Source organism: Haliotis cracherodii, unplaced genomic scaffold (genome assembly GCF_022045235.1).
Source record: "Haliotis cracherodii isolate W230 unplaced genomic scaffold, xgHalCrac1.p SCAF_5, whole genome shotgun sequence".
NCBI classification, from domain to species: Eukaryota; Metazoa; Mollusca; class Gastropoda; order Lepetellida; family Haliotidae; genus Haliotis; species Haliotis cracherodii.
The window spans coordinates 7,858,915-7,967,359 of NW_027266308.1; the positions used below are offsets into that span (position 1 = coordinate 7,858,915).

General features: G+C 41.6%; 1 protein-coding gene across 3 annotated transcripts; it reads right to left on the reverse strand.

Annotated features, from left to right (window-relative positions):
* Positions 1–11,803: 11,803 nt before the first annotated feature.
* On the reverse strand, positions 11,804–91,242 carry LOC139443493 (transient receptor potential cation channel subfamily M member 8-like). 3 transcript variants are annotated; one of them, XM_071224480.1, is made up of 29 exons: positions 91,161–91,242; positions 81,582–81,763; positions 79,665–79,744; positions 77,142–77,301; positions 74,991–75,189; positions 71,013–71,179; positions 68,080–68,260; positions 66,794–66,897; positions 64,660–64,757; positions 61,918–62,072; positions 57,708–57,812; positions 54,080–54,222; positions 53,649–53,708; positions 51,746–51,896; positions 50,800–50,906; positions 46,276–46,376; positions 44,175–44,403; positions 38,561–38,634; positions 37,824–37,923; positions 36,694–36,822; positions 35,823–36,077; positions 31,883–32,063; positions 30,683–30,806; positions 28,218–28,468; positions 23,734–23,853; positions 22,089–22,271; positions 18,164–18,248; positions 15,952–16,056; positions 11,804–12,860 (listed from the first exon to the last, which is right to left on the reverse strand). In XM_071224480.1, the coding sequence occupies exons 2-29, from the start codon at positions 81,759–81,761 to the stop codon at positions 12,662–12,664; spliced, it is 4,026 nt and encodes a 1,341-aa protein (XP_071080581.1). In that variant the 5' UTR covers positions 81,762–81,763; positions 91,161–91,242; the 3' UTR covers positions 11,804–12,661. The 3 variants fall into 3 exon arrangements, with proteins under 3 accessions (XP_071080581.1, XP_071080580.1, XP_071080579.1); XM_071224479.1 differs by lacking the exon at positions 91,161–91,242 and adding an exon at positions 86,424–86,507; XM_071224478.1 differs by lacking the exon at positions 91,161–91,242 and adding an exon at positions 86,230–86,282.
* Between the last annotated feature and the right edge of the window lie 17,203 nt (positions 91,243–108,445).

Consider the following 108,445-nt stretch of genomic DNA (forward strand, 5'->3'; position numbering starts at 1 on the left):
TCCGTTTATCAATCAGTAAGGAAAGGATTAATCAACTTTCGTATTCTGTAATGGCTATTCTTGGTAATGCATGTAAAGGTGTGTTGATAGGTGATTTCTTCTCACCTGACATGGTATATATGGACGCGGTTGTTTTCCACAACAGACATCATTCACTCTCAGTATTCATCAATCCATACCAGTGAATATAGCGACAACGGATTAATAAAGATGGCTGGCATCGATCTGTCGTATTCTCCTTGCTTGTTGGAAGATGATATATTCACCTTCGAGACATGTGATCGTAGTGAAATTCAAATCCTAGGTATGGTATTTCTGTTAATTATTCTTTTAAGTGTGTGATATTATAATTTCAAAGAGGAATCCCCTTTCTCAATTTCCATTACCTTAATCTCCAAATGTTGTTTAAATAATGAACTGTCATTTCTTTATGTTTCAGATTCAACACAGGACTGTGACATCACAGCTGGCGTATCCGAGTCTGAATTCCAGGATTCCCTCAACGCCCTCTTCAAGACAATTGAAGAACACTGTGATGATGAGCCAGATAATACATCTATGTCCGCAGATTTGGATGTAACACAAGCATCTCCTCCTCCCTTGACTTCTCTTCGTGCGGCTTGCAATGGAGAAACAGAACCACACAACACATGCATTCCTTCACCATCACCCTTACCCAGCCTTGACCCAACCGACACCCTTTGCTTCAGTCCAGCATCCACAGAGTCCACTGTTGCAGTCAACCCATTGTTGGACGAGGACCTCCGGGGTGCCTTGGTTTCCGAGTGCAAGCAGACCAACTTTCCCACTATGCTCTTTCAGTCCATGTTGCCAGGAAACCAATTACCACTGACAACCAGAGAGTGCGAACTATTGAAAAGGTAGAGTGCAATTCAAATATCTATTCTTAACGTGTGTTTATTCTTCATTGTGTCAGTGTTATACGGTATTTGAAAAAAAGACGACAAACGTGTGTGTTGTATAGATGATGACTAAATGAAATGAGCGTACGACTCTGTAAAGAAAATGTGTGTAATCTTTGTTTTCATCTTCTTTTAGATTCCACCATCTAGAGAGGTTCTATGCAGACCAGGTGCGAGAGCTTTCTACCTTGTTTCGTTTCCATGCGTCCAGTATCGAGATGAGGAGGATGGAGGTGATGGCTGATACCAGCCTGACATGCCATTACCGAGATTGGCTTAGTCGTCATTTTGATACCCAAATACATCAGGTAAGTTTCCTGTCGATGTTAGAGGACAAAACGAAGGTGTAAAGAAACATCATATGATATCATTCATACGTGACATATCGTGACATATCTAACATTAGCTTTTTTGTTCTTTCTGCCTTTAGGTGATTGATCGAGTCGAGAAAAGTCTCAGTCTTCTGGAAGAGAAAGAGAAGAAAAGTATGGAGATTCAGATGAACATCCACGTCCCTGGAGTCAAGCGAAGACCACCATTGTCCAAGCGAGCCGTTCAGCTGATGGAGGGCTGGTATCAGTCCAATCTGCACCATCCCTATCCTTCTGCTATCGTATATGAATCTCTCGCTGTTGCTGGTAACGTCACCGTGGAGCAAGTCAAGAAGTGGTTCGGCAACAAACGCAACAGGAACAGCAACACCAGGACAAGATCCGAAATCGCCAAGAGGAAATTCCGTAATCGTCATGGGATTCAGGAGTATCATATCCTCAGGGCTCTTGAGTGTGGTTACTAAATATGTTATTTAGCTTATATCTTCGTATATCTACCCATGTGCTGTGTATGATGCTATAATAGTGCTATATCTGTTTGAATGAATGTTGTATTATGTGTTGTTAATTGTAACATGTGCTTCTTGTGTGAAAGGGAAGTGTTAATTGAATGTAATACCTGACAGAGTGCGCTTATTTGTTATGTTTGCTCTAATAATAAACCAGTATCACATCACACATGACTTGTTCTTGATATAACCACGCAACAACGTGAATGCGTTGAAGATATCATATCCACCTGACGATCGAAGACCTATCGTGAAAGGAACATTATTTAAACTTATTTGTTTGGCCTCCATGCTTCCCGCGAACCAAGGGTTCATGTATTACTCAGATACTGTCAGAAAATCATAATACACATTTGAAATGGTTATGTAACATGCATGGTACGATTCATGTATGGCACTTCAGTCCATCATGGGAACACAATGACATCATGTTCGTTTTTCACCCTGCACGCTTCTTCTTGGTGTGCATAATATGAAATACAGGCGTGCAATTATAAAGCTTCATGTCCTTATCAAAACAACATGGATTGACAATATTGTCTGGCAATGTAATCAGACGGAAATAATTATTTCCTATTGAATACATGTATACTATTTACAAAATGCCATTTCGCCCGAATGTCTTTTAATGAATGTTATACATCTTGATTGCCAGTCGAGCCGATTGCTGATCAGTAAGTACGGTTTACGGACTGCATTCATTTTCCAATAGCTACATCCTCGCCGATATTGAATGCTTTCATATTATACAATGATACATACAATGATATTTTAAAGCATTAAGTTTTGAAATGTAATTTTCTTTATACACATTGGGGGCCCAGTCGTCTGAGGCGCCGCGATTCGCTGCGTCCCTTGGGTACGCCAGAAACTTGGGTTGTGGGTTCGAATCCCGGTTCGCCCCGATGATTATGTTTCTAGCTTTATCAGCACCATACCCGTGCTTGTGGGTTTCACCGAAAAGGTAAACGTCTGAGACCTGCATCACTTCGGGCTTTCCTCCCACATTAAGCTGGCACGCCGTGATATAACTGCAATATATTAAAAGCAGCGTTAAACCCAGCTCAATCGCTCTTTAAACATATTAGTTGTCTAATTACTACTCACTCAATTTAGTCGACATTAGGACGCACACATTAACGACCACATTGAAAACCAAGTGCAATTTAAGAACAACTATGAATTTACAGACTGCTTTCACTTTGTCATATCAACATGCGCACACTATATTGAATAAGTTCAGATTCTTCGAAGACGCTATAACACTAGTTTAATATTGTATTTCTTTTGGGGTTTCTATCTAAATATTAGTTGTGTCCTCACTGTCCCCTGTACAGACTAAACTAGTATCCATTATACATCGATATTCCTTCATATTCGACTTCCAATCAATGTATCAAATAAAAGATGTGGTTGGATAAGAGCTAAGTGTGAACCAAACTCTAATACACAGAGCTTGAGTTGTGTGATTAGAGTTCAAAGGTAAGCACTCGAAGTGAGTATGTTTTGATAAGCAGCGGACTCTTTCATAAATACGGAGCGTCAGGTCCGTTTATCAATCAGTAAGGAAAGGATTAATCAACTTTCGTATTCTGTAATGGCTATTCTTGGTAATGCATGTAAAGGTGTGTTGATAGGTGATTTCTTCTCACCTGACATGGTATATATGGACGCGGTTGTTTTCCACAACAGACATCATTCACTCTCAGTATTCATCAATCCATACCAGTGAATATAGCGACAACGGATTAATAAAGATGGCTGGCATCGATCTGTCGTATTCTCCTTGCTTGTTGGAAGATGATATATTCACCTTCGAGACATGTGATCGTAGTGAAATTCAAATCCTAGGTATGGTATTTCTGTTAATTATTCTTTTAAGTGTGTGATATTATAATTTCAAAGAGGAATCCCCTTTCTCAATTTCTATTACCTTAATCTCCAAATGTTGTTTAAATAATGAACTGTCATTTCTTTATGTTTCAGATTCAACACAGGACTGTGACATCACAGCTGGCGTATCCGAGTCTGAATTCCAGGATTCCCTCAACGCCCTCTTCAAGACAATTGAAGAACACTGTGATGATGAGCCAGATAATACATCTATGTCCGCAGATTTGGATGTAACACAAGCATCTCCTCCTCCCTTGACTTCTCTTCGTGCGGCTTGCAATGGAGAAACAGAACCACACAACACATGCATTCCTTCACCATCACCCTTACCCAGCCTTGACCCAACCGACACCCTTTGCTTCAGTCCAGCATCCACAGAGTCCACTGTTGCAGTCAACCCATTGTTGGACGAGGACCTCCGGGGTGCCTTGGTTTCCGAGTGCAAGCAGACCAACTTTCCCAGTATGCTCTTTCAGTCCATGTCGCCAGGAAACCAATTACCACTGACAACCAGAGAGTGCGAACTATTGAAAAGGTAGAGTGCAATTCAAATATCTATTCTTAACGTGTGTTTATTCTTCATTGTGTCAGTGTTATACGGTATTTGAAAAAAAGACGACGAACGTGTGTGTTGTATAGATGATGACTAAATGAAATGAGCGTACGACTCTGTAAAGAAAATGTGTGTAATCTTTGTTTTCATCTTCTTTTAGATTCCACCATCTAGAGAGGTTCTATGCAGACCAGGTGCGAGAGCTTTCTACCTTGTTTCGTTTCCATGCGTCCAGTATCGAGATGAGGAGGATGGAGGTGATGGCTGATACCAGCCTGACATGCCATTACCGAGATTGGCTTAGTCGTCATTTTGATACCCAAATACATCAGGTAAGTTTCCTGTCGATGTTAGAGGACAAAACGAAGGTGTAAAGAAACATCATATGATATCATTCATACGTGACATATCGTGACATATCTAACATTAGCTTTTTTGTTCTTTCTGCCTTTAGGTGATTGATCGAGTCGAGAAAAGTCTCAGTCTTCTGGAAGAGAAAGAGAAGAAAAGTATGGAGATTCAGATGAACATCCACGTCCCTGGAGTCAAGCGAAGACCACCATTGTCCAAGCGAGCCGTTCAGCTGATGGAGGGCTGGTATCAGTCCAATCTGCACCATCCCTATCCTTCTGCTATCGTATATGAATCTCTCGCTGTTGCTGGTAACGTCACCGTGGAGCAAGTCAAGAAGTGGTTCGGCAACAAACGCAACAGGAACAGCAACACCAGGACAAGATCCGAAATCGCCAAGAGGAAATTCCGTAATCGTCATGGGATTCAGGAGTATCATATCCTCAGGGCTCTTGAGTGTGGTTACTAAATATGTTATTTAGCTTATATCTTCGTATATCTACCCATGTGCTGTGTATGATGCTATAATAGTGCTATATCTGTTTGAATGAATGTTGTATTATGTGTTGTTAATTGTAACATGTGCTTCTTGTGTGAAAGGGAAGTGTTAATTGAATGTAATACCTGACAGAGTGCGCTTATTTGTTATGTTTGCTCTAATAATAAACCAGTATCACATCACACATGACTTGTTCTTGATATAACCACGCAACAACGTGAATGCGTTGAAGATATCATATCCACCTGACGATCGAAGACCTATCGTGAAAGGAACATTATTTAAACTTATTTGTTTGGCCTCCATGCTTCCCGCGAACCAAGGGTTCATGTATTACTCAGATACTGTCAGAAAATCATAATACACATTTGAAATGGTTATGTAACATGCATGGTACGATTCATGTATGGCACTTCAGTCCATCATGGGAACACAATGACATCATGTTCGTTTTTCACCCTGCACGCTTCTTCTTGGTGTGCATAATATGAAATACAGGCGTGCAATTATAAAGCTTCATGTCCTTATCAAAACAACATGGATTTACAATATTGTCTGGCAATGTAATCAGATGGAAATAATTATTTCCTATTGAATACATGTATACTATTTACAGAATGCCACTTCGCCCGAATGTCTTTTAATGAATGTTATACATCTTGATTGCCAGTCGAGCCGATTGCTGATCAGTAAGTACGGATTTACGGACTGCATTCATTTTCCAATAGCTACATCCTCGCCGATATTGAATGCTTTCATATTATACAATGATACATACAATGATATTTTAAAGCATTAAGTTTTGAAATGTAATTTTCTTTATACACATTGGGGGCCCAGTCGTCTGAGGCGCCGCGATTCGCTGCGTCCCTTGGGTACGCCAGAAACTTGGGTTGTGGGTTCGAATCCCGGTTCGCCCCGATGATTATGTTTCTAGCTTTATCAGCACCATACCCGTGCTTGTGGGTTTCACCGAAAAGGTAAACGTCTGAGACCTGCATCACTTCGGGCTTTCCTCCCACATTAAGCTGGCACGCCGTGATATAACTGCAATATATTAAAAGCAGCGTTAAACCCAGCTCAATCGCTCTTTAAACATATTAGTTGTCTAATTACTACTCACTCAATTTAGTCGACATTAGGACGCACACATTAACGACCACATTGAAAACCAAGTGCAATTTAAGAACAACTATGAATTTACAGACTGCTTTCACTTTGTCATATCAACATGCGCACACTATATTGAATAAGTTCAGATTCTTCGAAGACGCTATAACACTAGTTTAATATTGTATTTCTTTTGGGGTTTCTATCTAAATATTAGTTGTGTCCTCACTGTCCCCTGTACAGACTAAACTAGTATCCATTATACATCGATATTCCTTCATATTCGACTTCCAATCAATGTATCAAATAAAAGATGTGGTTGGATAAGAGCTAAGTGTGAACCAAACTCTAATACACAGACCTTGAGTTGTGTGATTAGAGTTCAAAGGTAAGCACTCGAAGTGAGTATGTTTTGATAAGCAGCGGACTCTTTCATAAATACGGAGCGTCAGGTCCGTTTATCAATCAGTAAGGAAAGGATTAATCAACTTTCGTATTCTGTAATGGCTATTCTTGGTAATGCATGTAAAGGTGTGTTGATAGGTGATTTCTTCTCACCTGACATGGTATATATGGACGCGGTTGTTTTCCACAACAGACATCATTCACTCTCAGTATTCATCAATCCATACCAGTGAATATAGCGACAACGGATTAATAAAGATGGCTGGCATCGATCTGTCGTATTCTCCTTGCTTGTTGGAAGATGATATATTCACCTTCGAGACATGTGATCGTAGTGAAATTCAAATCCTAGGTATGGTATTTCTGTTAATTATTCTTTTAAGTGTGTGATATTATAATTTCAAAGAGGAATCCCCTTTCTCAATTTCCATTACCTTAATCTCCAAATGTTGTTTAAATAATGAACTGTCATTTCTTTATGTTTCAGATTCAACACAGGACTGTGACATCACAGCTGGCGTATCCGAGTCTGAATTCCAGGATTCCCTCAACGCCCTCTTCAAGACAATTGAAGAACACTGTGATGATGAGCCAGATAATACATCTATGTCCGCAGATTTGGATGTAACACAAGCATCTCCTCCTCCCTTGACTTCTCTTCGTGCGGCTTGCAATGGAGAAACAGAACCACACAACACATGCATTCCTTCACCATCACCCTTACCCAGCCTTGACCCAACCGACACCCTTTGCTTCAGTCCAGCATCCACAGAGTCCACTGTTGCAGTCAACCCATTGTTGGACGAGGACCTCCGGGGTGCCTTGGTTTCCGAGTGCAAGCAGACCAACTTTCCCACTATGCTCTTTCAGTCCATGTTGCCAGGAAACCAATTACCACTGACAACCAGAGAGTGCGAACTATTGAAAAGGTAGAGTGCAATTCAAATATCTATTCTTAACGTGTGTTTATTCTTCATTGTGTCAGTGTTATACGGTATTTGAAAAAAAGACGACGAACGAGTGTGTTGTATAGATGATGACTAAATGAAATGAGCGTACGACTCTGTAAAGAAAATGTGTGTAATCTTTGTTTTCATCTTCTTTTAGATTCCACCATCTAGAGAGGTTCTATGCAGACCAGGTGCGAGAGCTTTCTACCTTGTTTCGTTTCCATGCGTCCAGTATCGAGATGAGGAGGATGGAGGTGATGGCTGATACCAGCCTGACATGCCATTACCGAGATTGGCTTAGTCGTCATTTTGATACCCAAATACATCAGGTAAGTTTCCTGTCAATGTTAGAGGACAAAACGAAGGTGTAAAGAAACATCATATGATATCATTCATACGTGACATATCGTGACATATCTAACATTAGCTTTTTTGTTCTTTCTGTCTTTAGGTGATTGATCGAGTCGAGAAAAGTCTCAGTCTTCTGGAAGAGAAAGAGAAGAAAAGTATGGAGATTCAGATGAACATCCTCGTCCCTGGAGTCAAGCGAAAACCACCATTGACCAAGCGAGCCGTTCAGCTGATGGAAGGCTGGTATCATTCCAATCTGCACCATCCCTATCCTTCTGCTATCGTATATGAATCTCTCGCTGTTGCTGGTAACGTCACCGTGGAGCAAGTCAAGAAGTGGTTCGGCAACAAACGCAACAGGAACAGCAACACCAGGACAAGATCCGAAATCGCCAAGAGGAAATTCCGTAATCGTCATGGGATTCAGGAGTATCATATCCTCAGGGCTCTTGAGTGTGGTTACTAAATATGTTATTTAGCTTATATCTTCGTATATCTACCCATGTGCTGTGTATGATGCTATAATAGTGCTATATCTGTTTGAATGAATGTTGTATTATGTGTTGTTAATTGTAACATGTGCTTCTTGTGTGAAAGGGAAGTGTTAATTGAATGTAATACCTGACAGAGTGCGCTTATTTGTTATGTTTGCTCTAATAATAAACCAGTATCACATCACACATGACTTGTTCTTGATATAACCACGCAACAACGTGAATGCGTTGAAGATATCATATCCACCTGACGATCGAAGACCTATCGTGAAAGGAACATTATTTAAACTTATTTGTTTGGCCTCCATGCTTCCCGCGAACCAAGGGTTCATGTATTACTCAGATACTGTCAGAAAATCATAATACACATTTGAAATGGTTATGTAACATGCATGGTACGATTCATGTATGGCACTTCAGTCCATCATGGGAACACAATGACATCATGTTCGTTTTTCACCCTGCACGCTTCTTCTTGGTGTGCATAATATGAAATACAGGCGTGCAATTATAAAGCTTCATGTCCTTATCAAAACAACATGGATTTACAATATTGTCTGGCAATGTAATCAGATGGAAATAATTATTTCCTATTGAATACATGTATACTATTTACAGAATGCCACTTCGCCCGAATGTCTTTTAATGAATGTTATACATCTTGATTGCCAGTCGAGCCGATTGCTGATCAGTAAGTACGGATTTACGGACTGCATTCATTTTCCAATAGCTACATCCTCGCCGATATTGAATGCTTTCATATTATACAATGATACATACAATGATATTTTAAAGCATTAAGTTTTGAAATGTAATTTTCTTTATACACATTGGGGGCCCAGTCGTCTGAGGCGCCGCGATTCGCTGCGTCCCTTGGGTACGCCAGAAACTTGGGTTGTGGGTTCGAATCCCGGTTCGCCCCGATGATTATGTTTCTAGCTTTATCAGCACCATACCCGTGCTTGTGGGTTTCACCGAAAAGGTAAACGTCTGAGACCTGCATCACTTCGGGCTTTCCTCCCACATTAAGCTGGCACGCCGTGATATAACTGCAATATATTAAAAGCAGCGTTAAACCCAGCTCAATCGCTCTTTAAACATATTAGTTGTCTAATTACTACTCACTCAATTTAGTCGACATTAGGACGCACACATTAACGACCACATTGAAAACCAAGTGCAATTTAAGAACAACTATGAATTTACAGACTGCTTTCACTTTGTCATATCAACATGCGCACACTATATTGAATAAGTTCAGATTCTTCGAAGACGCTATAACACTAGTTTAATATTGTATTTCTTTTGGGGTTTCTATCTAAATATTAGTTGTGTCCTCACTGTCCCCTGTACAGACTAAACTAGTATCCATTATACATCGATATTCCTTCATATTCGACTTCCAATCAATGTATCAAATAAAAGATGTGGTTGGATAAGAGCTAAGTGTGAACCAAACTCTAATACACAGACCTTGAGTTGTGTGATTAGAGTTCAAAGGTAAGCACTCGAAGTGAGTATGTTTTGATAAGCAGCGGACTCTTTCATAAATACGGAGCGTCAGGTCCGTTTATCAATCAGTAAGGAAAGGATTAATCAACTTTCGTATTCTGTAATGGCTATTCTTGGTAATGCATGTAAAGGTGTGTTGATAGGTGATTTCTTCTCACCTGACATGGTATATATGGACGCGGTTGTTTTCCACAACAGACATCATTCACTCTCAGTATTCATCAATCCATACCAGTGAATATAGCGACAACGGATTAATAAAGATGGCTGGCATCGATCTGTCGTATTCTCCTTGCTTGTTGGAAGATGATATATTCACCTTCGAGACATGTGATCGTAGTGAAATTCAAATCCTAGGTATGGTATTTCTGTTAATTATTCTTTTAAGTGTGTGATATTATAATTTCAAAGAGGAATCCCCTTTCTCAATTTCCATTACCTTAATCTCCAAATGTTGTTTAAATAATGAACTGTCATTTCTTTATGTTTCAGATTCAACACAGGACTGTGACATCACAGCTGGCGTATCCGAGTCTGAATTCCAGGATTCCCTCAACGCCCTCTTCAAGACAATTGAAGAACACTGTGATGATGAGCCAGATAATACATCTATGTCCGCAGATTTGGATGTAACACAAGCATCTCCTCCTCCCTTGACTTCTCTTCGTGCGGCTTGCAATGGAGAAACAGAACCACACAACACATGCATTCCTTCACCATCACCCTTACCCAGCCTTGACCCAACCGACACCCTTTGCTTCAGTCCAGCATCCACAGAGTCCACTGTTGCAGTCAACCCATTGTTGGACGAGGACCTCCGGGGTGCCTTGGTTTCCGAGTGCAAGCAGACCAACTTTCCCACTATGCTCTTTCAGTCCATGTTGCCAGGAAACCAATTACCACTGACAACCAGAGAGTGCGAACTATTGAAAAGGTAGAGTGCAATTCAAATATCTATTCTTAACGTGTGTTTATTCTTCATTGTGTCAGTGTTATACGGTATTTGAAAAAAAGACGACGAACGAGTGTGTTGTATAGATGATGACTAAATGAAATGAGCGTACGACTCTGTAAAGAAAATGTGTGTAATCTTTGTTTTCATCTTCTTTTAGATTCCACCATCTAGAGAGGTTCTATGCAGACCAGGTGCGAGAGCTTTCTACCTTGTTTCGTTTCCATGCGTCCAGTATCGAGATGAGGAGGATGGAGGTGATGGCTGATACCAGCCTGACATGCCATTACCGAGATTGGCTTAGTCGTCATTTTGATACCCAAATACATCAGGTAAGTTTCCTGTCAATGTTAGAGGACAAAACGAAGGTGTAAAGAAACATCATATGATATCATTCATACGTGACATATCGTGACATATCTAACATTAGCTTTTTTGTTCTTTCTGTCTTTAGGTGATTGATCGAGTCGAGAAAAGTCTCAGTCTTCTGGAAGAGAAAGAGAAGAAAAGTATGGAGATTCAGATGAACATCCTCGTCCCTGGAGTCAAGCGAAAACCACCATTGACCAAGCGAGCCGTTCAGCTGATGGAAGGCTGGTATCATTCCAATCTGCACCATCCCTATCCTTCTGCTATCGTATATGAATCTCTCGCTGTTGCTGGTAACGTCACCGTGGAGCAAGTCAAGAAGTGGTTCGGCAACAAACGCAACAGGAACAGCAACACCAGGACAAGATCCGAAATCGCCAAGAGGAAATTCCGTAATCGTCATGGGATTCAGGAGTATCATATCCTCAGGGCTCTTGAGTGTGGTTACTAAATATGTTGGTTTTTTTTGTTATATCTGTTTGAGTGAATAGTGTGTTGTTAATTGTAACATGTGCTTCTTGTGTGAAAGGGAAGTGTTAATTGAATGTAATACGTTATGTTTGCTCAAATAATAAACCAGTGACTTTATTTATACATGACTTTGTTGATACATTGAATTACTAAGTGATAATAAAATATCGTCTGGCAATGTAAATCAGACGGAAATAATTATTATGCAAGACAGCTTATGCACACATGAGAGTAAAAATTGCATGAGGTGTGTGTAAATATGTATCTAGCACATATCAAATGACTGGCAATTGATAATGAGAATACACTCCAACAAACAGAGACAAACAGAACATGAACATGGCCAAATGGTTTGGAGTGAAAAATGCAGACTACATGTGCACTGAGCCTTAATGGTGCCAACAGGAAATGGGATTAGGGGAAATGAGTAACCGGAATGGCACACAAACAATTGAAAGGCATGGCTTTCTGTATTTAGAAAGCAAAATATAACCATGCCCTGAGGTATGCAATTGTGATTTCATATTTCTGATTGACCAATAACAACTAAGTCTTTGTAGAGTGATATGGTGCAACTGAGACAGTTTGAGAGGTGATCAGTCTGAGAGTGTATGGGAATCAACATGCATTGTGGCCATTTCTAACAGACAAGAGTGAGTGTATGTTGTTCAACACCCCGGTTGGCACTATTCCAGCTATAACCACTGGCCACAAGAGAAACTTCCTGTTCCTTACGACATAGAAACAATCAAGTCATTGAGTCTGACCTCTAAATCCAATTTATGACAAGCAATAGAGTCCTGGGGTCCTATTCTAGTCATCCCCATAGCTTACTAACAAACAAGAGATACTTGGGTCATCTGATCTGTAGTCTCCTTTCGGACCTCTACGTTGTAGCATGCATGAGCCATACTGGTCGATAAGATAGGATACAGGTTTGACACCCCACCAAGATTCAGAACTGTGCATTCACTTCAGGTCATTCTGCTAAGGAATGTTAAAGGCTGGCAATTTTGTCTGAATATCCTGGAGTAGTTTCAGTATTGTCTGTTGATTATGTTTCAATTCCTCAATACCCATTTCCAATGTTTTCACTCTCTCTTGTAGAATAGGTTCTGATTTCTGAATGTCTACTTCAATGGCCGCATCTCGCTCAGTCAGGGAGGTTTCTTGCAAAGCTTTTAACCTAAAACACACCAAACAAACAAAAATAGCACATATTATTTATCATCACAAACTGGCTTCCACGGCATATATTGGTTGGATGAGAATTACTTTACAAAGACTTGCAGACCGTAGTGACATCATCGGTTAACATGAATTAATGACATTATTAATCCAGGGTTTTACGAGACACAGAAATGTACAACCAATAGACACAAATGTGCAGAATGGATGCAGAAAAAGCAATAATTGCATCCCAAGGGATGCACAATAATATTCACTGTAATAAATATTTTGACAAAAACTATAAAGTTCCTGTAATTACAATTTTTTGCGGATTCTTACAAAAGATTACACATCAGTTTTTCAATTTATACCTCAATGAACCGAAAAAAATACAGTCAATCCTTATAACATGTTTTACAAAAAAAGTTGTATATATCAAAGAAGACATAAATACATACGATAGCGTGACATGCATCAGGTGATATCAGGTTTAATACATGTATACGCACATAACTTGACACGCCCACAAAGTTAGTAGCCAATAATTGGAGAATAGGATCAAAACAAAGTTTATTGGACCTGTCAGTCGAGACAAGAGGTGAGAGGTGAGAAGAACTGCCACAGTCAACAAACCAGAACATATATGTCCAGGAGAAGGCGGGTGTTTCAAATGACATCGTCAGTTACCGCCAGATTAAAACATTAGTTCCCTAAGAATGGGAAGACAGTTGGAAAAATGCAGGTTAGAAATGAAACCCAAAGAAATTTGTGAAACCGAGACGGGCGGGGAAAAACAGGCAGGTGAAATTGAATTTGAAATTTTACACAAACACTTTGGTGTTTGCGAATATATTGATTGAAGCTTCATAGGTTGAGTCAAAAGTGGGTGTTGATCTGAATTAATGAAACATCGATAACAGCCTTAAAACAAAGTATGATTCAATATATGCTCAAATATTGTTTTCGATAAAAGTAAAAGGTTAACTTAGAAGCTGCATGTCACTATCATGACGTTGCGCTGCTTGTTGTGATGCAAAAGTTGGATGAAGAAAAGTGCCAAATTCCATGGACTTTCTTCCTAAATTTCTATTTTCATACATATTTTCTGTGCAAAAAGAAACACTAAAGTAGCAAAATCGTAAATATCTCACAGACTGTTCCCGACCAAAATACCAAAAATTATTTGGTCATTTCTGCATGGATTGGGATATATTTACGTGTTAAGAAATTTGGTGAAAAGATCTAAAAAACACAACCACGTGAGAGCCTAGTGCCGAAACACACAAACTTGACATGCACAAGCAACAGCACCTGTCAGGTTATAAAAACGTTGGGTTTTCATTTGCACACCATCACACAATCTGACAGCAAGTGAACGGCAAAAACATGCCACAACTGACGGAGGCCCACACCATCAGCGAATCATCTTCAGCTGTAGCCAGTTTTTTCCACGTAGCACCAAACACCATTACAAGACCATTATCAGAGACACAGGACAACATGAGATTGCTACTAGAGCAGAGGACAGGTTCATACTTGTCAGGTGTCATTTTGACAGACCTGCATTGTTGGCTGTGACGTCAATGGCATCAAGGTGACAGAGTATGGCAACCACTAAATGTTTTATGCCTCATCATGCGGATGGTAGACATCGTTTTACAGGTGAGGTGAGGTGAAATTTGGGTTAAATGTCGCGTCCAAAATTATTGCACTTACATGAATATAGCAATGTGCATGCACGTCTGTAAATATGGATGGCTACTTGTACTAGTCCAGACAGATGCTGATTTATAGTGCTAGCGCACTGAGATACCATGCCGCATTTAACATGAATACCCTACTCAGACACAGTTTCACGATTCCGAGCCGACCAGTCCTTGTTTTAGCCCCTAAATGCCGAGCGCCAGACAGGGTAACAACAAGTACCTTCTTTTAACGTCTTTTTGTATGACGCAGCCAGGGATCTATACTCGGACCTTCCACTCTACCACAAGACCACGGAGGCGATCTCATTTTCAGGCATCACAGGGAACGTTATGCACAAAACAGATGACCTTCACCTTGAAAAACTAGTTCCATGTGTGCCATATGGAACCTGAGTCTTTGACAATAATGTGTGCCAATTTTGAACAATCGATTCTGTTAATTATTTATATGAAATATGAAATATAAAATATACATCAATAATTTCCTTTGTGTTTCTTTTTTTGCAGGGTATATATTGTAATAACCATAACTCTGCATTTTGTATGATAAATGACCAAATCATTATTTCAAAATACCAGGCAATGAATGCTTTTCTATAACATTAGCTCCCACAGTGATGAAGTCATCATATCAGCTGTTCCTATCAGGAAGTGGTAAGTGTGATTTGAAACCTTAGACTGACCAATCAGAATTGAGCATTGGAGAAGAAGGGCTACAAGTTATAGTTACAACACACCAAGGCGAGTTGTTTGGGCAGTAAGAGCACGTTTTGGCTTGGCATTTGATTGACAGACAAAAGGACTGAGGTGATCCTTTTGTCTGTCAATCAAATGCCAAGCCAAACCGTGCTCTTACTGCCCAAACAACGAGTAGGTGGGTGTGTTGTAAGTGACTTGTAGCACCGGTTGCGACGGTCATTCCAAAATTGCGCGAGTTTGTGTAAAATTCAGTGACGTTTAATATGACGTTAACTTTTAACGTTAACGTTTAACTGTTAACCTAATTGTTAAATCAAGTGTAAACTTTGGAATTTTCAAAGGCACATTAGAAATGTCAACTATTAATTTTCCGAATTTAGCAAAATGCGTTCTATGTCCAGTTGTTTTTATGTTTGACAGTTACATTGTAATCTTTTAATAAAGTTATAAACATTTCTATTGTTTTTTGTTGTTTATTTACGTTATTACTCTTGAACACTGTGTACAACACTAAAGAAACATTGTTGTAAGTTTGAAATTTCTGAAGCCAGTAGGCAGGGCTTGCTGATCTTGGCACCAGCCAATGGTAATAATCTTTAACAAACCGTGCTCTTACTACCATGATACAGCACGGGTAAGATCAAAGGCACCGCTCACAACCCGTGCTACAAGTGTTAGTACAGCCTCCATGATATCACCTACTGGGCAACCTCCTCACTGAGGTGTTGCAGGGCCATGGCTGATGTCTGCTGACTGGTCCTGTTGGACCTGCCCATCTTGGACATCTCCTTACAGAGCTCCTCAGTCCTGAAAAAACCAAAAGTGGAGCCACAACATTTTAGAGATTACCTTCCTGTACATTCAATTAATACAGAAATTTCACTTTAATTTCAGAAAATTAAGTACAATGTATCTAAAATATATTAATCACACACCAAACAAATTTTTCTATGGAAGAAAATATCACATTTATTTTATTGTAGTGTGCTAAGTTTCACAAATCGATAAATAATGTGCAAATATACTCATTTCCCTCTATTCCTTATGGGGGCGGTCCGGTAGCCTAGTGGTTAAAGTGTTCGCTCGTCACGCTGAAGACCCGGGTTCGATTTCCGACATGGGTACAGTGTGTGAAGCCCATTTCTGGTGTCCCCCGCCATGATATAGCTGAAATTTGCTAAAACCGGCGTAAAACCATACTCACTCACTCACTCTATTCCTTATGTCATATATTGATGACATTATACAGTTCTATGATTTCATGAACCAGAATAAAAATAGTGCAGTAGCACTGTTTATGTCGTCAATGGTTTAAAATGTCAACAGTTATCAAAACCAAAGACAGCCACTGAACACTATTTGCAATCAGGGATCGGGTGGTCAGGCTTGCTGACTTGGTTGATGCATGTCATCGTATCCCACTTGCGTAGACCACCATCATGTAGCTGGAATATTGCTCAGTGCAGCATTAAACAACAGGTGAACAAACACCTGTACACACGGTACACACCTGTTCTAACCCCTGTAGTACAACATCTTCACGGGGAGTCTACACCTTCCCTCACCTCCGTAGTACAACACCCTCACGGGGAGTCTACACCTTCCCTCACCTCTGTAGTACAACACCCTCACGGGGAGTCTACACCTTCCCTCACCTCTGTAGTACAACATCTTCACGGGGAGTCTACACCTTCCCTCACCTCTGTAGTACAACACCCTCACGGGGAGTCTACTCCTCCCTCACCTCTGTAGTACAACACCCTCACAGGGAGTCTACACCTTCCCTCACCTCTGTAGTACAACACCCTCACGGGGAGTCTACACCTTCCCTCACCTCTGTAGTACAACATCCTCACGGGGAGTCTACACCTTCCCTCACCTCTGTAGTACAACATCCTCACGGGGAGTCTACACCTTCCCTCACCTTTGTAGTACAACATCCTCACGGGGAGTCTACACCTTCCCTCACCTCTGTAGTACAACATCCTCACGGGGAGTCTACACCTTCCCTCACCTCTGTAGTACAACATCCTCACGGGGAGTCTACACCTTCCCTCACCTTTGTAGTACAACATCCTCACGGGGAGTCTACACCTTCCCTCACCTCTGTAGTACAACATCCTCACGGGGAGTCTACACCTTCCCTCACCTCTGTAGTACAACATCATCACGGGGAGTCTACACCTTCCCTCACCTCTGTAGTACAACAACCTCATGGGGAGTCTACACCTTCCCTCACCTCTGTAGTACAACAACCTCATGGGGAGTCTACACCTTCCCTCACCTCTGTAGTACAACACCCTCACAGGGAGTCTACACCTTCCCTCACCTCTGTAGTACAACACCCTCACGGGGAGTCTACACCTTCCCTCACCTCTGTAGTACAACATCCTCACGGGGAGTCTACACCTTCCCTCACCTCTGTAGTACAACATCCACACGGGGAGTCTACACCTTCCCTCACCTTTGTAGTACAACATCCTCACGGGGAGTCTACACCTTCCCTCACCTCTGTAGTACAACATCCTCACGGGGAGTCTACACCTTCCCTCACCTCTGTAGTACAACATCCTCACGGGGAGTCTACACCTTCCCTCACCTTTGTAGTACAACATCCTCACGGGGAGTCTACACCTTCCCTCACCTCTGTAGTACAACATCCTCACGGGGAGTCTACACCTTCCCTCACCTCTGTAGTACAACATCATCACGGGGAGTCTACACCTTCCCTCACCTCTGTAGTACAACAACCTCATGGGGAGTCTACACCTTCCCTCACCTCTGTAGTACAACAACCTCATGGGGAGTCTACACCTTCCCTCACCTCTGTAGTACAACATCCTCACGGGGAGTCTACACCTTCCCTCACCTCTGTAGTACAACATCCTCACGGGGAGTCTACACCTTCCCTCACCTTTGTAGTACAACATCCTCACGGGGAGTCATGGCCAGGATGTTGGCAGCGATGTCCTTCTCCATCTTCCGAAAGGCCTCGGACTCTGTTTGACAGTAAACAACTTAATGACATGTCTGTTGTGGAAGTGGAACAGCCTTATCCTTACTTGTGGCACCACTGTGACAAGCCTACACAAAGTGACATTAGCTTCAAATGATGATTTACTTGGGAACATAAAACTGAAGGGACAATTTCCGAAGAATCTTTTGGATACCTACGATCCAAAATGCGGTTTTGTGAGAAAGATATATATTATTCTGATTTCTAAATATGTGACAAAGGCCGTTGTTTTAGAAACAATGCATATTAAGTCATTTTTATAACAGATTGGTGGGGCCTACAAGTACAGGTATGTGCTGACATTTTCCAATGGTGGAGCCTACTAGACCACTAGACCATGGAGGCGGTCTCCGAGCATATACTCTACCACAAGATCACAGAGGAGCTCTCCAGGCCGACATTCTACCACTAGACCACGGAGGGGCTCTCCAGGCAGACGTTCTACCACTAGACCACGGAGGGGCTCTCCAGGCAGACATTCTACCATTAGACCAGAGGAGCTCTCCTGGCCGACGTTCTACCACAGGACCACGGAAGCACTCTCCAGGCCGACGTTCTACCACTGGACCACAGAGGAGGTCTCCGGGCCAACGCTCTACCACTGGACCACAGAGGAGCTCTCCAGGCAGATGCTCTGCCACTGGACCACAGAGGTGCTCTTCGGGCAGATGCTATGCGTCTAGACCACAGAGCTGCTCTCCAGACAGATGCTCTGCCACTGGACCACAGAGGTGCTCTCCAGGCAAATGCTCTGCCACTGGACCACAGAGGTGCTCTCCGGGCAGATGCTCTGCGTCTAGACCACAGAGGAGCTCTCTGGGCAGATGCTCTGCTACTGGACCACAGAGGAGCTCTCTGGGCAGATGTTCTACCACTGGACCACAGAGGAGCTCTCCAGGCAGATGTTCTACCACTAGACCACAGAGGAGCTCTCCGGACCAACGCTGTACCACAAGACCACAGAGGTGCTCTCCAGACAGATGTTCTACCACTAGACCACAGAGGAGCTCTCCGGGCAGATGTTCTACCATTAGACCACAGAGGAGCTCTCCGGGCAGATGTTCTACCACTAGACCACAGAGGAGCTCTCCGGACCAACGCTGTACCACAAGACCACAGATGTGCTCTCCGGACCAACGCTGTACCACAAGACCACAGAGGTGTTCTCTGGGCAGATGCTCTGCCACTGGACCACAGAGGAGCTCTCCAGACAGATGTTCTACCACTAGACCACAGAGGTGCTCTCCAGACAGATGTTCTACCACTGGACCACAGAGGTGCTCTCCAGGCAGATGTTCTACCACTGGACCACAGAGGTGGTCTCCAGGCAGATGTTCTACAAATGGACCACAGAGGAGCTCTCCAGGCAGATGTTCTACCACTGGACCACAGAGGTGCTCTCCAGACAGATGTTCTACCACTGGACCACAGAGGAGCTCTCCAGGCAGATGTTCTACCACTAGACCACAGAGGAGCTCTCCGGACCAACGCTGTACCACAAGACCACAGAGGTGCTCTCCAGACAGATGTTCTACCACTAGACCACAGAGGAGCTCTCCGGGCAGATGTTCTACCACTAGACCACAGAGGAGCTCTCCGGGCAGATGTTCTACCACTAGACCACAGAGGAGCTCTCCGGACCAACGCTGTACCACAAGACCACAGAGGTGTTCTCTGGGCAGATGCTCTGCCACTGGACCACAGAGGAGCTCTCCAGACAGATGTTCTACCACTGGACCACAGAGGTGCTCTCCAGGCAGATGTTCTACCACTGGACCACAGAGGTGCTCTCCAGGCAGATGTTCTACCACTGGACCACAGAGGTGCTCTCCAGACAGATGTTCTACCACTAGACCACAGAGGTGCTCTCCACACAGATTTTCTACCACTGGACCACAGAGGAGCTCTCTGGGCAAATGCTCTGCCACTACAACACAGAGGAGCTCTCCAGACAGATGTTCTACCACAGGACCATGGAAGAGCTCTCCGGGCAGACGCTTTACCCTTAGACCACAAAGGTGCTCTTCAGGCCGTCGCTATTCCACTAGACCACAGAGGAGGTCCTCAGACGAGAGCTCCTAAAAGGAGATAAAACTGCTTATCTATCTGCTGGCTATCCAGAGCCAAATGATACAATGCCAATCCAGGAGATAGGTAAGGATTTCATCAAAATTATTAGACCAACTAATGAATGGTGAAATTTCAGAAGCGATTAAATGTGGGGATGGAAGAGTCAGCAAAGAACAGTAGCAACTTCAAGTAAAGGCCTCTCTGGCTCGTTATCGAACTCCCTATCTCTGGAGGCAGTACGTGTGTATGGAAATGATTGACTTGACAGTTCATCGAGGTAGACAGGACAAGGAACTGGTTCCTTCATTTGAAGTCTCAAAGGAGGTGCATTGCAGCTGCTGGACACATGTACACTAAATCTGTATACGTGTGTATGGAAATGATTGACTTGACAGTTCATCGAGGCAGACAGGACAAGGAACTGGTTCCTTCATTTGAAGTCTCAAAGGAGGTGCATTGCAGCTGCTGGACACATGTACACTAAATCTGTATACGTGTGTATGGAAATGATTGACTTGACAGTTCATCGAGGTAGACAGGACAAGGAACTGGTTCCTTCATTTGAAGTCTCAAAGGAGGTGCATTGCAGCTGCTGGACACATGTACACTAAATCTGTATACCGTATTCAACATAATAAGCGCCCGGGGCACTCTCAAAATGAGAAATAGGCGGCTCTTATTAGAATATGATTTTGGTGAAAGAGTTGACAGATTGTAAATTTTGTGGTTTATGCTTACAGCCTGAAATGATACAAAAGTAAAGTCTGTGCGTATTACACACGACAGATATATTTTTCCAGAATTTAATTGCCCGTAATTAAGGGTGCAAATAACACATGAGTGAGTATTATACAGAAATAAATAAGTCTTGTGTACATTGATCAATCGGAAGGGGTGCTAATTGGGATTGTTCACTAGCCAATATATATTAGCAAATATCGCCGTGGGCGCTTATTAGAGCGGGGCGCTTATTACGTCGAATACGCTATATCCATTTACAGCAAATGATTCAGCTTGAAACATGCAAAGCAGATGTCTGTTTTGCTGTGCTAAAATACTAGATATATCACATGGTGGCACATGGTCCTGTGCACAGTGCATAGGTCACAAATCAGGTGAGCTAAGCATCATTAGCAGTGGAGGGTCATTGGATGGGTGACCGTGCTCAGCAGCTTAGCTCCTGGCATTTTCTAGGGCTTCGGTCCTGCCCCACACTGAAGCACATGTAACATGTCTGGTGTCTCCCTGGGCAAGTGACTTTTTTCTAAATATGCCTCTGTTCACCAAGCAGTAAATGGGTACCCTGTAGGATGAGGACACAATCCTGCTGTATACTCCCACGGGAGTTGAGAATGAAATTCAAGCGCACAATGATCCACTTTGTGTAAATATAAGTGTAAATCTAGAAACGTTTCTCATTCTCCATCTTTCTACATTTCTCGTATAGCATTTAACAGTATCCAGCTAATCATTACAACTGAAATAATTTCTTCAACAGCTATTTTGCATTATCATCAAAATTTACATATATTTATTTCCATTACAAAGAAATAAGCATCATCACTTACAATACAACCTATTATGCTCATTGGAAATAATCCAAAATTCACAAAAGTGCATGCACTTCATTCTGCAATGTTACCTTCACATCATGACTTGCTCCCATCAATAATCACAGAATTATAAAAGTCAAAATGGCGGCCAAAGGAAGCATACACATGTCATTATCAAATCCTTTAATAAACATACTTACTATCATTGTCTGTTTGTATGTTCATAATGCCCAGGTGATCCCAGGTGTCCACAATGCCAGACTGACCAACACAGCCACCGAAACTCTCAAACTGATACTCAGTCCAGGGATGGAGATTACCCACAATGCATGACCTTGTCGGAAACAAGGTCAATGTCAGCTGAGGATTCTTATCTGAAATAGCTGCAGGAACCATGGTATAATTACAGATTTCAACTGCCTTGCCTTTGGGATGAAAATGAGGTTACAGTCATTTACTCACCAAAATCCATTTGTAAGAATTATCAGTCGCAAAAAACACAATGGTGTAATATCCCATTACTATATTTGCTGCATTATTTACATATACATACACAATATATTACCTGCGAGAGCAAACATATCGGGGATCATAAAAATCACATGTGCTCTAGGGTCATATCACATCATGAGACAACAGTGTATTGTTTCCGTCATCTGGACGTCATTCTTGATGTCATTCGAATCTTACTGTGACTTGAGGTCGGAATGATGTCACACTAGAACTACGTCACAGCTGAAGATTGTTGACATCATTCAACAAATTGTGGTTCCAGTGGTGTTAACAACATTCATAGTAAGCATAGTATGACATGGACACTCATATAATATCCTCTGTTTATTATTCAATAAGGTATGTTAGGCTGACTGCAATATTGGGATTTTTCTTTTGTCTGATGCTTAATATTTGTGCACAGTAGGATATAAATGCAATACTTTTATATTTGTTTTCCTGTGTCACATAAGTCTTATAAACTTAAAATACAATAAAAGAGCCACAAGCTTCTGAAGCCCAGATGAAACATGAAAAAAATACTGGCGGCCATCTTAGGTGAGGTGAAATGGGGTTTAACGTCGCGTTCAAGATTATTGCTATTATATAGCAACGTACATGCACGTGTGTGTGTGTGTATGGCTGCTTGTACTAGTCCGGACTGATGCCGATTCATAGTGCTAGCACACTGAGATACCATGCCACAGTTTAACATGAATACCCCACTCAGACACAGTATACTGACTCTGAGCCGACCAGTCCTTGTTTTAGCCCCTTAATGCGGAGCGCCAGACAGGGTAACAAAAAGTACCATCTTTTAACGTCTTTCGGTATGACGCGTCTGAGGAACGAACCCAGGACCTTCCGCTCTCCGGGCGGACACTATACCACTAGACCAGAGGTGGTTGGCGGCTTTTTAGAATTTGAGCCATTTTTAGAGACACCACTCTCCTTCCCCATACATCAACTTGTATCTGTACTTCCACATCCCGACCCGTGAAGATTCCGGGGTAGAATATAGGTCTTCAGCAACCCATACTTCCCGTAAAAGGCAAACTATGCTTGTCGTAAAAGGCGACTAACTGGAACGGGTGGTCAGGCTCGCTGACTTGGTTGATGCATGTCATCGATCCCAATTGCGTGGATCAATGCTCATGATATCAATCACTGGATTATCTGGTCCAGACTCAATCATTTACAGACCGCCGCCATATAGCTGGAATATTGCTGAGTGCGGCGTAAAACAACAAACCAAACCAAAACTTCCACATCCCTCAGTACCTATGTGCTGCATGCCTGACACACCTACAGGACACGCCCTTGACTCCACCCTTCCCTCCTGCCAACACTCACCACTCTCCTTCCTCCGATATGTCAGCTTGTATCTCTTATAGCTGTACAGCTGGTCCACATCCCACAGGATCTCCACACTACATGCCTGGACCCGCCCAAAGGACACACCCTTGTAGTCATCTGGAAACACAAGCTTTCTTGACAACTAGTTTACACTGAATGACCTTGACCTTCAAGGTCATCCAATCATGAATCAGAAAAATTATCCGGGGTTACACATGAGATATATCAGGAATAAAGTCGCTAAAATCTGTGATAAGCGTTTGGTTGTGAAAACAAGTTTTTTAAGTCCTTTCAAGCATAGAAAACATGTGAAGAAGACCCCCTTTAAGAATGCCCCCTTTACAGGTCACTGCATAAATACCTGTGACCAGGATTTAATTCATTGTTTCTAATTCAGAAATTTATACACAGAAAGGCTTAAAAATAGTGATGAGGGTCTGCAGCTCACCTATTTTGAACTTGAAAAGTGAGTGAATTTTGTATCCTTTTCACCAATATTTCAGCAATATCATGGCGGGAGGTGCCAAAATGAGGCTTCACATGGTACCATGTAGGAAATCAAACCTAGTACTTTGTCATGACACACCAGGGCCCACTTGCACTTAGCGATCTTAGCGGAAAAATGATCGTAACTTCCATACTTTAACATAAGTTTACGATAATCTTAACGCTAAGATAGCTTTGTGTAAGTGGGCCCTGGACTTTAACCATTTGGCTACAACACCACCTGCTCACTGGGCAAAGAGTCATCCATGTTTAGTTCTTCTGAACACAAACTTTAGTTCCACAAAGCTACTGTAGCACTAGACTGATCGTAACTCAAACTTTAACATAGACTTATGACAGTCGTAGCACTAAGGTGATCGTAACTCTCATACTTTAACATAGACTTATGACAGTCGTAGCACTAGACTGATCATAACTCATACTTTAACAAAGACTTATGACAGTCGTAGCACTAGACTGATCATAACTCTCATACTTTAACAAAGACTTATGACAGTCGTAGCACTAAGGCGATCATAACTCATACTTTAACAAAGACTTATGACAGTCGTAGCACTAGACTGATCATAACTCTCATACTTTAACAAAGACTTATGACAGTCGTAGCACTAGACTTATCATAACTCTCATACTTTAACATAGACTTATGACAGTCGTAGCACTAAGGTGATCGTAACTCTCATACTTTAACATAGACTTATGACAGTCGTAGCACTAGACTGATCATAACTCTCATACTTTAACATAGACTTATGACAGTCGTAGCAATAAGGTGATCGTAACTCTCATACTTTAACATAGACTTATGACAGTCGTAGCACTAAGGTGATCATAACTCTCATACTTTAACATAGACTTATGACTGTCGTTGCACCTTGATTGAGGAACAGGGCCCTAGATGTAACGTTATCCTGATTTCAATCCTCTGGTGAGGTGAAATGGGATTTAACGTCGCGTCAAAGATTAATGCACTTATATAGCGAAGTGCATGTACATGTGTGTGTTTGTGTTGCTGCTTGCACTAGTAACTATTTATAGTGCTAGCTCACTGAGATACCATGCCGAAGTTTAACATGAATACCCCACTCAGACACAGTATACTGACTCTGAGCCGACCAGTCCTTGTTTTAGACCCTTAATGCCGAGCGCCAGACAGGGTAACAACAAGTACCATCTTTTAATGTCTTTTGGTATGACGCGTCTGTGGATCGAACCCCGGACCTTCCGCTCTCCGGGTGGACGCTCTACCACAAGACCATGGAGGCAGTCATTTCAATCCTGATGATATTTCCTGTCTGTCATAACAGCTAATGAGAATTAGGACGAAGAGGTCTTGTGAGTATCACAAAGAAGACACAAGAATGGGTGCCCACCAAGAGCAATGAACTCTTAGCCTTATAGGCTAATTATTAGATTCCTCTCAGAGGACTTGCTTCTTTGTTTGTTGGCTTGATCAAGACTCAGGTCATGTTTTTAGCTGGGTGACAACAGTATGAAGCACCATGAACTCATTACATGCGGTCTCTGAACAGCAATACATGGAGGTAGTTGTTAGCCCTGTAGTGGATGTATGGGAGATTACTACTGACGGAGATCAGTCACGTCGATTGCCACCCTGTCAGGTATGGAATGTGATGACAAGCAGACACAATGGATACCTGGATAGCCACCATGGATACCTGGATAGCCACCATGGATACCTGGACGGACACCATGGATACCTGGACAGCCACCATGGATACCTGGAGAGCCACCATGGATACCTGGACAGCCACCATGGATACCTGGACGGACAACATGGATACCTGGACAGCCACTTTGGATACCTGGACAGCCACCATGGATACCTGGACGGACACCATGGGTATCTGGACAGTCACCATGGATACCTGGACAGCCACCATGGATACCTTGAGGGACACCATGGATACCTGAACAGACACCATGGATACCTGGACAGCCACCATGGATACCTGGACGGACACCATGGATACCTTGAGGGACACCATGGATACCTGGACGGACACCATGGATACCTGGACGGACACCATGGATACCTGGATGGACACCATGGATACCTGGACGGACACCATGGATACCTGGACAGCCACCATGGATACCTTGAGGGACACTATGGATACCTGGACGGACACCATGGATACCTGAACAGACACCATGGATACCTGGACAGCCACCATGGATACCTGGACGAACACCATGGATACCTGGACGGACACCATGGATACCTGGACGGACACCATGGATACCTGGACAGACACCATGGATACCTGGACAGCCACCATGGATACCTGGACGGACACTATGGATACCTGGACGGACACCATGGATACCTGGACGGACACCATGGATACCTTGAGGGACACCATGGATACCTGGACGGACACCATGGATACCTGGACAGACACAATGGATACCTGGACGGACACCATGGATACCTGGACGGACACCATGGATACCTGGACAGCCACCATGGATACCTTGAGGGACACCATGGATTTCTGGAAGGGAACAATCGATACCTGGATGGGCAGACTAGTCTGAGAGATGGGCTTATCCATGGTCTGGGATGGTTCATCAGTTGTGCTTATTATGTAATCTCTAATCTAAACTTTGCAATTTCTGGCATGTTTGTGCAATTAACATGTTGGCTTGTAAGCCATACATTAAAAGTACATAGGACTGTCTTCTATTATATTGTACATTTTTAAATTAATATTATTTTAAGGAGGTAAGCTTTACATATATTCTGAAACAGTTTGAAAAAACATATTTGATTTTTGTAATATTTGGCAATATGGCCACAAAAGTCAAATTAAGTTGCTATGAATTTTTAGGCATGAGACATCTTCCTGAGGCAAGAGAGTTCACTGACTGTAAAAGTCTAGTTTCCACCCTTGCCGAACTATGCTGGAATTCCTGGGCTCGATCATAGCACCACCTGTGGTTATGAGTTATGTCCCTTCTATGTCCTCCTATGGACCAATCATATTTCATATCACTTGCATTTGTTTCAAACAAAATGGCGGCGCCCAGTCAAGATGATCTGATCGATAATCAAGATCTGTATTGTGATAAAACAGATCTTACATCGCAAAGTGCATCTAATCCTGCGAGCACCTTGATTAAAAACATGAAAAGATTTTGAAAATATCTGTTGAGTTGGGGGTGCACATGCTTGCAAATACGTGTATTCCAAACGACCAAAATCTGCACAAGAATTTACAAACCGGATTTCAATATCGTTGCATGATTATGCATAGACTCGTCAGTCCAGACAAATCTAACTCCTTTATACCAGCCTAGTTCGGCAAGGGTAGAGGTTACACACAACCAAATGTTTTCCCATAGACGTCTATAGTAACGTTAGATTTCTTTAAAAAATAACTAAGCATTTAACAGCTATTACCTGTACGTGTGTGCACAGTTTGGCTTTAGAGCAGCAATAAAAACATAAAAAATGACCAGCTTAGCCAGCTCCTTTTCCGAGTACAGGATGCTAAACACACCATCCCCAGTTCCGCACCAAATGTCACCTACTTGAAAATAGCTGTGGTCATATTCAGCATAAGTCATCATGTTGAAAAAGACAGTACTAAATATAGAAAAACATGGTCAGTTTTAATAACTGGATGGATGTACATTTAAAAGACATAAAAATCTTACAGAATATCCTCCAATCACAGCCTTCAGATATCTCTCTATCTGCACCCTACGAAAACCGCACTGTCGCAACTGGTTCTGATTTGGTGTAGTAGAACCTAGAAACTGCTGGACTTTTATCGTGAGTTAACTCTCTTGCCTCGGAAGATGGGCATGACATAATGAAACATAACAATGTGGTCATCTCATTTGGAGATGGACTTCAGCACCAAAACAAATCTTTTCTGATTTTAAGTTCAATATGATTATGCATTTTCAAAGTGTTTCAGTTTATGAAAATCTTGTAATCTCACCTTCACTGCGAAGTGGAATTGCACTATCTTCATGACTCCTCGTCTGGTGTCCGTGGCAACAAGATTGCCTGCAACACTTGCTACACACAGCTCTTACTGCTCGAACAGATGACGTTAGAAGCCAGACAAGGAGGTGGATGACATTAAACGGTGGCGGCAGCCAGGGCCGTGTGTAAAATTCGTGGATGATCTGACACCTGTGCCACGCCCAAATCTTACTTGCCTCTTCCTGAACCTTACTAAACGTATAACTGAAATACATGAAACAATATATCAAAAACACAATATCCTGCTAAACATGGAGCATGTCTATTAAGCTTATTCAGCATTGTAGGCTGTGATGTGTCATAAAGTTTAAATATAAATTCGGTACTTTCAGTAGAAAGAATGGTGCAGCCCCCTTTTGGTACCCAGGATTCAGGTCTATTTAGAACTCACCATTTCAGTAAGTTGTACGCAAATAAACTCAAAAATCGTTGCCAGATTACATTTAAAAAACAATGTTATTAATGTAAAAAATGGTGTGCACACTGCGTACATCCACACAAAGTGTGCATTTCATATTTTTATGTTTATAACTCCGTAAATGCATAACGTATGGAAGTCAATTCTTGTGAATAAATATGCCATGAATAACGAGGAAACAGAGTTATCATTAGTTTGTAACACAAAAACGCTGCAGACAACAATAATGGAACACAAGCAGTGCCACTTCTATCTTCAACCAATCAGGAAACAGTGTTCTGTTAGTGGGCATGGCCAAACTATTTTATTAGTTAATGGAAACATAAACGCAAAAACTATTCCTTGGATAGCCAATCAAATGCCACAAAATCACTTGCAATCCATTTACAGCCTTTTATTTGATGTATTTCTAGACAGCAGCAAGTAAAGTGCATGTGTCAAATTTACCAAGTCAACACATTGTTTGCTTGGGTGCGCTGGTGTTATGTAGGTGTACCTATGGAAATCTTGAATTATCGGACAAAATACAAAAAACATGATGCAAAACATGCTCAAATTGACATCAAAGCAGATAGGGTTCTCTGTGATAATATTGGCATGCTCCGTGTTAGTGAGCTGAAATGGGGTTTAAATTCGCATCCAAGATTGTTGTACCTACAGTCAAGTCTCGTTAATCTGACACTCGTTAATCAGACAATCGGCTCTATCCGACACTAATGATGGGAACCGATTAAATCAGTGCTATTTAGACCTGTTAATCTGACAGTCTCACACTCGCACACCGACACACCTAATTTGCAAAGAATTACTGAAATTACTCATTAATCAGTCTCGTTTATCCGACACAGTGATCGGGTGATCAGCGTACTCCATGGTCATCTGCCGTGAGTACACAGCCCGTGTTTTGATGCGAGTCGGCTGGGAGCTGCATACAACAATGGCTGTAGAGATAAACTTGCTGAACAATAAACAACTGATGAACAATTAGTGTTCGTATCGTTATCTATCGTGTAGTTGTCCGATTTTGCAACCAACCAGGTAGGATTAATGGGACTTGACTGTATATGGCGAAGTGTGTGTGTGTGTGTGGGGGGGGGTGCTTGCTTGTACTAGTCCGGGCTGATGCCGAATTTTGTGCTAGCCCACTGAGATACCATGCCGCAGTTTAACATGAATACCCCACTCAGACACAGTATACTGACTCCGAGCCGACCAGACCTCGTTTTAGCCCCTTAATGCCGAGCGCCAGACAGGGTAACAACAAGTACCATCTTTTAACGTCTTTTGGTATGACGCAAATGGGGATTGAACCCCGGACCTTCTTCCCTCTGGGTGGGTGCTCTACCACAAGACCACGGAGGCGGTCCAGGTGTTAGTGAGAACAGGGAGGTACAAAACTTCCCCAAATTCAAGGACTTGTAAAGACTCCCTCACCAAAACTGAAGGCCATGCAACTTCAATGTGGAGGCAAAAATGTCACACTTTACCTAGCAACTACAATGCTTTCATTTGTATATAAAAATGTGGTACATTTCAAGACACATCATATATTTACAAGGCCTTTTATCATCCCAAACTGGCTCCCACATGAGATATCCTTGGGTGAGACCAAGCAATATCTAAATTGTAGATATCGCTGCAGTGAAATTGCATCACAATGCTTTGCAGACCATTGTGATGTCATTGGTCACAATCAAATGACATCACTAATGGCTCTGCTACTGAAGCTGTTAGCAGTACTTTTTACACTTAAGAACGTAAGACACTGCTAATTACTGTCTACAAACTGAAAATGTTAGAAGAATGATGTTGGATGATAAATAAAATCTCACCCTCTTGTCTTTTGATATCAAATATATCAACACTCGTTGATAAATATCTCCAGTTTTATCAACGAGTGTTGATATATTTGATATCAAAATACACTCGGGTGAGATTCTCTATTTACTGGTAGATGATATCTCAGCCTGTGTGAATGTTTATGAAGGAATTAGGCTCACTTGAACTTTGCTATGAGTATATTTAGGAGAAGCACATGTGTGATGATGGCATAGACAGCAAGGAAGCCCTCCACAATGTACTGGGAAATTTCAGGCTGTCTGCTGGAGGTCTTGTTGACGATGTCTGAAAACATGCACAGGAAACAACAACAAAAACCAAAACAAACAACAACAAAACAAAAAAACAAAAACAAACAACAATAAAATAAACAACAACAAAACAACAGTGGAACCTAGGGATGTGAGGATTCACCAATACATCAATGCATCGATAATATTCTCAAATGATATGATATGCGATACACACTCGCCTGTATTGATTCAGATCTTAATCCCGTATCCTTTCACACATTGACCCATTCATTTATATTTAATATATTTTGGAAACACATCTAAGATATTTTGTGAAAAGAGAATTTGCTATTTCATTTGATAATAGAAAAAAAAGACCTGATGTCATGTTAGGATGTGATGTCTGAACCAAGATGTCATGTTGAGGTGAGATGTCTGAACCTAGATGTCATGTTGGGGTGAGATGTCTGTACCGAGATGTCATGTTTGGGTGAGATGTGATGTCTGAACCTAGATGTCATGTTGGGGTGAGATGTGATGTCTGAACCTAGATGTCATGTTGGGATGTGATGTTATGTCTGAACCCAGATGTCATATTGGGGTGGGATGTGATGTCTGAACCGAGATGTCATGTTGGGGTAGGATGTGATGTCTGAACCGAGATGTCATGTTGGGTTGGGATGTGATGTATCAACCTAGATGTCATATTGGGGTGAGGTGTCTGAACCTCGATGTCATGTTGGGATGGGATGTGATGTCTGAACCAAGATGTCATGTTTAGACGGGATGTGATGTCTGAACCGAGATGTCATGTTGGGTTGGGATGTGATGTATCAACCTAGATGTCATATTGGGGTGAGGTGTCTGAACCTCGATGTCATGTTGGGATGGGATGTGATGTCTGAACCTAGATGTCATGTTGGGGTGGCATGTGCTGTGTGAATCTTGATATTATATTTTGTACCATGGTGTAGTTGTTGCGCAATGCCATCTCAACTTTGTAATGCATATGTAGACCCATCAGGCTGTATGGAAGGAGATCACTGAAGCCATGCATCTCTACAACATCTGCCTGACACATGAGAGCTGTGATAGACTTGGAAAGTTGGGTGCAATTGTGATGATTACCTGTGTCCTGAAGGTCATCCAGGAAGAACTCTCCGTAGATCTGCCAATAGGCTCGATGAGGAACATCATATAGGAGGCGCCACTCAGCAGAAGCTTGTGGAAACAGAACCGAATGGGAGACAACTCCGTATGAGAAGACAAACACCAGGAGGATTGTCATAAATGATGCAGTATCACTAATCTGAAACACAAATCAGAATCAGCCTTTAAGTAGGCATCACCTTTAACCATGTACAACAGTGCACTGATGCATCATCACCATGGCAAGGGCTGCTTCCCAACAAGGGAACAAGGCTGCTGAAGTAACCAATCATGCATCTTTCCGAGGAAAGAGAGTTAACTGACTTTAAAAGTCCAGTTTCCACCCTTGCCGAACTAGGCTGGAATTACTGGGCTCGAGCGTAGCGCCACCTGTGGCTATTACCAGTTATATCCCTTCTAAACCTCTCCGAAAGACCAATCAGATTCCACCTCTCGTATCACTTGCATTTGCTTCACACAAAATGGTGGCGCCCAGTCAGGACGATCTGATCGATAATCAAGTTCTATAATTCAAGTTTCAATTTTGGTGCATGATTTTGATTGGACTATGCATAGACTTGTTAGTCCAGCCAAAATGTAATTCCATAATACCAGCCTAGTTCAGCAAGTGTTGAAACTGGACTTGTATAGTCAGTTTACTCTCTTGCCTCGGGAAGATGCCAATCATGGTCAAGCAAAATGTTATTTCTTAGGGTAAAAATATCATTTAAACTTATCCCGAATTATACTAATTGCTTATCTCATCTCATTCCTAAAAGGCTGTGTTCCCAAGAACAGAGAGAAACATCTCACCCGACCACATCCTTCAGCCGTGCAGCTGCACTGGGAGCATGTGACCAAGCCTGTATAATCGTATACCGTATACTGGAAGCAGGGATGTCTTGGTGGGCACTACAGCATGTGATTCAGGATAAGTACAAAGGATATTTTTACCCTAAAAAATACATATTTTACCTTATGCTAACTCATACTAATTGCTTGAATCCCATGGTTGGTGGTGGGATCCACCGTATGCATGATTCAGATTGTGATCTGTTCAATTAACCCCATGGGAACGTCTTCTTAATGTTCTTGGACATCAGTCTGTAGTAGGGCACCACCTCCGTACTGGTGAGAGACTAGGAGAAAATCAAGAGATTTCAGGGATTTTGTAAGTGCACATAGAATCATATTCCAGCTTACTTAGAACAATTCTCGCATTAAGAAAAGGTCATGATTTTGACACAATCGTAATCACTCATGTTCCTTATTACCCTCAGTCAGTGTTTATAAATCGGAAACCTGACTTCTAAGAGTCTGTATGATTTTTGGTGAGTTTGATTTTGGTTATCTTCCAATAGGTACTGTCAATTGTTGTGCGACCACTGAAGGTCCAAATTGGTGAATCCCTTCAGTATCTTCTGTGGCAAAGTCTCGAAGATAGTGGTTGTTAAAGAATGTGTCTGATTTCCAGAAACATCCTGCCATTATCCCCGGAGCAGTTGCCATGGAGCGCCAACGTAGAAGTGAGAGCTCTGACCTCGTGCAGATCGGAAGCCGAGGGAGGGTCTAAACCGGCATCTCTGAAGTAAGACTGCTCTCATCCAGGAGAGAGTGGTTCCAGAAAAGTTTGCTGTAGCATTTCTAGTTAAATGGAAAAAAATCATCTTAACTTTTGACATCTGGAATTCGTCCTTCATCAGCAAATATGTGAGGCTCTGACTGGACACGGTGATAAATCTTCCACATCTTTAGAACCAAGTATAAATGATAAAGGTGGAAAGTGAAACTGTCTGTCTGGTTGAAATACGATTCTTGGCGATGAAGTCCCAGAAGAGAACCAGATGGGCTGATGTATTGTCGCCATTGTCAAATCTAGTGCAGCTGAAATCATGGCATAAATATCTGACAATTCTGGCAGCCATTAGCTAAGGCTAAGGCTAGTTTCCTGTGTCAGATGTTCGAATCCGGTTTCTTCTATGGGTTAGTAAGCGTCACTGGTAAGATCCCATGATGGGTGGGACCCATGAAGATCCGGGGTAGAACAGGTCTTCAGTAACCTATGCTTGCCGTAAAAGGCGACTATGCTTGATGTAAGTGGCGAATAACACGATCGGGGGGTCAGGTTCGCTGACTTGGTTGTTGCATGTCATCGATCCCAATTGCGTGGATCGATGCTCATGATGTCAATCACTGGATTGTCTGGTCCAGACTCCATTATTTACAGACCACTGTCATATAGCTGCAATATTGCTGAGTGCGGCGTTAATCAACAAACAAACATCAGACAGGAAGTGTATACCCTAGCTCTTCATAACAATGGGACAGAGAATCTCACCCAGGTGTGTTCTGATATCAGATACGTCAACACAAGGCTATACTCCAAGGCTAAACGAGGTGTTTATACTTTTAACGACGAGTGTTGCTAATTAAATTTGATGTCAAAAGACACTCAGATGAGATTCTATTTATCATCATTATCAACTCATTATTTTAACTTTTTCAGTTTATAAGCTGCAATAAGCTGAAATCTATGGCATAAATTTCTGACATTCTGGCAACCATTAGCTAAGGCTAAGGCTAGTTTCCTGGATTTCCTGTGTCAGATGTTCGAATCCAGTTTCTTCAAGGGGTTAGTAAGCATCACTGGTAAGATTCCATGATGGGGGACCCATGAAGATCGGGGGTAGAATAGGTCTTCAGCAACCCATGCTTGCCGTAAAAGGCGACTATGCTTGTTGTAAGAGGCAATTAACAGGATCGGAGGGTCAGGTTTGCTGACTTGGTTGTTGCATGTATCCCAATTGCGTGGATCGATGCTCATGATGTCAATCACTGGACTGTCTGGTTCTGATTAAACAACAAACCAACCAACCCACCCATGATGGGACTTTGAATTTCTTCTGCTGAACTCCTAGTCTGTTAGAATGGAGCAGAGCGATCGTTTCAGGAACTTTAGTCAGTTTGATACCGTTAAACATAGTAAGAACGGACATGACGGCTGCTAGATATGTGCCCAGCATTGACATTTTGGATAATTCTGAGGAGACAGAGTAATTCTGCAACTTAAGGTGAAGTGTCTTTAGCAGCTGAGAATCCCTTACTTCTTGCAAATTGGTCAAAACTCTTCTATTTGTCATCATATAGATTTCTAGTAGATCCATGAAGGGCTAGGGAGACAGATGTATGGTCCCATGGTAGTATCCTCATCTGGTGGGGCTGTTTGTGATATGCTCCATATGTGAAGCTCCAAGATTTTGGGTTTGGTGAAGCTGTCTTGAGTGAGGATGAAAAAATATGTTTACCAATTTGGAAGTTTTAGTACCAGATTCCCCATTAGGGTGATGTGGCCTCGAAACCAGGTTTATAAGAGCACAGAAATTTAGCCCAATCACCCAGTTGGTACCAAAATGAGAGAATGACAAGTATATAGGCTTGGTCACATGCTTCTGAAGCTGCTGCACAGCTGAGGGGTGCGTTCGAATGAGATGTTTTTCTCTGTTCATGGGGTTACAGCAGAGGAATTTCCACTTCCTTTTCGGAATAAGATGAGATAAGCAATTGGAATGAGTCAGGATAAGGTAAAATTGTATATTTCTAAATGAGATGTAAAATGAGTGAATGGGTTGGGTTTAACACCTCTTTTAACAGTATTCCAGTTATATGGCGGCATGTCAGCTTAATGTGGGAGGAAAGCCCGAAGTGATGCAGGTCTCAGACGTTTACCACTTCGGTGAAACCCACGAGCACGGGTATGGTGCTGACAAACCTAGAAACATAATCGGGGCGAACCGGGATTCAAACCATCAATCATAGGTTTCTGGCGTGCCCAAGGGACGCAACTCTACACAGCGAATCGCGGCGCCTTAGACAACTGGGCCACCCGTGCCCCCTAAGACGTAACGAAAAATATCCTTACCATCCTCTGTATCATGGTCAGCATGGGCCCGATGTTCTTCCTCACAACAAACATCTGGAGCAGTCTCATGGCGAACAGGAAGATGTCGATGTTTAGGATGACCCTGCGAAACAGGTAGCAAGTCTCTCCAGGAACCAGGACCAGCAACATGCCAACCATCAGACCAACGATAGTTATCAGGTCCAGTATGTTCCAACCTTGACGAAAATACTCCGCAAACTTCCTCCTTAAGGAGCGCTCAGGAACACCATAAACCTGATACAAATCAGGGTTTAGTGTGTAATGTGCATCACAATTTCAGTACACAACTCTTGTGATCTTCAATATAACTGCTTTGATTCCCTGTACCATATTAGCAAACAAATGCACATCTATTGATCATATGAAGGAAATCAAAGTGGCATCATTGTGTGCTACATCCTCATCACTGACACCACATATTTCTACCAACAGATAATTATTTTCCTTAAGATTGGTAACTAAGAATGACAATTACTCATGGAAAGAGTAATTACAACCAGATTTGTCTTCATAATGACACCAACCCTCAGTAACAAGATATGGTGTTCTCACCTGTCTGACTTCCTCTTGAGATTGTACCCCACCCCACACACCCCACCCTCAGTAACAAGATATGGCGTTCTCACCAGTCTGACATCCTCCCTGTGACTGAACCCAACCCCACCCTCACCCAACCCTCAGTAACAAGCTATGGTGTTCTCACCTGTCTGACGGTCTCTTCAGATTGGAGCCCACCCCACACACCCCACCTCTATAACAAGCAATGGTGTTCTCAAATCCCGACTTGCTCCCTGAGATTGAACCCCACCCCACACACACCACCCTCTATAACAAGCAATGGTGTTCTCACCTGTCTGACTTCCTCCCCTAGATAGGTGGCCACCCACGCACACAGCACCCCCTGTAATGGGGTGAACTTCTCCTGTAGATCTACAAGCAGCACATAACTGAACAACAGTAGAAATGAAATGAACATCACCTGAAAGAAATAGATAATGCCAATGGAGATGAGTGGTAGAAAGAATGTTATCAACATAGCTTTACATTCAAAAGATACAGAAAACAGAACCAAGTTACCTTATTCGATGTAATAAGCGCCCCGTTCTAATAAGTGCCCACGGCGATATTTGCAAATATATTGGCTAGTGAACAATCCCAATAAGCACGCCTTCCGATTGATAAATGTACACAAGACTTATTTATTCACATACAATACTCACTCGTGTGTTATATGCACCCTTAATTATGGGCAATTAAATTCTGGCAAAAAATATATCTGTCGTACATAAACATTTCAGGCTGTCAGTATAAACCTTGAAATTTATCTTTCAACTCTGTTTTTTTTCCACCTAAATAATTTTCTAATAAGAGCCCCCTATTTCTAATTTTGATAGCGCCCCGTGTGCTTATTACGTCAAATACGGTATTACATCTTATAAACTGAAAAAGTTAAAATAATGAGTTGATAATGATGATAAATAGAATCTCATCTGAGTGTCTTTTGACATCAAATTTAATTATCAACACTTGTCAATAAAAGTATAAACACCTCGTTCGCCTTGGAGTACCGCCTCGTGTTGACATATCTGATATCAGAACACACCTGGGTGAGATTCTCTGTCCCATTGTTTTGAAGAGCTAGCGTATACACTTCCTGCCTGATGTTTGTTTGTTGATTAACGCCGCACTCAGCAATATTGCAGCTATATGACGGTGGTCTGTAAATAATGGAGTCTGGACCAATCCAGTGATTGACATCATGAGCATCGATCCACGCAATTGGGATACATGCAACAACCAAGTCAGTGAACCTGACCCCCCGATCGTGTAATTCGCCTCTTACAACAAGCATAGTCGCCTTTTATGGCAAGCATGGGTTGCTGGAGACCTATTCTATCCATGTATCCTGGATGCATGGGTCAGGGTGCTGTGTGAGGGAGCCCGGGGATGGTACAGTAGATGGATGGTAGTAGCACTTACCAGGTTGAGTGTATACTTGACAACAGGAGCCGTGTAGAACAGTACAGCTTTCTCACAGAGGAACTTGTGTTTCTTCCTCTCGTCTGGATCCAAGGAGAACCTGCAAGTCAGAATGAAGTCAGCACCTCGTCCAACTGTGGGGAACATCAAATGCCCAATGTTGCATGCAGAAATAACAATAGTCCATTTATATTGCACATATTTCCACACCACTCAGGGGCATGCTCAAAGCACTATTATTACCCTGGTCACTGGATCAGTGTGCACTTATTCTCAGCTCCCTGGGGAATATACAATCCAAGCTGCCTGTTAGGCGCTAAAAGGTTAATCTCATCGTTCCGGGTACCCGTTCACTGCTGGGTGAACAGTGGCACATTTCGAGCAAAGTCACTTGCCCAAAGAGACACCACGTGTTACAGATGCTTCAGTGTGGGGCAGGACCGAAGCCCTAAAAGCTTCAGGAGCTAAGCTGCCGAATCACATTCAGCCAGACAACTTCACAAGCTTAAGTTCACGTGATTTGTTACCTGTGCGCTATGCACAGGACCATGTGCCACATTAGTTAGTGCAAACATCCTTCTCAATATAGGCAGCAAAGCTAAAATCCAATCTGGGACTACAACGTATGAGCCTTGCACAGTTGGTCCTTCCGACTGTCATTTGAGACAAACCGTTGTGATAGATGTACTGTCTGTGATACAAAACGGTGCTGGAAACAAGACGCATTTTGCACCAACCCTTTTCTGTCCTTCTTGTTGATCTGGAAGAGGATGAGGGAAACGCCTGGAATGAGCCCCAGCATCAAGGTCAGCTGTAATAGTGACGAGGAGACATAGCAGCTGTAATAGTGACGAGGAGACATAGCAGCTGTAATAGTGACGAGGAGACATAGCAGCTGTAATAGTGACAAGGAGACATAGCAGCTGTAATAGTGATGTGGAGACATAGCAGCTGTAATAGTGACGAGGAGACATAGCAGTTGTAATAGTGACGAGGAAACATAGCAGCTGTAATAGTGACGAGGAGACATAGCAGCTGTAATAGTGACGAGGAGACATAGCAGCTGTAATAGTGATGAGGAGACATAGCAGCTGTAATAGTGACGAGGAGACATAGCAGCTGTAATAGTGACGAGGAGACATAGCAGCTGTAATAGTGATGAGGAGACATAGCAGCTGTAATAGTGACGAGGAGACATAGCAGCTGTAATAGTGACGAGGAGACATAGCAGCTGTAATAGTGACGAGGAGACATAGCAGCTGTAAAGGGGTGAGGAGACATAGCAGCTGTAATAGTGATGAGACAGCAGCTGTAATAGTGATGAGGAGACATAGCAGCTGTAATAGTGATGAGGAGACATAGCAGCTGTAATAGTGACAAGGAGACATAGCAGCTGTAATAGTGATGTGGAGACATAGCAGCTGTAATAGTGACGAGGAGACATAGCAGTTGTAATAGTGACGAGGAAACATAGCAGCTGTAATAGTGACGAGGAGACATAGCAGCTGTAATAGTGACGAGGAGACATAGCAGCTGTAATAGTGACAAGGAGACATAGCAGCTGTAATAGTGACGTGGAGACATAGCAGCTGTAATAGTGATGAGGAGACATAGCAGTTGTAATAGTGACGAGGAAACATAGCAGCTGTAATAGTGACGAGGAGACATAGCAGCTGTAATAGTGATGAGGAGACATAGCAGCTGTAATAGTGACGAGGAGACATAGCAGCTGTAATAGTGACGAGGAGACATAGCAGCTGTAATAGTGACGAGGAGACATAGCAGCTGTAATAGTGATGTGGAGACATAGCAGCTGTAATAGTGACGAGGAGACATAGCAGCTGTAATAGTGATGAGGAGACATAGCAGCTGTAATAGTGACGAGGAGACATAGCAGCTGTAATAGTAATGAGGAGACATAGCAGCTGTAATAGTGACGAGGAGACATAGCAGCTGTAATAGTGACAAGGAGACATAGCAGCTGTAATAGAGACATAGACAGCTCGTGGACATTTACCCCACAGCTGTAATAGTGACATAGAGACATAGACAGCACGTGGACATTTACCCTACAGCTGTATTAGTGACATAGAGACATAGACAGCACGTGGACATTTACCCTACAGCAGTAATAGTGACATAGAGACATAGACAGCACGTGGACATTTACCCCACAGCTGTAATAGTGACATAGAGACATAGACAGCACGTGGACATTTACCCTACAGCAGTAATAGTGACATAGAGACATAGACAGCACGTGGACATTTACCCCACAGCTGTAATAGTGACATAGAGACATAGACAGCACGTGGACATTTACCCTACAGCAGTAATAGTGACATAGAGACAAAGACAGCACGTGGACATTTACCCTACAGCTGTATTAGTGACATAGAGACATAGACAGCACGTGGACATTTACCCTACAGCAGTAATAGTGACATAGAGACAAAGACAGCACGTGGACATTTACCCTACAGCAGTAATAGTGACATAGAGACATAGACAGCACGTTGACATTTACCCTACAGCAGTAATAGTGACATAGAGACATAGACAGCACATGGACATTTACCCTACAGCAGTAATAGTGACATAGAGACATAGACAGCACGTGGACATTTACCCTACAGCAGTAATAGTGACATAGAGACAAAGACAGCATGTGGACATTTACCCCACAGCTGTAATAGTGACGTAGAGATATAGACAGCACGTGGACATTTACCCTACAGCAGTAATAGTGACAAAGAGACATAGACAGCAGGTGGACATTTACCCCACAGCTGTAAGTAATCACGATAAACATGACCATCTGAAAAAGTATGACGTCCAAAAACAGATATCTAATGATATATATGGATGACAGAGTGGATTATGCTGTATGTCCAGTTTGAATTCCAGCCATATCATATGGTGTTTTGTAAAAAATTGATTCGAAGACAGGCATACCAATGGTTTATAGATTGATCCATCCCCTCTAGACACCATGACACACACTATCAGACAGACACACCAATGGTTGATAGATTGATCTATCCTGTCTCGACATGACACACAATATCAGACAGGTACACCATTGGTTGATAGATTGATCTTTCCTGTCTCGACAAGATACACAACATCAGACAGGTGCACCAATGGTTGATAGATAGATCTATCCTGTCTCCACATGACACACACTATCAGACAGGTACACCAATGGTTAATTGATTGATCATATGGTGTTTTGTAAAAAATTGATTCGAAGACAGGCATACCAATGGTTTATAAATTGATCCATCCCCTCTAGACACCATGACACACACATCAATGGTTGATAGATTGATCTATCCTGTCTCCACATGACACACACTATCAGACAGGTACACCAATGGTTAATTGATTGATCATATGGTGTTTTGTAAAAAATTGATTCGAAGACAGGCATACCAATGGTTTATAGATTGATCCATCCCCTCTAGACACCATGACACACACTATCAGACAGACACACCAATGGTTGATAGATTGATCTATCCTGTCTCGACATGACACACAATATCAGACAGGTACACCAATGGTTGATAGATTGATATATCCTGTCTCAATATGATACACACTACCAGACAGACACACCAATGGTTGATAGATTGATTTAACCTATCTCGACATGACACACACTATCAGACAGGTGCCCCGATGGTTGATAGATTGATCCCATCCCCTCTAGACACCAAGACACACACTATCAGACAGGTACACAAATTAACTGATTGATCTATCCAGTCTGAACATGACACACACTACCAGACAGACACACCAATGGTTGATAGATTGATTTATCCTATCTCGACATGACACACACTATCAGACAGGTGCACCAATGGTTGATAGATTGATCTATCCTGTCTCGACATGACACACACTATCAGAAAGGTACACCAATGGTTGATAGATTGATCTATCCTATCTGAATATGACACACACTATCAGATAGACACACCAATGGTTGATAGATTGATTTATCCTGTCTCGACATGACACACACTATCAGACAGACACACCAATGGTTGATAGATTGATCTATCCTGTCTCGACATGACACACACTACCAGACAGACACATAAAAGGTTGATTGTATGATTCTGCAAGGTAAGCATCATAAGGACCTATTCTGACCTGGAATTCTAACACAGTACAAACATTAATCACAAACATCAATACCCAGTTTGCAATACCATCTAGATGTGCATCAGGTCTGATGCAAACGGACCACAAGCATACAGGAACTAGAGGGAGGGAGTCCGGAAGTTTTAATGCTGCTTTTAACAAAATTCCAGCCATTTCATAACAGAAACAGGCTTTACATGTAGTACCAATGTGGGAATAGAACCTGAGTCTCCAGCATGATGGTCTAATGCTTTGACCACAAGCCCACCCCGCTGCCCCTACACACAACTGAAGTAATTCAATGTAGCAGTGGAATCTCTGTAGTGATTTTAACAATTTAAAAAGACTCATCTGGTGCAATTTGGAAATAAAGTTTGGTATCCCACTTTTGGTTCATTGCCATCAGAAACCATCTTCCCAAGGACAAAGGTGCTAACTGACTTTGTGAGAAAGTCAGTTAACACCTTTGACGTGGGAAGCTGTCGGATACCTTCAGTTAAGTGAAGAAAGAAAGAATGCTCTTCAGTATTTTTCAAAATCCCAAATCATCCAAATACACCAACTCCCCACCAGACTGATCCTTAGCAAGTTTCAACAAGAAATATTTAAAGGTTTTGGAGTTCTGCTATCGAAACCAAAAACTGCTTGCTTTCATCATGAAAAATCATGACAACAAAAGAAATTAAAAAGAATAAAAATCCCAAGTCATCAAAAGGCACAAGGTCACCACTAAATAGATCTATATAGAAAGTTTCAACAAGAAATATTTAACCGTTTTGGAGTTCGGCTACAGCAACGGAAAACGGATGGCTGACAGACAGAGGGACATGGTGATCACTACATAAATAAAGAATATATAATCATCAAATGAAAGGCTTATCCTAAAAAGCACTCTTTGCTCCAAGGTATCACTTACCATCAGCAAAGATCTTTCCACTGCCATTTTGTCACAAACAAAAGTGTGGTCTATTGTGGTCCAATGGCTGGCGTTCACATGACTGACATGTCACTGACTACCTAGGTACCCAACCCCTATTACCTGTCCCTACCCAGGTACCTGCTGTAGGTCATAAGTTGGGCACAAAATGTTTAATTGGAAATTGTTTTATCGGAGCCCTGACAAAAAGTGTTTAGATATAGAATAAAACGATCTAATTGTGCATACACTAAAGTTGACTGAAGCTTTGTCTTATCTCAAATATCTTAAAGTCAGAAGGAATGTGTGCACAGTCAAAAAGAAATGCGAACATTAGCGACTTGTACTAGTGTAACCATGAACTTTTATTGTCGGTTATTTAACCATATATCACATGACAAACTAATGAGACACACTATATCTAACCACACATTTAAATGGCCTGCTGTTCATTAAATGTTGAAAATTCTTTGAAATGTCTGTTTGTTGTTTAATGCCACACTCCAACTACTGTAAACAGCTTTATTTCTGCGCCGTTAAAATATTGCGAATACCACGCCAAAGACAATACTGCGACGAGATATTTTTGCGAGCTGCAGTGTTGAGATGATCCCTCGCGTACCAACAAATAGACAGCTTCTCTCCGAAGCTAGATTTTCTGAGTTGGCCGGAAAGTTGACCGGAAGAGATTGCGACCAATTATCAAATATGATAATTGACTCAACTCAGTGTCATGTCATGTGTGGACAAAATTGCAAAGGACACTGACGCAATCAAGCGAGGTTGGAAGAAGGCAGGATTACTGTGAGGTAACAGTGACACTAACTGGTCTGTTTACACTGTCATTTGTGATGTATTGTGTGACCATTCTGCATTCATTTGTGTTTTTAACTTATTGAGTAACTTGTAGTTCTGGTTGATGATTTCAACATTTGATGACGTGTTGCAATGAATAAAGTATGTATGTATTATTTATACTTATTTTTGCGTTTTTAATTTTTGCGATTGAGTCTCGTTCGCAAACTCGCGATAATAAAACGGTCGCAAAAAATTCCCTGTTTACAGTATATTCCAGCTACAAATGTATATGATGGTGGTCTGCAAATAATCGAGTCTGGACATCATGAGTATCAATATAGACAGATGGGATATGATGACATGGGTTGCTGAAGACCATTTCTCACCCGTATCTTTATGGGGATCCTTGAAATGAGGCTCATGAAACGAGCAATGTATATTTCATGTTTTTCAACCACCAAGACTTTAATCTCTTCACTTACTTTTTTGAAGGAGGACTTGGATGCATTGATCCCCCCTAACCAGATCTTGTCGAGGAGCGACTTGCAGGCTTGCTGGGAAATGAACCCGCGACTCTTCAGCTGTACCGCCAGCTGCAGACAGGACTTGTTCCCCCACCACTTGGTCCTCCGCAGCAGCAAATTGAACGTTTCCTCTTCATCCACCTCATAACATTTTTTCAACATTTCCACTGCCAAGTCATCAAACTTTCTAAAAAAGTTGAATTAAAAGTCAAAGCATTGAGGCACTCCAGTGTTTGTGACAACTTTGACAGACAAATGTGTATCTGCATTCAAGGTAAGTTTGTCTGTTTGTTTGTTTGTTTGTTTGTTTGTTGTTTAACGCCGCACTCAGCAATATTCCAGCTATATGACAGCTGTCTGTAAATAATCGAGTCTGGACCAGACAATCCAGTGACATTTGGGATCAATGACATGCATCAACCAAGTCAGCAAGCCTGACCACCCGATCCCGTTAGTCGCCTCTTATGACAAGCATGGGTTCCTAAAGACCTATTCTACCCCGGATCTTCATGGGCTCACCATAAGTGAAATCTGTAATAATTCTGTCAAAGTATGTATCAAGCTGTTCCCGAGCATTACTGTGCAATAACAGCACTTCTGATTTTAAGACCACAAAACAATTAAAACCCCTCTCATAATTTTCAGCCCAAAACAATGTCAGGTCAATAAAAAGCATAAAACACTATTCTTTGATATAGACAGTAGTGGCATATATAAAATGTATAAAAATATAAAAAATTGGAAACTTATGTTTGTACCAATTCAATATCAAACCTAAACCACATATATATTAGTGTGAATAGCTTTCAGATCAGTGCCATGGGTTTGAAAGCATTGACAAATAGGTAACTAGACAGAACACATCTTTCCGAGGAAAGAGAGTTAACTGACTTTAAAAGTCCAGTTTCCACCCTTGCCGAACAAGCCTGGAATAACTGGGCTCGATCGTAGCGCCACCAGTGGCTATTACCAATTATGTCTCTTCTAAGCCTCTCCTATGGACCAATCAGATTCCATCTGTCGTATCACTTGCGTTTGTTTCACACAAAATGGTGGCGCCCAGTCAGGACGATATTCTCGATAATCGAGATCTATAATGTGATAAAATGGGTCGATAAATCGCGAAATGCATCAAAACATGTCAGCACCTTGATTAAAAACATGAAAAGATTTGGAAAATATCTGCTGACAACAAGTCGGCGGTGCACATGCTTTGCAAATTCTGCGTTTACAAACCGAATTTCGATTTCGGTGCGCGATTTTGAATGGACTATGCATAGACTCGTTAGTCAAGCCAAAATGTAACTCAATACCAGCCTAGTTTGGCAAGGGTGGAAACTGGACTTTTATATCCAGTTAACTCTCTTGCCTCGGGAAGATGGACAGAACAATGATGACACCTATACTGTAGATGCAGATGACAAACTGGTGATACACTGATTCACAACTCTGGAAATAGTGGGCTGAGTGACACCTCGATCATCTGCATACCACAACTGAAACTTTCCCGTTGCAAATTACCTTAAAGTGATCAGCGTCTTTTGTATCTCGTCAAGTGCGTGGTTACAGTTAGTTGCAGGCTCAACGTCAGCTGCAATTAATTAGCTACGTACCTAATGCCATTTCCATCTAAACGGTATCGCCGTGTTAACTCCTCATAGTTGTATTCAACAAGACTTTGTCTTCTTTGATGAAACGAACGACGCCCTAGCGGTACGGCAGCCATTTTGTTTATTGACTTCAGTCAAACACCTTGTAGTTAAGCCTACCACTACCCAGTCAGAAAACTTAAGCCTAAGTTGCTTCATGTATATGACTTAAGTCAAATCTTAAAACTTAAATCAGAATAGGTGAAAAACGCTTTTTTGCAAGACTTATTTTTGTTTTTTCAGACTTAAGTTCTTTTATGAATACCACCCCAGGCCATGGGACAAGCTTTAGGGTGTGTTAAACACTCTGCCCTAAAACATCCATGTCTCCATTTCGGGTATTGGACACAGTGAGTGACCAAGGTTATAAGTTGAGGAAATAAAATATTAGCTGTGTGAGGAATACCAACCTAGCATTATGGTGTAACACTGTTTCAGTGTCCAAGTTGTCTTCCATCTTTGCCAGTTCCCGCAGTACTGCCTCCCCAACCAGTGCAGTTGCTATTTTGTCCTACAAACATACATTGTCTAACACTGAACATGACAACGCCTCCCCAACCAGAGTAGGTGCTATTTTGGTCCTTCAAATATACATTGTCTAACAACTGCCTTGTTCTGTGTTAGACAATGTATAATGTGTAGAACAAAATAGCACCTGCTCTGGTTGGGGAGGCATTGTCATGTCCAGTGTTAGACAATATATAATTCTTGTGAATCCTCTACCTCTTTTACATCCTTACAGTTGCTATTTTGTCTACATTGTCAAACATACATTGTCTAACACTGAACAAGGCCTGACAACGCCTTCCCAACCAGAGCAGATGCTATTTTGTCTACAAATATTCATTGTCTAACACTGAACATGACAATGCCTCCCCAATCAGAGCAAATGCTATTATGTCTACAAACATTAAACAATAGTTACCTTATTCGACGTAATAAGTGCCCCGCTCTAATAAGCGCCCACGGCGATATTTGTGAATATATTGGCTAGGGAACAATCCCAATTAGCACCCCTTCCGGATGATCAATATTCACAAGACTTATTTTTTCGCGTATGATACGCACTCGTGTGTTATATGCAACCTTAATCATGGGCAATTAAATTCTGGAAAAATATATCTGTCGTACATGAACACGAAATTTATCTTTCAACTCTGTTTTTTTTCCACCAAAATAATATTTTGATAAGAGCCAGCTATTTCTAATTTTGAGAGTGCCCTGGGCGCTTATTACGTCGAATACGGTATCATTGTTAACAATTCTAAGAATACTACCTCTATAACATCCTTTGCCATAAATCCTGTATTTTGGTTTCAGTCACACTAACTAAATTTTCAGAGTTTCAACAGATGTCCTCTTCACTGTCAATTACACACAATTAGTTGTTCCCAATATAGTACTATAACAACTCAAGCTTTGACCTGCATAATGGCGGGAAGCCTCACTTCTTTCCAACATCTAACCACTAGACGTAGATGAATTGGGGAGGTGGGTGGGAGTACTCCTGATGTAATAGAGGTAGTATTCTTAGAATTATTAACAATAATAACTATTGTTCGATATTTAATTCTTGCGTATCCTCTACCTCTATTACATCCTTTGCCAGAATATACCAGAGGGACCCTGCAGGATCTGCCTCTACTAACTCCCTGTGTAACTGACAGTATTCCTCTTCTGGAAACCATTTAATCACTGATTCTAATCCTGACTCAAGATAATTTCTCCTGAGGACTTGAAAATCAAGAATCAGTCAAATATGTGATACCTTCACTAGAATTACCATTTCATTTGCTGAGTAATACTTGTTAGTAATAATGATGTCATTTCTGGTCAATTTCTACCAAATGACATAATTTCTTGTTAAAAATGGATTTGTGACATTGTTTCTGGTGCTGACGTCACTTCCGGTTCTGACCTCACTTCCAGTTTGTCACTTCCCTTTTATTGGATAATGACGTCTCTTATGGTCTATTTCTACCAAAAGACTTCATTTCCTGATTAGATGGACCTTGTACTGCTATTTCTGGTGCTGACGTCACTTATGATCTCCCTTCCGGTGATGACGTCACTTCCGGTTCTATCTCTTCCAGCTTTGATGTCACTTCCAGTCATCTGCACTTAGTACTAGAAGCAGTTGATACTCAAGGTGCTCCTAATCCATCCTACACTAAAATACAGGATAATCAAGGGTGTACTCACCCTCTGATGCTGCTGGTGTCAGATCCTTGAATCGAGGCATAAATCGCAGTCGAAAGGGTCATTAACAGCGGAATGGGTGGCAAGGAAGTCAGAACATGCATTCACCTCTGCCCCCGGAGATAGGATCCTGGTTTCTTGTAGTCAGACTGACGAAATGAATCCTGAGAAGACTGATGCTTGTCGTACCCCCAACTCGGTTGGAACAATCCTTCCCGGGGAAAGGGGACAAACTTATTCTTAGATGGCTGTATAAATGACAAGTCCTTCTGATCCCAGGAACGCTTCAGGGGATAGGAAGATCCATGTGCCTTAACAGCTAGGTTGATAGTTCCATTGTGTCTTGTCTGACCTTGTCTATGACATGTCCCAATTTGCCGTTAAACATCTTGGGAGCAGATATTGGTTGTGTCATTATCAACCTCTTCATTTGGTTGGAAACAGCTCTTGAACGAATCTGTGCTTGTAGTTTTTGACGCTGAACCAAAAGTAGCTGTGAAGACATCCACACCTGGGTAGAGAGTAAGTCTGCCTGCATTCTGACTATGGTGTCTAGCAGGCTGCGGATGAGTCTTTCCGGATATGCCGTCATATGATGTCTGCAACGGCAGAATGATGTGCCTGATTCAAGCATCAAACCAGTTGATATATGCGCTAATGTCCATTGAATGTCTGGATGCCATTGACAGGTCTTTGATCAATGAAGCAGGTAACAAGACTTTAGTATTAGAGTTGCGTACTAGCTTCAAAAAGTCTTCGCCCAAAACTTGATGATCTGGAAATGTCTGGTGGATGTGTTGAAATGATGTAGGATCATGACATCCTCGATATTCCGGCATCTTTGGGGGTGAATATTCTGTCATTGGAGGTTGGAGCACAGGCTTAAGGTGATATAACTCCTTAGTGAGTTCCACAAAGCTGTATCCCTCTGTATAATCCCACTGGGGTGAATCGTCAGCCTGATTACCCTCCTCATATAAGTCCGATTCCGACCCAGAATGACTGTGCGTAATTCCCGGGAGGGGTGGATGTTCGTCATAATCCATACCCTCAATCTGTTACCCTTGCAGTTCAACATCTGATGTGTCCAGGATTCTGCTATGAGTAAGGTCCGTGCGGCTTGTGATGACTGAACGTGTATGACGGAGCCCGTACAGGAATAATGGTCGGGCCTACATCAAACCGCTAGACTGTCCCATGATGTAATCTTTGTCTCAGTCAGTTGGACGGTCCGGTGCGGTCCGAGTGGTCGGCTTGGGTACCATCAGTTGATGGCGATCTTGCGGTTGAAGTGACACTCGCGTAATGGTCTGCTGGGCTATTGTGGAGTGTGTGCAGAGGCCGTACGGTGGCTTAGCTTGGGAGTATGGCCTTGCGGAACCCAGACAGGACCCAAGCGGAGATCTAGATGTCCATGTTTCACGGGAGGGTAAAGCTTGAGAGTTAGTATAATCATCTGGGGTAGGTCATACGGTTGTGGCTGTGGCCTGAACAGATGGCTGTCCCCCAAGCGGCCACTTGGCCGGAGGACTCTTCTAAGTCAATACTGTGTCTACTTCTTCTTATGCATCTCCTTGTCCTGAGTTATAGCTGAGAGCTGAGAAGCAGGACTCAAACATCGACTCCATCATCTCCTTTTGGTGTTTGATGAGTTGTTTTATAAAGTTCATAAAGAACGCAGGAGATGATTCATTCACCGGAGTAGTTGGTAGAGGCGCTGAGACAGAGGCTAAGTCAGTGTCAATAGCCGTTATGACGTCGATTTTCTTCTAAGCTGTTTCTCGTCTTCTAGCTTTAATTGAGGCTTCAGCTAGCTTGGTGAAGGCCTTCTTAGATAGAGCACTGATTGCATCTTGTCTCTTCCATGCATTTGCCCTCTCTGCACTTCCAGCAGTTGTTATGAGGATCTCCCTGATCATAAAATAGCCACACTTCTTGCAAGTAGGAGTAGTGGGAGACTCCATTACCACCTCACAAACATCTCACACCAGCTTTATACTGCACTACAATTAGCAGCTATTAATACTGACTTAATATGTCTGTTTTAAGAAAACTATAAAACAATCTCAGATTGATGTGACCAATACCAAGTGGTACATCGCTACAACTATAACAATAGAAAGAAGTAAGGTTTCCCGCCATTACGCACATCATATATATAGCTAGGGTTGCTATAGTGCTATATTGGGAACAACTAATTGTGTGTAATTGACAGTGAAGAGGACATCTGTTGAAAATCTGAAAATTGAGTTAGTGTGACTGAAGCCAAAACACAGGATTTATGGCAAAGGATGTAATAGAGGTAGAGGATTCGCAAGAGTTATACATTGTCTAACACTGGACATGACAATGCCTCCCCGGCCATAGCAGGTGCTATTTTGTCCAACAAACATACATTGTCTAACACTGAACAAGGCCTGTCAACACCTCCCCAACCAGAGCAGGTGCTATTTTGTCCAACAAAATATACATTGTCTAACACTGAACCAGGCTTGACATCGTAGATCACAACATAGATTGTAGATCAATTTTATTACCAACTTAACAAACTCACAGTTATTTCTATGAGAAAAGGTTAAGCTGTGAGAATATGGGCGAATGGCCGCCCATACTAATAATCCTCTCTCAAAAGAAAAATGCACTCTTAGATATAATGCAACTTCGCACATGAGAGATCTAATCACAACATATCCCATGATACAGCAGGAAGCCAGATGATTAAGGTTGATGACTACCTCACTCCACTTCCACAACATCATCGCAAGCTTCTGCTTGTTGGTCAGAAGTGCCCACAGGAACATCTCTTGAATCGGGGGCAGACATGACCGGAAGTCTTGCGGCTCTGGAAGAGAAGATCAACATAATTAGGACAAGCTTACAGTGAGTGAGTCAGACTGGTTTTACGCCACTTTTAGCAATATTCCAGCAATATCGTGTCGGGGGAGACCAGAAATGGGTTTAACACATTGTACCCATGTCAGGAATCGAACCCGGGTATTCTGTGTGATGAGCAAACGCTTTAACCACTAGGCTACCCAACCACCCCACAAACTTAGAGATAACAATTCCCAATACAAATGAAACTGGACATAACTGAAATGAAATGAAACTGAGAGCATAAACTAAATCAATCTTCTGTGGCAAGGGTCTTAACTGACTATAAAAGTCCAGTTTCCATCCTTGCCGAGTTACATTTTGGCTGGACTAATTAGTCTATGCATAGTCCAATCAAAATAGCGTAACGAACTAGACATCCAGTTAAAAAACATCATGGATTTCTACGTGCAGATTTCGTCGACAGGAAGATTTGCAAAGTTATGTGTACTGCCAACTGGGCATCGACAGATATTTGGCAAATCTTTTCATGTTTTTAATTAAGGTGTTCAAGTGATTTTATGCACTTCGCAGCGTAAGACCCGTTTTATACAATATAGATCATGATTATCAATCAGATCATCTTGACTGAGCACTTCCATTTTGTTTGTAGCAATTACAAGTGATAAGAGAGCTGGAATCTGATTGGTCAATAGGAGATACATAGAAGGGACATAACTCATAAACTCATAGCCACGGGTGGCCCTACGATTGAGCTATGAAATTCCAGCCCAGTTTGTCGAGGGTAGGAACTGGACTTTTACGGTCAGTTAACGCTCTTGTCTCGGGAAAATGCCATAAACTTACCTGTGAAAACTGTGTTCATATCTGAGGTGGTGACAACTGCCTGACACTGACACTGTTTGCCTGTACAGGTGAGTGGGTACCTGGTACCCAGAATATCTTGAAGAGCAGTTCGCACATCTGATACAGTATTTAATGTGAGGCAATCAGTGCACTGAAACATATAGCATATTTTATCATATAATGGTTGGGTTTCTCAGCAGGATAAAGCCAACTGATAAAAACGATATCCGTTGGGGTCATATGCAGATAGAGATGCAAATATCAAAGGTCAAGTAGGGACTACTTTCACTGTTTATAAACAAACATGGCGTAGCCCTTGTCAGAATTAACAATCAGGAATCTGGAGAAACTACTGGGATAATTGCTATCATTATGAAAAGAATAGTCAAATATACTGAAAACCAGTGTCTAATTTAGCAATGGCACTAGCCAAGCGGGATCACTTTCCATATCTGTGCTTGTAGACCTCTGTGGCTCGGAACCTTTGCCACAAATTAAGACAGGTGGATTTGGCCAAAATATGTTCGAATTGTTACCTTCTTTCGTATTATCGCTGTGCATACATCTGACTGCACTTCATAACGTTATGACAGGACAGGCCGACTGTCAACAACGTCTGACTGTGGCCAGGACGTTTCATAGACCAGGGTTAGAGTAGCTTCCCTTTGGTAAAGGGCAGTAACTCTATCGGACAGGCCGATGGATTGCCGCGAAAGGCAAGTAGAACAATTTGTGTAGGCAATAGTTGTTTTGCATATATGTAGTTACGTCACTGTATAAGAAACAGGTTTCTGTTGGAACTATATTGGCTACTGTCACTGTCTGACTGACACATCACTTACCCTCTGATGTAATATATATTAATGCGCACATTCCAGGAAAAATTGCAATGTTTAGGTAATGTTTTTGAGAGATGGAAAGTGATTTTCGAGCACAGAATTGAAGAATGACATTATATGATAAAGAGGTTATCATGCTTGAGTGTTTGGGGATGGTAAACATCCTGTATTAGGAATAAACACTACGTATTTAGCTCGCCAAGGCTTGCTAAACACAATGTTTATTCCTAACACAGGACATTTACCATCCCCAAACACACTCGTGTGATAACCTCTATGAATACACTGTAAATCAAATGATCAAACAAGCTTGCAACCACTTCTTAAATATACACTCTGATGAATGCAGGTAGTTATAAATGCAGTGTGTGTCACTGTGAAGGCTTTGGGTGAAATGGACACAGAAGTGATCTCTGGTTCCTCGTTATTTGAAACAAGGGTCATTTGGTTCCTAGATGTAGGTATATATATTTCAGTTCCTAGGATATCAAGGCTATATTAAGTGTGGTGCTACAAATTACATGTGTCACACGCGGGATCAACACGATTTTACAAGCTTAATGGGGCGTTAAACAACAAGACTGAAGGTCTAGCAGCTTACACAAATGTTCAACCAACTACAGACAAAATAGGAAAGCAAAATAGTGTCACTTCAATGTGGACCACTGCACATAAAGCCAACAGTTAATGTTAATGAAAGCCACTGTCAGAATTGATATCAAATAGTTATTATATAACCATTTTTATGAAATATTTTTCTTAATTTTTTGCCTTTTTAACATTCTGCAAAATAACACACGCCCCGCCGGCCATGAATACTGTTCAGAAAATTGAGTGCAGATGCCTCCATGAACACACAATGCTATTTAGAAAGTGGTCAAATGTGACAAAGGTTGTATTTGGGGTAACACTTTCTCAGTAGAGTACAGATACTAGTCCGATCCGGGATTGGAACCTCCGCTATATGTATTAGAAAAGGTTGTAGGTATACAGGAAAAAGTGAGAACGAAAACATCTTTCCAGCTGCTAGCCACCTGTCTGACTACTATCAGAATGTCACTTACACAAGATTTTCTTTCTTTGGCTGCTTTCAAATATTTCCTGCAGGGCCCCAGATGTTCAAACTGAAATAATGACAGAACCATTTTACCACAAAAAGTATAAAATTATGATTTGAGTGTCCTATCTTCCCAACCCTGTTGTCCAACTGTATGATGTTCATGGTGAAATGTTTCATTATCTCACCCTGTTGTACAGCTGTATGATGTTCATGGTGAAATGTTCCATTATCTCACCCTGTTGTACAACTGTATGTTATCTATGGTGAAATGTTCTAAGATCTCACCCTGTTGTACAGCTGCATAATGTTCATGGTGAAATGTTCTATGATCTCACCTTGTTCTACAGCTGTAAAGTCTCTATGGTGAAATGTTCTATGATCTCACCTTGTTCTACAGCTGTACAGTCTCTATGGTGAAATGTTCTAAGATCTCACCCTGCTGTACAGTTGTATGATGTTGTCCATGGTGAAATGTTGGTCCAGGTTGCCAAGGCCCTTCAAGATGGCCTCCACCACGGCAGCGCTGCTGTTGAACATCGTCTCCAACAGGAAGTAGGTGTGAGGGTTGATCTGTGTTCCTGACAACCACACATGCATACTTGTAGGTCTGGTGATGTCACACTGTCATACCACAATACATGTCAGGGTTCCGCTGTACAAAGTAGTCTTAGAGGTGAGGTGATCGATACTCCCATACCTTATCATAGGCTTACAACAGTCATACCACTAGGGTTGTTTTGTACCATGGCGCCCAGGCGTGGACTTATGACAGTCATACAACTAGGGTTGTTTTGTACCATGGCGCCCAGGCGTGGACTTATGACAGTCATACCACTAGGGTTGTTTTGTACCATGGCGCCCAGGCGGGGACTTACGACAGTCATAGCACTAGGGTTGTTTTGTACCAGGGCGCCCAGGCGGGGACTTACAACAGTCATAGCACTAAGTTGGTTTGAACCAGGGCTCCCAGGCGGGGACTTACGACAGTCATAGCACTAGGGTTGTTTTGTACCAGGGCGCCCAGGCGGGGACTTACAACAGTCATAGCACTAGGGTGGTTTTGTACCAGGGCGCACAGGCGGGGACTTACAACAGTCATAGCACTAGGGTTGTTTTGTACCAGGGCGCTCAGGCATGGACTTATGACAGTCATAGCACTAGGGTTGTTTTGTACCAGGGCGCCCAGGCGTGGACTTACGACAATCATAGCACTAGGTTGTTTTGTACCAGGGAGCCCAGGCCTATCAGTAAGTGCCACTGCCAAGATTTCCCAGCATTTAAACCTCACTACCCAGAACCATTTGTCTGGTAAAGCAAAAGGTACCTGGCTAAAAATGCCCTATTTCTGACTGCTCTGATGCTCTTTCCAAACCTTAGAACTACCATCATGATATCGAACAATAGTTATTATTGTTAATAATTCTAAGAATACCACTTCTATTACATCTTTGCCATAAATCCTGTATTTTGGCTTCAGTCGCACTAACTAAAATCTTCAGATTTTTAACAGACATCCTCTTTTCACAAAAAAACCAAATGGCCCTAAAAGGCTTCCGTATCAATGGGAACAAGTATGTGAAATTTCATCTTTATTGGTCTAGTGGTTTCTGAGAAGATGTTTACAGACAACAATGGAGTCAAAACTGTATTGTAATACAAACATCCATACCGTATCAAAAAAATTGGTGCAAAAGATTGTGACAAGATAGACACAATTTTTATGGATAACAACTACTTTAATACTGTGAAAAGCGATGTTTCGGTATAGATCCTTATACCGTTGTCAAGCAAGACTATCCATAAAAAAAATAAAAAATAAAAATTCAATTTTTTTGTGTCATCTTGTCATCCGTCAACTTATAAGTCATGCCTATCAAACAATTCAAAAGATTGTGGGAAAAAAGACCAAAAAATATTTTTGCAACATCATTTAGGACACAAATGGGTATATACATATAGTGATTGAACAGCTTTGAATAAACTGGGGTCCGCCTTCATGTCCATTCACACAAAGTGTAAGCCTCATGCCTGGACATTCTTACAAAGATTAAGATTTTTACTTTTTGAAAAATAAGACTTTTTAAACATATGGTATGTTATTCCGAAAACAACATACTTGCTGTATATATAGGACTGATATTTCTTTAAGAAAAACTTTGAGCCTAAACAGTTCTTAGTTTGTTGTACAATGTATAGGTATCGGCAGGTCGTTATACGACCCCCTTTCATTTATTAATCAAATAGGGCTGATATTCAAATTAATATGCATACAAATTTAGGTTATGGAATCAGAGTTATCCCCCTTCATACCATTTGACTCTAGTTTGCCTTATTGATATATATACTAGCCACATAAAGAAACTGTGCACGGAGGAAATATAGATATAAGGGCACACCATCCATATATGAAATATAGGTTTGAACACAGCAATTATTGGAGACATTCAACCGCTCATGCACGTGCCATGCGATATGACGTCTTTGATTTGGGCCTATGGACGCTCAATGTGTTACTGCATGTGCATCCTGTGCAGCTGTACACAGCATGTGCAACTCAAAATTCGCTGTCACTTTGGAAAGCATGATCTGTGGTCATTCAAAAATTCAAAACTTCTAAGGCACAGACACAAGCATATCACAAGCAAATCATGCCAAGATTGACAGCTGCACAGCGTCATGAAGCTATTGGAATGATCCGAGCGGGAATGAGGCAACAACAGGTGGCAACACATTTCCAATGCCAACGTAACACATTATCGGCATTGGTGAGGCGTTATCAGAACACAAATGACGTTGCCGACCACCCACGTTCAGGACGTCCCCGAGTAACGATGCCAAGACAGGACAGATGGATTCGAGTTACACATCTCCGACACAGGTTCCAAACGGCTGTAACGATGTCCCAGACAATTTCTGGACTGCCCCGTATCCATCCCAACACTGTCAGGAATCGCTTACGTCAGTACGGGATTCGACCACGACGCCCTGCCATACGTCCCATCCTGACACACCGTCATCGCGTAAACCGTCAAAGATGGTGTCGAAATCATGTTCGCCAACCTCGAATATGGTGGAGAAATGTTGTCTTTACAGATGAATCGAGGTTCAACATTTCCCACAGTGACGGGCGCCAACGTGTCTACCGGCGTTTGGGAGAACGTTATGCACGCAACTGTATTGTGGAGAGGAATTGTTTTGGAGGTGGCTCTGTGATGATTTGGGGTGGGACAAAAGCATGGCACCGAACCCCTTTGGTGGTTGTTCAGGGCAATCTCACCGGTGTTGGCTACAGAGATCAGATTCTGAGGCCTGTGGTCATTCCTTTCCTGCAACGTCATGGCCCGGGATTGCCATTTCAACAGGACAACGCTCGTCCTCACATGGCTAGGGTCACAATGAATTTCCTTCACCATAACAATGTCATGTTACTGCCATGGCCTGCAAATTCTCCAGATCTCTCCCCAATAAAGCATGTGTGGGATGAAATGGAGCACCGTCTGTGTCATCTTCCACATCCTCCAGATAACGTCAGTGACTTGGCACAGGACTTGAGGAGGATATGGCAGGCCATTCCCCAGGCCTGCCATGCCCATTCGCCGATGCACTGCTGTGATTCACGCACAGGGTGGTCATACCCGTTATTGTCATTTGACCCCCTACTCCATTTTGATCTTCTGACATCATCGTAACAGATGTTGTTCAGGTCCCGTTGACATTTTCTAATGGTCCGATCATTCAGCTGCTACAGCATCTGCATCATTTTGTTCTTGCTGTGTTGTATTTCAATCCAGAATATATTTTCTCCGTGCACAGTTTCTTTATGTGGCTAGTACATATAAGCTATTGAAATTTGAAACTGGCTAATACCTTTTGAGACTAGCTAGCCCACCTGGGCCCACTTGCACAAAGGGATCTTAGCACTACGACTATTGTAAGCCTACGTTAAAGCATGGAACTTAATGTCTTCTTAGCGCTAAGATCGCTTTGAGCAAGTGGGCCCAGGCCAGCAATATGGTGAGACTATTTCATACACTGATCACAGGTAACATTCAAGTGGACTTACGTTCCTGTGGATTCTCCATGTTGTGAGTGTTCCCAGTCCACATGTTCCCACTGCTGTTTGCAACGAAGGACTCCAGTAGTTTGTGTAGCTTGCTCTCCTGCTTAGCTGTAACAGCAAAGATATTAGCTATAACAGCAAGGATATTAGCTGTAACAGCAAGGATATTAGCTATAACAGCAGGAATATTAGCTGTAACAGCAAGGATATTAGCTGTAACAGCAAGGATATTCTGTAACAGCAAGGATATTAGCTGTAACAGCAAGGATATTAGCTGTAACAGCAGGAATATTAGCTGTAACAGCGAGGATATTAGCTGTAACAGCAAGGATATTCTGTAACAGCAAGGATATTAGCTGTAACAGCAAGGATATTAGCTATAACAGCAGGAATATTAGCTGTAACAGCAAGGATATTAGCTGTAACAGCAAGGATATTCTGTAACAGCAAGGATATTAGCTGTAACAGCAAGGATATTAGCTGTAACAGCAGGAATATTAGCTGTAACAGCAAGGATATTAGCTGTAACAGCAAGGATATTCTGTAACAGCAAGGATATTAGCTGTAACAGCATGGATATTCTGTAACAGCAAGGATAGTAGCAAGGATATTAGCTGTAACAGCAAGGATATTAGCTGTAACAGCAAGGATATTCTGTAACAGCAAGGATATTAGCTGTAACAGCAAGGATATTAGCTATAGCAGCAAGGATATTCTGTAACAGCAAGGATATTAGCAAGGCTATTAGCTGTAACAGCAAGGATATTAGCTGTAACAGCAGGGATATTAGCTGTAACAGCAAGGTTATTAGCTGTAACAGCAGGGATATTAGCTGTATCAGCAAGGATATTAGCTGTAACAGCAGGGATATTAGCTGTATCAGCAAGGATATTCTGTAACAGCAAGGATATTAGCTGTAACAGCAGGGATATTAGCTGTAACAGCAAGGTTATTAGCTGTAACAGCAGGGATATTAGCTGTATCAGCAAGGATATTAGCTGTAACAGCAGGGATATTAGCTGTATCAGCAAGGATATTCTGTAACAGCAAGGATATTAGCTGTAACAGCAGGGATATTAGCTGTAACAGCAAGGATATTAGCTGTAACAGCAAGGATATTAGCTGTAACAGCAAGGATAATAGCTGTAGCATTCCGAGAAAATCATGTACATATGTAATGACTCACCTTCAACTCAGCAAGGTCAATTCAGCATGAACAATTTTAGTGTTAATGATGCATGTAAGCAAGGTCATTGCAAGACAAACATACCTCGGCACAGAACTCACCTTCAACCAAGGTCATTTCAAGACAAACAGATCTAGGTGAAGACCTCAACTTCAAGTGAGCTCATTTCAAGAAAAACATATTTTGGTGAAGAACTCACCTTCAAGTGAGCTCATTTCAAGAAAAACATATCTTGGTGCAGAACTCACCTTCAAGTGAGCTCATTTCAAGACAAACATATCTTGGTGCAGAACTCACCTTCAAGTGAGCTCATTTCAAGACAAACATATTTTGGTGAAGAACTCACCTTCAAGTGAGCTCATTTCAAGACAAACATATCTTGGTGAAGAACTCACCTTCAAGTGAGCTCATTTCAAGAAAAACATATCTTGGTGAAGAACTCACCTTTAAGTGAGCTCATTTCAAGAAAAACATATCTTGGTGAAGAACTCACCTTCAAGTGAGCTCATTTCAAGAAAAACATATCTTGGTGAAGAACTCACCTGTCATTTCATGACAAACATGTCGAGGTGAATGACCCACATTTAAACAAACAAGAGCCACAGGTACACACAAGCCAAATGAAGAACAATGACAAAAACACATATGAAAATGTCAAAGATTAGAGCAAAGCCCACACAACAATCATGTCAAGGAATAGAGACTCACCTTTGAGCAAAGCCCACACAACAACCATGTCAAGGAATAGAGACTCACCTTTGAGCAAAGCCCACACAACAACCATGTCAAGGACTAGAGACTCACCTTTGCGCAAAGCCCACACAACAACCTTGTCAAACACTAGAGACTCACCTTTGAGCAAAGCCCACACAACAACCATGTCAAGGACTAGAGACTTACCTTTGAGCAAAGCCCACACAACAACCATGTCAGGGAATAGAGACTCACCTTTGCGCAAAGCCCACACAACAACCTTGTCATGGATTAGAGACTCACCTTTGAGCAAAGCCCACACAACAACCATGTCAAGGAATAGAGACTCACCTTTGAGCAAAGCCCACACAACAACCATGTCAAGGACTAGAGACTCACCTTTGTGCAAAGCCCACACAACAACCTTGACAAACACTAGAGACTCACCTTTGAGCAAAGCCCACACAACAACCATGTCAAGGACTAGAGACTCACCTTTGCGCAAAGCCCACACAACAACCATGTCAAACACTAGAGACTCACCTTTGAGCAAAGCCCACACAACAACCATGTCAAGGACTAGAGACTTACCTTTGAGCAAAGCCCACACAACAACCATGTCAAGGACTAGAGACTTACCTTTGAGCAAAGCCCACACAACAACCTTGTCATGGATTAGAGACACACCTTTGAGCAAAGCCCACACAACAACCATGTCAAGGACTAGAGACTCACCTTGGAGAAAAGCCCACACAACAACCTTGTCATGGATTAGAGACACACCTTTGAGCAAAGCCCACACAACAACCTTGTCAAGGAATAGAGACTCACCTTTGAGCAAAGCCCACACAACAACCACGTCAAGGAATAGAGACTCACCTTTGAGCAAAGCCCACACAACAACCATGTCAAGGAATAGAGACTCACCTTTGAGCAAAGCCCACACAACAACCATGTCAAACACTAGAGACTCACCTTTGTGCAAAGCCCACACAACAACCTTGACAAACACTAGAGACTTACCTTTGAGCAAAGCCCACACAACAACCATGTCAGGGAATAGAGACTCACCTTTGAGCAAAGACCACACAACAACCATGTCAAGGACTAGAGACTCACCTTTGAGCAAAGCCCACACAACAACCATGTCAAGGACTAGAGACTTACCTTTGAGCAAAGCCCACACAACAACCATGTCAAGGACTAGAGACTTACCTTTGAGCAAAGCCCACACAACAACCTTGTCATGGATTAGAGACACACCTTTGAGCAAAGCCCACACAACAACCATGTCAAGGACTAGAGACTCACCTTGGAGAAAAGCCCACACAACAACCTTGTCATGGATTAGAGACACACCTTTGAGCAAAGCCCACACAACAACCATGTCAAGGACTAGAGACTCACCTTTGAGCAAAGCCCACACAACAACCACGTCAAGGAATAGAGACTCACCTTTGAGCAAAGCCCACACAAAAACCATGTCAAGGACTAGAGACTCACCTTTGAGAAAAGCCCAGACAACAACCATGTCAAGGAATAGAGACTCACCTTTGAGCAAAGCCCACACAACGTCAAGGACTAGAGGCTCACCTTTGATCAAAGCCCAGACAACAACAATGTCAAGGAATAGAGACTCACTTTTGAGCAAAGCCCACACAACAACCATGTCATGGACTAGAGACTCACCTTTGAGAAAAGCCCACACAACAACCTTGTCATGGATTAGAGACTCACCTTTGAGCAAAGCCCACACATCAACCTTGTCATGGATTAGAGACTCACCTTTGAGCAAAGCCCACACAACAACCTTGTCAAGGAATAGAGACTCACCTTTGAGCAAAGCCCACACAACGACAAGGACTAGAGACTCACCTTTGAGCAAAGCCCACACAACAACCATGTCAAGGAATAGAGACTCACCTTTGAGCAAAGCCCATACAACAATCATGTCAAGGAATAGAGACTCACCTTTGAGCAAAGCCCACACAACAACCATGTCAAGGAATAGAGACTCACCTTTGAGCAAAGCCCACACAATGTCAAGGAATAGAGACTCACCTTTGAGAAAAGCCCACACAACAACGTCAAGGACTAGAGACTCACCTTTGAGCAAAGCCCACACAACAACCATGTCAAGGACTAGAGACTCACCTTTGAGCAAAGCCCACACAACGACAAGGAATAGAGGCTCACCTTTGAGCAAAGCCCACACAACGACAAGGAATAGAGGCTCACCTTTGAGCAAAGCCCACACAACAACCATGTCAAGGAATAGAGACTCACCTTTGAGCAAAGCCCACACAACAATCATGTCAAGGAATAGACACTCACCTTTGAGCAAAGCCCAGACAACAACCATATGCAGCCCAAGTGTCTGGGGTTGTGGGTCAAAGACAGTCAGCAGTTCAAAGTGGTTGAGTATTTCTCTGATCTTCATCTCATCACCGTCGTCATCATTAACATCCATCTCCACGTTCAGATGGTACCTAAAGTAACAAGTACAAATAGACTTAAGGCATAATGAATTAGTGTCCAAAATACAGTTTTACTTCTTCAAGCATGTCTAGCGATCAAGCAGAAAGGCATTTGATCCATTTTGAGGAATCAAAATTATGCCTTGCATAATATTTTATGCTCTCAGAATTTATTTTCATTATATTTCAAGTAAAATATTTTTAATCTTACTTAACAAATTCTGAAATTCCAGACATTTATTTTTGAACAAAAAGGATCAATTGATCCTGTAATTAACACTCATTAATATGGATTAGCTGTAGGTCTTTGTACAATATCATATAAATAAACAACATGTTTAAGAATGGACATTGATGTGTGCAAGAAATCCTAGCCATAACCTCTTAATGACAGTATGACAAATGTACCAATGATAACCGACCCGTGAAGATCCGGGTTAGAAAAGGTCTTCAGCAACCCATGCTTGTAGTAAAAGGTGACTAACGGGATCAGGTGGTCAGACTTGCATAGATCGATGCTCATGACATCAATGTATTGTCTGGTCCAGACTTGATTATTTACATACCGGCATCATATAGCTGGAATATTGCTGAGTGCGGCATTAAACAACAAACAAAACAGTGATAACCTGGTACAAAAAGTGTGTCTGTCATCAATGAGATGCCATTCTTAGGATATCACGGATCTAGTTTGCTCCCAATCCAGTCCAGTTCTCACAGAGACCGCCTCCGTGGTCTTGTGGTAGAGCGTCCGCCCGGAGAGCAGAAGGTCCAGGGTTCGATCCCGGGCCGCGTCATACAAAAAGATGCGCTCGGCATTAAGGGGCTAAAACAAGGACTGGTCAGCTCGGAGTCAGTATACTGTGTCTGAGTGGGGTATTCGTGTTAAACTGCGGCATGGTATCTCAGTGAGCTAGCACTATAAATCGGCATCAGTCCGGACTAGTACAAGCAGCCACACACACACATACACGTGCATGCACGTCGCTATATAAGTGCAATAATCTTGGACGCGACGTTAAACCCAATTTCACCTCACCTCACCTCTCACAGATTTCATTCAACTCAAAACCCATGGAACCAAAGGGTGGCAGTACTCAGTAGCTGAATAGGATATAAGAGTCTAGCAGAAGCAGACCACAACAGACTCCTCAACATTAGCTGAGGACCAAAAGAGTCATCTTTAGAATACATACAAGATACAGCTCATCCTTCCACCAACGGTATCTTAGGGGCTGGTCATTTATAGATTTTAGGGGGGGCACGGGTGGCCCAGTCGTCTAAGGTGCTGCGATTTGCTATGCAGAGTTGCGTCCCTTGGGCACCCCAGAAACCTATGATTGTGGGTTCGAATCCCGGTTTGCACTGATTATGTTTCTAGGTTTGTCAGCACCATACCCGTGCTTGTGGGTTTCACAGAAGTGGTAAACGTCTGAGACCTGCATCACTTCGGGCTTTCCTCCCACATTAAGCTGACACGACGCGATGTAACTGGAATAGTGTTAACAGCGGCCTTAAACCAAACTCACTCACTCACCATTTATTTAGGGGGATACTGTAAATCTTGAAATTAATGCGAGCGTGAATTAAAAACGAAATATGCGAGTGGTCTTTGCTCGCATTATTAAACATCACATTTATATCAACAATAAGACATTTTGGATAGCAGAAATACCAACTTAGACAAACGCTGAAAACAAACAACTATGTATTCAACATCCCTGTTTATTGAGCAGCACTTGTAAGAAGAATATAACAATGTCATTCAAACACTAATTACATCCTGTGAATTGTCACTGCTTGGGTCAAGACAAGAGTTCTACTCACTTATGTCATCACTGATCACACCTGCAAGTCCAGACAGACGCCACCCACGCAACACTGTGTCTTTGTTCTTTGCAACTGGGTCAAAGGCTGACATGAACCAGCGTGCACGTATTGTTTTAGCGGAAGTACTCTAATCAGCGCTAATAAGCGGTGCTATTTGGTGCGTGATTGGATTAATGTAAGGTTGAATTAAGGTGAGGATTCTCCTGTAAACCTGACAGAGGACATTTTCTTTAGATATAAATCCACTGATGCTTGAGAGGAGGGGGTGTCGCATTCATATTGAGTAGCATTTCTGACTTGGGACAAGCCGTCGCATTCTTTTGGAGACACATTAATTTCAAGTTTTACAGTATTGATCTCATATTTTTCATACCCCCCCCCCCCCCCCCCCCACCACCCCAAATACATGTAACCTTCTCCATGACCCCCATCCACCCATAGTTGTCATAACATTTAGGCGCCCCCCATTAATCTCACTGATCCCCCCTCTCCTAAAATACATTACTAGTCCCAAATCATGATTTAGTTTCTTACTTGAGACCCGTGAAGATCCGGGTTAGAGTAGATCTTCTGCAACCCAAAAAGCGACTGTGCTTCTTGTAAGTGGCGACTAATGGGATAGGGTGGTCAAACTCACTGACTTGTTTGATGCATGTTATTGTATCCCAATGCTCATGATGTCAATCACTGGATAGTCTGGTCCAGAATTGATTATCTACAGACCGCCATTAAGTGTGGCATTAAACAACAAACAAATAAACTTTCTTACTTGAAGCTGACTTTGCCAGTTGTGTCGAAAGTCTTGCTACAATTGGGTTTTTTTCTGAGATACACGGATGCAATCTTGTCAGCACAGCCTCCAGACCCCTGTATCAGGTAGGAAGATACAGCATCTCAGTGCTTGCTGATGCTACTTCAACAACAACTATTACCATCTCAACACAACAAGGGTGATTTTTCATCCAAACTGCCATGGCTTCTACAGCAAACTTCACTCAAGTGAGATCAAGCAATGTCGCCAAGGAAGATACCTTCAATGAAATTGCTTCACAATGATTTGAAGACCATTGTGATGTCATTGGTTACTACGACATCACAATCACATGACATCACTCATCTCTCTGCCACTGAAGCTGATTAAGCTTAAAAAAATAAAAGAACTGCATGGTTCTCAGGCAATGAAACTTTTGAAAATATAGTGCAGGTAGGCGGTGCTTTTTTTGGTTTGTTCAAAATAGTATGTGAGCAAATACACGGCGGTGTACTATCGACCTTGGAAAAGGGCCTTCTAACATAAACAAGCACACAAACTCATATTGCCACCATAACATTAGATGCGCAGTAAAGGGAAGTAACTGCGTAATTTTTTTTAGTATTTCATATTTTTTTGGAAAATGGAAATATAAACGAAACATGCAGCAGACTTTATGATGATGCGGACAGTGCCTGAGAAACAAGATTATTTTTTTTAGCCTTAGCTGTGTTCTTTAAACACTAGACACTGGTGATTACTTCAACATTTCTCAATGATACATGGCATATTAGTTTAATTAAATAGCCAGTTAATAAAATGGAGCATTATCACCAAATAATGAGAGAACACAGGAATATCCTTGATGGCACCGCTTTGTAATCTTACAGCATCAATTGAATGTAGTTAACAAGTGTGTAGCAATGGAATGCACAACAAACAATTTCTCAATTTCATTTGGACAGTAACATAAAATCATTCATATTTTACAATAGCTAACTAGAGGTTTGAAGGTAATTTAAGGTACCGACGTTTACTACAATATCTGAAAAACTATCGGACCTTCTCCTGTCAAAGTTGGTATGAGATTATTAAACAGTCGGTATATTTCATCAACAACCAGACCTGTTCGTCACGGGTGGAAACAGCCATCTGCATAATGCTACCCCTGCGTCACAGGGCCATATGACACAGTTGAACCAGTCAACTCAACTCGAAAGGGTGCACGGGAATCACACACGTTCAGACGCCCAACGCTAACACCGTATTCCCTCGTGCGTGCATGATTCCCCTGCCTCCTTTCGAGTTGAGTTGATTGGTTCAACTGTGTCATATAAATTCTCTGAATGCAGACTTGTAAAAATCCTTATGAAATATTCAAATTGTCTCTCATGCAAACCCTGAAACAAGCATATCTGAAAATATCCCAAGTAAGTATACAATACTGTGGCAAGTCTAGATTTTGTTAGTTTCAGGAATTGAAGAGATTTTCAGAAATCAAAATTGAAAACAAAATGTTAGTCTTCCACAGAGCGACCTCAACTCTGTTTACCTGAGGCAAGGACGTTAACGGACTATAAAAGTCCAGTTTATAGACTTTCCGAATTACTGGGTTTGATCGTAGTGACCAGTGACTATTACAAGTTATGTCCCTTCTATGTCCATCCTATTGACCAGTCAGATTCTACCTCTCATATCACTTACATTTCTTCACACAAAATGACGACGCCCAGTCAAGACAATCTGATCGATAATCGAAATGTATATTGTAATAAAACGGGTATTACTTTGGGAAGTGCATCAAATCACGTGAACACCTTGATTAAAAACATGAAATGATTTGGTAAATATCTGATGACGCTGAGATGGCGGTACACACGCTTTGCAAATCCTGCAACTAACTAAATTCTGTATGGCAGTTTATGAGCAAAATCTTGACTATATTACGCGAATTTGATTGGACCATGCATTGACTCGTTAGTTCAGCCAAAAAATAACTCCATAATGCCAGACTAGTTGGGCAAGGGTGGAAACTGGACATTTATAGTCAGTTAATTCCCTTGCCTCTGGAAGATGGTTTACTGTGGCAGCTTCAGCCACAAAGCTATCATCACAAATGGTCACCGAGCTAAGGATTCCTTGACTGCAATACCTTGACAATGACAACTGGTATCTGCCTCTGCAGAGCCTTGAGCACATGTGCCAGTGCCTGGGACCCACCATTCATCAATACCAACACCGTCGGGGGACCCTCACCTGAAAACAATCAATCAGAGGCAGTAACACGAGACTGTTCCGCAATCAATTATCAGTATTCTCTTAAATACTGAATTATGAGATCCTACATTGATAACATACTTCGAAAATGACTGAATCTTTTTGAAAAAATAATGTATAAACAAGATGCATAGCAAACAGATGCAACACTAAAATTGGTTAATCGAAACAAAGAAGGCAGTTCTTACTTGGCTTGTCTCATGCATAAAGACAGATTAATACTGATTTTGATGAAGAACTTAATACTTAACTGGCATCATACTTAATTTCATCTTCCCAAAGCAAGAGAGTTAACTGACTATAAAAGTCCAGTTTTCGTCTTGACTGGGCGCCACCATTTTGTGTGAAGCAAACGCAAGTGATATGAGCAGTGGAATCTGATTGGTCCATAGGAGAGGCTTAGAAGGGACATAACTGGTAATAGCCACTGGTGGCGCTACGATCGAGTCCAGTAATTCCAGCCTAGTTTGGCAAGGGTGGAAACTGGACTTTTAAAGCCAGTTAACTCTCTTGCCTCGGGAAGATGACTTAATTTCTAATAGTTAATTTGTGATATACTACTTGAAAGAAGCTAATGTCCCACAGATGACATCCTACCCTTGCCAGCTTCCTGCGGTGTTAATCTCTTTGGTCATGTGGGGAAAGTGTCCGAACTCGAATCAGAAGGTCTGTGGTTAGAATCCCATTACGGGACTCGGAAATTTTAGGGCTTCGTCAACTACATGATGATGTCACCACGGTGAAACATACCACACACATACTCCACTCTAGGGCTTGGACGAGTCCAAATTTACTACCGAGGTACCCACCCCCTTATTACCCGCCCCTACCCGGGTACCCACTGTAGGTGTCAAGAGATAGGTACAAAATGTCCGATTGGGAATCTTTTACCATAGCCCTGGCAAAATGTAATTATCTTTATTCAACTATATGAAAAGTCAGAAGGAATGGTGCATAGTCAGAAAGAAATGCAAAAATTAGTGAGTTCCAGATAATTTTGTCACTAAACAATATATCACGTGACTAACCATGGGTCCAGGTAGTCTTATGAGTACCCGGGTCCTACTCAGTACCCACCCGACCCGGGTACCTGAGCTACCCGTCCCAGCCCTACTCGACTGATGTTCCACCATATTGTAACAGCTCTGGTGTAACACATACCATGAGTTCCCTCAAATGCCTTCTCAAATGCCTTCTCAAGCATTTCTCTGAAATGATGTAGATGTTTCATGCTGACGTGGTAGGTGCCGTCATCTGCAAACAGGTAGTGGCTGAAGTATGGGGACAGGTTCCTCCCCAGAACCTCTGTCTGAGACCTGGCGCCTGGCTTTATATCCCTGTCCTGGAAACACAAGTGCCATGTCAAGATGAGAGTAGGAGGTGAGGTGAGGTGAAATTGGATTAAATGTCACCGTGTGTATGGCTGCTTGTACTAGTCCGGACTGATGCTGATAAAATAGTGCTTGCCAGTGCCGCAGTTAAACATGAATACTGACTCCGAGCCGACCAGTCCTTGTTCTAGCCCCTTAAGGCCAATTGCCAGACAGGGAAACAAGCACCATCTTTAAACATGTTTTGGTATGACACGAACGGGGATCAACCCAAGGACCTTTAGCTCTCCAGGCGGACGCTCTACCACTAGACCACTGAGGCGGTCTACCAATCACACTAGGCCATGGAGGCAGTCTCCAGGCAGATGCTCTACCACTAGGCCATGGAGGCAGTCTTCAGGCAGACGCTCTACCACTAGGCCATGGAGGCAGTCTTCAGGCAGACGCTCTACCGCTAGGCCATGGAGGCAGTCTCTGGGCAGACGCTCTACCACTAGACCACGGTGGAAGTCTCCAGGCAGACGCTCTACCACTAGACAACTGAGCAGTCTCCGGGCAGACGCTCTACCACAAGACAGCTAGGCCATGGAGGTAGTCTCCAGGAAGACGCTCTACCACTAGGCCATGGAGGCAGTCTCCAGGCAGATGCTCTACCACTAGACAACTGAGTCAGTCTCCAGGAAGACGCTCTACCACTAGGCCATGGAGGCAGTCTTCAGGCAGACGCTCCACCACAAGACAACTATGGCAGTCTCAAGGAAGACGCCCTACCACTGAGGCGGTCTCTGGGCAGACGCTCTACCACAAGACCACGGAGGCGGTCTCTGGGCAGACGGTCTACCACTAGACCATGGAGGCAGTCTCTGGGCAGACGCTCTACCTCTAGACCACGGTGGAAGTCTCCAGGCAAACGCTCTACCACTAGACAACTGAGCAGTCTCCGGGCAGACGCTCTACCACAAGACAGCTAGGCAATGGAGGCAGTCTCTGGGCAGACGTTCTACCACTAGACCACGGAGGCGGTCTTCAGGCAGACGCTCTACCTCTAGACCACTGAGACGGTCTCTGGGCAGACATTCTACCTCTAGACCACTGAGGCAGTCTCAGGAGTGACGCTCTACCACTAGGCCACAGAGGCGGTCTCAAGGCAGACGCTCTACCACAAGACCACGGAGGCGGTCTCTGGGCAGACGCTCTACCACTAGACAACTGAGGCAGTCTCCAGGCAGACGCTCTACCACTAGGCCACAGATGCGGTCTCTAGGCAGACGCTCTACCACTAGACCATTGAGGCGGTCTCTGGGAAGACGTTCTACCACTAGACCAGGGAGGCAGTCTCTGGATGGACGCTCTACCACTAGGCCACAGAGTCGGTCTCCAGGCAGACGCCCTACCACTAGACCACGGAGGCGGTCTCTGGGCAGACGCTCTACCACTAGACCATGGAGGCAGTCTCTGGGCAGACGCTCTACCACTAGACCACGGAGGCAGTCTTCAGGCAGATGCTCTACCATTAGGCCATGGAGGCAGTTTTCAGGCAGATGCTCTACCACAAGACAGCTAGGCCATGGAGGCAGTCTCTGGGCAGACGTTCTACCACTAGGCCATGGAGGCAGTCTCTGGGCAGACATTCTACCACTAGACCACGGAGGCAGTCTCCAGGCAGACGCTCTACCACTAGATCACGAAGGCGGTCTCAAGGTATAGGCTCTACCAGTAGACCACGGAGGCTGTCTCCAGGCAGACGCTCTACCACTAGACCACGGAGGCTGTCTCCAGGCAGACGCTCTACCACTAGGCCATGGAGGCAGTCTCCGGGCAGACGCTCTACCACAAGACAGCTAGGCAATGGAGGCAGTCTCTGGGCAGACGCTCTACCACTAGACCGTTGAGACGGTCTCTGGGCAGACGTTCTACCTCTAGACCACTGAGGCAGTCTCAGGAGGGACGCTCTACCACTAGGCCACAGAGGCGGTCTCAAGGCAGACGCTCTACCACTAAACCACGGAGGCGGTCTCTGGGCAGACACTCTTCCACTAGACAACGGAGGCGGTCTCTGGAGGGACGCTCTACCACTAGGCCACAGAGGCGGTCTCAAGGCAGATGCTCTACCACTGGACCACGGAGGCGGTCTCTGGGCAGACGGTCTACCACTAGACCACGGAGGCAGTCTTCAGGCAGATGGAGACCACGGAGGCAGTCTCTGGGCAGACGCTCTACCACTAAACCACGGAGGCGGTCTCTGGGCAGACGCTCTTCCACTAGACAACAGAGGCGGTCTCTGGAGGGACGCTCTACCACTAGACCAGGGAGGCAGTCTCCGGAGGGACGCTCTACCACTAGGCCACGGAGGCTGTCTTCGGGCAGATGCTCTACCACAAGAGGTCACTGAGGCAGTGTCCAGGGGGGACACTTTACCACAAGACCACGGAGGAGGTCTACCAGTTACACCAGACCAGGGAGGCGGTCTACCAATTACACTAGACCAGGAAGGCGGTCTCCTGGCAGACGCTCTACCACTAGTCCACAAAACAATACAGCTGTGTAGACGGAGTACACTTAATACACTCATACCATGAGTTTTCATCTTTTTTTCCCCAAGCAAAGACACTACATTGAGCATGAGACACCGGAAATAGCATGTCAATAAATCTGTAATGAAGCATCCATTAGTAACAATTATAGAAACACTATCACAAAGAAAGATTCGTCTGCAAAGTCCTTGGACCGTTAACGCAAGCCTTATACACATCTCATACTGACCATCACATAGTCGCTGAAGAGATCCTTCTTATCCACACTGCCCCAGGAGGGACAGGCCATAGTGACAACTCCAACACGGAAACTGGTCTGAGTCTGGAGCTGACTGAGAGCGTGATGAAGATGGCTGGACGTACCAGTCTGTAGCCCATGTGATGTCAGCAGCAGCTCTAGAACGGCATGTAGAGATCATGTAACATTGAGGTCATGAAAATAACATGTAGAGGACAGGGAGATCTAACATAGAGGTCATGTATATTACATGTAGAGGACAGATAGAGGTAACATAGAGGTCATGTAAAGGACATGGAGATCTAACATAGAGGTCTGTAAATGACATGAAGAGGACAAGGAGATGTAACACAGAGGTCATGTAAGTTACATGTAGAGGACACAGAGAGGTAACATAGAGGTCATGTAAATTACATGTAGAGGACACAGAGAGGTAACATAGAGGTCATGTAAAGGACATGTAGAGGACATGGAGATCTAATATAGAGGTCATGTAAAGGACATGTAGAGGACATAGAGATGTCACATAGAGGTCATGTAAAGGACATGTAGAGGACATGGAGATCTAACATAGAGGTCATGTAAGGTACACAGATAGGTAAAATAGAGGTCATGTAAAGGACATGTAGAGGACAAGAAGATGTAACATAGAGGTCATGTAAAGGGCATGTAAAGGACAAGTAGAGGACATGGAGATCTAACACAGTGGTCATGTAAAGGATATGTAGAAGACATGGAAATCTAACATAGAGGTCATGTAAGTTACACAAATAGGTAAAATAGAGGTCATGTAAAGGACATGTAGAGCTCAAGGAGATGTAACATAGAGGTCATGTAAAGGACATGTAAAGGACAATTAGAGGACATGGAGATCTAACACAGTGGTCATGTAAAGGACAAGTAAAGGACAAGTAGAGGACATGGAGATCTAACATAGATGTCATGTAAAGGACATGTAGAGGACATGGAAGTCTAACATAGAGGTCATGTAAAGGACACAGATAGGTAAAATAGAGGTCATGTAAATGACATGTAGAGGACATGGAGATCTAACATAGAGGTCATGTAAATGACATGTAGAGGACAAGGAGATGTAACATAGAGGTCATGTAAATGACACAGTGAGGTAAAATAGAGGTCATGTAAAGGACATGTAGAGGACATGGAGATCTAACATAGAGGTAATGTAAAGGACATGTAGAGGACATGGAGATCTAACATAGAGGTCATGTAAAGGACATGAAGAGGACACAGAGAGGTAACATAGAGGTCATGTAAGGGACATGTTGAGGACATGAAGATTTAACACAGAGGTCATGTAAAGGACATTTTAAAGGACAAGTAGAGGACATGGAGATCTAACACAGAGGTCATGTAAAGGACATGTAAAGGACATGTAGAGGACATGTAGATCTAACATAGAGGTCATGTAAAGGACAGGTAGAGGACATGTAGATCTAACATAGAGTTCATGTAAAGGGCATGTAGAGGACAAGTAGAGGACATGGAGATCTAACATAGAGGTCATGTAAAGGACATGTACAGGACATGTAGATCTAACATAGAGGTCATGTAAAGGGCAGGTAGAGGACAAGGAGATAGAACATAGAGGTTGTGTACATGGCATATTGAGATCTTAGAGATGGAACAAAAAGGTGCGCCCAATAGACCACGGAGACAGTCAAAGGTCATGGAGTCAAGTAGAGGTCATGAAAGACATTTACATGGAGGTCACCTTGAGGCAATGATGAGTGTAAGACTTCCAACACGCCCAACATTGATGTTTACCACAGATATATCAACATATGACATGCAGAGGACAAGGAGATTAACATAGAGGTCATGCAAATGAAATGTAGAGGACATGTAGAAGACATGCAGAGGACAAGGAGATTAACATAGAGGTCATGCAAATGAAATGTAGAGGACATGTAGAAGACATGCAGAGGACAAGGAGATTAACATAGAGGTCATGCAAATGAAATGTAGAGGACATGTAGAAGACATGCAGAGGACAGGGAGATTAACATAGAGGTCATGTAAATGAAATGTAGAGGACATGTAGAAGACATGCAGAGGACAAGGAGATTAACATAGAGGTCATGTAAATGAAATGTAGAGGACATGTAGAAGACATGCAGAGGACAAGGAGATTAACATAGAGGTCATGCAAATGAAATGTAGAGGACATGTAGAAGACATGCAGAGGACAAGGAGATTAACATAGAGGTCATGTAAATGAAATGTAGAGGACATGTAGAAGACATGCAGAGGACAGGGAGACTAACATATAGGTCATGTAAATGAAATGTAGAGGACATGTAGAAGACATGCAGAGGACAGGGAGATTAACATATAGGTCATGTAAATGAAATGTAGAGGACATGAAGAAGACATGCAGAGGACAAGGAGATTAACATAGAGGTCATGTAAATGAAATGTAGAGGACATGTAGAAGACATGCAGAGGACAAGGAGATTAACATAGAGGTCATGTAAATGAAATGTAGAGGACATGTAGAAGACATGCAGAGGACAAGGAGATTAACATAGAGGTCATGTAAATGAAATGTAGAGGACATGTAGAAGACATGCAGAGGACAAGGAGATTAACATAGAGGTCATGTAAATGAAATGTAGAGGATATGTAGAAGACATGCAGAGGACAAGGAGATTAACATATAGGTCATGTAAATGAAATGTAGAGGACATGTAGAAGACATGCAGAGGACAAGGAGATTAACATAGAGGTCATGTAAATGAAATGTAGAGGACATGTAGAAGACATGCAGAGGACAAGGAGATTAACATAGAGGTCATGCAAATGAAATGTAGAGGACATGTAGAAGACATGCAGAGGACAAGGAGATTAACATAGAGGTCATGCAAATGAAATGTAGAGGACATGTAGAAGACATGCAGAGGACAAGGAGATTAACATAGAGGTCATGCAAATGAAATGTAGAGGACATGTAGAAGACATGCAGAGGACAGGGAGATTAACATAGAGGTCATGCAAATGTAATGTAGAGGACATGTAGAAGACATGCAGAGGACAAGGAGATTAACATATAGGTCATGTAAATGAAATGTAGAGGACATGTAGAAGACATGCAGAGGACAAGGAGATTAACATATAGGTCATGTAAATGAAATGTAGAGGACATGTAGAAGACATGCAGAGGACAAGGAGATTAACATAGAGGTCATGTAAATGAAATGTAGAGGACATGTAGAAGACATACAGAGGACAAGGAGATTAACATAGAGGTCATGTAAATTAAATGTATAGGACATGTAGAAGACATGCAGAGGACAAGGAGATTAACATATAGGTCATGTAAATGAAATGTAGAGGACATGTAGAAGACATGCAGAGGACAAGGAGATTAACATAGAGGTCATGCAAATGAAATGTAGAGGACATGTAGAAGACATGCAGAGGACAAGGAGATTAACATAGAGGTCATGTAAATGAAATGTAGAGGACATGTAGAAGACATGCAGAGGACAAGGAGATTAACATAGAGGTCATGTAAATGTAATGTAGAGGACATGTAGAAGACATGCAGAGGACAAGGAGATTAACATAGAGGTCATGTAAATGAAATGTAGAGGACATGTAGAAGACATGCAGAGGACAAGGAGATTAACATAGAGGTCATGTAAATGAAATGTAGAGGACATGTAGAAGACATACAGAGGACAAGGAGATTAACATAGAGGCCATGCAAATGAAATGTAGAGGACATGTAGAAGACATGCAGAGGACAAGGAGATTAACATAGAGGTCATGTAAATGAGTGAGTTTGGTTTTACACCGCTTTTAGCAATATTCCAGAAATATCACTGCAGGGGACACCAGAAATAGGCTTCACACATTGTACCCATGTTGGGAATCGAACCCGGGCCTTCGGCGTGACGAGCAAACGCTTAAACCACTAGGCTACCAGACAATGAAACGTCTTACGTGTCTTGTCAGCCAGGACTTTGAGACCATCCTTGAGCTTCTCCTGGAGTTTAGCAACAATGGCGGCATCAACACGGGGTTCAGCTTCATCAAAGTCCACGAAGTGCAGTACCAGGTCATTACTGCTCACTTCCAGGATGTCCTTGCTCAAAAGATTTGCCAATTTCTCGCTCGATGTTTTGTTGTCAAGGCGGACAAACTGGATTCAGCAATATGGAGTCAACACCATGGTAATAAATATACACATGCCTGAGGCTCTCCAGCTCACCATGCTACTTGCAATGTGAAGATCAAGTTTGGTAACATCATTTTCATGACAGCATTTGGTGTAAACATGGTCAAAATGAAATGTCCTAATACATGCCATATGCTTAACAAACACTATAAACAGAGAGATAAGCAACAGATATAAAACACACAGTAACAAAAGATTCCATGTGCTTAATGTATACCACTGTCATAAATAAAACTAAAGCCTGGGTATTGGAGAGTACAACAATTTCATCTTTGCTGATGTGATGTTTCGGGTAAGATTTCTTCTAAAAGGGGCATGCACCTCTGACTTCTTCCCAGCTGTCTAACACTGGCCGCTAGGGCTCACAAGCTGCCGTGAGTCGAGTTGCTCGTTAACGCAACTGAACGTGACAAGAGACTTGGCTGCTGTCTGTAAGGACAGCATTATTTAATTTGAGGCAATAAATACATACAGTACCATATTTGACGTAATAGTGAGTGAGTGAGGTTTTACGCCGCTTTTAGCAATATTCCAGCAATATCACGGCAGGGGACACCAGAAATGGGCTTCACACATTGTACCCATGTCGGGAATCGAACCCGGGTCTTCGGCGGGACGAGCGAACGCTTTAACCACTTGGCTACCCGACCGCCCTTTTTTGACGTAATAAGCACCCAGGGTGCTCTCAAAATTAGAAATAGGGGGCTCTTATTAGAATATCATTTTGGTGAAGAAAAACATAGTTGAAAGATAAATTGAAATGTATGTTTGTAAAATGCACATAACAGGGCAGCAAGAGAGGAATTATGAGTTGAGTTACAAAAAAAAGCCATCCATCAACATGATCAAAGGGTTAACTGAAAATGTGTTGATTGATTAATCACTGTAATCTTTCACAGTGGATTTGTCAAAAGTAAGTGTTTACATGTGTAGGTTTATTAAAGCAGACGGAATACACCCATATCCGGGGGTGACGTGTGTATGTAAACACAACACACTGTGTTCAAAGGATTAGCCAATAATATGTTGATTGATTGCTCATCTAAATTTTTAAAAAATAGTCTTGGTTCTTAGGCACCATCCACATCATCATAAAGTCCGCCAGATATTTCGTTTTTAAACTTTAAACAAACAAAAAATCCCTGATACTTAAAAACAATGCTATCCAGTAGAGCACTCAGTTACTTCCCTTTACATGTGCCCTGCTTTACTGTGCATCTCGTGTTATGGTCATGGCGGCAATAGGAGTTTGAATGCTTGTTTATGTAAGGAGGCCCTTTCCCAGGTTGATGGTACACAACTGTTTATTTGGTTACATACTACTTTGAACATGCCAACAAAAAGAACCACCGCCAGCACTATGTTCTCAAAGTCATTGCCTGTTGACCACTTCTTTCATTTTTTTAGCCTAACTCAATGGATTGTGACATACTTACCGGGGGACATAATTCAACAGTCTCAAACAAGATGTTTGACTTACTCACCAGTGAAGGCACTTCAACAGCCTCAAACAAGATGTCTGACTTACTCACCAGTGAAGGCACTTCAACAGCCTCAAACAAGATGTCTGACTTACTCACCAGTGAAGGCACTTCAACAGCCTCAAACAAGATGTCTGACTTACTCACCAATGAAGGCACTTCAACAGCCTCAAACAAGATGTCTGACTTACTCACCAGTGAAGGCACTTCAACAGCCTCAAACAAGATGTCTGACATACTCACCAGCGAAGGCACTTCAATAGCCTCAAACAAGATGTCTGACTTACTCACCAGGGAAGGCACTTCAACAGCCTCAAACAAGATGTCTGACTTACTCACCAGGGAAGGCACTTCAATAGCCTCAAACAAGATGTCTGACTTACTCACCAGGGAAGGCACTTCAACAGCCTCAAACAAGATGTCGGACATACTCACCAGTGAAGGCACTTCAACAGCCTCAAATAAGATTCTCCCGAAGGTATCAGTCTCTTTCTTAATGAAGCTCTTCTGTTTCTGCCAAGTACTGAGTTTGTTTCCATCCATGTCATCGCCTGTGTGTTCATCTTCACTGCGGCCACATCGACACACATTGTTGCTGAAACAGTACCCTTTCCATCACTGGCAGTACCCCTGAAGATGCAGGTCAGAACTAGTCTCCAGGAACCAGGTGGTCAGGCTCACTGAACTAGTGGATTAGGCGTCATCGTTTCAATATGCATGAATCGATACTAGTGATCGTGATGTCAATCACTGGACTGTCTGGTCCAGGCTCGATTATTTACAGACTGCAGTCACATAGCTGGAATCATGTTTGCTGAGTTTGACGGTAAACAACACAGATGAATGCACGCAATCAATGTAATTGTCATCAACCAGTGTTCAATGCATATGGTGCATGTCATTGTATCCCAATTGCATAGACGGATGATGATGATATAAATTACTGGATTGTCTGGTCCAGACTTGGTTATTTACAGACCGCCATCATAAAGCTGGAATATTGCTGAATTTAAACGTTAAACAACAAACAGGGAGTGAGTGAGTTGGATTTAACACTGCTTTTAACAGTATTCCAGTTATATCACGGCATGTCAGCTTAATGAGGGAGGGGTGGGGGGGAAGCCGAAAGTGATGCAGGTCTCAGATGTTTACCACTTCAGTGAAACCCACGAGTTGGGGTATGGCACTGACAAACCTAGAAACATACTCCGGGCAAACCGGGATTTGCACACACAATCATAGGTTTCTGGCGTGCCCAACGGACGCAACTCTGCACAGCATATCGCAGCACCTTAGACGACTGGGCTACCCGTGCCCCCTTAAACAACAAACAAACAAACATCACTTGCTGTATATATGGAGAATGAAAAATAAAGGGCACTTTTTTTTATGATTCAATGATTTACCTCGAAAAAACATAGGACACAAATAGTTTTCCCTAGACACAGATTCTTTTCCCTTGTCTCACCATTGCACCTTGCTGGTCTACATGTATTTTCAATAGATTTAAATAGGTCCAAGTAACATGCATATTTGGACTCTTGAAATATCCATTATGCCTCAAAGTGAGATTGACCAATCAGAGAGCAGAACTACTAACCCCACATGAGCCCCTATACCGTCAGAAAAAATCCAAGATGGTTGATACTGACCTAATATGAGACCGCATACCGTCAGTAACAGCCATCTTGGATTTTCCAACACCCACCTCACATATTTCACATGAAAATTCTAGTACCAAATTTGTTATTTGACATAGTTTTGTGTTTTACCATCATTAATTGTGCAAGGACATTAATCTGTTATTTAGATCAGGTTCGTGAATTTATTAATAAGGATTATAGTTAAAATTGTCAACAAGGTTTGGCCTCTAAGTTTGAAGAGTAGTCTCCCTTTGACCCTCAACAAATCGTTGTTAGTGTCAAGTTTTCACTTTGAAATGACACATGCCATATGGATGCCACTTTTCTGCATAATAAATTTGTTATGGTGTCTTTAGTTGACGTATACAGTGTCATATTAGGTTAGCAGAAAAATATTGGGCGAAGCTGCAACTAAAGATACCATAGCTAACAAGCATGAAATACTCACATCCCCCACCAATATGACATGTCAGGTGTGTGCAATGCATTAGCTTCAGTAAACTATGTTCACTGGGCCTTTTTGTAAAGAAATATACTACGTTTTTCAAGATCTGCTCCGGAAACGAGGACTACCTCCATTTTCAGTCTAAATCAAAGTCGTTGCCATGGAAACTCGAAAAATAACTTTTAAAAAAAATCCCAAACTATCCAAAGGCACCAGTTCACCACTAGATCTATCTATGTGCCAAGTTTGGTGAAGAAAAATGGTACGGTTTTCAAGATCTGCTCCGGAAACGAGGACTACTGCCATTTTCAGTCTAAATCAAAGTCGTTGCCATGGAAACTCAATTAATATAGTTTTTAAAAATCCCAAACTATCAAATGGCACCAATTCACTACTAGACCTATCTATGTGCCAAGTTTGGTGAAGAAATATGGAACGGTTTTCAAGACCTGCCCCGGAAACGAGGACTACTGCCATTTTCAGTGTAAATCAAAGTCGTTGCCATGGAAACTAAAAAAATATTGTTTTTAAAAATCCCAAACTATCAAAAGGCACCAGTTCACCACTAGATCTATCTATGTGCCAAATTTGGTGAAGAAATATGGTACGGTTTTCAAGATCTGCTCCGGAAACGAAATGTGACGGAAGGACGGACGGCACCCATTCCTATATCCCCCTTCCACTTCGTGGCGGGGGATAATAATATGCTCTGTACAATTTCAGTCGAGTACGTTGGTGACTTTCTTTGTCTTCAGCATATCACTCTGATGTGGGAGTTTGGTGAAACCTGGAAGCATGTGCTATGGACATTTAGACCTCTGGGCCATCATCTTTCAAACCCTAAAGGAACAAAAGAGTTTGTGACCAAACCTCTGTTTGAAGTCCTGTCTGTAGAGGACACATTCACGTATACACAGCTGTTTGATCCAACCCGCCATGTCATTGAATGTCTGTGAACATAAAACAGAGAGTATACATTGCATGCCATAATATCTCCCCCAAACTCCCCAAAACGATTAAGGGGGCCAGGTGGCCCAGTCGTCTAAGGCGCGGCGATTCGCTGTGCAGAGTTGCGTAACTTGGGCATGCCAGAAACCTATGATTGTGGGTTCAAATCCTGGTTCGCCCCGATTATGTTTCTAGGATTGTCAGCACCATACCTGTGCTCGTGGGTTTCACCGAAGTGGTAAACGTCTGAGACCTGCATCACTTCGGGCTTTCCTCCCACATAAAGCTGACACACCACAATATAACTGGAATACTGTTAAAAGCGGCGTTAAACCCAACTCACACACACACAAAATGATTAAATCATTTATAAATCATATTAAAACAAGTATCTTGAAAAATATATATTCCAAAGTCAATATTGATAGCCAAAAAATGTTAAACACTGACTCTTATTGTTGAAAATCGCAGACTCGACATCATAGTGTTTGGTAGATAACTAGTGTTCGTCAATGACACTAATGAAACATTGAGTTTTCGCTCAGTGATCTACATATATTCGTCCTTATTATGCCTCAAAGTGAGATTGGCCAATCAGAGAGCAGCTCTACTAAACCCACATGAGCCCGTAGACGGTCACCAAAAGTCCAAGATGGACCTAATATGAGACCGTATACCGTCAGTAACAGCCATTTTGGATTTTCCAACACCCACCTCACATATTTCATATGGAAATTCTTGCATAGAAATTTGTTATTCGACACTGTTTTATGTTTCAATATCATTAATTGTGATGAGCAAAATCATTATTATGAACTTAAGTGGCCAGTTCAGAATGTAAAATATCAAATTAATGTGGATATTGTGACACATCATGAATATGACAACTGGATTCCCATCGAGGGAATAGCGGCGTTCTGTGTGGGCTTCCTCTCAACTATAAATTTCCAAATCACTTAGAAAGCTAAAATTTGATTGGCTAAAAAATCCAACCATTCTTCATTTAGATTGGGTGGTTAAAAGTTCACTCAGATCTATCAGATCTTCATGTAGAGAGGTATAGTATTGGAGTTGCAGAAATAATTCTAATCACATTGGGCTCACAATCTCATTAAAATCAGATCTAAGTTCTCGCTATTGCTAAACAATGATCTGAGGACATCCCATTACGGGTCATGACAGAATGACCTTTTAAAGCTTCGTTTACCAGATCATGAAAGTGACAGTCGGAATGTGTTTTCGACAGTTACGGTCCTTACGACTGATTCAGTCAAATTTATCGTCAATCTCTCACTTCCATGGGATTAACATTTGAACGGAGGAGACGTTGCATTGTACATGGGAAGCACTGCCATACAATATCAACCGTACATTAGATATTCCGGAAAGTTTGTTTGTTCAGATTCAAAATTGTAATCGAAAACTGTGCCAACATATTTTTCAAGCGTAGTCCGAAATGGAAGTCGCCAGGTTGAAACTAGTGCCGTAAAGCTCGAGAAAGCTGCTTTCTAATTGGCTGATGTTGATTTCTTGTTAGTAATTTCAGTGTTCAAAGTTCGCGAAAGGTCATTCTGACGTGACCCGTAATGGGATGCCCTCAGGTCTTTGTTTAGCGGCAGCGAGAAATTAGATCTGATTTTAATGAGATTGATTGGGCTCACTAACCTCTAAAACAATGGAAGATATGAGTTATCTCCCCTGGTCAGTTCCCTATTTCTCTGAAACAAGTGGTCTAGACGGAGAATTCAAGTCCATCTAAACCCGACCCATACTCAGGTATCTGAGTACCCAACAAAGCCCTAAATACAACACTGCCTGGTCAGAACAGGTTGCTCTTACAGTTCTCCATCTAGGATCAGCCTCCAGGGTGTCTGTTGTTGAGGGCATCCGTCTGTACTGCAACATTCCATCAGCCTCGTCCCCGTCCTCGTCCTCTCCCTCCATCTGCAGGGTCCCAGCATCAAAGCTGTCACTTGTATTCTTGTCTGGAGCCTCCATTAAACTGTCACATTCACTCATCCCTGTGGAATTTACCAAAACAATTACTCAGCATGCAATCTCATTAACATGTTATACTTAGCGGAAACATTGACAAATTCTACCATAAATTTGGAATTTACTCGATTCTGATTGGTCAATCAGAGGCTATTAAATCACAATAAACCCCTTTTGATTGAAACAGCTGGTTTGACGGCCGCATCACCGCGGAAGCTAATATTCACAGAATAGTACTAACTATTTTCAGTCATTGTCGGTAGGCATATTTAGATAATTATATCTACAATTACACGTTACGAAATGCACAGATGCGGTTACTACAATATTCAAAGGATGTGTGGCAATACATTACGTGCAGAAAAACACGACAGAAATCAACAGAGGGAATGTATTTACGTTTTGGAGACAACAGAGAGTTTGGAATTTTGACGCTTTTCTATATACGACTGTGACGTCATATTTTTTGCATCGCAATGAGCAATATGACGTCATAATGGTGATGCGCGATGTAGAGCGAAAGCCTTGCAAAGCTTGCTTTGTTTTCTTTAGGGATGCCCACCTCATGTTAGCTTACCAAGTTGCCGTGCTTATATGCTTTCAATGCCTGTCATATGTTCGAGTGAAGTATAACAGTGTAAACAAACTGCTTGAGTATATACAGCACCATATTTTGTTCGGTGATTCCGTAATTCAGATCGATAACCCACTCAAAACACTGAACTCAACCCATGCCGCTTCACTCGGTATATTTGCTAACACAAAAGAGTTCGCGTTTTATTTAGTCATGGTAGAATGGAGATCAACATACTGTCTTTTCAATGTAGAGCTAGGTTACCTGTAGATTTAACCGCGCTAAATTTAACATTTGAAACCTCACGCTGCGCGTTCGGTTCCAAATTCAATTTAGGGGGGTTAAATCTACAGGTAACCTAGCTCTACATTGAAAACACAGTATGTTTATCTCCTAATTAACATACCATGATGTATGGTGTGTATCCTGAAGATATGTTTGTTCATTACAAATTTTCTCCAAAACGTACACAGAGCCTATAGATTGCCGTTCACGCGCAGTCATAAACTGTTCTGAAGACGTTAATTTTAAATAAAAAATCGATCGCATCGCAAGAACACACCAACTTATGGTTGTGACAGCACATGAAAGGCGAGGGTTGTGAACAAATATAAGGCAGTAGCGAGATTCAATCATTTAGTTGGTTAGAGTGAGTGAGTGAGTTTGGTTTAAAGCCACTTTTAACAGTATTCCAGTTATATCGCGGCGTGTCAGCTTAATGTGGGAGGAAAGCCCAAAGTGATGCAGGTCTCAGACGTTTACCACTTCGGTGAAACCCACGAGCACGGGTATGGTGCTGACAAACCTAGAAACATAATCGGGGCGAACCGGGATTCGAACCCACAATCATAGGTTTCTGGCGTGCCCAAGGGACGCAACTCTGCACAGCGAATTGCGGCGCCTTAGACGAGTTTGTTAGAGAGCTGGTTAGAGATCGTAAGTTAGTGTTAGACAGTGTTAGACAGTGTTAGACTCCCGTAGAGGCAACCAACACATAAGCAGACATAAATCAGCATAAGTCTTAGAAATTGAGTTCCTTTCATTTGAAGTTTATTAATCCCTCCCTCACATAATAATAAGTTGTCACATTTAGTTCCTTATAGATCTTCCATAGTTTATTAATAGGTTGTCACATTTAGTTCCTTATAGGTCTTCCATAGTTTATTAATAGGTTATCACGTTTAGTTCCTTATAGGTCTTCCATAGTTTATTAATAGGCTATCACGTTTAGTTCCTTAAAGGTCTTCCATAGTTTATTAATAGGTTACCACGTTTAGTTCCCTATAGGTCTTCCATAGTTTATTAATAGGTTAACACGTTTAGTTCCTTGTTGATTTATAAAAGGTAAGTCATTCAAATTTCGATTAGTTTTCATTTAAGTTAAACCACGCTCAAAAATATTTAGTTCCACTGCGCAACAGTACAAAACTGGGGAAAGGGACCAAATTACAAAAAAGCAAAAAACATTTATACCATTTCATGAGACAGGTTTAACATGTTCAAGAATATATATAAATTTTCTTTTTGACAGTTTGGCCTTTAAAAGTATCAGGCCTTCCATATTTTTGGCTTGGTTAACAGCTCTGTTTACCTGAACAAAAATATTATGAAAAAAATCAGAATGACAAGGTTTATCCTATACTACCAACATTAAAGATCACTCTGACAATAAAAATAATCCAAGGAATTTTTATTTAACCATGATAAGTAAGACAGAAATTTTCAAATGATAAATCATCAGTTTCATTTTTTAAGGGCCCAAAAGAGGCCACGGTTGTTATTTTATATCACCTACGGATCCAATTCAAACTTTAAGATGATTAATAAATCCTGTAGAAAGCATTTTATTTTTGTTATATTTTTTTACCAATGACCATACATGTATTAATATTCATGTGATTTTCATGATAATGTACTTTCTCCATCATTTGGCATTCTTTGTATAACAGTGCAGCCTTCTAAACCAGAACCTTGTCAGTCCCCAAACCCTGCTTTCAGGACAACTATTGTTTGGAATATAAATATCAATAAAAACAAACACGATAACCTACCCATGATGGTTAATCCTGAAATGTCTTAATGTGGGAGTTTACACATGGAACAGTGTCATTCAGATTAACAGGGTTTATGTACTATTTTCAGCATCAAATTTGAGGAAATATGTATAAATCCTGAAATTTTCAAGAAATAAACATATGTTCAGTGAGTGAATGAGACAAATTTCCTGAAATTTTCAAGAATTATACATATTTGCCGTAACATATACTCGATTCCAAAAGAAACGCACACCCTAAAGTGTGGATGTTGCCACCAGAGATTTAATAGATGCATTACGGCCAGACTTACAAATCAGCAGTGGCAATGATTTATTATGGTTTTTCACCACTTTTAGCAATATTCCAACAATATGACGGCAGGGGAGACAAGAAATGGGCTTCACACATTGTACCCATATCGGGAATAGAACCTGTGCCTTTGGCGTGACAAGCGAATGCTTTAACCACTAGGCTACCCCACCTACCTTTAAGTAATTTTAAAAATAAGATGGTCCAACTAGATGTGAGGTGAGGTGAAATTGGGTTTAACGTCACGTCCAAGATTATTGCACTTATATAGCGATGTGCACGCACTTAGGTCTGTGTGGCTGCTTGTACTAGTTTAACATGGATACCCTACTCAGACACATAATGACTCCGAGCTGACCAGTCCTTGTTTTAGCCCCTTAATGCCAAGCGCCAGACAGGGTAACAACAAGTACGATCTTTTACCGTCTTTTTGTATGTCGCGGCCGGGGATGAAACCCCGGACCTTCCGCTCTCCGGGCAGACGCTCTACCACTAGACCACAGTGGCTGTCTCCAACTAGACAGTGGGAAAGCAATGATCAGTTGAGTCAGTGTCCATATTGTTTACCTTGAACATGAACGTGGAGAATGAAAGGGCAGAATGATGGAATATTTTCAAAATTTAGGTTGAAACCTTTCATGGTATTATTGTAAGTATTACTGTTGCGGTTGTCAAGCACATCTTCTTGGGATCAGTAATACTTCTGATGCACTGGCAACCTGAAACAACCCTACTTGTCACACCAGAATAACTGTGAAGTTATTAAAGTGGCAAAAATTGTTAAATTTTAAGGCTCACATATTTTGTGCTGACCAATATGGCTTGGGTAGATTGAAATAAAAATTCTTTTGCCCAATAATTAATATAGATGCCAGATAAAAATCTGAATATAAAATGTATTTGATCAAATATTATTCATGCAGATATGTTACTTCTGTTTGATCTCTGCAGTTGTATCTCTTTAGTTTTCTGTCCCATCTGGGATGGAGTGGTTGTGGTCATGACATTGCTAGAACCGCTAGACCAGTGGCCGATATTGAGCCCCAAGACTGCAGCAAATGTCATTCAAAATTCCAATTTTGCCGATTCATGTTATTAATAATATATAGGCTTAAAACTAATAACTATAATTTTATGGTTTTGTAGAAAGAGCCCCAATCATGCCAATAAATAGGAAGAGGTTTATATTTTAGTTTTATATTACTGCATTGGATTCAAATTCAAATGTTAAAATAAGACTTATTCTCATAAAAACTTTATAAAAAATAAATAAATAAATAAAAAATATTTAAAAAAACGACACACACCCAAATTTTTTTATTATTATTAAAAATTACATATTTATATATAATAAATAAACTTCCCTGCGTTCTTATATAAAGGCGGTTGTAATAGCGAGGCTGAGAAGGTAGAAGGTAGCACCCTTTTATACCCCGAATGCCTGATCTCATGGTAGCAGAGAGTCCGCGCGAAACCAAGTTGTTTGTTATTGCACATTTAAAGAAATAAAAAAAGATTGTTTCTAAGGCAAACAAAACAATACGCTTTTAAATATGTGTATGTACATACGTACACGTGTTTACACTAGCGGTGAAATTCATCTCAAATAAAACAGAATTTAACGGCCTTGCATTGCCAACTGCGCAGCCCCGTTCAAGGAGTCCGAGCGAAGGTGTTTACGGCTACCGCTTATGCATTCCATATCCTACCTAACACATATTCGCATTGTGCACGTGTTATATATATGTATAGCTGACGATAACTCACCGGCAGAAAGTCACTGTAATCGCAAACATTTCGGCAAAGTAACACAGAGTTGCTCACTGATACTTCCGTGTTGGTGTATGGAGTTTAGCAAGAGGTCTGGGCTTTCCCTTAGGCTATAAATAAATCACAACGCTTTCAACTCCGCGCATATTTATCGAAACGCACCAAATAGTTAATCTCATGAAAATAGCCAAGATATGAGCATAATGTAAATAAACCATGTCGACGCGTATATTTGAGATAAACCTATTGTGTTTTAAAAGTTGATGTAGTCCCACTGTAGAATAGATACCTCTTATTTTGATCTGGAACCGAGCGCTTTAACCTGAAGGCGGTTTATCTCCATTCTACCATGACGGCGACAACGCTGAGTGTGACTGAACGGCCGCTTTTTAGGCTGCAGATGAGTCAGCCATATGGACACGAGGAAGCGGCATGATTTGACTTGTCGATTTCAAGATTTCACGGATTCAAAGCCCCGATACAATTGTGACCCAGAAATAGTGGTTTGTGTATGATCTTAATTGTGCGTGTTCTGAAATGAATTCCATCAAGTTTGACAAGCTGCGACTTCAGTGATGGGACATTGTTTTCACGGCCTTTCGAAGGGACGAGTGCCAAATCCTTACCGTGGTGGTTGATGGAGATGGCAATGAATATCGAACACACATAATAACTCAGCCTTAATAAAAAGTCTCGTCCACAATATGGCCATCGTTATCAATGCATGATATTTCATGAGCAAAGCTATAATCTTTGACAGACATGACCATGTGAGACAGTATGCATGTAACCCTTATTTATTAATAACAATTTCAAATCTTCAGTTTCAAGAGGCCTTAGCACTGGTTGACTGTGATAGGAAAGGACCATTAAGCATATACTACGGAATAGGGACATTTGTTTTTTTGGTTTTTTTTCGATACTATCTTGAAATTTCAAGATACTAAGTTGAAATTTCAAGGTAATAAGTTTTTAACATCCTAAGATGTAAAAATACGTTTGAAGTGAATAATCTTGAAATATCAACTTAGTATCTTGAAATTTCAACTTAGTTTCTTGAAATTTCAAGATAGTATCGAAAAAATAAAAAGACAAATGGCCCTAAAAGGTTTCCGTAATATACCTTTACTTGAAACTGACGAGCAAAAGAAACGTTATCAATCAATATTGTTTGTTCCTAAAACAGAACAGGAAGATACTTGAAGGGTCAAAAGACATGAATTAACAACATCATTCCAAGTTTCACCATGAGAATGAAGTTGGCCTGAAATATACATTAAGGTGCATCAGTTGTGAGGATGAAGGGTTTGTTTGGTCTGAATATGCAAGGATAGGGGCTGTTTGTTATGGCTTGCTAAGCTTTTCGATTGCCTGTTGGCAATTGTTGGACCATTCGAAAGACGCGTCTTTTTTCAAAAGGTTGTAAAATTGGGAAGCGATGCCAAATCTAAGAAATGACACGCATCATGGACATTTTTAAAGTGTGGGATCTGTGTGACTGAATCTATTTTCGAATCTTTTGGAATACTGCCTTGAGGTGATTCGAATGTTCCAAAAACGTTTCATAGAATATTATTTCATATACACATATTAGTATGTAACGCTAACCCATTTCTTTACTGCTTATGAAATGGTTTGCAGAAATGCCATTGGAGATTTTTGGAGGCCGAAAGATAGGCGATTCCATCCAAAAATCACCATAGGGTGTAACATTGGCCAACTTGTGTTTTGCATCTGGATGAAGTTGTATTTACAAAAAAGACACTACCACAATCAAGCACACTAAAATATTGGCAGAGGGGGGAATATAGATTTGGTCACTGTATTGAGGCGTCTATTATGTCCGGCAGAGGGTAAGAGTTATCACGCTTTTCAACCATGACAATTGAGGAGTGCCATTCAGAAGTACTGGGGTGTGTGTGTGTGGGGGGGGGGGGGGGGGGGGGGAATGATATTGGCTTCACACATTTATTACACCTGTCTGGAACATTCTTTCTTTATTAGTGCGTTTTTCATATAAAAAGGGAGTCTCATGGGTCTGGTACGGAAGCCTTTTAGGGCCATTTGCTTTTTTTGATTTTGTCGATAAAAGGCTTCCGTAGTACGGCGTTGCCCGTTTCTTTTTTGTGATGATGTAAGTGAGTGTGTCCTAATTCTGACCAATGTGAGACAAAACTGATCTTTGTGATTTTATTGTGTACTCGGACTTCCAATATTTTAAAAATGCTTTTTGGAAACTAAAGCTCCACGACGTTCATGGGTATAGTTATGGTGGTAGTCGTGGCGTCGCCCAGTGCCTAATACGATGACATGCATCAACCAGATCAGCGAGCCTGAACACCTGATCCCATTAGTCGCCTCTTATGACAAGAATAGTCGCCTTTTACGGCAAGCATGGGTTGCTGAAGACCTATTCTAGTCTAGTAATTGAAAAGTACGTCCCTTCAGTAGATGAGAGTACAAACATGTCAAGATGACTGGGTGTTGCTACACATGGTGTTGTAAAAAATTGTCTTTTATATATTATTTTATAAAATGCTATATTATACTGCTATTTTCATTGTTGTGTATCCAAATAACCTACATCTGTACAGTTAATATGCTGTAGTGATTAGTGAGTACAATTTAACATCCATTCCATAGTTTGGATTTGAAATATGCCGTAAAAACGAAATCTCAGCTCTCTTTTCAGAAAAAAAAATAAAATTCAGCCCCTAAAAAATGAGGGGTAATGAAGAAACAAACGTCAAATGATATGTCAAACCCACCAGGAAACGTCACTGAAAGCAGTCTATTGTTTAGATGACGCTAAGGACAATGAGTGAGTGAGTGAGTGAGTTGGGTTTTTTCGCCGCTTTTTACAGTATTCCAGTTATATCACGGCGTGTCAGCTTAATGTGGGAGGAAAGCCCGAAGTGATGCAGTCTCAGACATTTACCACTTCGGTGAAACCCACGAGCACGGGTATGGTGCTGACAAACCTAGAAACATAATCGGGGCGAACCGGGATTCGAACCCACAATCATAGGTTTCTGGTGTGCCCAAGGGACGCAACTCTGCACAGCGAATCGCGGCGCCTTAGACGACTGGGCCACCCGTGCCCCCCTACGGACAATGAAGAACGAAGCTTTGTTTATTTCAGGATAAAACATTGTTCTATCATGACGCCATTTCTGGAGATCCAACTCGCAACTTGATGAGGTCAATTTTGTTCGGGAAGTGTATTGTGAGTTCTTCCCCATAGATGTAGCTTGAAAATGTAGACAAACACGATGGCCGACCGATCGCATCCAAAAGCGGATGAGATGTGACATTCGGTATTGGGAGAAATAGGTATAGGTAACCCACGTGAGGCATTCGTGACCATCTCGTGTTATTCCGGGACAAGCCGAATAGCGACTCGTGCCCCTCTCGTGGCCATTATTGCGACCGGGTTCCGTCTTAGCGCAAACGGGCACAACTAAAACAATTGTCAATTCGTTGCGTAATGGTTGACATATATTTCACCATATATTATATATATTTCAAATTCCTTTTAAAGCACATCGGGACGTGCGGAATTATACAGTATGATTGAACACATTTAACTGTGTCTTGGGTATATTTTTAGATGCAAGACATATGTAAAATCAAAACTTATTTCTGAGGGATTCTTTGACGAAATACTTGAAATCATACGCGCACTCTGATTGGTTTGTCGTATTTACGCACATAACATTCATCGATAGGGGGACGAGTCTTCTTGCAGGTTACGGAAAGGGGCGAGTGTTGACGACGCCACGTGAGGATTGGGACACTATGCGGGAAATACCCTCCTGTTTATAAAATGGACTTGTCCGACATTGCCGATGTCGGACTATATTGAGGGAGTCATCATTGAGGGATCTTGTACACATTATCATCATCCTTAAAGAGGCTGTTCATAATGTATATATCTCATATAAGAAATAAACGACTCATGGTCGTTGTTTATCGTACAATAAAACACTGCAGGAAGAAGAAAATACTCGGGAATGCGCCCTTCGTGGTTTATTCTCCCAGCAGTGTTTTATTGTACGATAAACATCGATCACGAGTCGTTTATTTCCTTAATAAGGACCTCATTTCACCAATCATGTAATGTGAAATTTTAATCGTGGCTAGGTTTACAATGAAGAACACAGTCATCAAGTATCTTTTGCATGCAGCGTTTCAAATACCGATACGTTAACTTCATGCGCATGAAGCGTTTAGGAAAACTAAATATATTTTCTTATCCACCTAGAGATTGTTATACGAGCATGTGTGTCATACTGAGTTTAGGAAATTCATAATTCTTGTATTTCCGGAGTACTAAACAATTACTCACACAAGGCCGACAGTTTTTGAACAAGTCACGGCGATGGCTTTCATAAACGTGGTGTCCAATTTATGGTCAAACACGCTAACAAATGGTAAGTCAAAAGCCAAAATTGGGAAATGCATCGGACATAATTTTTGTCACTGGTGCTTCATATTTTGAAATTTCCTCCGCGTGACCACAATAAAACTTTGAGGCCCTGGTCAAAAACCTTTTGAAATGTTCGTAGCAAGAGCATGCACGATTGGACCACATTTATCACGTTATACCAGAGACCATATCTATTATATGGTCTCTGGTTATACGCATTACTGTCATATTAAAACACAGAATGATGAACAAATCATTTGATAAATGAGTCCCATGGCGTGTTTGAGTGATACAGTAATACATACCGGCAGCGTAACGGGAACCTCCTACTTACACCGTTCGTTGTAGCATTGTACTGAAGCAATGCACGGTCGCATCAAACTGTGGATTACCCCACAGGAAACACATTGTGGTGGCAGACATTGTTGCCAGGATGTGCACAATGCTTTTAACTTAGTCCAGTCGTTTCCTTACTGAAATAGGGTCAATTGTGCACTTTGTCATAAAAGCATGAAACTTGGCAGATGATATAGATGTTGACATCATTTCAGGATTAGAAAAAACCCAACAGTTTTAGGACTTACTCTCTTGAAATAGGTATATCTTTCAAAGTTTTTGACAAAATATATTGAAATATTAGGTTTTGTTGTTATTTTTGTTAATTTTAAAAAATTGAAATGGTGTAAGACAAAATTATTCTTTTTGTGAACAATTGAGCTCCTTTGAGTTGAAAGCATGAAACTTTACACAGTTGTAGGCAATCCAAATACAGTTGAACACGGATATAATGAACTACAAGGGACCAGAGAAATCAGTTCGTTATATCCGTTGTTCGTTATACACGTTTTCGCTCGGAAGCGTCCGCCATCTTGGATAAGACAAAACACTACACATGTAATTGCAGTGTTACACGTGAAATCTTCATGGCCTAATTTCACTGCGAGTTCGCCAGCTTTGGTCTGCAGTAACGGACCACTAAGCGGAGTGTCTTCGCTTCTCACGGCTTGAAACCATGCAATTGAAGAGGGCGTCCTCTACGTCTTGGTGATTGGCAGCTCGTAACCTCATCCGGGCGGGGCCAAAGTATGTCAGATATGGGGTCAGATACGCTTTAACCACTAGGCTACCCAACCGCCTTGTCGTGAGGGGCGAGGTGAGGTACATATATATATATATATATATATATATATATATATATATATATATATATATATAGCTGGATTTTTGCTGAGTGCGGCGTTAAACAACAAACAAACAAACAAATTATATTGATGTCAATAGCTTACAAGGATAAAACGCAAAGACGTCCTCATTTCAAATTCTGGTCAACAACTTTGGATTATTGAAGAGACCATTTTGATGTGTGTTTGCTCTCTCATAGGAGGTGACTTGACCAGTCAGTACTCACTCGCAATGCATATTCCATGATTGACCTTATTAATTATGGGTGAGTTGGGTGCAACGCCACTTTTAACAGTATTCCAGTTATATCACGGCATGTTAGCTTAATAGGGAGGAAAGCCCGAAGTCTCAGACGTTTACCACTTCGGTGAAACCCACCAGCACGGGTATGGTGCTGACAAAACTAGAAACATAATCGGGGCGAACCGGGATTCGAACCCACAATCACAGGTTTCTAGCGTGCCCAAGGGACGCAACTCTGCACAGCGAATCGCGGCGCCTTAGACGACTGGGACACCCGTGCCCCCTGTTAATTATGCCTGTTGGCTTTCAGTGCATTTGAGCGGCATTAGTGCACTAGCATCGAAACACCCGCCTATGGAAGGGAAAATTAATTTTGTGGTAACAAAAACCAAATCAGGCTTTCCCATCTGAAAAAGTGAATGCGTTCTTGTCTCACATCTATACTTTGGCTGTTAGCACGCATGGCAAGCTTGAGGACTTTTTTGTCATGAAAATCAATGTCCACCATCAATCTCACTCAAAGTTTGGCAAACTATGTTCCGACAATAAAAGTGATATCGCAACATATCTAGGAACATGTCTTCACATGCACGAATACTCTCCCAGAGGTTGTACCCCTTACCGACAGGATCGGGTGGTCAGGCTCGCCGACTGGGTTTATGCATGTCATCGTATCCCATGATCGATGCTCATGATGTCAATCACTGTATTGACTGACATGATTATTTACAGACCTCTGTCATTTAGCTGGAATATTGCTGGATGTGGCGGTAAATCAACCAGTATTCGCTGAGGTGTATTGTCTGGTCCAGACACGAATATTTACATACGGCAGTCATATAGCTGAAATTTTACTGATTGCGGCGTTAAACAAGAAACAAACAAAGACAGCAGCAATTAAGACATAGATTTTATATATGTTGCGTGTAATTAAATGCGAGTGATTATATTGTGATCCGGGGGCCTTCAGAAGTTACAGACCGCTTCCGTGGTCTAGTGGTAGAGCGTCCGCCCGGAGAGCGGAAGGTCCGGGGTTCGATCCCCAGACGCGTCATACCAAAACAAGGATTGGTCGGCTCGGAGTCAGTATACTGTGTCTGAGTGGGGTATTCATGTTAAACTGCGGCATGGTATCTCAGTGTGCTAGCACTATAAATTTGGCATCAGTCCGGAGTACAAGCAGCCACACACACACACGTCGCTGTATAAGAGCAATAATCTTGGACGCAACATTAAACCCAATTTCACCTCACCTCAGACGTTACAAGCGTCTGCGCCTATGGTGCAGTTTTAAGTGTGTACCGTATAAATAAACCAGGACATGCACTATATGTGCGAATGATCTAAGACTACTTCCCATGCTAAACAACCCTGTCATGTTTCTTCTGTCACCATCATGATAAAACAATGCACTTGAGAGCCGCGGGAGGATTCTGTCCACACTGGTGACCGTAATTTGTTGGTGTGTCAATCTGCTACTTAACACATCACGTGCAGAACTTCTTCCTCGTTGCGCAGACGGATATATACTTGGCGGTTTTATTTAGCTAAGTATATATCCCAAATATAGGTCACAGAATTGAGGCTTGACTTTCTGTGTGCACTGGACTACATGTCGTCATGGACCGTGAATGTGGTCTCATCTTGTATCAGCACTTGACAATCAGACGTTAGTCTGGTTTATCCATGCTTAAAAAATGAGTGAGTATGGTTTAACGCCGCTTTTAGCAATATTCCAGCAATATCATGGCGGGGGACACCAGAAATGGGCTTCACACATTGTACCCATGTCGGGAATCGAACCCGGGTCTTCGGCGTGACGAGCGAACGCTTTAGCCACTAGGCTACCCGACCGCCCCTGCTTAGAAATGTACACAGATATCTAACTAGCACCTCTGTTTTAAGGGATTACCATGCTCCAGTGACCTGGAACCTGTAACAATAGGAACTGGCAAAGTGAGAAGCCTTTAGCAGCTTAGGGGGCGGTGGGATAGCCTATTGGTTAAAGAATCTTGAGGAACTGATATCATTTGCCTTTTGGAATTAATTTCCATTGTTTTTAATTTATAATACTTATCTTTACCAAATTGACCAATAGTCTATGATTTTCTTCACCACTTCAGAAGAGTAATAGATTGACTTTCATTATGTTGTTAGAACACTGCCATACCATCAGACATCCTTATTATCATGCTTAGAATAGATGGTCATGCACTAAAAAAGTGCTACGTCTTGCCTAAAATGCACTAGTGCCATGGACTAAACACTGAGACGCTGGTACAAAACAAAGGCTAATTTGTAGCAAACTCCACCCAGTGACGCTCTATTTCATGACATGACATGAGATGACAGACTATAGCCATTGGGATTATCCACAGGACCATGTAACTTATAATATTTAATAACAAACAAACTAGCAGACGAGGCCGAAAGCCGAGTAATATCGATATGTATTATTCAATGTAACTGTATGCACAGGGCAGTGTAACTTATAATACTTACAAACAAACTCGAAGACGAGTTTTTTGCCAATCATTATTTGTTACATGGTCCTGGGTCCGATTTGTGGTACCAAGTGAGCGAGTGAGTATGATTTTACGCCGCTTTTAGCAATATTCAAGCAATATCACGGCGAGGGAAAACCAGAAATGGGCTTCACATATGGTACTAAGATGTTTGTATTCACGGTCTACGCTGGTTCCGAAGCTGTCGCTGTTCCGTCCCTGGGATCTCCTGAGGCAATTCACTGCACATAGTTGCATCGTGGGTTCGAATCCCAGCCTCGACCTGATCATGATCCTTGGTTTAACTACATCTGAAAAAACCCCGTCTGAGACCTGTATTACTTTTGACTTTCCTCACACACTAAACGGGGACACCATAATATGTGCACGCAGCGGCAAAACGAAACAAGGTAACACTTCGGACATGTATCGGCCAAATCCAACTGTTTTAATTTTGGGGTGAAAGGTTCCAAACCGCAGAAGCACGGATGTGGAAACTGGTCCCTCTAGGCTAGTGTCCTCGATAAATTGTTCGCAATTTATACCTCCAAAGTTGCCCAAACTTGTAAAATCCCTTAAATACGTCACAGTTAAACACTGGTTTTCAGGATATGAGACTATTGTTTTGATAATGATAGCAATTATCCCAGTAGTTTCTCCAGATTCCCGATGGTTAATTCTGACCTGATCGCCCAATTTACAAGGACGACGCCATGTTTGTTTGTAAACACTGAAAATAGTCCCTTTGATATTTGCATTTCTTCTGTATCCGCATATGACCCCGACGGCTTTCGTTTTTATCCCTACCCATTATTATGGGAAATTCAACATCCATGTGTCATTGTATTGACCATAGTACATGTAGTAATGAATCCACGCGCTTAACCCCCCTGGATGCCAGAGGGACATATAAATCCCTGCTCTTCAACCCTCACTTCGAAGTCAAATATAATTCAAAATACATCACGCACACAAGTTCTTATACACTTCACAGTTATGAATTCTGTGGGAAATTCGCTCTTCTGTGATATCATCCACTATCTATTTACCCAAAGCAATATTACTGAAAGTGACCTCTAAAAACTACTATTCGCGGCGTTTTTACTGTGTGGTTAGAAATCTAAATATCGGATATTTACTCGAAGAATTGAATTTCAAAACGAGCATAATAGTGTTCATGGGTATCTGTTTTTCATCAAATCACCAATGATAATTCTGACACGTTGCCGATAAGCCTAGAATCGTTTAGAATGTTTTGGAAAACGCGGAAGTGTACGTTCCGCCATATTGAATAGTGTTTACCAAATCACGTTTCACGTAGGCCTATGCCGGTCATTAGACGCCTATTCTGTGCTGCGCGTTCGGTTCCAAATTCAATCTAGCGGGGTTAAATCTACAGGTAAATTAGCTCTACACTGAAAACACAGTATGTTTATCTCCTAATTAGATCACGTTTATAACGTATATAAATGCATTCCTGAATTCCCCATTCATTTTAGAATCAAATGGTCTTTGTCACCAATGCAAATTATCTAGATGGAATCAAGCGAAATAAACTTGGTTTGGAAACGAACACTGCTTGGAAAATTGTACTTGCTGAAATACAAACAAAGCAAAATTCAGATTTTACACTGTGCAGCATTTTCTCCTGTTTGATATATGTAATTGTTGCATACATTTGCTCCCGCGTTTGAGACTATTCATGGGAAGAGTATCGAAGTACGAATTATGGAATTAAAAATATATACATTACAATGATCAGGTAAATTCAACAGAAATCGTGAAAGTTTCCGTCTGTGTGACGCCATGACTGGCCAAATCACGCACAACGATGATGGCAGTTATCTGCATTTCTGACAAGATTCTAATTCTTTGGTTGCATTGGAAAACATGAAACAAACAATAGTACGCAGATTGTCTGATTGTTTCTGATTACTTAAATGACACATTTATGTACGATCCCTCATTCAACGAAAATCCCCCTCGGAAAATCCCGGGTACTGTTGTCAGTGAACACGCCATTTTGTAAAAGTCGGTCACCAGTAGTGATATCATACGGAAATAAACATTGTTGTACATATTTGGTAATTTCTTTGAGGTAAAAGTTATGAACTCCAGCGTGGCCTTTGATCTTACCTTGTTTGCATTACAATCATCGCCTTGATAATCCACAGATATAGTGGAAACCTTTTTGTGTAGGGTTATATAATTTATGAGCAGTAAGCAGTACATCCGATGACGTCACTCACGACCGTGGTCTTATGTATTAATGCGTCACTGCGATCTATCATAAGAAAAGACAAAATGCATCGATTCGATGCTAAAAAGGTGCGATTTTAGGGATTACAGATTACTGAACTCGTGAAGTAATCTCCATGTATACATCAATCACTTGTGACAATTAGGATTCTTCTGGAAATCTTTGCAATGTATACAGGGTTAGCCCCGGCCACTGACCCGTTAGTCCGAGGCTATCCAAAATCCAGAGGGACTATTTATTTCGTTTTCTACCAAAATCTATTCATTTTGCGGGAACCGCTTGCCTGAAATGGGCATCGGACTGGATGGATACGGCCAATGGTGTCTACCTCGTGTATAACTGAAGTTATACTTTAAAGTTCAAAACGTATTGTAATATAATATGGACAAAAAGGACAAAGCAGGATTGAACTGAAACAAAAGTTTTATACAAAATAACAATGTAAACATTGAAAACAAACAATCAAATGAACACCTAGCAACAACTGGACAAGAATTGCGAATGTATTTTTAATTGGTCGAAATAGTCTAATATATTACTTAATATTTTAGAATAGATGCCACAAATGAGTTCATGGTGGGTTTATGTTGGACACCTATTAATAAACTATTCATCTAAAACATAGAAAACAATCCCTTGAAGACGTTTAACACTGACGAGTAGCATGATCCAATGAAAGACTGGGTCTGTGTTTCTTCAATGTCGCCTACATCAATCACAACATATGGCAATGGTGTTTCCTGCACAACACTTGGGAATGGAGATACTATCGGGTCGCCAAGATCAATGTCTATGCATGGCAGCTTTGATTGTAGGGTCTTGTGTGTGTCAATCCCAGCAGATGGCATGAGGGATTGTACGGGGTCGCCCAGATCAATGTCCAAACACTGGAGGGGTGGGTTGGAGAGAGGGGTGTGGGTGACGGCATGGGGTGTCAGAGGGTCGCAGCTGAATCGAGCGGTAGTGGATGGGTCCTATTAAAAGGGTAAAAGAAAAAGGTGCAAATTGGTTTTGTTAGAATGGTGCATCAGAGCAAAGTAACGTGCGTTGATTCAATAAATGATATAGACCTGAGAAAGAATGAACATCGTTCTGGGAAAGATTGAAAATTAAAGCAATGTCATACATGTTTAGCTCTTTGATTTTTTGGTTACAGTATGACATTATGTTTTAGACAAGTGTTAGGCTGTTAGCTTTTTGTAAGTGGTTAATTATGGCTAGGACTGGCATATAAAGTATCAACAAACTGGTGAGGCATTTGTTCACAGAAAACACCCGAGAGCCTGCAGACTGAAAACACTAAACACGAATGACCTACTGGAAGGGGGGCGGGAGTGTCAGGGTGGGAGAGAGCAGTTATGACCCATAAAAAACCCTGTAAATAACGACCAGGTTGTCGTTGTAGAGAGATTGTATGGATATTAAAGGTGCAGTGCACTTACACAAGTGATGGATCTACTTTTTGTTGTTCCTGAGAAAACGCGCACAGTTGAAGGAAGAATATATTCTATTACGAATAATTCACTTTACGGGACTTTATTTACAAACGAAATACAATTTAGATGCAAACAGTATAAAATACAACACAATTCTTTTCCTGTTTTTTTTTTGTTGAAAAAGCAGTTTTAACATAATTTCATATTATCAAAGTATTTGTGTTCTTGCAGCATTGGCGTAAAACAAGTACTTTACTGTAAAACTATTCATATTGATAATAGGTCTTGCGAAGACAGTAGTGTATTTGGAAAGATGTAAAAACGTTGCCTCAGATGGCAAAACAGAAAAATTAACAAAAAGTGACATTCATTCATGTCGTCCACGTTCAATTTCTAAACTGTGAGAACTGAGCCGAAAACGAGTCAATGTGGTCCTGAATTTATTTACAGTTATACTAGTCGAATAGTGCTCACATGAAATGGATGTTTTAAACTGTGCATAATAAGCCATTTGGGGGCTTTCTTAAAGATCACTATGCCAAACCTGAAAAAACGTTTAAACCACTGACGTAACATATTTAAAAATGCGGTTTTATTACCACATATTTGAAAGTACCAGATATCACCAAATACTAATCTGAAAATAACAGTTTTAAGTTTCGTTACCCAATTTACGTGGCCTTGTTCATCGTTCAGCCGCAACATCTTGTAACATTTTCGGGGGTAAACGAGATTCCTGCATATTATAAAGAGACAGCCAATATTTGACACATTTCAAAACAGCGAGCGACTGAATAGAACATCTGCCAGACTCGGTTCTATGTCACTGAACCCTCACATTTTATCCCCGTGTAAAAGTATTGATTTTATCTTTGTATCAAAACATTTGAAGTATTCAATTCAATTCAATTCTTTATTGTATGAAAGGCCTCAGGCCGATATACAACGGAGTTACATAACATATTTTATAAGATACAAAGTCAAGGTAACAATTCACTTCGTAACAAAAACGCAAGATGTATGTACAAAGCCGGTTGATATTGTGTTAGATCCTTGCAGGACAGTAACGAAGACAATGTTAAAGCATTAAAATGAGATAAAGACCAGTGCGGTAAGTACTTGTTTCTTAGATTTTCGTATATAGGGCAAATAAACATAAAATGGTACTCATCTTCGACAACACTGTCACAGAATGAGCATAACCTTAGGGATTTCTCAACAGATGAAAATCTCCCCGTGTTAATTTTTAGATAATTCAGGCCAAGTCTAAAACGAATAATGATGTTACGAAAAATCCTGTACGTAAGTTTGAGAAATAAGATTCTGGTTCAAGCAATGACCTGAACTGGCGATAAGTATTTTCGTAAATATCTGAATGCCATTTCTGATGAAACAAATCAATGGCATGAAGTAAAGTGAGGCGAGTGTGGTTTCAAGGAATGCATACTAATTAACAGGGCCATGAACACCTTTTGTACGTTGTTGACAGTATTACCAAACACAATAAGGTCTTCCGCAAATAGAAGTAGAAAAATATAAATAAATTCCGGATGTAACTGAACACCAAAAGGACAATTTTATTCCATTTCAGTAACCAATTCGTTTATAGAAAAAAACTGAAACAAAAAGGGACAAAGCATACATCCTTGCCTCACACCAGTGAGTGAGTATGGCTTTACGCCGTTTTTAGCAATATTCCAGCAATATCACGGCGGGGAACACCGGAAATGGGCTTCACACATTGTACCCATGTTGGGAATCGAACCCGGGTCGTCGGCGTGACGATCGATCGCTTTAACCACTAGGCTACCCGACCGCCCCTCACATCAATGAAGCAACAAATATACCAGACACTCTGTTGTTTGAACGAACACAAGCCTTTACATTACTGTACATAGATTGTAACATTTTACCCATTTTAGCACTCAAACCATGTTTGAACAATATGGCTTCCGTAGATGTCGTCAAGGCCAGCTGATTTATTATGTTTCTTGGCGCTGATGCTTTCAAAAAGGTCGGATCTGGTGATTGGGGATTCTGATATGCCAATTGTTAGTTCTTACACATAACCTGGACATGTCACTTTGTCCTCCACCCATTATCCTGAATACCCATTGGTTCAGAATTCAGCGACGAGAAATAATCCCCCCAGTCTTGTATATCAATAGGGTTGGGTCGTTGCGGTCGTCCAGACACGCGCTTTGTGAAACGTTTAGAGTCTTCCGCCGCTCAACCTTATTCAGGTCGTGTACATTGTCTACTCAATACGTCTAGTATACTATAAAATGGGCACTTGGTAGCACCGTTTGGTTGTCATAGACAAAATACGTTTGTCCCCAAAACATACATCATTTAAGTTCTACACGTTGAACCGCCTCCGTGGTCCAGTGGTAGAGCGTCCGCCCGGAGAGCGGAATGTCCGGAGTTCGATCCCCGGCCGTTAAAAGATGGTACTTGTTGTTACCCTGTCTGGCGCTCGGCATTAAGGGGTTAAAACAAGGACTGGTCGGCTCGGAGTCAGTATACTGTTTCTGAGTGGGGTATTCATGTTAAACTGCGGCATGGTATCTCAGTGAGCTAGCACTATAAATCGGCATCAGCCCGGACTAGTACAAGCAGCCACACACACACACACGTGTATGCACGTCAGTATATAAGTGCAATAATCTTGGACGCGACGTTAAACCCCATTTCACCTCACCTGAACACGTTCAGGTAGAAGCTCCACATAACACTTCGGCTCACCTCCTTCCCTGTACGGAGCTGAGGTGAGTCACAACAAAATGTCCACGAGAATTTGATTAATTAAGCTGAACGCTAGTCAGGCCGCATCCACCACACGGGAGCGTGGCGTGGAGGTAAGCTCTCATATTTGTTTTTGCTAACCACGATATACATGTGACTGCATCGCTGACACAGATCTAACTGACATCACCTACTTCTGACAATAAGTGCAGGACAGGGCATTGTCGCTGCACAGTGCAGTGGTAAGTATGAGTGCAGTTGAACACGTTCTGATAGCCAAGACCGAGTTACAGAAAATGCATTCTGAGTGTCATCATTCTAGGAATGAAAATACGTGGCATTAATGTGTGCACATCGCGATTTCAGTCGTTTCCAGGTTGTTGTAATGATGGCATCTCCATCCACCTTGGCAGAAAGTGTGATGCTCCAAACATCTTGCTTTTGGTGGTTGGGGGGGGGGGGGGGGGTTGGGTGTTTGGGGGTTCATGTTGGTTGGTTGGTGGGTTTGTTGTTTAACATCGCACTCAGCAATATTCCAGCTATGTGACAGAGAGCTGTAATAAATTTAGTCTGGACCAGACAATCCAGTGATTGATATCATGAGCATCAATCCACGCAATTGGGACCGATGACATGCATCAACCGAGTCAGCAAGCCTGATCACCTGATCCCGTTTTGGTCATGTAATAAGTGTGACATATTGAATATCGAAGCATAGATGGATACCATGTGTTGTCAGTGGAAAAATTGTAGCTGTTCGATCTCACGAGTAATTTAACTCCCACCAAGGTATACATTATAATACAGGTTACATGTAATTAACTCCAACATAGATATGCATAATTAGGCAAGATAATTAACACCAGACAAGGTACACATTATAATGCAAGGAAAAGCTGGGGTAGATTGGTTTGCGCAAGTTGTGTTTGCCAGAAAAGGCAACTATGCTCGTCGTAAGAGGCGACGAACAGGATCACTGACTTATGCATGTCGTCGTATCCGAATTGCATGGATTGATGCTCATAACATCAATGACTGGATTGTCTGGTCAATACTTTGTTATTTACAGACCGCCATCATATAGCAGGAATATTGCTGAGTGTGGCATTAAACAACAAACAAACAGTATGAAACAGGGTAGTTTATACTAGTACCAACAGACTGTCAACTAAAACAACACTAACACAATGATAGCTGCAAGGAAACCATTCTCTTGCTTGGCCATCAAACATACTGGCAACTAGCTTAAATAATATTAAAATAAGGAAGGAATCTCACACTGAAAAGACATGGACAGGGGATTTAATGTGCACAGGTATTTTATTTATCTCTGTCTACTCACAGTTCCTGCTCAAAACGTCATTTGAAACAAACAAAGCATTTTCAGGTAAGGCTTTTATTTGCGTAGGTTACATTAATTAAAATAACACAGAACATAAATCCAGCGCATTAATGTTAGGGAAAGGGTATGGGCACTCGCATTTTTAAAATGCGCATTTATGTGTAAAATCAAGAGCTCACATTATTTTCATGTCGCATCAAATTCCTGTTTTACAGTATTCAAATCATTGCTACTGTCATATTATGTGTTGTCAGTGGGAGTTGTTGTGACTGTCACTTGTGGAAGATGTTCAGAATATGTACATGTGATATCGCAGGGTAATTAACACCCACCTATAGTACATATTAATAATTTTGACACACTCTTACACCCACCGTGGTATACAATATATAGCAGAGTTACACCTACTGTCAGAGTATCAACGTGTCACAAACTAGGCTGGAATGAGGGGAATACGTAACTGGAAAGCAGTCTTACACCCACCGTGGTGTACAATATATTGCAGGGTTACTGTAACCTTAGGTTCCGGGTACTTTACCCTTCTACCTTTGGTCACTTGACCTTATCGATACTTCTTGGTTCTAGGGATGATGTAGCTCTCTCAAAATCACAAGTCAGATGGTTTGCTCCAGTCTCTTTTTATTTATGATAAAAGTAATCATAAATAAACACACATGGTCCTCAGATATATTCTTGTTGTTGCCTGATATAAATACAACACATACCTAGATGATGCTTTGAAAGGCCTGATGGTTTTTCTGTTGAACGTTTAACTCTGTTTCATTTCTGACTCGGGATCCCAAAACCACAGTGAACCTTTCTACTCAGCTGTATGTTTCCGACTCCCCGCACCACTCTCGGACAACTAACAAAATACTATCGATGATAATTTTAGCTCCTCCATCCAAAATCACCTTTGACATCATGAGAAATGAGTCATAATGGTCATTCCCCAATTTCCATAGTAATTAGTTTTACCATTAAGCCCTTCGGACTAGCCAATTTGATTACCTCCCTAAGTCATTGGTCAACTTGGACATACTCATATAATCAAATACCCTCAAGTACTCTGCCAGACTGGAAGGCACCGAAAAGATACTTAATCATGTTATTTTGACATTCTAATCAAGCAATAATACACAAAAATATTTGATCACCACAAGACTAACAATTTTGTTCCATCCATCTTTCTCCATTCTGATATTTTTATTGCAAGACCAATTGTACTAATTCATTGTACTAATGAAAAGTAAACTCTATCACTTAAGAGAAGCAAAATCAATAATCATTTGCCCTGGGGGTTATGCCCTCACCCTGTACGGTCACTTCTCTCATATGCATCCATATTTTACCCAAAAGCTTAATTTAGTAAACTACATTTTAAGTAAATATTAAAAACCCCTTTTTCCAGAATACCCTGGTTATACATGCCCTTCCCGTTGTAGAGCATGTCCCATGCGATTGACCAATGATAACGGAATATGAAATGTAAATACAATAGTACAATATCAATATGTAACAACTTGTGTGTGTATGCATCTGAGGACCAGAAAAATAAATACAATGAAATTTTTACAAGGTAATGTCTCAGATAGGATCTGTCTTGGGTTGTACCTGAGTATCTGAGAATGATAACATGCCAAGACTTATAAAGGCATAATCAAACAATTCTTCTTTGTAAAATTTATGCTTTTTCAGTAGATGCAGATTGGTAATAAAAACATTTCTTAACGTTCTGATTTTTTATATATATAGACGACATGTGAGCATTTTTCTTCAGGCAAAATAATCACAATAGTATCACAACACCAATAACCAACTGATGATCAGTTTCAGAGTTCTACGTATCCAATATATAATCTTACTATTCTGTATCACCGAACATGTTCCATGTCAGAATGTTCTAGAACATCTTCAACTTACTCTGACTCTTATGGTCTCGATCCAATGGGAAAAGTTCTCCATATCAAATAATCAAAAATGTCCTAGAAGTTTATAAAGAAATGATTCTCTCCATCATCTTATAGAATGAGGTTGCTCATTCCTACATGTATGACAGCGAAAACGTTGACTCTGATGTCCAAAAGAGTTAATTGTCCCAAATTCAGTCATTTGTAAATCAAATAGGAAATTACTTTAAATTCATGCATTACACTCCATGAAGTCCTCTTTAACTGAAGATTACAACAGTTTGTTCTTATAATTTCTCAAGTAAATGTTGAAATTTAGCTTCAGCATCTATACTCAGTAAACAAACAACATCTCACCTGACTCAACAATCACAATAGTTTTCTTTTGTTTTTTTTTCAACATCAAAACAACATCAACTTATCGTAAAGTCACTGGACATGCACCTATATAGAATATTGTCAAATGTCTCGTTGGGCAGTGATCGCACGTGCAATCTATCAACAAATATTCAAGTCATCAAACATGCAATTCCTAATGGTAAAACTCTTCACAAGTGTTATTGTAGAACACATCTGCATCTACCAATACAGTATATGTTTTCAAACATCAATGAACTCCTGCGATGCAATGCAATGCACCATATACAAGATACTGGTAACATATAACAGATAGATTTTCTCTCATGAAATTCAACATATGTTTTTCTCATATGGTAGGTGTACCCATTCATATATATTATAAATAAATGCATATAGGTCAGCACAAAAACATAAAACATGTAGTAAAAGTTACATCTTGAATACAGTATAACATCAACAATTATACAAGAGGACACTAGTATGTCTGAGATCGCTTAAATTTCTAAAACTGTGACATTTCAATCCTCTCTGGTCTCTGCGGAACCAATGGATAGATTTTCTTTACATCCCTAACAGCAACTGTTTGAGTAGCGATGGTGCAAGCTAGTGGAGTAGAAGGTCTACACAATTCATAAACAACTATGGGATATTGTACGTTCCCATGTAATCTTGTGACACGTTAAAAGCTGCTTCTTCAGCTCTCATTCTATTTGATAAGATATTGATATGTTGACGTATTATGTTCACATCACTATCACAGCGGTACCAAATAAATTATGTGAGAATTCACCAGTTAAAGGTGGCAATGCTCTCTTGGAGCAAGTCTTCTGAGAACCAACAATTTGACCTTGAAGAATAATGTTCGTGATCAAAGTAACCCCTTCTAACATGTCTTTGAAAGTGTCGTCATGTATGCGATAAATAAAATTCAATACAGCCCTCATATTCTCATCACAGTACGTATGATTCGCCTGAAGACTTATATTCTTACAAGTATCTCTAAGCAGAATCGGATAGTTAGAGATCTTGGGCAATTCAGTAGTGAATATATGATACCATGTCTGTTCGTTCGTTAAGTCATCCCATATATCTGAAGTTAATACCCCAGAGACAGATATCCGGAATGCATGTCGTCAATGGGTTCCACATCATCAGTAGTGTCATCACCTTAACTGTGAAGCCTGAGGGTCCTTTATAAAACAAATATCCAAGTAAACTCTCATATTTCTAGATCTGATCTCAGTTTTCTTTTCTTTTCTCTATCCCTATGAAACCATAGCGTTCCTATTTGTAAAACAATATCCAACAATCTCAATTGATCGTCATCAATGTACCATACAACATATTAACTTCCCATAAATAATGTCTACCAACATTAAGGAAACCGCAGAACACTGCGCTATGCTCATACAGTCTCAATTCATGTGTCAACAATATGTTGTACTTGTGGGTCAGTTGAATATTGATAGAGCTAAAGGCCTTGTCATGTAACTACCTTAAATTCTAGCGTCAAATAAGTCCCATTAATTTGCAGTCGTATTTTCTTTCTAACTCACATGGTTGAATCCTTGTCAACCGTCTTTGCGCAATACTGTATCATAGTTCTGAATCATTCACAACACATCTCTTCTCCTCAACAGGAGGTAAACAATAGCCTTCTGACTAGACAAAACTTTCTGAACATATTACCGGTATGATTGGCCAATCATCTACACACCACGACCGATTTATAGGTCTTCACCCAGGCTACGAGACAAATCGACCCTCTGTCCTTCGTCCCGAGTGAATTCATCGTTAGTCTTTCGACTGTCCTCAATATACTCAGCAACTTGAGGTAGAAACATATCTACCTCACCACTAGAGACTGTCAGGCATCTCTAGACTTGATCTTTCAAGCTTTGAAACAGCATAGGCATGTCCTCATCTATGTGTTTATATTCAAATAACGTAGGCATGTCTCCTCTACGTCCTTGTCGACATAATTACTACGTGGGCATGTCTCCTCCAGGGCTTGACACCGTAGGCATGTGACCTCTACGACTTACTATCATTTCATATCTGCGTAGGCATGTTACCTCTACGACGTTGTTCATCCTCTCATATCTGTGTAGGCATGTTACCTCTACAACTTTTCCAACTCCTATAGCCTATCTTAGCAACCATATTTTATTTGATGCATCTCTCAATACAGTGGGACTACAAGTTACTTATTGTATAATCTATGTTAACAACATTACACTCCATAATATGTCCGCTACTTCCATCATCTTCAGACCTATTGTTTACTTTTGTGTTTCCGCTTCGCTTTACCTGTCATTGTTCTTCTGACATGGAAATCCTCCACAATTTCTGAATTGAGAAACTCACTTAGGACCCCTTCTCTTTTCGAGACACCCGCATATCGGACTTGGTATCGCATTCCTCTACGACTTATCAACTTCCATTTCATATTTGGATATACATATTCCTGTCACCTAATGATGGAGTTCCGTCAATATCAACATGGTTGAATGCTTTGTCACCTGTGGTGATAGGTATGGTATGTGTGTTGTCACTGTCTATTAACTCTCCATACCCATTGGCAATATGGACTTCTTCAATGATATGAATACACAATGCTAAGAAAGTGTTATCCCAAATATAACATATGTTACATTTTTCAATGATACCTATTGCTAACTTAATCTCTGAACTAGCAGGGTTCATCAACCTACACAATGGTACTTGATTGACAGATGAAGTGAGATATCTAGCACCTCACACGTAACCATTCTGCAATAGACTCAATCGGCTCAACAACGCCTAACTTAACGTACACCGGCAACAAAGTTTCATCGTGTGGTGGTGGTACCACATCACATATACATGTAACAAGGTTGGTATTAATCTGAATAGGCAATGAAATTTGTCTCTGTAAGTCCATCCTACAAAGTCAACCTATTATGGCTAATATCAATTGTAGCTTTCTGGCTTCTCAAGAAATCTAAGCCTAACAACACATCAATTTATAAGGCTAAAAGACCTCAAAGTCCTGTACAACACAGAGCTGACCAACTGTAAGAGGAATTTTAGATATGCCAAACACATTTTTCTTTCTGCACCGACCAATGACCTTGCACCTCATTTCGTCATAGGAAAACTACTCTCACCTCCAATAGATGAGAATACATTTCAATTCATACAGCTCAAAGTTTCACCTGAGTCCCATAGGGCACTGTAAGTCTTTCCAGATATCTTAACCCTAATACTGCTGTGAGATAAGCCCACACTACATGTCAAAACAACAACCTCGCTCAAATCACTTATCATTTCTATGATCTGGTTCTGTACTATTTCTCATTGTAAAAGTGTGGCTTATGATGTTACCAACATTATCAAAATCAATATTTGCTATATTGGCGGCAGGCTCAAATTCACATGTAGCACTGCCCCTGTTAACCCTTGCATATGTTTGGCTTAATTAGAAAAGTAGAATCTGCTTATCCTACAGCATTGAAAACATTGCATAGATCTCCCAAGACTCTCAGACATACTAAAATGTGTTCTACCTCATTGTCCACAAATGTTCCATAATTGTGGTTGTGACACCCTAAGCTCCTCCGTGTTCA

Excerpts from the sequence above, each read along its gene's own strand:
- LOC139443493 (XM_071224478.1), bottom strand. The coding sequence starts at position 86,257 with ATGAATTTCACCGCTAGTGTAAACACGT. Across the intron at positions 54,223-57,707 it reads CATGGAGAATCCACAGGAAC|GAACACAGATCAACCCTCAC; the intron begins GTAAGTCCACTT and ends TGTGGTTGTCAG. Across the intron at positions 16,057-18,163 it reads GAGGATGTTGTACTACAAAG|GACTGAGGAGCTCTGTAAGG; the intron begins GTGAGGGAAGGT and ends TGGTTTTTTCAG.